At 35.8% G+C, this 141,187-nt stretch overlaps 16 protein-coding genes, 1 long non-coding RNA gene and 1 other non-coding gene across 19 annotated transcripts in view; 13 read left to right on the plus strand and 5 right to left on the minus strand.

The window, feature by feature from the left end:
* Nucleotides 1–13,336: 13,336 nt before the first annotated feature.
* On the plus strand, nt 13,337–13,418 carry TRNAS-CGA. Its single transcript has one exon. It is a non-coding gene; the product is annotated as a tRNA-Ser (tRNA).
* Nucleotides 13,419–14,389: 971 nt separating this feature from the next.
* On the plus strand, nt 14,390–18,123 carry LOC110624117 (probable methyltransferase PMT23). The gene is made up of 8 exons (XM_021769220.2): nt 14,390–15,084; nt 15,511–15,660; nt 15,875–16,145; nt 16,288–16,398; nt 16,550–16,721; nt 16,911–17,165; nt 17,409–17,603; nt 17,680–18,123. The coding sequence occupies exons 1-8, from the start codon at nt 14,545–14,547 to the stop codon at nt 17,864–17,866; spliced, it is 1,881 nt and encodes a 626-aa protein (XP_021624912.1). The 5' UTR covers nt 14,390–14,544; the 3' UTR covers nt 17,867–18,123.
* Nucleotides 18,124–30,183: 12,060 nt separating this feature from the next.
* On the minus strand, nt 30,184–32,179 carry LOC110623915 (peptide-N4-(N-acetyl-beta-glucosaminyl)asparagine amidase A). Its single transcript, XM_021768939.2, has one exon. It carries the CDS (start codon nt 32,137–32,139, stop codon nt 30,367–30,369), a length of 1,773 nt encoding a protein of 590 aa, XP_021624631.1. The 5' UTR covers nt 32,140–32,179; the 3' UTR covers nt 30,184–30,366.
* Nucleotides 32,180–32,296: 117 nt separating this feature from the next.
* LOC110624708 (peptide-N4-(N-acetyl-beta-glucosaminyl)asparagine amidase A) lies at nt 32,297–35,371 on the minus strand. The gene has a single exon (XM_021769972.2). The coding sequence runs from the start codon at nt 34,233–34,235 to the stop codon at nt 32,565–32,567; it is 1,671 nt and encodes a 556-aa protein (XP_021625664.1). The 5' UTR covers nt 34,236–35,371; the 3' UTR covers nt 32,297–32,564.
* An 833-nt stretch (nt 35,372–36,204) lies between these two features.
* On the plus strand, nt 36,205–42,733 carry LOC110625280 (sister chromatid cohesion 1 protein 1). The gene is made up of 21 exons (XM_021770889.2): nt 36,205–36,432; nt 36,657–36,725; nt 36,838–36,896; nt 36,987–37,031; nt 37,125–37,144; nt 37,255–37,331; nt 37,595–37,715; nt 38,831–38,906; nt 39,007–39,085; nt 39,282–39,394; nt 39,901–39,971; nt 40,073–40,225; nt 40,444–40,612; nt 40,697–40,779; nt 40,860–41,043; nt 41,159–41,237; nt 41,427–41,569; nt 41,670–41,751; nt 41,847–41,959; nt 42,066–42,157; nt 42,274–42,733. The coding sequence occupies exons 1-20, from the start codon at nt 36,380–36,382 to the stop codon at nt 42,146–42,148; spliced, it is 1,872 nt and encodes a 623-aa protein (XP_021626581.1). The 5' UTR covers nt 36,205–36,379; the 3' UTR covers nt 42,149–42,157; nt 42,274–42,733.
* A 3,540-nt stretch (nt 42,734–46,273) lies between these two features.
* LOC122724911 lies at nt 46,274–50,308 on the plus strand. The gene has a single exon (XM_043961122.1). The coding sequence runs from the start codon at nt 46,274–46,276 to the stop codon at nt 50,306–50,308; it is 4,035 nt and encodes a 1,344-aa protein (XP_043817057.1).
* Nucleotides 50,309–51,491: 1,183 nt separating this feature from the next.
* LOC122724906 (uncharacterized protein At5g39865-like) lies at nt 51,492–52,539 on the plus strand. The gene has a single exon (XM_043961086.1). It carries the CDS (start codon nt 51,691–51,693, stop codon nt 52,426–52,428), a length of 738 nt encoding a protein of 245 aa, XP_043817021.1. The 5' UTR covers nt 51,492–51,690; the 3' UTR covers nt 52,429–52,539.
* Nucleotides 52,540–58,843: 6,304 nt separating this feature from the next.
* Nucleotides 58,844–64,009, plus strand: LOC110624837 (probable inactive receptor-like protein kinase At3g56050). Its single transcript, XM_021770223.2, has 9 exons — nt 58,844–59,248; nt 59,348–59,486; nt 60,313–60,384; nt 60,477–60,620; nt 60,713–60,853; nt 61,128–61,600; nt 62,479–62,669; nt 62,751–62,883; nt 63,148–64,009. The coding sequence occupies exons 1-9, from the start codon at nt 59,152–59,154 to the stop codon at nt 63,744–63,746; spliced, it is 1,989 nt and encodes a 662-aa protein (XP_021625915.1). The 5' UTR covers nt 58,844–59,151; the 3' UTR covers nt 63,747–64,009.
* A 687-nt stretch (nt 64,010–64,696) lies between these two features.
* LOC110624605 (non-classical arabinogalactan protein 30) lies at nt 64,697–65,796 on the plus strand. The gene has a single exon (XM_021769812.2). It carries the CDS (start codon nt 65,050–65,052, stop codon nt 65,584–65,586), a length of 537 nt encoding a protein of 178 aa, XP_021625504.1. The 5' UTR covers nt 64,697–65,049; the 3' UTR covers nt 65,587–65,796.
* An 87-nt stretch (nt 65,797–65,883) lies between these two features.
* Nucleotides 65,884–68,997, minus strand: LOC110624603 (probable inactive serine/threonine-protein kinase bub1). Its single transcript, XM_021769811.2, has 5 exons — nt 68,750–68,997; nt 68,516–68,660; nt 67,922–68,079; nt 67,321–67,405; nt 65,884–67,230 (listed from the first exon to the last, which is right to left on the minus strand). Exons 1-5 carry the CDS (start codon nt 68,842–68,844, stop codon nt 66,013–66,015), a joined length of 1,701 nt encoding a protein of 566 aa, XP_021625503.1. The 5' UTR covers nt 68,845–68,997; the 3' UTR covers nt 65,884–66,012.
* Nucleotides 68,998–69,689: 692 nt separating this feature from the next.
* LOC110624910 (sorting and assembly machinery component 50 homolog) lies at nt 69,690–74,232 on the plus strand. Its single transcript, XM_021770344.2, has 4 exons — nt 69,690–70,310; nt 71,493–71,975; nt 72,911–73,420; nt 73,762–74,232. Exons 1-4 carry the CDS (start codon nt 69,705–69,707, stop codon nt 73,843–73,845), a joined length of 1,683 nt encoding a protein of 560 aa, XP_021626036.1. The 5' UTR covers nt 69,690–69,704; the 3' UTR covers nt 73,846–74,232.
* A 9,494-nt stretch (nt 74,233–83,726) lies between these two features.
* Nucleotides 83,727–84,743, minus strand: LOC110624952 (GDSL esterase/lipase At2g31550). The gene is made up of 2 exons (XM_021770429.2): nt 84,111–84,743; nt 83,727–83,996 (listed from the first exon to the last, which is right to left on the minus strand). Exons 1-2 carry the CDS (start codon nt 84,741–84,743, stop codon nt 83,727–83,729), a joined length of 903 nt encoding a protein of 300 aa, XP_021626121.2.
* Nucleotides 84,744–86,789: 2,046 nt separating this feature from the next.
* Nucleotides 86,790–95,152, plus strand: LOC110624904 (UTP--glucose-1-phosphate uridylyltransferase 3, chloroplastic). Of its 2 annotated transcripts, XM_021770339.2 has the most exons (17): nt 86,792–87,749; nt 88,640–88,820; nt 88,899–89,048; nt 89,203–89,364; nt 89,455–89,627; nt 89,719–89,785; nt 90,107–90,273; nt 90,889–91,047; nt 91,751–91,842; nt 91,944–92,038; nt 92,534–92,611; nt 92,792–92,887; nt 93,230–93,304; nt 93,385–93,476; nt 93,549–93,711; nt 94,153–94,213; nt 94,772–95,152. In XM_021770339.2, exons 1-17 carry the CDS (start codon nt 87,055–87,057, stop codon nt 94,882–94,884), a joined length of 2,619 nt encoding a protein of 872 aa, XP_021626031.1. In that variant the 5' UTR covers nt 86,792–87,054; the 3' UTR covers nt 94,885–95,152. The 2 variants fall into 2 exon arrangements, with proteins under 2 accessions (XP_043817039.1, XP_021626031.1); XM_043961104.1 differs by lacking the exons at nt 92,534–92,611; nt 92,792–92,887 and having other exon boundaries at nt 86,790–87,749.
* A 3,201-nt stretch (nt 95,153–98,353) lies between these two features.
* On the plus strand, nt 98,354–99,131 carry LOC110625144 (LOB domain-containing protein 21). The gene has a single exon (XM_021770691.2). It carries the CDS (start codon nt 98,426–98,428, stop codon nt 98,939–98,941), a length of 516 nt encoding a protein of 171 aa, XP_021626383.1. The 5' UTR covers nt 98,354–98,425; the 3' UTR covers nt 98,942–99,131.
* A 2,139-nt stretch (nt 99,132–101,270) lies between these two features.
* LOC110623923 lies at nt 101,271–102,128 on the plus strand. The gene is made up of 2 exons (XR_002489347.2): nt 101,271–101,397; nt 101,600–102,128. It is a non-coding gene; the product is annotated as an uncharacterized LOC110623923 (long non-coding RNA).
* Nucleotides 102,129–102,915: 787 nt separating this feature from the next.
* Nucleotides 102,916–104,636, plus strand: LOC110625305 (ethylene-responsive transcription factor ABI4). Its single transcript, XM_021770918.1, has one exon. The coding sequence runs from the start codon at nt 103,103–103,105 to the stop codon at nt 104,099–104,101; it is 999 nt and encodes a 332-aa protein (XP_021626610.1). The 5' UTR covers nt 102,916–103,102; the 3' UTR covers nt 104,102–104,636.
* Nucleotides 104,637–123,737: 19,101 nt separating this feature from the next.
* Nucleotides 123,738–124,402, plus strand: LOC110625104 (RING-H2 finger protein ATL66). Its single transcript, XM_021770640.2, has one exon. The coding sequence runs from the start codon at nt 123,840–123,842 to the stop codon at nt 124,359–124,361; it is 522 nt and encodes a 173-aa protein (XP_021626332.1). The 5' UTR covers nt 123,738–123,839; the 3' UTR covers nt 124,362–124,402.
* A 7,911-nt stretch (nt 124,403–132,313) lies between these two features.
* The window catches only part of LOC110624905 (clathrin heavy chain 1), an 11,950-nt gene continuing 3,076 nt past the window's right edge, over nt 132,314–141,187 (minus strand). The window contains exons 6-30 of the mRNA XM_021770340.2: nt 140,205–140,303; nt 140,001–140,109; nt 139,792–139,871; nt 139,481–139,708; nt 139,318–139,383; nt 139,104–139,220; nt 138,808–139,005; nt 138,545–138,661; nt 138,346–138,405; nt 138,092–138,178; nt 137,791–137,874; nt 137,572–137,706; nt 137,423–137,485; nt 137,240–137,344; nt 137,050–137,162; nt 136,673–136,925; nt 136,437–136,573; nt 136,079–136,357; nt 134,985–135,987; nt 134,287–134,772; nt 134,015–134,185; nt 133,752–133,937; nt 133,231–133,353; nt 132,979–133,089; nt 132,314–132,773 (exon numbers count right to left, since the gene is read on the minus strand). Coding sequence (XP_021626032.1) covers nt 132,612–132,773; nt 132,979–133,089; nt 133,231–133,353; nt 133,752–133,937; nt 134,015–134,185; nt 134,287–134,772; nt 134,985–135,987; nt 136,079–136,357; nt 136,437–136,573; nt 136,673–136,925; nt 137,050–137,162; nt 137,240–137,344; nt 137,423–137,485; nt 137,572–137,706; nt 137,791–137,874; nt 138,092–138,178; nt 138,346–138,405; nt 138,545–138,661; nt 138,808–139,005; nt 139,104–139,220; nt 139,318–139,383; nt 139,481–139,708; nt 139,792–139,871; nt 140,001–140,109; nt 140,205–140,303 — 4,572 coding nt within the window. The 3' untranslated portion in view covers nt 132,314–132,611. The remainder of the gene's footprint in view (nt 132,774–132,978; nt 133,090–133,230; nt 133,354–133,751; nt 133,938–134,014; nt 134,186–134,286; nt 134,773–134,984; nt 135,988–136,078; nt 136,358–136,436; nt 136,574–136,672; nt 136,926–137,049; nt 137,163–137,239; nt 137,345–137,422; nt 137,486–137,571; nt 137,707–137,790; nt 137,875–138,091; nt 138,179–138,345; nt 138,406–138,544; nt 138,662–138,807; nt 139,006–139,103; nt 139,221–139,317; nt 139,384–139,480; nt 139,709–139,791; nt 139,872–140,000; nt 140,110–140,204; nt 140,304–141,187) is intronic.

A 141,187-nucleotide genomic window follows, 5' to 3' on the forward strand; every position in this document is an offset into this window, starting at 1 on the left:
TATAATTGTTCATATTTAATTTTCAATACAAATACAAAAGAATAATCTAAATACTGATTCCATTTAGAATCTCACACATCACTGATTGCTATTCATTGTTATATAATAGTGTTGCTGTAATACCCGGCTAGACTCCGGTATCGGAATTCCTACCGTCCGGTGGAATCTCGGATGTCGGAGACCTTTAGAAGGGTAGAATCATGTTTTATAAAATGTTTTCATGTATTTTAATGTTTTAAAGTATGAAACTAAATGAGTTTTGCATGAAAAGTCTTTGGAGGAAAACCCAGGTTCGGCCGCCGAAAGTCAAGTTCGGCCGCCGAACGTGCATGCGTTTTGGAGGCACGTTAGGCCCCCGAAAGCCTGAGTGAGGAAAGTGCAGGTTCGGCCGCCGAACCTCATGTTCGGCCGCCGAACATTGCATGGATGCGGAGGCACATTCGGCCCCCGAACGTGGCCTGGCCAGCCACTATAAAAGGGTCCCTTAGCCGAAAATGGGCGAGCTTTTTCTCCCCATTTCGGCCAAGGTGAGCTCTCCGCCATCTTTGCTCAATCTTGAGTTTTTCCTTCCTTTTTCCATGATTTTTACAAGTTTATAACTTTGGTTTCGAAGATCTTTGAGCTTAGAACGAGTTTTGAAGCTTGGAGACCAAAAGTTTGAAACTTCTCCCATCTCCGAGTTTAGATCTCCTCAACCCTCGATCTTCAAGAGGTAAGAGCCGATCTTAAGCTCAATGTATGATCTAAACAAGTTTTATGAAGTTTTAAGGGGTAGAATGCATGTTAGGGTATATGTTGAACCTATGGGTTTTTGATGACTTTTTGAACAATGTAGCTTGATTGTGTATGATTGAAGTGTTGTAGAGGGGGTATATGCATGTTTGAGGCCCCTAGGAACTTGTATGCATGATTTGGTTGGAGTATATGCTTGATTTGTGGATTTGGGAGGCAGGAGGTTCATGTGAACCAAGTTTCTGCCCGTTTGGCAGAAACCAGGTTCGGCAGCCGAAGGAAGTTTCGGCCGCCGAACCCCTCTTGTGGAGGCAGCATTCGGCTGCCGAAGGTGCCCCCGAAAAGAGACTTTCGTCTCTGTCTGGGACTTTCGGCCGCCGAAGGTGCCGCCGAACCTGCCTGAGTTTCGTCTCTGTCCAGGACTTTCGGCCGCCGAAAGTGCCCTGTTCAGCCACTTCATGCATATCTCTATGTGATATTTTCAGGATGTTTAGGGGGTTTTTGAGGAATATATTAGAGTTATGTTTAAGTATGTTTGGTCCCTCATTGGAGTCCACCTGTGTAGGTTCGGATCCGAGGAACCAAGGACCCCAGCAGTGAGCCAGCTGCTACAGAGTTTGTCAGAGTCTGCCAGAGGTGAGTGGAACTAAACTTAACCTTTTGAATTTAGAAATGAAATGCTTTTATCATGCTTCATGCATCATGATCATATTATAGGTTGTTGCATTAGAACTCACGACTATGCCGCATTGTATTGTTGTGATAGATGATAGTGGATGGACACTAGGATGATTCATTAGCCTTCTATATACGAAGTCCTGTGGTGCCCATAATAGGGCCGGGCAATACGAAGTCCTGTGGTGCCCATAATAGGGCCGGGCAATAACTCCGAGTACGAAGTCCTGTGGTGCCCATAATAGGGCCGGGCATGGAGTTGAGGGATTTTTGAATCAGTCCATCCGTGGTGTGATTTGTTTGTGCAGTGGCGCATTTCATGATAGCATATTTTAAATATTCTTTTTATAGTTCTACTCACTGGGCATCTAGCTCACCCCTCTCCCCTAACCCCCAGGTTTGCAGGTACGGGATAGATAGAGAAGGCAAGAAGAGGAAAAGTCATATGTATGTAATAGTTAGTTTGTGGACATGACAATTGTATTATGATGATATGTAAAAGATTACAGTATGTATGTAATGAGGTTATTGAGGATAGAGTTGTGCTTGACCATAGTATATTGTTAATCCCTTTTGTATATACATGATCTTATGTTATGATGTTTATGTAAACTAACTCAACACAGGTTGTATTGCCTTTAAGGCTTGATGAGATCCCACAGAGGGACTATGTTATGTATTTGTTCAGAGTGTGCACAGGTTGAGTTAGTTGATGACAGTATGAATGAAGGAAAGTTTTAATTTTTATGTATGTTGATGATCATGTATGGGATTATACAGGTGTACAGGTTATATGTCAGGCTTGCTACGGGTCCCGGCGGCCTTAAGTCGACCCGGATCCTAGCGCCGGTAGCGGTCCGGATTTCCGGGGCGTTACAGAATGGTATCAGAGCCCTAAGTTCATAGGATCGGACCTAGAGTGTCGGGCTCATAGATGTGATAGAAGGTCAAGCACAATAGGAAAGGTCATGTCCACTAGGATAGGATGTTGAGTCCTGTCTTGCATGATGATGTGAAATGCCATGATTTTGTACATGTGCATTAATGATATGCTATGCTATATGATGTATGTGATGAGGGTTCATGTGTGCCCACATGAACCATATGATGCTAATGTTTGCTTGTTATGAACTGTTTTTCGGAGAATAGGATGAGAGGAACTCGTCGATCTGCGCGATTGACTGGAGTGCCACCTGAGGATGAGGGCACGAGCGCCCGTCCTCCTACATTGCCGAGGGCAATGTCTTGTAGAGCCAACAGAGAAAGGGTGTCAAGGGACCCTAGAAGGTCTTTTGATGCTAGCAGAAGGGGGACAGATAGAGGTGGAAGTTCTTCAGATGTGAGGGAGGTTATGGAAGAGGATCAGAGGAGGGATGGGAACCTGGATGTGAGCATGCAGGAAGAAGGGACAGGGGAGTCACAGGGAGGCGTTCAGGCCTCGGGGTATGGTTTTCCACCCCATTATCCACCCTTCCCCCAGGGTTCAGGGTATCCGATGGGAGGTACATCGGATTACTCCAGCTTTAACCCCTACCCTACCTACATGCCTTATCCACCTTTCTATCCACCTTACCCACAGTACCCAGCTTATCCACCCTCACCCTTCTATCCAAACCCGGCAAACCCCGCCTCGGGGAATGCTGCACCTCCACCTCCACCACCTACAGAACCAGCAGCCCCAGTTACTCAACCTCCTAGACCTAGCTCAGTCGATGGGAGCAAGGTAAAGATGACAGATTACCTCAAGCTAGATGCTCCCAAATACAAGTCAGGGGATGACCCCTTTGAGTATCTGAGAGTAGTGAAGACAATAACAGATGAGCTAGGGGCAAGTGACAGCAGGGCCATTCAGATGGCAGGGTTCACTTTAAAGTGCAAGAAGGCACGGGAATGGTTCAAGTGTTATGTGGACCCGAGACTAGACGGTATGACATGGGAAGAATTTGCGAATGAGTTCGCTGGATGGGCTTTTCCAGACAGTTCTAGAGAACTGAAAATGATTGAGTTTGAGCAACTGAGGCAGTCAGAGCACATGAGTGTAGAGGAGTTCACGGATAAATTCTTGGAGCTATTGCCTTTTTCAGGGCAAGCTCTAGATTCAGATACGAAGAAAGCCAAGAAATATGTTATGAAGCTGCATTCCAGGTACTCCTCGTTGGTTCAGTCAGCTGAGAGAGAAAGTTTCCACACTGTGGTGGATATGGCTCGAAGAATGGAGGCAAGTGCTATAGTTGAGGGGTCAGTGAAGCAGTCAGTGACCCAGTCTTCAGGGGTTAAGACCCCAAACAGAGGAGGACCAGGTTTCTCTTCTCAGAGCTCAAGTAAGAAGAGGTGGGATAACACCACCAAGAAGCCGAAGAAGAATAAGTTTTGGAACAAGTTGAAATCCGGTCTGGGATTTGGCGGTGGCTCGAGCTCAGGCTCAGATGGTACAGAATGCCAGAGATGTGGAAGACCGCACAGGGGAGTGTGTCGAGTTGGGACTAATGCATGTTTCAGATGTGGACAAGAGGGACACATAGCTCGGGATTGTCCTAGAGCGCCTTTTATGGGCCAGCCCCAGCAGACAGCTTCTGGTAGTGTGGCACAGCCAGCAGTTCCAGCCACAACTCAGGGCAGTGGCAGAGGTAGAGGGAGAGGGGCAGCCTCTTCTTCTGGTTCCCGAGGTGAAGGTCCATCAGCTCCAGCCAGGATCTTCACCATGACACAGCAGGAGGCTAACACATCCAACACCGTGGTGTCAGGTAATCTCGTCATTGGGTGTTCTGATGTGTATGCATTAATGGACCCGGGTGCATCTCATTCATTTATTGCTCCGAGAGCCGTTGAGAGGTTGGGTCTGATAGTCTCTGGGTTAGAGTGTCCCCTATGGGTCAGTGGACCCAAGTGTGACCCGTCAGTGGCAGTGTCAGTCTGCCAGTACAGTCCAGTTTTTATTGAGGGAAGATGCCTCTCCGCCGACCTTGTGGTTCTAGATTTGACAGACTTTGACGTCATTCTAGGGATGGATTGGCTATCTACCCATGGTGCTACCTTGGACTGCAGGGACAAGGTAGTCAGGTTCAGAGATCAGAACGGGTCAGAGGTTGTAACAGCCCGGAAACCGATACCCCTCTGTAACGGCCCGAACCGCCACCGGCGCTAGGATCCAGATCGGCTTAAGGCCGCCGGGACCCGTAGCAAGCCAAACATACATACTATTACCTGGTCAAATCCCATACATGATTAAAACTTAACCATAAAAACATGAAAACTGAACATCTGCTGAACCCAAACCTGACCTGTGCATGTATCCTGACATGAAACATACATCATAAAATCATAAAACCTCCACTGGAGTCCTCATCATATACTCCAATGGGGTAACATTACATGCCTCAAGTTTGGTTCACAACTCAACATATAACATAAACATGACCATGCATTAACAGGGACTAACCAGTCTATAGGGCCAAGCACACTCTAATCCATAAACATAAACTCTACTATCAGTTACACACATTATCTCAAATTACATTACATCAACTTATATTACATGTCCACTTCTAAAACTACTAAACTGATACATAAACATACACTATTACATAAAACACACGTCTCTTAATCTTTACCCTGCTGACTTCTGAGCTCTGACTTAAACCTGCAACACTGGGGTTAGGGGAAAGGGGTGAGCTAAAAGGCCCAGTGAGTAGAAACATAGAAAACAGTTCATTAATTATAATTTCATTTTAAACTAAAAACATTTGCTTTAATTCCTCCATTTTTAGGTATTTTATTATTCATTTAACTTCTTCTTTCTTTTTCTTATTCATGCTTTCATGAAATGCGTCATAACACAGAGAAATCACATAATCTTGTCCGTCTCGGGGCTTATGCAAGATTTATTCCCCACGGACCCTGGTTTCTGAGAGTCTGTCTTTTTGCATGCATCTTTCCTCTCAGAGGATGGATATGACATCAAAAATCCCTCTGTCGGTGCCCGACTCCCCCATAGGAGCTCACAAAGGCCTGTAACATACATGACATGGTGTCTGGTCCACAGAGAGCTCACATGGACTTTCCTACATGTACTTGTCCGGCTCTCAAGGGACTAAGACAAGACTCGTGACAGATATGGGCTATTGAAGTCGCCTCGATCCACCCTTCCTCCATCAACATCAAATAATGCAATGCGTCATATTCGTGAAACTAGTGCAATCAACCTACTACATATAATCATGATGCATGAACATGCTTTAGGCATTAGATTTTGTGCATAAAAGATTAAGTTTAGTTCTACTCACCTCCTGGCAGACGCTGACTGACTCTGCAACTGCTAACACTGATGGCCTCCTCGGTCTCTCGGGTCCGATCCTACACAGGTGGACTCGAATGAGGTGCCAAACACATTCTAACAACTCATAAACAACTCCCCAAAAACCCCTCTAAACATCACTTAAACATGCATGGAAAACACCCAAGAAACGGCTGGACAGGGCACTTTCGGCGGCACCTTCGGCGGCCGAAAGTCCCTTCCAGAGACGAAACTCGGGTAGGTTCGGCGGCAGGTTCGGCGGCCGAAACCCTAGGACAGAAACGAAAGTCCCTCCTTCGGGGGCACGTTCGGCAGCCTAAAGACTGCCTCCCATGCAGGTTCGGCGGCCGAAACTCCTTTCGGCGGCCGAACCTGGTCCCCTTCTGGACGACAGGTCCGATTCTGCCAAGCCAAAAACCAAACTCAAAACACCCCAAATCCTTACATACCCTCTCCCAAACATGCATACTCACTCCCACAAGCATAAAGGAGCATAAACTAACATAAACTCCTCTTCACAAACATCACATAACATACATTGGGTGTAAAACCCACATAAACCTTAAACATGCATTTCTACCCGAACTCAACCATCAAACTCTATAAACTTACTTAAAACTTCATGAAAACACTAGGGAAACAAGGATCTACACTTACCTCTGGAAGATCGAGGGTGGTGTGACCCCTAACTCGGAGGTGTGGAGAATCCATGCTCCAAAAGCTCCAAGCTCCCAAAACTCCTTTTAAGCTTTAAATCTTCAAACACAAGGGTAGAAATCATGAAAAACTTGAGAGATGGGTAGAGAAAACACGAAAACGACCAAAGGAAGGCATAAACTCACCTGAGCTCGAGAATGGGGAGAAAACTCACCCATTTCCGATCTGAGGGCCCTTTATAGGTGGCCTGGTCAAAGACCTTCGGCAGCCTAACGTGCCCCCTAAACTCATGCATGTTCGGCGGCCGAACCTTGGCTCGTTTAAACAAGACTTTCGGAGGCCAAAGGCGCTCCCGAAGCCTTTCCATGTTCGGCGGCCGAACTTCACTTTCGGCGGCCGAACCTGGCAAACGCTTCCTTGGTCTTTTCTTTTCAAAACTCCATTTAAAACCATGAAATCATGTGAAAAACATTTGAGAAAACACGTTTTACCCCTTCTAGAGAGATCCAACACCCTAGATTCCGCCGGAAGGCAAGAATCCCGATGCCGGATTCTAGCCGGGTATTACAGAGGTCGTCTTCAGAGGAGACAAAAGGGGTACACCTAGAGGTCTGATATCAGCTCTTCAGGCTCATAGGTTGCTTAGGAAGGGATGTCAGGGGTACTTAGCTCATGTGAGAGAGCTAGACAGTCAGGTCAGGGAGCCGGCCTCGGTGCCAGTTGTCAGAGAGTTTCAGGATGTCTTTCCTGATGAGCTTCCAGGTTTACCACCTGCTAGGGAGATAGAGTCCGAGATAGAGTTGGTGCCTGGAACTAGACCGATCTCTATCCCTCCCTACAGGATGGCTCCAGCCGAGTTAAAGGAGTTGAAAGAGCAATTGCAAGAGCTGGTAGAAAAGGGTTTCATCCGACAGAGTACCTCGCCTTGGGGTGCTCCAGTCTTGTTCGTGAGAAAGAAGGATGGATCCCTTAGACTTTGTATCGACTACAGGCAGTTGAACAAAGTCACTACCAAGAATAGGTACCCATTGCCTAGGATCGATGATCTATTCGACCAGCTGGCCGGAGCGGGTTGTTTCTCCAAAATAGATCTAAGATCGGGGTACCATCAGCTAAGGATAAGGGATGAGGATGTGCCGAAGACAGCCTTCAGGACCAGATATGGGCATTTTGAGTTCCTTGTGATGCCGTTCGGGTTAACTAACGCCCCTGCAGCATTCATGGATCTCATGAACAGAGTGTTTAGCCAGTACCTGGATCACTTCGTTATTGTCTTCATAGATGATATCTTGGTGTATTCCAGGAATGTAGAGGAGCATGCCCATCATCTGCGGTTGGTCTTGCAGACTTTGAGAGAGCATGGCTTGTATGCCAAGTTCTCTAAATGTGAGTTCTGGCTGAGGAGCATTTCGTTCTTGGGGCATGTAGTGTCAGAGAATGGTATTGAGGTAGATCCCAAGAAGACATAAACTGTGGCTAACTGGCCTAGACCCACTTCAGTGACAGAGATTAGAAGTTTCTTGGGTTTGGCAGGTTACTACAGGAGGTTCGTTCAGGACTTCTCAAAGATAGCAGCTCCTCTGACCAGACTAACCAGGAAGAATCAGAAGTTTCTGTGGACCGACCAGTGCGAGGAGAGTTTCGAAGAGCTTAAGAAGAGGTTGACTTCAGCACCAGTGTTAGCTCTGCCTTCTAGTGATGAGGACTTTACAGTCTTTTGTGATGCGTCCCGTGTGGGACTGGGTTGTGTACTGATGCAGAATGAGAGGGTGATCGCTTATGCTTCTAGGCAGCTGAAGAAGCATGAGTTGAATTACCCCACACATGACCTTGAGATGGCAGCAGTAATCTTTGCACTCAAGATGTGGAGGCACTACCTCTATGGGGTAAAATGTGAGATCTTTACAGATCATAAGAGCCTGCAGTACATCTTGAGTCAGAGGGATCTGAATCTGAGGCAAAGGAGGTGGGTAGAACTGCTGAGTGACTATGATTGCAAGATTCAGTACCATCCGGGTAAGGCGAATGTTGTGGCAGACGCCTTAAGCCGGAAATCACTCGGTAGTCTATCCCACATCGCGGCAGAGAGAAGACCCGTGGTGAAGGAGTTCTACAAGCTTATTGAGGAAGGTTTACAGATGGAGTTGTCTGGTACAGGTGCCTTGGTGGCCCAGATGAGAGTGGCACCCGTGTTTCTGGAGCAGGTGGCTCAGAAACAGCATGAGGACCCGGAGTTAGTGAAAATTGCCAGGACTGTTCAGTCAGGCAATAATAGTGAGTTCAGATTCGACAGTAAGGGGATCCTCCGCTATGGGAGCAGACTATGTGTACCAGATGACATTGGGCTAAAAGGAAACATTATGAGAGAGGCTCATAATGCAAGATACAGCGTTCACCCCGGAGCCACCAAGATGTATCAAGATCTAAAGAAGGTTTATTGGTGGCCAGCTATGAAGAAAGAAGTGGCACAGTTTGTGTCCGCCTGCGAAGTATGTCAGAGGGTGAAGCTGGAACATCAGAAGCCGGCTGGAATGCTTAACCCGCTACCTATTCCAGAGTGGAAATGGGAAAATATAGCTATGGACTTCGTAGTGGGGTTACCGGCGGCGTCCAACAGAGTGGACTCCATATGGGTGATTGTGGACAGACTCACCAAATCTGCTCACTTCATTCCTGTCAGGAGTGGCTACTCTGTGGACAAGTTGGCGCAGGTATATGTGGATGAGATCGTCAGGCTGCATGGGGTTCCTGTTTCGATAGTATCAGATAGAGGGCCCCAGTTCACCTCCAGATTTTGGCGGAGTCTGCAGAATGCCATGGGTACTAGGTTGGATTTCAGTACTGCCTTCCACCCCCAGACTGATGGACAGTCAGAAAGGACCATCCAGACCATCGAAGATATGCTCAGAATGTGTGTGCTGGACTTTGGCGGTTCTTGGAGGCAGCATCTACCTTTGGTGGAGTTTGCCTACAACAACAGCCATCATGCTAGCATCGGGATGGCTCCATATGAAGCTTTATATGGGAGGAAGTGCAGGTCACCTGTTTGCTGGGAGGAAGTTGGAGAAAAGGCCTTGGCAGGGCCTGAGCTAGTAGAGATAACCAGCAGGGTGGTACCCATAATCAGAGAGAGAATCAAGACTGCTACCAGCAGACAGAAGAGCTATGCAGACGTCCGCAGAAGACAGTTAGAGTTTCAGGAGGGGGATCTGGTATTGCTCAAGGTGTCTCCAATGAAGGGAGTGGTTCGCTTTGGGAAGAAAGGTAAACTAGCCCCACGATACATCGGACCCTTTGGAATCTTGCAAAAGATGGGGAATGTGTCGTACAAGCTGGATTTACCTACTTCAATGGAAAGAATCCATCCGGTTTTCCATGTTTCAATGTTGAGGAAGTTTGTGTCAGATCCGAGCAAGGTTCTTAGTGAGTCTGATGTGGAGGTCCAAGAGGATCTCACCTATGTTGAACAGCCAGTGCGGATCATAGACACCCAGATCAGAAAGTTAAGAAACAAGGAAATCCCGATGGTGAAAGTCCTGTGGAACCACCACAATCTAGAGGAATGCACTTGGGAGACACGGGAGTCTATGCTCCAGCAGTACCCTCATCTCTTTTAAGGTTAGATCCCTATGTGTTTATGTGCCTAGTATGTGTGTTATGTTCTTTGCCATGCTATGTGTGCTAGTGAGGAACATTCGGGGACGAATGTTCTTAAGGGGGGGAGAATGTAATACCCGGCTAGACTCCGGTATCGGAATTCCTACCGTCCGGTGGAATCTCGGATGTCGGAGACCTCTAGAAGGGTAGAATCATGTTTTATAAAATGTTTTCATGTATTTTAATGTTTTAAAGTATGAAACTAAATGAGTTTTGCATGAAAAGTCTTTGGAGGAAAACCCAGGTTCGGCCGCCGAAAGTCAAGTTCGGCCGCCGAACGTGCATGCGTTTTGGAGGCACGTTAGGCCCCCGAAAGCCTGAGTGAGGAAAGTGCAAGTTCGGCCGCCGAACCTCATGTTCGGCCGCCGAACATTGCATGGATGCGGAGGCACATTCGGCCCCCGAACGTGGCCTGGCCAGCCACTATAAAAGGGTCCCTTAGCCGAAAATGGGCGAGCTTTTTCTCCCCATTTCGGCCAAGGTGAGCTCTCCACCATCTTTGCTCAATCTTGAGTTTTTCCTTCCTTTTTCCATGATTTTTACAAGTTTATAACTTTGGTTTCGAAGATCTTTGAGCTTAGAACGAGTTTTGAAGCTTGGAGACCAAAAGTTTGAAACTTCTCCCATCTCCGAGTTTAGATCTCCTCAACCCTCGATCTTCAAGAGGTAAGAGCCGATCTTAAGCTCAATGTATGATCTAAACAAGTTTTATGAAGTTTTAAGGGGTAGAATGCATGTTAGGGTATATGTTGAACCTATGGGTTTTTGATGACTTTTTGAACAATGTAGCTTGATTGTGTATGATTGAAGTGTTGTAGAGGGGGTATATGCATGTTTGAGGCCCCTAGGAACTTGTATGCATGATTTGGTTGGAGTATATGCTTGATTTGTGGATTTGGGAGGCAGGAGGTTCATGTGAACCAAGTTTCTGCCCGTTTGGCAGAAACCAGGTTCGGCAGCCGAAGGAAGTTTCGGCCGCCGAACCCCTCTTGTGGAGGCAGCATTCGGCTGCCGAAGGTGCCCCCGAAAAGAGACTTTCGTCTCTGTCTGGGACTTTCGGCCGCCGAAGGTGCCGCCGAACCTGCCTGAGTTTCGTCTCTGTCCAGGACTTTCGGCCGCCGAAGGTGCCGCCGAAAGTGCCCTGTTCAGCCACTTCATGCATATCTCTATGTGATATTTTCAGGATGTTTAGGGGGTTTTTGAGGAATATATTAGAGTTATGTTTAAGTATGTTTGGTCCCTCATTGGAGTCCACCTGTGTAGGTTCGGACCCGAGGAACCAAGGACCCCAGCAGTGAGCCAGCTGCTACAGAGTTTGTCAGAGTCTGCCAGAGGTGAGTGGAACTAAACTTAACCTTTTGAATTTAGAAATGAAATGCTTTTATCATGCTTCATGCATCATGATCATATTATAGGTTGTTGCATTAGAACTCACGACTATGCCGCATTGTATTGTTGTGATAGATGATAGTGGATGGACACTAGGATGATTCATTAGCCTTCTATATACGAAGTCCTGTGGTGCCCATAATAGGGCCGGGCAATACGAAGTCCTGTGGTGCCCATAATAGGGCCGGGCAATAACTCCGAGTACGAAGTCCTGTGGTGCCCATAATAGGGCCGGGCAATACGAAGTCCTGTGGTGCCCATAATAGGGCCGGGCATGGAGTTGAGGGATTTTTGAATCAGTCCATCCGTGGTGTGATTTGTTTGTGCAGTGGCGCATTTCATGATAGCATATTTTAAATATTCTTTTTATAGTTCTACTCACTGGGCATCTAGCTCACCCCTCTCCCCTAACCCCCAGGTTTGCAGGTACGGGATAGATAGAGAAGGCAAGAAGAGGAAAAGTCATATGTATGTAATAGTTAGTTTGTGGACATGACAATTGTATTATGATGACATGTAAAAGATTACAGTATGTATGTAATGAGGTTATTGAGGATAGAGTTGTGCTTGACCATAGTATATTGTTAATCCCTTTTGTATATACATGATCTTATGTTATGATGTTTATGTAAACTAACTCAACACAGGTTGTATTGCCTTTAAGGCTTGATGAGATCCCACAGAGGGACTATGTTATGTATTTGTTCAGAGTGTGCACAAGTTGAGTTAGTTGATGACAGTATGAATGAAGGAAAGTTTTAATTTTTATGTATGTTGATGATCATGTATGGAATTATACAGGTGTACAAGTTATATGTCAGGCTTGCTACGGGTCCCGGCGGCCTTAAGTCGACCCGGATCCTAGCGCCGGTAGCGGTCCGGATTTCCGGGGCGTTACAGTTGCGGTATTAACTAGTTGATTCTATGTAACCAAGAGTTATAATGCATACGAAGATACTGTCTAATTAGTGAGAACTTGTAGCGAGTAATTGAATTGATAATTGACGAAAGTAATATCGCGATGATATGTAAAGACCAGCATCGATGGATGAAGGCTAGCGAATACTGACTAAGAGTGAGGAGGGAGAGAGATGATTGTATTAATTAAGAGAGAAGAATCCTAGGATAATAAGTTAAAGATGAGGATAGAAGACAAAAGAGAGGAGATGACACATCAATGGAGGAGATGGTAATTGATTGAGGAATTTGATGGCAAGATAAAACTTGAGTAGTTTATTAAAATTCAAGGAGATGAATAGCATAGTGGGTAGAGCTCTTTAGCAAAAGAGATGGGTGAGGTTGAAGAAAGGGCCATAAGGAGAATGAAAGGGAGGAAAAAGATGGGAAAGAAAGGGGAGAGGTTAGGGTTTTAGATAAATGAATCCGATTGAGAATAATATTGTAATTTCTTAATACTCTATTTCTTTTGACTCATAATTCTATCAATAGACTAATAAAATATTTAATAAAATGACCTAATTATTGTATTTTTTTTTTGAATAGTACCTAATTATTGTATCTTAAAAATATCAGAATATTTTAATTAAAGTTTAAAATTATAAGAATAAAGTGATTAATTTTATTAAAATTCAAAAACCCATATAATTCTTCCTTTTATGATTTGGTCTTTGGAACTCTTTAAATGCCTGAAGCTTTATTTTTTCAATAAATTTCCGCCTTTGACAAAAAAAAAAAATAATAATAAAAGACTTCCCTTCCTAGTTCTTAGAAGATTGATCATGCCATTTTTATTCCTGCGTGTGTTTATATTGAAAATATCATTAAAATATTCACAAAAAATACTAATTAGAACAAAATTAATTCAATAATTAAATTTTAAATTTTAAATTTTTTTAATCTCTCGTTGGTAGTCTGGCTTCCCAAAAATTCCTTCTGTTACAAGAAAATATTCTAATATGCAGTATGTCAAGAGTCGATATGTCCGAGTGGTTAAGGAGACAGACTCGAAATCTGTTGGGCTTTGCCTGCGCAGGTTCGAATCCTGCTGTCGACGTAAATTTCTTTTGTTTTTATTTTAATTTTTACGGAAATGAGAGTCTGCAGCTGTTTTCTGAAACGGAGAGATCGGGAATCGCCACCAGTTCCAATGTGACATGCTTTAATTATGTGGACCTTATGCCGGTGGATAATGTTTTTTTTTTTTATTACCGGCAAATGATAATACTGTGACTCTGTAATAAATTTCATTATAACAGAGTGAATAAATCCATCATTTGATATTGCTGTCAGATAATAACAAGTGTTAATAATAGTATTTATTCAATAAAAAATTATTAAAATTAAATATATAAAATATAAAAATAAATATTTAAAATAATTATAATTTTAATTTTAATTTTTTATAATATTAAAGATGATAAACTATAAAAAGCAGTATATAAAATAGTAAAATCCATTTATAAAGTCGACATTATAAGTTACATGAATTGCTATCAGCGCATTTCATGCTCTAAAAATATATTATTCATATAATATAAAATTTATATTTTTAAATTTAAATATTAAATAAGAAGTTTTTAATGACTATTTATTATAAAAAGGTATTAAATATTTTTACTATCAGTATATTGTGAATTTAGATTAAATTATTATGATTAAATTAAAATAAAAATATATCTAAATTTTTATTTAAACGTGTAGTTCTCTCTTTTAAATTATTTTCTCAATTTCATTATTAATATCTTATTTATAATTTTTACCATTACAAATAATTCTGCTTTTTAATAATAATAATAATAAATATTATCATTAACACTTCATTAGCATCATTTTTTTAAATCTTGACTAATAACTAAATTAATAAAATAAATAAAAAAAATAGAAATAGATAATACATTATTTTATGTTTATTTTTAAAAATCATAAAATTGAAATAATAAATATATCACAATTTTTTTTTATAAAAAAAATTAACTAAAAATATTTGGCAGGAAGCTACACGCCCAGAAATTGCGCCAAAATAGTTGCACAGTGGAGACTCGCAAAAAAGGCCCCGCCTTTTACCATTTCAGCTTTTCTTTATTTTCATCTTCTCTCTCACTTTCAAGATCTCACTCAGAATCTTTCAATCATCGTTACGAAAATCTTTCTTCCAAGATTTCATTCTCAGAAACGAAAAAATGGCCATATCTGTTCAGAATCTGATCAAAGAAAAGAAGTTTCCTTTCATTTTCGCCTTCTTTGTTTTGCTCCTTTGCGCTACTTCTTTTTTATACACAACTGACTCTCGTTTCCCTTCCTTCTCCTTATATGATATCCAAAAACAAACCAATCCATCTTCTTTCCAGCTTTTCTCTCCACCCCAGATCGTCACTCCACCGCCAGTTGCCGCCGTTTCATCACCCACCACTGCCACTACTACCGCCGACAGAAATGATGTTGCTAATGGGAATGAAAATAAGAGCAATGAGGGCAACTCGGTTGTTGTTGGCGGCGGTGGTATGGAGGGGATTGAGAAAATACAATGGGCGCTGTGTAAGGGGACCGTGGCGGTGGATTATATACCGTGTTTGGATAATTTTAAGGCCATAAAAGCACTGCACTCTAGGAGGCATATGGAGCATAGAGAGAGACATTGCCCCAAGCCAAATCCAAGGTGTTTGCCTCCACTTCCTAAAGGATACAAGGTGCCCCTTCTGTGGCCTAAGAGCAGGGACATGGTGAGATTATAGACCCGTTGGTAAGATTTTGGTTTTTGTTTGGTGATTCTTTATTGGGTTGGATCGCTGATTTGAATTTGGTTAGAGATCGTTAAGATTGTAGACAACTGGAGGCTTCAAATAAAGTAACGTTTTGGATTTTTTTTTTTCCCCTTATGATGGGAATTCCTTCCTATATACTTCTGTTCAGGGCTTTAAATTTCATTTTCTGGATCATATTGCATAGCCATATTTGGGTTTAAATGTGTTGATTTGCTTTCGTTTTGCCCTTCCTTTGTAAGGTAATTAGATCTTCCAAAATTAGATGTAAACTCCTTTTGATTGATATTGGGTCTGAACTAATTGAGGTGTAGAATTAGTTGATATTGTCTAGTATGATATATAGCTATGCTGGTTATTTATGTGGTTTTTATCTATGTTTTCCAGATTTGGTTTGATAATGTCCCTCACCCTAAGCTTGTGGAATACAAGAAAGATCAAAACTGGGTGCGCAGGGATGGTGATTTTCTTGTTTTCCCTGGAGGTGGCACTCAATTCAAGGATGGAGTTACTGACTACTTCAATTTCATTGAGAAGGTATAGTAAATTTGTTCGTCTTTCCTGATCTCAAAGTATTGCACATCAAAATTTCTAATATTTATTTTTAATGTTCATCAGATGTAATTTATATGTTGCTGCTGTTTCTGCTTTTGGAATGGTTTTGTTAATTTATAATTCAAATAGGTCTGGTTTCAATCTGTGTTTTTGAGTGAGTTATTCTTGGTTGATGTTTCTCTTTGTAATGCTGCAGACTTTGCCAATTATCCAGTGGGGAAGGCGAACAAGGGTAGTTTTAGATGTCGGTTGTGGAGTTGCTAGCTTTGGTGGCTATTTGCTGGACAAAAATGTTATCACCATGTCATTTGCTCCGAAGGATGAACATGAAGCTCAGATTCAGTTTGCTTTAGAGCGAGGAATCCCGGCTACATTATCTGTCATTGGGACTAAAAAGCTGCCATATCCTAATAATGCATTCGATCTGATTCATTGTGCACGATGCAGGGTTCATTGGGATGCCGATGGTATTTCTTTTTTCTGTTTTATTGCTTTACTCTTTAAGTCTGAAGAACTTGTGCTATATGAATTATCAAATTGTTTTTCTCTCACTTGATTATGGAAGCTTTGCAATTCTCTTAAAACTTTTTTTTTTTTTGATAATCTCAGGTGGAAAACCACTGATGGAGCTCAACAGGATACTTCGGCCTGGAGGTTTCTTTATATGGTCTGCTACACCAGCCTACCGTGAAGATGTAAGAGATCGCAATTATTGGAAATGTGAGCTGATAATTTCTCTTTATCTTTATAGTTTTCTTTTTCGTTTTCATTGTGCATATATCATCAGCTTCAACAGGAGAGTTGAAGTGGAGGGATGATTGTGTTAAAATACGTTAAAAATTGGATGTTGATCTTCTATTGTTTTATGCAGCTATGGTGGCTTTGACAAAAATTATGTGCTGGAAGGATGTTGCTAAGACTATGGTTTCACCAGGAGTTGGGCTTGTAATATATCGGAAACCTGACACATTTTCATGCTATGACGATCAGAAAGAAAGAGATCCTCCTTTCTGTTATCATAGAGGACCACAAGATATTCCATGGTATTATTTGCAAAAATGTCACCACTTGGAGCAATTTATGTTTTTCTTGTCCCATTTTCTTATTGTTCCCCTGCATGTTTGTTTTGGGGCACGCTTATTGTGTAACTATGGTTGATTCTCAGAGAAAGATAATGGCCTGATCAAAAAGTACGTGGTAGCTATTTTATAATTATACTTTTCCTTTCCTAGGTATGAGCCTCTCACTAGATGTCTTTCAAAACTCCCTGTGGATATCGGAGGGAATGTGCTCAGCTGGCCTTCACTGTGGCCTTATAGGCTTAACGATTTACCTCCAGTTCTGTCATTTGATCCAGATTTGAGGGATATGTTTTATGAGGACACCAAACATTGGTCAGTGCTTGTATCTGATGTTTATCTGAATGCAGCTGCTGTAAACTGGTCAAGTGTGCGGAACATAATGGATATGAATGCTGGCTATGGAGGGTAAGCATCATGTAGTTGCTAGTTGTCATGCTTTCTAGGAAGCAAATGATATATTATTAAGCTTTCTTTATGCGCATCAACGCATTAAAAACTACAAAATAAAGTTCCTCTATTTCTGCATCTTTTTCAGGGATTCTTTAAGTTTCTTCTATCATTTCATTGATTACCAGACCCAGTAGCTTTAAGTGTTCAATTTCTCTGCAAATATTTCTTTGACTGAATTAATATTTTTTCTTTCTACAGATTTGCAGCAGCACTAGTTGATCTTCCTTTTTGGGTGATGAATGTTGTCCCCTTTGATGCACAAAATACTCTGTCAGTTATTTTCGACAGAGGGCTAATCGGAGTTTATCACGACTGGTGTGAATCGTTTAGTACTTATCCTCGAACATATGATCTATTACATTCAAGCTTCCTCTTCAAAAATCTAACACAAAGGTAATTACACTAGTTTAAAAGCTTTGATCATTATGCATTTAGCATTTGCAGTGACCTGAGATTTTGCCATTTTTAGGTGTGATCTCATAGATGTAGCTGTGGAGATGGATCGGATGGTGAGACCTGGTGGGTATGTTTTGGTTCAAGATACAATGGAAATGATTCACAAGCTTGGTTCCATATTGGGTTCTCTTCATTGGTCCACCAGTCTCTATGAGAAACAGTTCCTCATTGCTAAGAAAAGTTTCTGGCGCCCCAGCTGAAGGCAAAGCCAAAGCAAAGAAGAATAGCTATTTCCACTTGCGATTTCCAAATTGAAGTTCAGTAAGGGGAGATAAAAGATCAAATAAGAAAAAAGAAGAGGCAGAAAATGATTCTGTTTTCATAATTTTGGCTGAGAATTATAAATCCTAGATATTGTTTTTTCTTCACTGGTATTATTAATTGGTAAAAGTGTAAATCTTACAAACATATGAATGAGGCATTTATACATGGCTTGACTAGATTTTTATATGATAAATGATTCAAGTAAAAAAATAATTGTCATATTATTAAAGCAGTTAATAATCTTGTAAAACTTTGATTTAGTGAAAGTTCAGCAGGTAAAATGCAAAACGTTACTGCCAACGAATTTTATCTTGGTGGTGCAGAACATTTTTAAGAGCTGTGAAGTCTTAAACTTGACTATGAGTCTGAGCAAAACGAAGTCTTAAACTTGACTATGAGTCTGAGCAAAACGAAGAAGCAAAGGACCAAGCTAAGCATCACGAAGGGTAAGCAACCAAAACTGGATGATCAAATTAAACAAGAAAATAAGCTGGTTTCACCCAGGATTCTCATCTGATAATACATAACTACTCAAATTTAGAACATTTTTGTGAAGTTTTTCAGAGAGTTCAATCAAGTTCCAAAAAAAAAAAAAAACAAAACAACCTCATGTACAATCAGCACTGAGTTGAACCATAGTGGAAAGATATACGGTATGGACAAGCTAAAAGCACCCTGTGAGGTGGCACTTGTCTGATTCTTACAATCACTAATGAGGCTGTGCTCCATCTACAATTTTCATCCTTTGAGTTAAAAACCTTGTAACCTGAAGACTCCAGAAAATAAGCAATTTCAGTGTATCTGGGGTCTCTTGCCTCTTGGCATTATTAAGTGCAGGTTATAACTTATGATTTTGACTCCCCCACCTTCCTGAGATACAATTCTTTCTTATGGTGGTGTAGGGACGCAGTCATTGAGTGTAGCCGTAACAAGACAAGGAATAATTGATCAATTTTCGTGTGTTTTTCTATTGAAGTAAGAATATATATATATAAATTACAAAGTCTTGTTAAGATAATTCCTAAGAATTCTTTGTCAATCAATTAGTTTATGATTATGTAATCTTCTTTAATTATGTATAGATTATATTTACACTCTAACATTCCCCTGAAATTGAAGCATAAATGTTTATCATGTCCATCTTGTTAGAAAGACATTCTATTTGAGACTTATTTAAAACTTTAGTGAGTAAATCACCCAGTTGCTCTCCTGTCTTCACATAACTGATGGAGATTAAATTTTCTTAAATTTTCTCACGGATGAAATGACAATCAATTTCAATATGCTTAGTCCGTTCGTGGTATACTGGATTGGAAGCAATGTGAATAGCAGTCTGATTATCACACCAAACTTCCACAGTGACGCAACATCCATACCAATTTCTTTCAGCAGATGATTTATCCACAGAATTTAATAAGTGGATTGAGTCATGGCTCTGTATTCTGACTCGGTATTGGATCTGAATACCACTGATCAAGCATAATTTAGCCACATTTTTATCATAATTATTGTTGCTTATTTACACATTTTTTAGTTTAATTTATGATTTTTATCTTGTTTTTACAGAAAAGGAAGAAATTAGAAAATGGGAGAAAAAGTGCAGAAAAAGTACAGAAGGATGATTTGCCCAGTGATTTGCCCAAGATCACCAGCTAAACTGCTCCAATCACTGCCCAGATCAAGCTAAAGCAGAAACCTGGAGGCAACAGACAGCAGTGATATGGGCAGTGATTTGCCCAAGAAACTCGAAGATCACTGGCCAAATCACTCGCAGAGACATAGAGGACTGACTCACAGAGAAGCGATCTGGTCAGTGATTTGCCCAATCACTTGAAGAAACTGGTCAAATCACCGGGCAAATCACTTCGACAGCAGAAAATACAGCAGAGCGGGAAATTGTTCAGGAAACCGAATTTCAAGTTTTCAGAAGTCCAAATCCAACTCAATCACTACCAAAACAATTCCAAGAGCCACGAAAGAGTTTCTCACCTAAGGAATTCCAGTTGCAATTAAATTCAACATCAAAAGAGGAATCACAAGCCAAATTAAAGAGGGATTTCAAAACCCTAGAAGGATGGAACTCTTCAACTATAAAAGGGCAGCCTCCAAACCAGCAAAGGCATCTTCGGCTGAGGAATTGAACTCGCCAGAAACTCTCCAACATCTTCCTTTTTCTTTTCTTTTCATCTTTTTGTGTATTTAGTCCACCATGAGTGGCTAAACTCCTTCTTTTCTAGTTGAAGTTGGTGAATTTCAGATTTTGTGATGAATTGGGAGATTTAAATCTCCATTGTTAAACTTTTATTTATTTTCAATATTTATGCAATTTGAGCTTTCCATAAATATTACTTTGCTTTTAGAATCAATAAGGGCCCATTGCTTTTAAATTGCTTAAGTAATATTGTTTGAATGATTTAGGTCCGTAATTGCTTAGGTTGTTCAAATACACATTTAATCAAATTGCATAATCTAAACTTGACCACGCGGTTGGCAAGGATAGAATTGGGTTTCTCTAAGTCTTAATGCAGTCAACAGTTGTTCGATGCTACAATGCCCCAAGGACGTTCCTTGGCAACTTGTTGATTAGTGTTTGATTAGCGAATGTTTCCTAATCAAACTAGAACTAAGGAGGAATTTGGATTATGAGAAGCGTCTTCCACATCCAAAACTAATTTATTGGAATAAATAGGAGAGTTAAAGAATCAATGATCAATTCTAAACAATCTGAAATAAGATCCATACTCCAACTAGAAGCTTTTCTCTTATTGATTTACTCATCTTTAAATTATTGCTTTCTTTTGTTATTTAGTGTTAATCCATCAACTCAAAACCCCCCTCTTTTAATTATTTGTTATTTACTTATCTTGGTTATTATTAGGAAGATCTTTAGTGTCAATTCCCTGTGGTTCGACCCTATTGCCACTATCTACAAGTTTATTGTTGATTGTTTAATAGGTTTATTTTTGACGGCTTCGACAACCGCCTATCAAAAATTGGCGCCGTTGCCGGGGAATTGATTTAAACTAACGTATTTTCCTTTTATGATCAGGGCTGATCGTAAAGAAGCTCTTTTTTACGATCCTGAAATTGAACGCACTGCCAAGACCTTACAAGCATGGCTACGGTAAGTATGTCTTTTCTCTCTTCTCAAATTTCTGAACTAACCTCTATTGTGAGAAATTATAGTCAAGCTCGACAAGTTCAACAACTTCAACAAGCACATGCATTTGAAGGATTCTATGGACAGCCAAGACATAATCCCTACCTTGACACATATAATTCAGGTTGGGGAGACAATATGAGCTATGGCTATACAAGGACAGACCATGACTACCAAAGAGATCTGCAATACAATCCATGTTGGGGGGACAACCCGAATTATGGCTATGCAAGGGCTGACTACTACCAAAACTATCAAGCCCAAGCAACACCTCAAAACTCCCATATGGAACTTGAAGAGATGGTGAGAAAATTGGAAATTTCTGGAAAAATTCTCCAACAGCAAGTGGATCAAGCGGTTAACTCAATGAACGCGCACATATTAAGAAGGGAGGAAGAGCTTCAAGATCTATGGGACGATGACGAAGAAACAGACCAAGCTGCTGAATCTGCGGCACAAATCACCACTGTAGAACCTGCTGCTGTCCAAAAATCAGCACCAACAGAAGCTCTTGCTGCAAAAACAGCACCTGCTGTCCAAAAATCAGCAACCTCAGAAATTGCCCCAACTGAACTAGAAGTTGCTGCACTTGCTGAAACTGCCAAAATTACACCAGAAATTACAGAATTTGCTGCTGTCCAAGTTGCTGAAAATAGAGACAGCAACTGCTGTCAAACTGCCACAACCACTGCTGCCCACAAATCAGCACCAGCCGAAGTACCTGTTACATCCCCTGCTGCTGTCCATAAACCAGCAACTGCTGGAAGTGCCCCAACTGAACCAAAATCTGCTGAAATTTCTGAAACAAACCAGCCCCCTGGAGAATCCAGCACAACCAGATTGCTAGCACAGGTAAGTTGTTGTTTGCCCTCCCAAACTGAGATAAATCCAAGGCAAAATGCTAGTGCCATCACATTGAGGAGGGGAAAGGAGTTACAAGACAATAGGGATGAAAAATTGCAAAAACAGGGCATGGAAGAAATTCTGCTAGAAAGTGATCAGGGCAGTGATTTGCCCAGTTTACTCGTAGGAACTGACCCGATCGCTGGGCAAACTAAGCTGTCCAGCAGTGGTTTGCCCAATTCTCCAAAGAAGGCAGAAAGTGATTTGCCCAAATCAACAGACCAGGCAGAATCAAGTCAAAGGCAGAAACAGCAACCTATGGAGAAATTCAAGGTACCTCCTCCCTTCCCAAAGAGATTTGCAAGGTCCCAAAAGGAGAAAGAGGAAAAAGAGATATTGGAGACACTTCGCAAAGTGGAAATTAACATTCCCCTACTTGATGCTATCAAACAAATACCAAGGTATGCTAAATTTCTCAAAGAGCTATGCACCAATAGGAGGAAACTTGCTGAACATAAAAAGGTAAGTGTGGGGGAGTGTGTTTCAGCTGTAATCCAAAGGAAACTTCCAACCAAATGCAAGGATAGAGGAATGTTCGCGGTTTCATGCAAAATAGGCAATGTGGGGATAAAGAAAGCCATGTGTGACCTTGGAGCTTCAATAAATGTCATGCCTCTGTCTATTTTTAACTTGTTGAATGCAGGTACACTCAAGGGCACCAGCATTGTGATCCAATTAGCTGACCGATCCATTGTCTACCCCAAGGGAGTGCTTGAAGATGTGTTGGTGCAAGTGGACCAACTAGTCTTCCCAGCTGATTTTTATGTGATTGACATGGAGGAGGATAAGGGCAACATCACCTCTGATATCTTACTTAGGAGACCATTCTTGAGCACAGCAAGAACAAAAATTGATGTGCATGATGGCACATTGACCATGGAGTTTGAAGGGGAAATTATAAAATTTAATGTTTATGATGCCATGAAATTCCCCAATGATGTTTCTCTTGTTTATGGCCTTGATGTTATTGATGATTTAAGTCAAGAAATTTTTGATTTTGATCAAGAAAATTTACTTTATGATGGTCTTTGCAGGAGAGGAGAAGTGGACAGCAACATCATTGAAACAGAAAAAACAGCAGACTGCTGTAACTTGCTGGATGTGGGCGATTTGCCCAGTGATTTGCCCAGAACACCAGAAAATCTGCTCAAATCACAGCCCAAATCAGACAGCAAACAGCAGAAATCAGCACAGACATCAACTGCACCAGAACTGAAACCATTGCCTAGCCACCTCAAATATGACTACTTGGGAGCTGGAAATACACTTCCAGTCATTATTTCCAACCAGCTCAACCAAGAAGAAGAAGAAAAGCTCCTTGATGTGTTAAGGAAGCACAAAAAAGCAATTGGGTGGACCTTGGAGGACATAAAAGGCACTTCAAGACCATTCGGTGGAGGCTCATCTCACCAGAATCAGAGACAGGATGCAGCACATGGAGCACCTGTTGGACCTGCTAGTGGACCATTTTCTGCCCCAGCACCGTGACAGATAGCGATTTGCCCAGTGATTTGCCCGGTGCTTGCCCAAGTCACTGGTCAAATCACCCCCAGGCCAGGAAGTCCCTTTCCCTTTCCTTCTTAAATTTTTCCTTTATATATTTTACATTGGGGACAATGTTGGGACTAGGTGTGGGGGTACTGTTAGGTTCTTTTTGCATTGATTATATTATCTTTTGCTTTCTTTTTGTTTCTTTTTGCATCTTTTTACCCTATAAACACACACCAAAAATTTTTTCTTTTGCACACATTTTTTTCACTTCTCTTTTGCACACATTTTTTTCACTTCTTGCACACACACACAGAATTTTGTAGCTAATTGCTCTACTCAACATAGATAACAAGGTTGAAAGAGTGCCCTTATCTCATGACCCCATTGATTTGCCACCCCTTTAAGCCTAAATTGAATCATTCACAGTATGTTACCTTCACTTAGGGAGTTTTTCTCTTGAATTGAATCCTTAAATGTGCTAAGGTCAAGGGAAATAAAAATACAAATACATGCAAACACAAAGCTAGTGTAACTCCCTATGAGCTGATTTGCCCAAATTATCATGAAAAACCAGCACAAAGCACAAATCTCAAACTTGTTCCAATGGTCTAAAACTATGAACTGAGCCTAATAGCCACTTGGAGAAGTAACTGACTGAGTAACCGGGGGTGTATCACCCATGTACACAATCGCGTAAAAAGGTCAGTAACTTTTTCAAGCGAATAAGTTTCGATGGTCTAGACTATGAACAGAGCTAGTAGCCACTTGAACAATTGACTAACTGAGTAACCGGGGGTGTATCACCCATGTACACAATCGCGTAAAAAGGTTAGTGACTTTTTCAGGCAAGGATAAGAATAAGTGCTGCTGAAAATAAAAATATAAATTAAATAAAAAGGAGAAAGAGAGAAGGTGGCAGGTCACTCCTAGGGGTTACATTAAACCTAACATAAAAGAATAAGCATGATTGAATCAAAAACCTTTCTCTTGACCATGGTAGGTGAAAGGAAACAAGGAAAGGAGAGGATGACCTTAGTGCATATACTCTATACTGTGATACTTCAGTTTAGGAGTCTAGGGGGAGCTGATTAAGTGGAACTTAGGCTCTAAAGAAAAAGGGGGCTTGATTGGCTAAGTTATTTATTGCTTGAGGACAAGCAAAAAGCTAGGTGTGGGGGTATTTGATCAAGCATAATTTAGCCACATTTTTATCATAATTATTGTTGCTTATTTACACATTTTTTAGTTTAATTTATGATTTTTATCTTGTTTTTACAGAAAAGGAAGAAATTAGAAAATGGGAGAAAAAGTGCAGAAAAAGTACAGAAGGATGATTTGCCCAGTGATTTGCCCAAGATCACCAGCTAAACTGCTCCAATCACTGCCCAGATCAAGCTAAAGCAGAAACCCGGAGGCAACAGACAGCAGTGATATGGGCAGTGATTTGCCCAAGAAACTCGAAGATCACTGGCCAAATCACTCGTAGAGACATAGAGGACTGACTCACAGAGAAGCGATCTGGTCAGTGATTTGCCCAATCACTTGAAGAAACTGGTCAAATCACCGGGCAAATCACTTCGACAGCAGAAAATACAGCAGAGCGGGAAATTGTTCAGGAAACCGAATTTCAAGTTTTCAGAAGTCCAAATCCAACTCAATCACTACCAAAACAATTCCAAGAGCCACGAAAGAGTTTCTCACCTAAGGAATTCCAGTTGCAATTAAATTCAACATCAAAAGAGGAATCACAAGCCAAATTAAAGAGGGATTTCAAAACCCTAGAAGGATGGAACTCTTCAACTATAAAAGGGCAGCCTCCAAACCAGCAAAGGCATCTTCGGCTGAGGAATTGAACTCGCCAGAAACTCTCCAGCATCTTCCTTTTTCTTTTCTTTTCATCTTTTTGTGTATTTAGTCCACCATGAGTGGCTAAACTCCTTCTTTTCTAGTTGAAGTTGGTGAATTTCAGATTTTGTGATGAATTGGGAGATTTAAATCTCCATTGTTAAACTTCTATTTATTTTCAATATTTATGCAATTTGAGCTTTCCATAAATATTACTTTGCTTTTAGAATCAATAAGGGCCCATTGCTTTTAAATTGCTTAAGTAATATTGTTTGAATGATTTAGGTCCGTAATTGCTTAGGTTGTTCAAATACACATTTAATCAAATTGCATAATCTAAACTTGACCACGCGGTTGGCAAGGATAGAATTGGGTTTCTCTAAGTCTTAATGCAGTCAACAGTTGTTCGATGCTACAATGCCCCAAGGACGTTCCTTGGCAACTTGTTGATTAGTGTTTGATTAGCGAATGTTTCCTAATCAAACTAGAACTAAGGAGGAATTTGGATTATGAGAAGCGTCTTCCACATCCAAAACTAATTTATTGGAATAAATAGGAGAGTTAAAGAATCAATGATCAATTCTAAACAATCTGAAATAAGATCCATACTCCAACTAGAAGCTTTTCTCTTATTGATTTACTCATCTTTAAATTATTGCTTTCTTTTGTTATTTAGTGTTAATCCATCAACTCAAAACCCCCCTCTTTTAATTATTTGTTATTTACTTATCTTGGTTATTATTAGGAAGATCTTTAGTGTCAATTCCCTGTGGTTCGACCCTATTGCCACTATCTACAAGTTTATTGTTGATTGTTTAATAGGATTATTTTTTACGGCTTCGACAACCGCCTATCAACCACATTTTGCTTCTTATTTTTCCAAGACACTAGATTTCCTCCAACAAATACACAGTAGGTTGTAGTCGACCTTCTATCACTTTTGAATCTCGCCCAGTCAGTATTACAAAAACATTCAAGTGCAGTATGCCCATGATCACTGTAAAGTATACCGAGTCCAGTGATCCCTTTTAGATAATATAGAATTTATTCTAAAGTGATCCAATGTTTCACCATAGGTGCAAACATAAATTGGCTTACAACACTTATATCAAAAACAATATCTAGCCGAATCATCACCATAAGGTAGTTCAACTTTCCAATCAACCTCCTGTACCTCTCTGAATCATCATAAAGATCTTCGTCACCCTTTGTAAGACATATATTAGGAATCATTGGTGTGCTATAGGGTTTAGCTCCCATCTTCCCAGTTTCTGCAAGTAAGTCAATGATATACTTCCTTTGAGATATAAATTACTTCTCAAAGCTTTCGAATCCTAAGAAATATTTAAGCTGACTCAAATCTTTGGTATGAAAACTCGCATGCAAGTAGTTTTTGAGAAGAGATCCATGTACTATCAATCCCTATACTAACAATATCATCAACATACACAATAAGCTAGTATCTGAATTTCTATAGAAGACTGAGTGGTCACACTTACTTTTTTTTTCAACTTAAATTTTTAAACTTCACTGAACTTGCCAAACCATGCACGGGGACTCTACTTCAAACCATACAAAAATTTTTTCAAACGGTAGACTTTTTTATACTCCCCCTGAGTAACAAGTCCTGATGGTTGCTCCATATTCAGGAGATTACCATGTAAAAATGCATTCTTAATATCTAACTGGTGTAAAGGTCAATGCTGAGAAGCAGCTAGGGAGATGAACAAACGAACCAATGTCATTTTTGCCACGGGAGTAAAAGTATCAGAATAGTCAACATCATAGGTTTGTGCATAACCTTTGGTGACAAGACGAGTCTTAAGCCTCGCTACGGACCAATCTGGATTGACTTTGATGACAAAAACTCATTTACAGCCCACAGCCTTCTTGTCAGAGGATAAATCAACTAGTTCTCAAGTATGATTTTCATCTAGAGCCTTGATCTTCTCAAACATTGCATCACGCCATCCAAAGTAGGTCAGGGACTCTTTAATTGTCTTAAGCAAAGAAATGGAATCTAGAGAGACAATTAAGGAGGTAGAAGAATGAGATAGGTGATCATAAAACAGAAAGTTAACAACATAATAATTACCATAAAATTGTACAGCAAAAGACATACTCGAAGAGTTCCCACCATTAAATATGGTTCTATAAATGAACCACTCATTGTTCGCCTCTTGACCAATAGAGGTTTGTGCAACAGGATAAAAAGGAATTTGCTTGAAAAAGGCTATATCTATTGAGACCAGATATTTGTTGAGATTTGGAGTTCTTTCTGAAGGCGAGAATATCCCAAAAAAACACACTTTAAAATTTTAGGATCAAGTTTAGTCACATAAGGTTTGACATCCCGAACATAACAAGTGCTGCCAAAACGTTGTGGTTCTAGAAGAAACAATATCTTCTTAGGAAAGAAGATATTATAAGAAGTATTATCGTTTAGTACTGTAGAGGACATGTGATTAATGAGAAAACATGCAGTAAAGACAACATCAGCTTAAAATTGCTTAAGAACTTACATTTGAAATAATAGAGCTCGAGCAGTCTCAAGAAGATGTTAATTCTTCCTTTCAGCTACCCCATTGTGAGCGGGGTGTATCAACACATAATGATTGGTGAAAAATACAATGTTGAGTCATATAAGCCTGTAATGATTCTGACATATATTTTTTAGCATTGTCGCTTCGTAAAATTTGCACATAAACATTAAATTGAGTCTTGATTTCAGCACAAAAGGCAGAACAATGAGAAAATATTTCCGAACAATACTTCATAAAATAAATCCAAGTCATTCTAGAGTAATCATCTATAAAAGTGATAAAATATATGAATCCAGTCTTAGATCCAACCGGAGATGGCCCCAAACATCTGAATAAACAAATTTAAAAGTAGACTCAGCTCGTTTATTGACTCTAGGACTTAAAGAGCTTCGATTTGCAGAATGACATTACTCACATTCCAGTGAAGATACCTTATGAAATTGAGGGCATAACTTCTTCGAAACTGGTAAAGAAAGATGTCCCAACTAACAATATGCTTCAAACGAAGACACGACACTGGAGCAGGTAACAGACTGAGGCACTTATGCATCCAAAATATAGAGACCGCCAGATATAGTCATTTACCAATAATCTGTTTCGTCACAAGATTCTGAATGAGACAATGATAAAAAAAAAAAAAAAAAAAAAAAAAAAAAAAAAAAAACCAATTTAGGTCTTTAGTAAGTTTACTCACAAATATTAAATTAAAGGCAAGATGGATTATGTAAACCTAGCACAGATGATAAGATAATAGAAGGAGTATATTTAATAGTTCTAGAACCCATAACATTATAGGTTAACCCATCAGCTATAGTAATAGGAAAAAGTGCTTTATGAGATCGAAAGCTGATAAAAATATGAGGATTACCTGTCATGTGATTCGTGGCACCAGAATCAATAATCCATTTATGTGAAGAGCAAATAAGATAAGTTTTATCTATCTCGGCCGCTACTAGAGACGTTGGGATAATTTTAATAATATGGGTTTTACTGTTAGAAACCATCTTAACCAAAACCTTATACTCCTACACCTTCGAACGAATTAAAGAAATACAATAGAACCTAACCCAATGAACAATAGGCTATCACTGAAGAACACTTCCCAATCAACATCAGATGACTGGAGTTCCACCGGAGACGTGCCGAAAATGACCGGGCAACTGTCGGGGAAGAAACCGGAAGTCAAATGGATGCTACATGTGCTCCCACACGCCGTCGCATGACACTGGGGCCGAAACTTGGATCGGCGCATGAGTACTACTCGTGAAAGCTTCGGTCACCATTTTCTGATAAATGGTCGAAAATGATGCTACGCCTCTCCTTGCACCGGCGGTGAGACCAAACGGACACTCAAACGTGGTGACCTAACAACCAATTTCTCAACTCAAGAAACCCAAAGAAAATAGATACCCAAAAATTAGCTCAAAGGCTCTGATACCATGTACAAGATAAAGAATAATTGGACAATTTCAGTGTGTCTTCTCTATTGAAGTAAGTGTGTATATATAGAGATTACAAGACCTTATTAGGACAGTTCCTAAAAATTCTCTATCAATCAATTAGCCTATGATTATGTTCACCCTCTAACAGTAGCAAACAAATCCTTGTTCTTAGTTTCTAAACTCTACATTAATTGAAAAAAGAAAAAAAAATGAAAATAAACTCTACACTAATTGAAAAAAGGAAAAAAAGAGTCTCGTCCTAAAGGAGAAAATTTACTTCTCCATCTAGGCAGTTAGTAATAATTTTCTGAGTAATCATCTCAGCTTCTATCTATCAAGTTATGCACAGTCATATACAAAGATGAACATGATCCATGGTTACTGCATGAAGAATCTATTTAATCCCCAAAGGCCCTCTTTAGCTGTTCTTTTATCAAGTCTTCTGCAGATTACGGATTTTGATTGGGAGACAATGCAAGCAAAGCATCCCTTCTATTATCAAAGCACAGGAGCAGAAAAAGTAATATAAAAGAAAAGGAAAAAGGTTGCACGCTGTTGGGGTTAAGTGGTTTGAGGGCAAATTTTCAGACTGAATTGACATGGTATGTTCATGTTAAAGAGTCAATCCCGCAGCCAAACATGCATCTTCAGTGTCCAAGCCCAACCAAATCAAACCATAAAAATCTGGTTGAGAATGAACAGGTTTCATGAACCAAAGTTGAACAAGAGATTTCAGTGGTTAATAAACTCCATATCCTGCAAAATATTGCAATTGCCAAGTATAACTATTGACCACATGTAAGCAATAGAGTTCTTTTTTTTTTTTTTTTAAAAAAAAAAAAAAAGCCCAGTGTTAGATATGTAACAGATTCAGAAACACACAAGAGGAACACCAAAATTTCAAAGAAGAAATCTTGCAGTGGTTTAAACATTGGGAATTAACACTACAACAAAGATTGATTAAACAAAAAGAAACAAATACAAAAGACACATTTTATTTGGAGATGTAAGAACAAGAGTAATCTAAACGAAATTAGCATAACCAAAGAATATCAGAAAAAGGATGGACATGCATAGGTTGAATAGTCTACTACAAGGCTGCCACCAATTACTGCAACAGTACGAACATAGCAACCAGTCTCACCCACGCAAGTTAAGGTTTGGTTGGTGACAGCTTCGCCTGCAATTACATCATGATCCTTTACCTCCATCCAACCATTAGCAACCTGTTTGTTGTGAACAAAGCTAGAAAACTTTCCATTGGAATACTTATCAGTCAAAGCATGAGAAACATTCGTAATAAGCATATAGGTATCCTTCTTAGTTCCAGGAAGGTTCATAGTGAGTACTTGGAGAGGATAACTTCTTTTAATAGTTTCACGACTAAGCAATATACCCATTTCATTCATCACTTTAACTTCTCTACTGGACTTCATATTCTGTTTAACCTGCTTATAATTCCCATTCTTTGCATACCTTATTGTGCTCCTGAACTTATACCCATGCGTTACAGTAGTAGTAAAGTTACCTGCACTTGATTTAATCCACCCCGTCAGATGTGTTTTCCTCTTCCCCTTGATTGCAAACGACCCATCAAGATTTCTGAACTCTTCTCGTCGTTTTATGGAGGAACCAGGATTCTGATAATGCACAGATTTAGCTTCTACACTAGCTGCTCCAGTATCCAACCAAAGGTGCAAATTAGCATCAACAAGCCAATAAGAAATGCCATCATTAACACCAATTCCAAACACATGATCCTTTCCATCCAAAAGAACCCCTAAAGTTGGGGTCAAATCGAAGTCATAAGTGGGAAGATCAAATGCACCAATGGCCACCGCAGGTTCCCAGAACAAAGGATTAATCCCACCGGTGAAAATAACCGGAAATGGTACTTCTGAGGCCACAAACATCCCATCAATTGTCACGAAAACCTCCCTAAACGCTCCATTACCACGCAAAGTCGTCAAATTGTTCATTCTAATGTAAGTATTCGATGGATTCGAGTACCAAAACTCATCGTTTCCATGAAACGACACGTACAATTCCAAAACGGCTCTGCGTGTGTTGGCTGGGAATCTCAATTTCCTGAAATGAACATCCGAATCCCCGTCGATTATAAACCAGTACCCCTTATCATTACGAAATGAAGATATCGGAATTATCAAATCGGCCGGCGATTCATACACACCCTTAGCTCCAAATCCTCCGCGGTTTGGGGAAATGCTTATGTGATCACCCCGGGTTACCGAAGCCCTAACGGCAGCATCCTTGTAGAAGAAGATAACGACGTCGACATGGTAAACGCCAGTGTAGATACTATTAACGACGTTTTCGAGCATGATAGTGAAGTTAACGTTTCTCTTCGAGAGAAGATATGAGTAACGAGTAATATCCTTCCGAACAATCCAGAAGATACCGGACTCAGTCGGCTCGGCAGTGCTGGTACGGAGTAGCTCAGCTCCGTCGAGCCACAACCCGGAGATACGATCGTACTGGTCGCCACGTGAATTGGCGCGAAACTCGAGAGCGACATGGAGCCAAGGAGGTGGGCAATCGGAGGGCGGAGAGTAAGGGGTCGAGAAGGGAGGACGATTGATGGTGTTGCCGAATGTGTGGTGGATGATGTGGAGAGAGCATGATGGTTTCAAATGATCGGACGGTTGAGGATGGTTTAGTTCGAAGAATTGTTTGTACTCCGATCCAGATAGAGTGGGTTTGGGTTTAGCTGATGATGGCCTGAAGAAGTGATCTGGAGCTGATGACTGTGTGAGTGGAAAAGAAATAACTGTAAGGAGAAGGAGAAGAAGAGAAGCTCTTTCCATTATTGGAAACTGGAGGAAAGGCAGGAAAGGCTGTTAGTTGTTTGTTAATTATATAGTTTTAAGAAAAATAGATGGGTCTAAAAATCATAAAAAAATAAAATAATTTTCTAAAATTAATAAACTTGACCCTAATATTAAAAATAAAAAAATTCACTTTTAAAAAAATTCTTTATATATTTGGTCAATAAAAAGCCACTAATGTATTTTTATAGATAGTATCTTTTACTTATATTTAGATCTTACTGTAATTATCATCATTGATCAAATTTCTCAACTTGGTCATGATCATAAGTTCTAAGTCTCTCCTCCAACTTTATTAACCAAGCAAGAAATTAAGAGATCAAATTCAAGTGATGTACACAAGAAGCAAATCCTCATGTGAATGCACACTAATTATAGCTAAAATGATAAAGGTAATTAAAGGTTTAAGAACTGGAGATGCAGCCATATCTTAAATCATCTGCAAAGAGTCTGCCATTGGCAACTGCAACAATCCTGGAGTAGCAGATGGACTCATCCTTGTAAACCAACCTCTGATCAGCGTTTGAATCACCAGAAAGACTAGGCTGCTGCTGCTCTGAAATCGGAATCCATCCATTCCAATTCTGGAGATTATCAGTAGTCCTTGACAAGTTATTTCCATTAGACCATGTCTCCTCAAAAGCATGAGAGATATTTGACACAAATTTCCCTGATAAAACTGAAGTGATAATTCTTAAAGGGTATTTCCTTGTAACAATAACACGTTTAAGCAACTCTCTCCTCTCATTGAAAACCTGAACTTCCTTGTGTACCTTGATTTTCATTTTAACAAATCTGTAAGTTGCATTGTTTTCAAATTGTATAAAGCTCCGGAACCTGAACTCCTGCATTGTAAGAGTTGTCAGGTTCCCTGAACTTGAGATGACCCATCCCTTGGATTCACTCCTTCCCTTTCCTTTAGTCTCAAATGACCCATCAAGCCGCTTAAATTGTTCCTGGCCTTGTAATGCAAGAGAAGGATTATGAGCAATCACAGTTCCTGCTGTGACAGAAGATGAGCCTTTGTCTAGCCAGATATGCAAATTTGCATCAACAAACCAATATGGAATCGCGTCGCCTATTCCAACTCCAAATTCATGAACCTCACCATCCAAAATCTTCTCTAAGAAAGGTGTCACCTCAAAATCATAAGAAGGGAGATTGAAAGCCCCAATGGCAACAACTGGTTTCCAAAACAAAGAGTTGATCCTAGCAGTCAAGAAGATAACTGGAAATGGCAACTCTGAGCCCACAGTAGCTCCATCTATTGTCACAAGTACCTCTCTACAAGCACCATTGCCTAGTAAAGAGATATTATTCATTCTCATGTATGAACTTGATGGATTTGAGTACCAAGACTCATCATTTCCATGAAATGAAACATAAACTTCAAGAACAGCCCGGCGAGTGTTTTGTGGGACTACGATCTGCTTCGAAGGCAGATCTAACTCATTTTTTATTTCGAACCAAAACCCAGTTTCCCCATCATCAGATATTGGAACAATTAAATCAGCAGGTGTATCATAGAAACTCAACTGATCTTCTACCACATTAGCCCCACCATAGAAGAAGAGAGTGACACTAACATTGTAAACCCCAGCAGAGACATCATTACCAACACTTTGAAGCATCATTGTGAGGTTAAGATTTGTTTTTGCAAGAAGAGAGGAGTACCTAGAGATGTCCTTTTTGAATCTCCACAAGTTGCTTGATCTGTTGGTGCTCAGTTTGGGCGTGCTAGTGCGAAGCAGCTCTACGCCACCAAGCCATAAACCAGATATGCTGTAGGAAGTTTCATTGCTGCATTCAGCTTGGAAATTGAGCACAACATGGCTCCATGGAGATGAGCAATCAGAAGGGGGAGAATAAGGGGTGGAAAAGAGAAAGTTAGCGGTGTTTGTGAAGGTGTGGTTGATGATTGAGTTGATGCATGATGGAGCCAAATGATCTGATGGTAGAGGAGGAGTGATTTCAAAGTATTCTTGGGATTCTTGCAACCCAAAAGTGGTAGAAGGGAAGATTAAGGATAGTGGGATGAAAAAGAGAAAGCAGAGAAGACTGAGAAATGTCTTCATTTTTTGGAGCAAGAGGAGAGTGCTTTCTTTGGTGTTTGATTTCTGCTACTCAATATAAATAAAAATCATGCACATAGTTATGAAATATGTGAGGGTCATGAATTATGTATGCCTTGCCAGTCACAATAGTGCGAAGAAGAAACAGTTGGGATCTTCTTGATCATAGCAGAAACTCATTCTGCATGTCTAGTTGTGTAACTGGTTGACCATTGAGATTCAGAACAATCCATATACAAACACTGTTAAAAGTTCTCTTTTAAAGCTAGGCCGGTTAATGAATCAAGTTGCTTCTGAGTTATTAGATATTCCACTTGAAAAAATTTCAGCTTTTGCATAATATATTGCATTTCATCAGGTTTATAGGACTACATCTAAGGAGGGTAGACAAATACACTAATTGCCCAATTCAAAATAAACACTAATAGCCCAATTCAAAATGAACCAAAACTAAACCTAACAACTCAAAGAAAAATAAAAGTGAAAATCTATTAAAAAAAATCAAACCAACAAACAAATTGAATCACCCCAACTCAACACATGTAAACACGGAAAACAACTAAAACACAAAAAACGAAATGTCAAACAATCAACTGCGCTTCGCCAACGACCGACGTCAAACCGAGCAGCACCGATTTAAAAATAAGCGGCACAAAAGAACATTAGAACAGCAAATAAAAAAAAAAAAAACGCCACAAAGTGGACATGCAAGAGGACAAGGGCCACTAGCATGAACAGAAGAACCGTTGACAATAGCAACTCAGAGAGCATTCGAAAAAGACTGAAAGAAGCGTGAACTATCAGATGCATCGATGCAGTCTCGAGATGTCGAGGTTCCTCCTCCAGCAACCATAGTTGAACCCTCCAGAAACAAGTCTATCAAGGCATAACTTCCTCCTCAATCAGCAATGGAACCTAAAAAATCAAAACAAAACACACCAACCAATAAAAACAAAAAAAGCAAACAGCACATCTTAACACTCTCATGGAGAAAACACAGAAAAACTGTAGTATCAAAACAAATTATCTTTCTTTCCTCTCCATAGACAAGGAAAAATAAAGCAAAACAATAAATAATTAAACTAAAAGGCAAACGAAAATTAAAAAAAAAAAGACTTTGACTTTGCTCTAGGAGTCCGACACTTGCGATGGCCCTTCTATATAATTTCCTTTCTTTCTCTCTTTCCCTCTTACTTGGAAAGGTAAATTTATTATTTAAGGGGAAAACATTTAATTTTTGTGTTTGCATGTGTTGGATTGAATTGTGTTTTAATTATTTTTTGTGTTTCCATATATTATTTTGGAGTGATTTAATTTGTTTATTAGTTGGCTTGAACACGTGTTGGATTGAGGTGTTTGATTGGGGTGGTTCGATCTGTTTATTAGTTGGATTGATTTTTTTAGTAGATTTTCAATTTTATTTTTTGAATTGCCGAGTTTGATTTTAATTTTTGTTGGATTGAGCCATTACTATATCTGCCTATCCTCTTTATATCAATGAAAACTATCCGACAAGTATAATTAGAATAAAAAAAAATAGTAATAGCAGTAGTAATAATGATAATAATATATGACCTTTGTCTAATATATATAACATAGTTTATTCAAAAATCAACCAACCTGTTCGTGATTGGTGAAATAATTTTATTTTTGCACTGAAGCTACCTGTAAAATTAAATATTTTATTAATTTGGAAAAATTTTTTAAAAAAATCAAAAACAAAGATTGCAAAGCAAGCAGCTCAGCTGATCCTGTAGGACCCAAAAGCTGGATAACGAACTTCAGGTCGTCACAATGAGTTTTTACTAAAGTCACAAAGAAGGTGAAAAAAAAGGACTCTCGTGGCGCTATTGTAATTTCCCACGTACAAGGTTTCACCAAAATTTTCTTTCAACTGAGGTGTCTTTATCACCTAGAGAATTCTTCTGCACACTCGCTACACTCTTTGCTATGGCGGGTGATAGTTCGTCTTTAAACAGAATCAAAATTCCCTCACTCGTTTCTCGTGTGATCTCTTCCTCTTCAAAAGCGATTTTTCTTCTTCTTTTTCTTCTTTCGAAGAAGCCATTATTCGATTTCTTTTTCTCCTGTGATCTCTGTTTCTGTCTGGCTTTTTTTACTGTGAAAACAAACTTGAGCTATCGAACATGTTCTACTCTCACCAGCTTCTAGCTCGCAAAGCACCTCTAGGACAGATTTGGTGACCTTCTAGTTTCTCTTATCTTCAATTTCTTACTTGTAAAATAGTTGTTTTACTTCATTTTCTATCTCCGATCTTGAAGACTATGACTCTGTTTCTTAAAATGATGAATATCGATTTCTGATGATGTTGATTATGTTTTGAGTGTTTTTGGAGTTGTTTCCTCTGTGTTTCTACGTGGGTGTTAACATGAATCACTGTTTTCTCTCTCTTTGTGTGTAAAGGATGGCTGCAACAATGCATGCGAAAATTAATCGGAAGAAACTTAACAAGCTCAACATAATTCAAATCTGGTTATTCCTTTTTCTGAGTTGTTTATTACTTTTTCTTTTGAAATTATTTATAAATTCTATTATCTACCTCTGTGAAGTTAATGGGAACTTTCTCTGTTCCGTTTGTTTACAGTGAACAGATTTTGAATCCCTCTGTTCCAATGGCACTCAGGCTCTCTGGAATTCTAATGGGTACTTTCTCCTTTTCAGTCTCTCTTTTGAATTTGATTTCTGCTTGATAGTCACTGTAATAGAATATGTTCTTCTCTTGTATCTTCTCAGGTGGAGTTGTGATTGTTTACGAGCGAAAAGTGAAACTCCTCTATGGTGACCTCCAATCCCTTGCTTAACTCATATCTGAAGTTCAATTTCAAGTTTCAACATCTGGGTTAACAATGTTAACTGTGTGTTTCTTTGCAGATGATGTAACCCGTTTGCTGGTACTTGCACTAATTTTTATATCGAGAACGGAATCTATTCTCTCTTTTTTCTCTTTCCGTTTCCAGTTTCTGCGCTAAATATGTTCACTGACAATTTTTTCGTTTCAAAGGTCGAAATAAACGAAGCGTGGAAAGTAAAATCAGCGCCAGACCCTACTGTCCTTCCTAAAGGGAAATCTCAGGCTAAGTTCGTCATTGTTTCTCTTCTCCTTTCTTTAAATCATCGTATCTTAGCATAGTTATATTCACTAAACCAGCCCACTGCCCACCATAGGCCATAGCGCGCACATTTAAGAGGGAATGACATGGGTATTTTAACAAAGTTAAAGACCTGTGCATGTTAGAGTTCAGTCTCTTGACAGCGAGAGCGTTATGGACCAACGCGCAAAGCTAGCAGGGTAAAATGGCATTGTTCATTTCTTGTTGATTGGTGTTTGTTCATGTTTGCAGAAAGGAGGCTGTGACTTTGCCAGAAAACCAAGATACAGATGTGGGAGACATTGAGCGATCCGTTAATTTCTCCAATACAAACGCCAGAATGGGTTTCCAGCAAACAGCCTATTTTGCGATGGTAAATTAATATAATCAATCATAAATTTCGCCTTCTTCTTTTAGCTTTAAATGATACATATACTCTGCATAACGTGTAATCGATCCATTAAATGTTGTAATGACATCTTTGTAAGGCTCGAATTTGAACTGCTGTTCGATACAAATCAGTGTTTAAAAAAAAAAAAGAAAAGAGTGATGTGTTTCTTTATTTCGCTAGAAGAATAATGAAAATGGCGTAAAATGAACATCTGTTAGATTTTTATCCACTCCTGATCGAAACGTGAATCCATTTTGCTTGATGGGAGGTGTTTGATAAATTTACTCAGTTAACTGACGAAGCTATACAGGGCCTTCAGTCCTGGCATATTCAAATAAATTGGATTAGCTTTTAAGAAAGTGAAAACTTAACTCTATGGATCAGTCCGTTATCCAAAGCTATTAGCTAGGGTTACGGATTGAAGTATGTCATGTATAATAGTGAAAATATGTGGATGTATAGGATTTTACTGTATCTTTCTTATATTGTCGAGTCACTTGACCATGAGACGTAAGGTCTGGTTGAGGTAGAAAATAAAATAGCCTTCTGCTTGACCGCACGAGCAGTAACTGCATGCCAAATGTGGACTTTTCCAATCAAAATTCACCGGAAAAGGCTGTCAAACTGACAAGATGCATTTGTCCATCACATACAACTTCTCCTATTTTTATAGGCTTTGAGTCTGGACTCTGGAGATCACTTCTCCCTTGTTCATTTGAGTGATCTTTCTAATCTTTTCATGAATCACAAAATTGAATTTTCATCGTTCCTTTGGAACAAGCTTTAATTTGATTCCTTACGAGTTTTGTTAATTGTTGATGTATCTTGATGTATTGTCATGTCAACCCTTACCTGTTTGCTCTTCAAAAACATGTAACTAGTATCCTACTCGTTTCTCTGTCTTCTATGTCTTAAATTGCTCAGTACGAAAGTTTTATCTCAGTTCAATGCATGTGAATTAACGAGGGACTGAATCACATTAGTAGATGGTAATTTCTTTTAAGCTTTCTTTTTATAAACTGCCTGAAAATACTCTTCTAAAATACTCTGCATTGCCCCATAGAGTTCTCTGTGTAGATAATGTTCTCCATGTGCAGAGACTTGATGATATCGATGAGCCCTTTATTAATAACGATCCCAGGGAGGAAGATGCATTTCAGCAACTACATCAAGGTTTTCCCTTCTCAAATTCCTTAGTTGTCCTCCTACCCAGCAATCGATAAATATATCCAAATATGATGATATTGTAAGCTAAAAAGTCTTGTTATCTCAGCTGATGCAGACAACATCAAATTGTTTGAACGTTTTGATTTATATCAGTCGCACACAGAAACGTACAACCGCTTTGAAAGGTGATTCCATGTCCTGGTGCAATATTAGTTTCTGCATTTGCATGACCTGTTTTGTGTAATGTGGCTTCAAAAGATTAAAATCATACATTTAGGAATTATATAAGTTTTCAGCCTAGAATTCACGTAGGATTTACTCTTCTATATCCGCTGATCTACTTTTGTTCTCTTATAGATCTCTCTCTTTCTGATTTGGCAGGTTCGACATCGAAGAAGATGAGGAGACACAACTCAACTTCACTTCAGGGGGGAATATGGAGATCCCAACTACTCTCATACCCTCCCCACCCCCACAGGATGAAGCTCTAAGAGGTCAATACATGATTTGTGCCCATCAGAAATTATGCATGTCTTTTTTTTTCTTTTTTCTTTCATTTTGACATAGGAAGCATTTCTTTGTTGAAGTTTTTCAGACTTTTGCGTTGGTTGCTTGTTATTTAAAACGATCTTTGTTATCTCCATGCTTCAGCAGGGTTATGCAATTAGTGTGGGACTTTTCTATTTTCCCAATTGTCTTCCCTGGACTGTTGCGTGCAAACTTTGATAATATATATTTTTTTCCTTTAAAAAGGTAGTCTTAAACCTTTCCGGTAAAGAATTAGTGAAATTTTTTAATAGTGAATGATATACCATTTTTCTTTTCTATTAGTAACTATAAAACACTCTGATTTATTCCTCTTCCAGTTTAAAAAACTGAAACATTGTAGATGTGTTCAGAGTAGCATTAGGCTTAACTGATAGAATGAACACACATAAACATTCTCCTAAGAAACCGTCCAGCTGAGTACGTTTATTAGAATTAACATGACCCTCTGCAGCTGATGGATTTGAAGACCACCTTGAAAAACAAATCAGCCAACCATCTGATGAATGCAGGGCAGCCAGACAGGTAGAGTTTTTTTAATTATAGAAACTGCATGGCTCCTCATGTAATATTAGATAAATAAAATAAATAGAAATTTAACTGATCTAGAAAGGGGGATGAAACAGGATCAACATGCGCAAGTAATCATTAAAAAGAAAACAAGAAGACATGCAACTCCTGCAATGGATTATGAGCAAACCATCATTCCTGGTCAAATATACCAGGCATGGCTTCAAAATGCTTCTAATATTGCCTCAAGAAGAGGAAGAAAAAGAAAGGTTTGTGCTTGATCTCCAGCATGATTCACATTTCAAATTTGTGCAGAGAAACTTTTTGTTATCATGTATGTTAGAAAGAATTGGATAGATGAAGAATGTGCCGACTTGCCTATATGTGTTCGGAATTTCAATGTCTTTTTGTAAGTGTCCACCCCTGCAAGACAGGCATTTAACTGAAAAAACAAGGCAGCTTCAACAATAAAATGCATATTTGGCAGGCACGCAGGGATATCATGTCTACAATGAAGGTAGCTAATCTCATGGATCTGCCACCTACGGTACTTATGGACGATTTATATACACCTGAAAATAGACAAATCTATTATCCAGCACCTCTACTGGAGCTTTGGATGAAAAGTACCCAACCTCCCCATGACTCACCTTCTGGTAAGAGTTCAAGTCTAGTTGCTTCTGGGGTATCATCCTAAGAAAGACAATGAATGAGTAGATTCATATTTTACTTCTGTGCAGCAAGGATTTCCGAACCTCTGCCTCCAGAACCATCTTTATCATCACCGCCAGAGAGAGGACATTATCAGGAATCAACAGGATATGTAAGTCTTCAATCATATATTAATTTGTTTATTCCAAGGAGAATACTGCAGCATATCTGATAGGGTTTTTGGACATGAAGCCTTTTGAAGATTTTCACAGTGGGATTGGGTCTCAGTCAATGGGTGTTTCCATAGAGAAACAGCGGAAAGCTGTTGTTGATGATGAGATACCAATGGAAAATCTTATGGGAGAACTAAGAACCAACATTATGGACAATAGTAGGAAGATAACTGAGGCCAATTTAGTGACACCTGGAAATTCTGGTAAGTTGCCTCTCTTTCCTAATTATATGATACACTTGTATACTGCATAGTAAGGATTCCTGAGGTAATGACGACTACTTCTATATTTATTGTTTTTGCTTGTGTAAATTTACAGGAGATGAAATTAGATCCATTCCAAGCTCGGGATCAGGACATGGTATGCCATCACATCATTCAGAAGTCCATTCAGGAAGGTTAGGAGAACATCTGTTCATGTAAAATCAACTAGAATGACAAATGTTGTATGTGAAATGTCATCTGAATGTTTTAGGATTAGCCACTGAATTTGGCTTTGGTCCTAATTAGCTGCTTCAATTGAATGTATCTATATATATACACACACCAAACCATGTATTGAGGATTTACGCACAGTTAATTGCTAGATCGAACAAGAAAAGGCCTTACTCCTCATCTAGAAACAGTGGCAATGGCCTTGAACCAGTAGAAGAAGAGAATTCGTGGAAGTTTCCTGATCCAAATTTCAAGTTATCAAGGTTGTCTGAGAATGGCCACACACCTGATCCAGGTAACAGACAGCTCTTAGGTTGTAGCAGCCTTGGCTATTGAAATTTTAACCATTTTCCTGTTAGAGAGCCTAAATGTGCTTTTCTTTTTTCCCGACACAGAATTATTGGAGACTGGACCTACACAAACCCAACATCCAATAATCAGTCAGCCAATGGACAAGATAACTGACACCATCCGGATGTATAGCTCCTTTAGTATTTATATATAATGTTCCTAGTTCTAATGTCCGTTGTTTGAACAGTTGACTCCTATTACTTGGACTGGCATTTCCACAGGCAGATGAAAGCACATTTTGAGACACCAGGAAACCCTCTAGTTGAATCCTTGAACAAACTAGCAGTTGGAATGAACCGAAAAGGAGCAGCCATGCTCTTTTATCAAACTTGTGGTATTAACGCATAGTCCTTTCTCTCGCAAATAAATTAGTAAAGTTGCCATTAATTTTGTATTAACTTCCAAAAAAGTTAAAATGGACGTGGCTAATGTGTATGCAGTTCTTGCTTCTCGTGATTTTCTAAGAGTTGAGCAGAAAGTTCCTTACGGGGAGATTCTCATTTCTAAAGGAGGAAAGTTGTGATGGTATAAGGTCAGTAAGGTCGTATAGCATATACTTTTAGCATTTCCTTGTTTGTTGCCTCTGTACTATAACATGGTTAAGGCTTAGAATTTACTAGTAATACAATTATTTCTTCCATGATACAGCTTATTATTTTAGACAAAACCCAGAATTTACACAACGGTCCAGTCCTCAATTATCAAAGTACAAAAATATATATTTTGTGAAGAAAAAAAAAAAGCTTCTCTGCAGTTGTTTGGAGATATCCTGCAATATCTTATTCTCATGCTGATGTACTACTCCTTTGCCTGGTATTATCAGAATTTTGCCTATCTTACTATTGCATTACAAAGCTGTTTGCTGTAATTCCTGTTTTTGCCAGTAGTATATATTCTGATTGTTCATGGAATATATACGTATTTCTGTTCTCTATTCACTATTCAGTACTACTTACTGTTCTCTTTCTGCTTACAACATAGACACTTCTATTTCTAGAAAGGTACAGGTTCCAAAATTACTTGTAGAATAGCAATTATGCGAGCAACTGGCTGGTTGAGGTTGCTCTTAAATGAATAGTGCAAGAAAGTTCAATATTTGCTGAAGGCTCCATCTGTCGGTTTGTTATCCTCTTCCTGTCTTCCATCCGTCTTAAATTTTAGGTAATTTTCTTTTTAGAATGAAATTTTACTTATTTGATTCCTAATATATACCCTATTTCACATGCATTAAAAAATAAAATTTATTAGTTATAAAAATAATTCAGTAAGAAAAAGGTAATATTAAAAAAATCAACACAAAATTTATTACTTTAATATATGCAAAAATAACTTTGACCTATTTTTATAGGATGAAATGATTGATATTTATATCTTTTTCTATATAAATACAATTAAAGTAGTCTCAAAATTAGCTTTACCTAAATGTAACAAAGTGGCAATTTTTTCATTTGCTACATGGTTATTTATTAGTCTATTATAAACTGAAAGTAAATAACATATTATATAAAACTAATTATTTTCAAAAACACACAAAATTATCTACTTAGCTTCTTATAATAAAAATACTATGATAATTTAGAATTTAATTAAATTGGGAAAACTTAAAATCATAACTATCAAGTCCCATCCCTATATTCCCAGTAAAATAAAATAAAAACTCTAAACAATACAAGGCAAAATCATAGTTTTTACAAATGTATGCCAATTCCCATACTGTGTAAGAAATTTAGGATTCACTCTGTTTTGAGTATAGTTTCAGTTATGATCCGGAGGATTACTGATTCTATTTGATTTGAGGATAAATTTAGGTATAAACCATTAGAGGAAAGACCTTGTAAAGTTAATAGATAAGGATAAAAAAGCAAATATGGAAACCATTGTGAGCTTATGATATCTGGTGGTGGAGAAATTGTTTAGTGTAGCCAAAATCTATGTACGCAATCCTAGATGAATAACAAACTAATAAAATTTATAAAAATATATACTCTAGATAAATAAGTAAATCCTGAAAAGGAAATTATTTAGCAGTTTTTAAAAAAATTATTGTATGTTAATTTTTTAGTAATTTATCATTCCATGTAACCCCATTACATTGAATGAAATCCAATGTAACGATTTTAAAATTATTTACCCAGTCAAACTGAAATGAATAGAAAAGGGATCAAAATATTGAATCAGTTATAACTAAATAATTTGACTAAAAAAATATATTTTATATATTTATAATATTTAATTTATAAAACAGTAAATATGATTTATAGTTACAATATCATCACTAAACTATAAGGATAATAACTCTAAACAATAGATTATTAATAAAATCATAATTAAGTATTAATTAATAAAAAGCTAATTACTAAATTTTAGAAATATCATATTCTACTCTCCCAATTCTCAATTTCTATTTCAAAAAAAAATTTAATTTATTATTAAATTAAAAATCATTGAATTGATAATTAAAAATTAAAAATTTTTAAACTTGTTAATAAATGCAAATTAAGTACGTTCTTATTAAAATAATTATATTGCATATATTTTTTTTAATAACACCACATTTTCATATATATATTATGGTTTCGTGATACGTATGGTACAAATAATTAAAACATTATACGGTAATACTATTTGCTATGGTAATCGTTATATATTTTAACAATGCGTTTTAGTAATAGTAATTAATCAACTTTACAATGAATTTCATAATATAATCTCTTAGTCTCTGAATATTACTTCTTTATTTCATAATTTTTATTTATTTTTTATTTTTAAATATCTACAAGTAATGTCTAATTTACTCTTTTTTACATTATGGTTAAATTGGTTATTATAATCTTATATAATTTTATATTATTTTTAATATAATTTCACATTGATTCTTATTTTTTTTCAAATGAGAATTTAAACAATCCCTTATTATTGACTTCAAAAAAAATAATCCCTTATTATTTAATTTAAACTATAAATTATTAATGATGATTTTATTGTTTTAATAAAATTTAATACTCTCATTTATATTAAAAATGGAGATAATTGAAAAGTTAATAAAATAAATTAACTATTAACTGTAATAACTAATATTTTTAATGTATATAAAAATGTAAAATGAAAAAAAAATTATAAGAATGAAAATACTACTAATCGCTATATTTAAAATTATTATTATTATTATTCCACAATAAGGATTATTTTAGAGAATAATTTGTTTGAACAATTCAAAATTGCATTGCTTGCTATTTTTTCTATATGCTCTTATTAATTTTTAAATAATTTAATATTAATATGTAAAGAATATATAATCATTTATAGAATATTTTAAATAAATTATTATAATTTTTTTTTTTCTTCTCTCAATATGTCGAGAGCTTTTTCTCTTGCTCTACGTTAGCAAGTTTTTCCAATCTTATCATCTTCTGATCTATGATTTCCCTTTTTTTCTTCTATTTTTTTCTTTCTAATCTTTGCAATTTGTTCCTATGGGTAGTGCGGAGGATCGGTTGGTTCAGGAGGTTTATAGGAGATTAAATATAGGAACCAATGATGGGGTGTTTACTTATAATGACCCTATTCAAGCTCAACAACAGGAGGATTCGGAGGCTGGGTGGCAGAATTGTATAGTGGGACGACTATTAACGGAGAAAGTTATAAACTTTCAGATTTTTCAGAATATGCTGGCATGTATTTGGAAACCGGGGAAGGGTATGATGGTTAAGGAGTTGGGAAATAATTGCTATCTTTTTCAGTTCTTTCACGAGTTGGATGTTGAAAAAGTGATCGACGGAGGCCCCTGGAGCTACCAGCAAATCCCAATCATTTTGCATGAACTACAACCCAATGAAAACCCTAGGCGAGTGGAACTGACAAAATTGTTAGTTTGGGTGCAGATTCATAATGTCCCGAGTGGATATCAATCTGAACAGGTGGTCAAGGATGTTGGAAATTTTCTAGGAGAATATGTTGCATCTGATCCTAGGAATTACATGCGCATATGGCGAGATTTTATGCGCGTTCGAGTTTTCTTGGATGTACGTGTTCCTATCAAAAGGGATATCATTATACAGAGACCAAACTGTCCTGATGTTTGTTTCAATTTCGAATACGAAAGGTTAAACACTTTTTGCTATTTTTGTGGTATAATCGGACATGGCGATAGAAACTGTAAGTTATTGTATGATATGCCGAAGATACCAAAGGAACGCTATCCTTATGGGCCATGGTTGAAAGCAGATTCGAAGAAAGTGAAACACTCTGGTGCTAAATGGTTGCGTTCTGAGAGAGATATATTACAGAGTAGCCGATCCCAAGCTACACCGGTGGATACCGCCGGATATTTTTTTCAACCAGGTCAAACGTCTGCCGGGCAGGGCAATTCAGATAAGGATAACCATATCCCTATCCCAAGTAATCAGGGAATCTTTTCCACAAATAATGCTAATCAAATGGGTAAGGAGGGCGATAATGGCGGGATTGCTGCTCATTTGAATATACAAACGGGTTCGATTTTACTTACGGATCCAAAACGGCGTAGGACTGATGACGTGGAGGATTTGGATACACAGTCTATGGAGGATGACGTCATACCCGAAACAAATGATTTGGGCTCAAAAAACTCTCAACAGGTGGGTTCCGAGTTTGGAATCCACCCAGCAATATGACGACTTTGAGTTGGAATTGTCGAGGGCTTGGGAACCAAGAGACAATTAGGGAGCTTCATGAGTTAGTTACATCTAAGAGACCCAATTTTATCTTTTTAATTGAAACAAAAATTAAAAAAGAACGTGTGTTTAAAATAAGGAAGGAGTTGGGGTTTGCTGGGGGTTTTGCAGTTGACCCGATTGGTATTGGAGGAGGTATTGCTCTTTTTTGGAAGATAGAAAATAGTGCACAGTTGCTGAGCTTTTCCAATCATCACATTGATGTTGAGGTTAAGCTAGATGGTTGTACGGGTTGGCGCTTGACAGGTTTTTATGGGTATTCAAAAACTTATCAACGAAGGCTAGGATGGAATTTACTTCGAACTCTGGAAAACAAGTCAACACTACCATGGTGTGTAATTGGCGATTTCAACGACATTTGTTTTCAATCTGAGAAGCAAAGTTCTACAGCTCATCCAACGTGGTTATTAACTGGTTTTCGACAAACTTTAACAGATTGTCAGCTGTATGACTTGGGTTTTGAAGGGGTAAAATTTACCTGGAATAATGGTCGGACAGATCTGACGAGGGAAAGACTTGATAGAGCTGTGGCTAGTAATTCATGGAAAAGCAAATTTCCTATGGCGAAACTGCATGTTTTACAGACAAGTGAGTCGGATCATTTGCCTTTATTTCTTTTTTTGGGCATTACAATTCAGAAATATGTAGCAAGGAGGTTTCGGTATGAAAATGCCTGGTCGTTGGAGATGGATTGTAAGAAGGTTGTTGAAGACGGATGGAGAGTAGAGCAGCATGCAGATATCGAGCATCGCATTTTTAACTGTACACAAACCATTCAACAGTGGGCGAAACATCACCAACAGGAATTTCGAACTCAGTTGAATGATGCAAAACGTCGGATGGACTGGCTTCAACGTCAATCAGCTCTAAATTCTTCAGAATTAAAAAAAGCACAGGAACGGTATAGTAATCTATTGTTACAGAAGGAAATGTACTGGAAACAGAGATCTAAACAGTATTGGCTTGCTCACGGGGATGCTAATACGAAATATTTTCATGCTACCGCTTCCAATCGAAGACGAAAGAATATGTTCCAGAAGCTGAAAAATGACGATGGTAATTGGGTAGAATGGGAGTCGGGTCTGCCTAATCTGATTCTTGATTTTTACACGAAGCTGTTCACTTCTGAGGGTGGTGACACAGAACCAGTATTAAGATATGTACAGAAGCGGGTTACGGTGAGGCAGAATGAGAAACTGATGACTGATTTTTCTGCAGAGGAGGTCAGAGAAGCAATTTTTTCTATGCATCCGGATAAGGCACCAGGGCCTGATGGTTTAAATCCTGGTTTTTTCCAAGCCTATTGGGAGATTGTAGGTGAAGATGTTACAAAGGCTTGCCTAAAATGTCTTAATGAAGGGAATTCTTTGCCTGGAAAAAACGTGACGAACGTGGTGCTTATTCCCAAAAAGAAAACTCCAGAAGTGGTGGCTGATTTGCGCCCAATCTCGTTAAGTAATGTGGTGGATCGAATAGTATGTAAAGCCTTGGCAAATAGACTTAAATCTATATTAGCTGATGTGGTTTCTGATTCACAAAGTGCTTTCATACCAAATCGGTTAATCACGGACAGCATTATAGTGGCTTATGAATTGTTTCACACTATGAAGCGGAAGACCCAAGGGCTTACGGGTTTTTTATCTCTCAAAACAGACATGTCCAAAGCTTACGATAGAATTGAATGGGGTTACTTGAAGCAAATAATGTTGGGGCTTGGTTTTTGCGAATTGTGGGTGGAAAAAATTATGAGAATTGTAACTTCAGTTTCATATATATTTGTTCGAGGGGCAGAGGAGTATGGTCCGTTATTTCCACATAGAGGGTTGCGACAAGGGGATCCTCTGTCACCCTACTTATTCATTCTATGTGCTGATGGTTTATCTCAAATGCTGTCTAAAATGCAGGCTCAAGGGAAGATTCATGGGGCTCAAGTTTGTCGAAATGCTCCACCAATTTCTCATATTTTTTTCGCTGATGATGCCCTTTTTTTCACTAAAGCTACTGAAGGAGAGGCGGTACATTTAAAGGAAAGCTTGTTGGCATATGAAATTGCATCTGGTCAGAAGATAAATCTGTCCAAGTCATCAATAATGTTCACTCCTTGTACACCACAACCGAAACGAGACGTTTGTTGTCATATTTTTGGAGTGCAGGCTGTAGATAATCACGGCAGCTATTTGGGGATGCCCTCAATTATTGGTAAGGATAAAAAACAAATTTTTCAGTTTGTGGTGGAAAAATTGACGAAGAGGATTCAGGGCTGGAAAGCAAAAATTTTGTCCAAAGCGGGGAAAGACGTTCTTTTGAGAACAGTAGCACAAGCAATGCCGAATTACATCATGTCATTATTTCTACTTCCTATTGATGTTTGTAAGGAGTTAGAGATGGTGATGAATTCCTTTTTTTGGAACAATGGCAAGTCAAGCTCCATTCACTGGCTACGATGGAAAAGAATGGTGGTGCCCCAAGCCAATGGAGGTCTCGGATACAGGGACCTACGGCTGTTTAACTTGGCCCTTCTCGCCAAACAAGGGTGGCGGATTTTACGTCATCCAGATTCTTTGATGGCTAAGATTTTGAAACAACGGTATTTCCCTGATACTGATTTTTTCTCAGCTGAAGTAGGTGGAAATCCAAGCCAGATTTGGAGAAGTATATGTGCAAGTCGTTCAATTTTAATGGCAGGTTGTAGAAGAAGAATCGGTGATGGTCTCTCTACAAGGGTTCGAGAGGATCCATGGCTTTTAGATGACAACCCTTATATTCAGTCTGTTTTTTTGGATGATGAGATTCAGTTGGTTGCAGATTTAATTCAGGGTGGAAGATGGAATTCTCAATTCATTTTGAGTAATTTTCAAGCTAGAGATGTGGAGCTCATACAACAAATTCCTTTATCCATGCGCCAACAATCAGACATGTGGTATTGGAATCAGAACAGGCTTGGGGTTTACAAGGTGAAAGAAGGATATAGACTTGCTATAGATGAAGCGGACCATCAGTTTTATTTGAATGATGATATGTGGGAACGAATTTGGAAGGTGAAGGTACCAGCAAAAGTCAATTTTTTTATATGGAGAGTACTTCGTGGGTGCTTACCTTGTAATTTTAATTTGAGGAAGCGTAAGGTTGAAGTACAGGATGCTTGCATTGTTTGTGGCTTATTCCAGGAAACCGAGTTACACCTGCTTCATGATTGTACTCACGCCCAAGCTGTGTGGGTGTCTTCCATAATAGGATGGGAACCCATACATGATCTTAAAATATGGTTTTCTAATCTTATTATGACAGGTACACATACCCAGAAAGAAGAATTATTTATGTTGTCTTGGAGTCTATGGCACAGCAGGAATCAATTATTATGGCAGCAGAAGCATGAAGATTCTTTGGTGGTTCTTCATAGAGCCCGGTCAACTTTACAACAATGGCAGAATGCTCAACTAAAGCCGAAGGAGAATGTAGTGGCATTGGCGCGTAATAGACAATGGATAGCACCAGAAATTGGAAAGTTCAAATGCAATATTGACATAGCTATTTTGACAAACAGCAGGTTCGGGTTGGGTTTTATTCTGCGTAATCATCAGGGGTTATGTGAGGCTGGAAAGATTGAAGCTATTTATGGGAATGCTGACCCAACGATAGGAGAGGCGTTATGTTTCAGAGAAGCACTAAGTTGGTTGAAAACATTGCCATATCATCATGTTACTGTGGAGACGGATTGCCAGGTAGTAACGAAAGCCTTGATATCTCAAGATAATGAGGTTTTATCTTATTTTCAGAGTATTATCGTTGATTGTAAAGCTCTATTAAATGAGCTACCGAATGTGAGTTTTCGTTTTGTGTATAGATCAGCGAATCATGTTGCCCATTGTTGTGCAAGAGCGGCTGGTTCCATGTCTGGTCTTTCTTGGGGGGTATGCCCTCCTAATTTTCTGTATGAGGCTTTGATGATGGATTTTTATAATATGCGCTAATAGCGCGAAGCCAAAAATTTTCAAAAAAAAAAAAAAAAAAAAAATTAAGACTACTGGTTAATTTTATTAATTTAGATGTATAAACTACTTATTACTTAACGAGTAAGTTTCACAGCGGCAAGCAGAATTTATTAGAATTCCCCATGTTATCATTAGCAGCTGTTTACGGTATTAGAGAAATTTTTCTAGGGGCTGGCCTTTCTCGGGATTAGATAATCCAACTTGGCCTACCATTATTAGCTAAATTGTCTTAACATTTTTGCAAAATTATATATGGAAAATTCATCAATTACTTGCCATAACTTCAAATATATAATTTTCCTTCTTATATAGAGTGATGCTACCTTACATATTTGAATCATTCTTTCATGTAACCCTTATCCTCGCACACAATATTCATACAAATCATCTATCCAAACATGTTAATTACCAATTTTAACTTTTTATCTTGAGTAAACTGCATCGGGACTCCATATTTATTATATTAATAAATTCTTATAAAATTACATATAATTTTATTTTTTAAAAAGTAAAAATTTTATAATTTAAAAACTAAATAAATTCATCAATTTTAAATAAAATTTTAATAAAAAAATAAATTAAACTAAATTGAATTTTTTAAAAATCTTTAATTTCAAACATGTGGCAAATATTTGTATTTAGATATAGATAATTTAATTAATTTTGTATAAATGTTGATAAAAATATTTAATTTAATTGTTTTTAAATTCATTCTCTTATGATATCAAGTTTATACTCACATCTTGCCTTATTAAACTTTATTTAAATATTTTAAATTTTCTTCTTTTTTTTTTGAACTGGTTAAATATTTTAAATTTTCATCTATTAAATTTTATTTTATCTTGTTTGTCTTATAATTTTTGTTATTTTATTTTTTTATATTAAAATAGATTTTAAATATTTATTTAAAAAATTAAAGATTAATGAGAGGTTTTATTAAAAATAAAATAAAATAAAATATAATTATAATTGTTAATTATAATATATAAAAAATAGATAATAATTTTAAAATAATAAAAAAAATATTGATAAAAATTATGGATCAAAAGCAAGTATATGATTAAAATTGTCTAAAATTACGTTTATATGTATATTAAAAATTTTAAAATTCTCTTTATAAGGAAACAACTTAAAGTTCATAAATTTTATAATGTCATTCTTATCATGTTAGAGGACCCCATATTAGATTTATATCGAACCAATTTTGGTCTGAACTGGACCGTTGGCCAGTTCTTCAGTCAGTGCTATATAACCCTAGCCAACCTCGTTAGTCGTTTCCTCACCCCCGACCGGATTCTGTCTCTCTCCTTCTCTCTGTTTGTCCCTCACTTTCTCTCTTTGTCTCTCACTTTCTCTCCCTGATGTTGACGAAGTGGCTGAGATCACCAGGTGGAGCTCACTTCTCCTCAACACAGCCACCATCACCAAGGTACTTCTCTTGCTCATCCTTCAAAGACATTAATAATATTCTCTTAGAAGAACTCCAAAATGGATCCAAATCCGAACCCGAATCCCCCAGAAGACCGTCCATTTTCCACCGGGTCCGGCTCGCCACTTCACGCCTCCTTCATTGCCGCCACTACCGCTCTAAAATATCCATCCTATCTCCACCTCCCAACCATAGCGACCACCACATCGTTGTCTACTTCACAAGCCTGCGCATTGTCCGTAGGACATTTGAGGATTGCAGGACCGTCAGATCAATTCTTCTTGGATATCGCGTCCCAATCGACGAACGAGATTTGTCCATGGATGGTAGGTATTTAGACGAGTTACAGGAGATCACAGGGTCCAAAAAGGTAAGCTTACCTGTAGTTTTCATTGGAGGGAAACATGTTGGTGGGGCCGAGAATATCAAGGAGATGAATGAAAGTGGAGAATTAAAGATGTTGATTGGTCGGTTATCGTTTGTAGAAAACAGTAATGGTTGTGATCTTTGCGGAGGGCTGAGATTTGTTATTTGTGAACAGTGCAATGGAAGCCATAAGATCTACTCAAATAAGCTTGGGTTTAGAATTTGCACCTTCTGTAATGTGAACGGTTTGATAAGGTGCGGTCTATGCTCTCCGGTGGAATCGCGACGCTTATCAACCTCCTGAATCCCTATTTTTCGAAAATTTAACTTAGGCTCGGTTTATAATAGATTTACAATATAACAGTTTACTGTAATTATTGTGTCTTGGTCGCATTTTCTTTTTTTTTTTTTTTTTAGTAAAAAAAAAAAAGGAAAATAAGATAATATAATGCTACTAGCATTTAGTGGAAAAAAGTTATGGGAATTGCAATATTTGATGGGATTTAATTATTTGATAGATGTTGCTTTGGTGTAAAGATTATGGGACGTTAATTTAGTTAGTGTCCTATAATTAAGTGTACTTGTGAAATCTTGTAAATTTAAAGGAAAGAATATGCAATACATCATTTCTTTGATTATGTGCATCTCTCTATGCATAATAAAATAAATATTTGTGCGAAATTACCATCAAATCTTGAAGACTTCAAATGAGCAACTCATCGAATATATATATATATATATATATATATATATATATATATATATATATAAATTGCAAAAATTACCTTATTTTCTTTGTATTATTAGATTTTTTTTTCAAAAGTAAATTATTTTACTTTCCATATATACATGAAATACTTTTTTGAACGTTATACATGAAATACTTATTTAGAAAAGATTCAATATGTTGTATTTTCTATATTAAGTGTAATATAATTTATTAACTTATCATTTAATTTTTTATGTTTTAAATTATAATATAAGTATATTATTTTCAAAATTTTAGAAGTAAATATAATTTTAGTAAGTTATTTTATATACTATAAAAACATAGGTATATCATATATTTATTAAAAAGAAATATTTAAAACTATATTCTTAAAAAAATATATTTATGAAAGATATAATATTTTAAAATAAATTACATTTATCACGAGTTAGTCTACAATAAGGAATTAAATTAAATTAAATTAAAAATATCAAACAGTTATTTATAAAATATCATTGATTTAATATGATTAATTTATTAATAAGAATGAAAATTTCCTTTCTTTTTAATTGGGTTACTTATCTTGTTTTCATAAATTAATATAAATATTAGTGACTGTATGCATAAAAGAAAATTTTAAATATACATTGTTAAATATATTATATGCTAAGGGCCGGATTTAGAATAGGGACGATGGGCACTTGCCCTTCTGCCTCGTAATTTGACTTTTAGTATATTTATAATAATTTTGCAATAAATTACATTTATCCCACTTTTAAAGCATATTTACCTTTAAATTTGAAATGTATTTTAATATTTATTTTCATTTTTAATGTTTTCCATTATTCCTATAAAATTAAATTGTTGATATATTAAATTTATATTAGTAAAGAGTGAAATTAGATTATATATATATTCTATTTATGAAATTAGATTAAAAATAAAAAAAGTGTAGGAAAATTTGAATGAGTGTAGATATGAAATAATTTATAAAAAGTCATTTTAAATCTATTTTAAATTAGATATCAAATATATTAGTGATTTGTTTGTTTTTAAAATAATTTGGTCAATTAAAATTTTATAATTCTCAGTAATGGATTATTAATTATTAATTTAAAATTAAACTGAAAATTTTAAAATTTTAGCTATTTAATCTAAAACCACCTTAAAATAAAAACATATAGTATCTACTTTTATTTTCTTTATTTTTTTCTTAAATCTATTTCTTTAATTTTATAATGCTATTTTCTAATATTTGAGCGCATGTTTCATAATGTAAAAAGAAAAAAAAAGTTTAGAATTTTACAATTTAACAACCTAATTTATTTAATTTTTCAGAAAAATTAAATAAAAGAAAATTTATCATATAGTTGATGAGTCATAATCATTCATGATTACAAATACTAATTTTCACATTTTTCTTCCCCTAATGGCATTTGCACTAGGTTTCATGGTTAAGAATAAAAAAAGCATAAGAAAGCCCAAAGGCCAAAACACACCCTTGGCCCTTACCCAACAACTTGACCCATGGTTGGCTGAATAACTAACCCATAATACTTGAGGTGTTTGGTCAATGAAACGAAGCCTATGACTTAAAAATTATACTTTTTTTAATGTATAATTTAAAAGTATTTTTGGGTCGTCTATTAAGTTTTCAAGAAGTAGAAACATATTAATGAAAATAATTATAAAAATAACATAAATATCCCTATTTTTAAATATAAATATAATATTTAAAAAATATTTAAAATATTCAATTTTATAAAGCATATTTTATACTGTTGAAATTATTTACTCTCCGCAAAAAAAGAAAAGTAAAATCTATCTATTTAAAATTATTTAGTATAATCGCATTCTAATTGATAAATAAAAAATTTATATTTTTATACATGAAATTAATGTTTATAAGTGAATAATATTTGTATTTACATATTAGTAAATTCGATAGGAATTTAAATTAAAAAAAAATAATATTTATCAAAATTATTATTGTTATTATTTTATAAAAGTGAGTAAGAAATTTAAATACCTCACCTGACATATTCATGAAAATTAGGTGGATTCGGATCCCACAATTTCGCTTGGGGTCCGACCACCATTCCCTTCACACTCACGAGGAAGCTACCAAAAATTTATTGAGAGAGATGGTACTATGGATTGTGCTTTTTAAAAATATTTTATATTTAATAATATTAAAAAAAAATCTTATACAACCATACAATAAATAATTCACGATATTATATTTATTCGCTTTATTTTGAGCAATTTATTTCGTAAAAATATATAAATAAAATTTTTATAAAATTATGAATAATTTTTTAATAAAAATAATTAAATTTTTTTATTATAAATAAATTTTTTGATAAAAAATAAATCAATTTGATCGAATACTTGTGAAATTTTCAATAACAAATGGTATTAAGAGTTTATTTAATTTAGCAGTTGGTGTTAGAAAATAAATATTAAATTTTTATTATTTCTTTGAATAAATTAATTTTGAAAATAAAAATAAACAATCAACCATATACAAGTCCAAATATTTTATATGGTTGTAAGAAGTGTAATGTCGTAATGCAAGACTTGCTCTAAATGATAGGTAAATGAAAATGACAATCTTGTCATGGCTCAAGACTTGTTAGAAGAAAACGAGAATGATGATGAGGATGAAGATAAGGATGAAAATGAGAATTCCTAAATTGGATGATCCATAAAAGAGGGCGATCATTCTTTATCCAACCCATTTGTGTGTAATATGAGTTGTGCGGCACAATCATTCAGTTTTGATTTTGACTTCTTAACAAAGTCTATTGCCCATTCTCCACTTATCAATTTCTTGAGGGAGAATTATTATCAAACCCCTAAACTTATAAAAATTTATTAATTTATTCAGGTTTCAAAATTACTCAATTAAAACCTTTTTTATACGTTACAAAATCTAACTCCTTGATTATTATATAAAAAAATATTATAATTTTAATTAAATGAACTAAATAGTATTAATATTTAAAATTATATTAACTAAATAATTAAAATTATAGAAATAATCATTTTTTTAACAAAATGACTAAAAAATTAAATTTTATAAATTATAATAATATTTTAATTTAATAATTTTAAAATAGAGATAAATTAATTAATTTCATAAAAAATTAAAAATTTAATAATAAATTAACTTTTTAAAATTTAAATTAAGATTTTCTCGTTTTAGTTTTTTCCAACTTAAACACGAGTTTTCTAGTTTTAAAAGTCAAATATTTAGTTTTTTTGTAATTTCAAAAACCAGTCTGTATGGTGAAAATACAATTCACCTACATTTGTTATATTATTTATTTTAATAGCTAATTAAATTTATATATTTAAATTATAGAACTAAATTAGGATAAGTGGTATTCGATTCAAATTGAAAAAATTAATTGAATTGAATTATTTTAAAATTTTTATTTAATTTATTATTATTTTTTATTTAATTCAATTTTATCAGAAAAATCGATAAAACTAAATCGAATCGATTAATACGTAAATAAATAAAAAAATTTATTAAAAAGTCTAACTAATTAAATTAAATTGAATAAATTCAATTTCAATTTAAATTGATTTATATTTGAAATCAATTCGATTTAATTTTTTGAGTATTAAAATTTTAATTTTTAATTTATTTAATTTAATTTTAAATTGAAATGGAAAAATATTAACTGTTATACTAAATCCTTAAAATACATGAAGTTACATGTGTTAGTTATGAATTAAATAATAAAATTCTACTTGTATTTGTTATGGTAGGAAATTATAATTAATTCACTAGTTTTTGAATTTACAAGAATCAAAATATATTTCACTAAATTATATGATTAAATAAAATTATTTTATATTTTCTTGCTATTTATTCAACTTTTTTGAAAGGTAAAAAGGAAAGTTACTTTTATATATAAAAATAAGAGATAATAATATTTATTTATTTTATTATAATAAAAATTTAAATATAATTTGAATACCATTGAATTAATTCACCTTTCAAAAGTATGAAAAATATTAAATTCAAAATTGACTTATATTGTCATCTTTTCCTTTTTCCACTGTAAAAAAAAAAAAAAAAAAATCTAGAATAGAAGCAATTTTCTACAAGTGTGGGTTTGAAAACAAAGAGAATAAAATTAGAAAAATCATATGAGTTGTTAATAACTTACTTCATTGTTTCAACTTTGCTAACATAACCAACATATTTTTCAAACTAATATATACATAATTAGCTCATCTAATTTTAAGAAATTTATTTATTCCCATTAAAATAAGTTAATGCCACATGTCCAACAATCAGATCCTCACAAGACGGCAAATCGATAATGCCCACGTCAGAACCACGTGGATATATTCTGGAAAAACTGGGTCGACTCATTTTCATGACGTATTGGAAATTCTACATGTAAAACATTATGCTAAATCATTATTATAAATTATTAGATTTAAAAAAAAAAAATTAGTATAAATATAAAGGTCATGAAATAGAACAATTAGCCGTTTGTGCCTAGAGATGATCCCACCGAATTTGAAAGACAACATCAAAGAAGCAATCAAATTAATTTAATAATATTTAATCTCAATTAATAAATATAATTAAGATTTTAATTAAAGAATAAACCGTCACTAATAAATAATCCAATTAACTAGAGACCAAAGTGGGACCCTCTGCCTCACACCAAGACAGATGAAAATGACCAAGTCTCTTTCTCTCAGTATTGTTTTGTCGCACAACTTTATTATTTTAGATTTTTATTTTTTTAATTGAAAAATATTTATTTATTTATTTTTATATTTACAATAATATTCCAAAATGTCGTGCCGGCGATTGAATGAAATGCCAAATTTTATTATAGAATAAAATCCCTAAGTTTAATATAGTTCTTATATCATAATTTTTTAATTTCAATTATATTATAATAAATTATAAAATTTTATTTCTTAAATTAACTCAATTAATTTTAACTTAATTAAATAAATTAACTTATTTAACAATTTCAACTTTTAATGTAAAAACAGAAAATTCATAAAACAATCTAAAATTATTTTTATATATATTTACTTTAACAAAAAATTTAAATTTGTTGCAATTCAAGCCAACTAATTTGCTACTTCAATTCACTAATTTCAAATTAAATTAAATGCATTAAAATACTAATTTAATTAAATAAATTATTAAAACATGAATCCGTAATTTTCCCAACAGAATTTTCTTTATTTTCTTGAAAAGTAAAAAAAAATGATTTCTTTTATTTTTCCTTTAAATTTTATAATTTAATTTATATTAAAATAATATTTCATAATATCACACTCTTAATAAACAACTTAATTTTAAAATATAAAAATATATCTATTAAATTTAATATAATTATTAATTAAAAAATATTTTATAATTTCATTTATTTTTATTTTTAAATATATAATTTAATTTACATTAAAATATTTTTTTATATTAATTTTTTAAACACATAAAAATTATCACTATTTATTTACAATACAATACCATAATATATTATTTTAAAAAATTATTAATTAATCCTTATAATATAAAAAAATTCATTAATTAATTTTATAATTTTTAAAATATATTAAAATATTTTTAATATTTTAAAAAATTTATTAATTAATTTTGATTATTAAATATTATAAAAAATTTAAAATATATTAAAAGAAACTAATTAATAAATTTTTATAAAATTAAAATATCAACTAATAAATTTTTTTAAAATATTAAAATATTTAATAATAAAAATTAATAAAATAATTAAATAGTAATTTTTTAATATATTTTTAAAATTAAAAAATATTATAATAAATTTTTTAATATTATAAAAATTAAATAATAAATTTCTCAAATAAAAAACAAAAAAATCACGTCAATATATTTTTTTTAATTTTTGTTTACAATGCATATGTTATAAATTGAATTTTACAGGGAAAAAAAAAATGTAAATCATTATTTTAATATAAATATTTAACAAGTGGAGAGAGAGAGAGAGAGAGAGAGAGAACGCGCTTTCTCTGTTCTTTGGGTCCAACATAACAGCTCGGTAGCGAGCGAACACAGTTTCTGAAAATTTCTCTTTCTTTCTTCTTCGTCTTCTTCCTCTTAATTATTAGTATTTTTTTTCTTTTTTTTTTTCTGATTTTTTTAGTCTCAAATATTTTCATTTTCGTTTTCATTAGTTCAAACAAATCTGAAGCCTTAGATTTCTTTCTGCATTAATTTGGAGCTCGACTTATAGCAATCCTCTTATCGGTTTAAGTGTTCTTTAACTTCAAGTTCAACCGAAGCAAACTTTCATGGACAAGAGAAACTGGAAATTCAGCAGATTTGGTGGCCTTCTGCTCTTTTTGCTCCACCGCAGCTTGATTTTGTGTTGGTCGCTCAACGACGAAGGTATGTGTGTATCTATGTACAAATGGGTTTCTGTTTGTTCCTTTGGAAAGTGGAGAAAATTAAAGTTGGTGAAATTTGGTGGTGGTGGTGTTTTCTTAGGATTGGCGTTGTTGAAGTTTAAAGAGAGAATAGGGAGCGATCCGTACGGCGCGTTGAAGAACTGGAAGGATGAAGATGGAGTTGTTGATCCGTGTACTTGGTTTGGAGTTGGGTGCTCTGATGGCAAAGTTGTAATTTTGTATGTATTTCTATATCTCTGCACAATAATTTTCACTTTGAATTGCATTTTTCTCTTCTGTTGCTGCAAAAATTTAAGGAGATAGAAGCAAAATTTGAAGTTTTTGAGACTTGGGATGATTCATTATTTTTATGGACAAATTAGCATAATTTTTTTTGGTTGTAATTAGTGAAGCTCATTTGGGAAGTCAACGATGTAACCATATGCATTTTTGGGTTTTCAGAAGGAAACTTTAAGTCTGTTTTGATTATTGGTTTGCAGTTTTGGAGAAATCATTCATTGGAAATATCACGCTAGAATGAAGGAATTTTCAATGACTTTATTAGATCCAAGTTTTTTATATTTTAATCTTCTATAGAAATGTTTAAATTGTTTGATATAAGATTTTACATTTGCTAACCGCCACGAAATGTACTTTGGCTTAATGGTACTAAAGTAGTCGTGAGGTTGAACCCCAACGGAGCCTAATGACCAAAAAGAAATGTTATGTGAATCGCCCTTTTGGCTGCAGCATTGTTAGTACATCTTGCAAATTGTATCATACCAGGGTCTTTTATTGTGCTAGGCAACCGATTAAGCTTTACGATCTAGTTACCTTGAATCCTCAAGTTTTACTATTGGTTCAAAGGTTGTGTATTTTGTTTTGAATTTTGAACTTCATGGATATCAGCTCACATTTGATAACATTTGAAATTGAGTCACTAGTGGCCCTCTTTGTTTTACTTATTGGTGCTGTCCATTTTCTAGTTAACGGTTACTTGTAAACATAATATTACCTACTGATATGCCCTATATTTGATTCTAAAGAAGGATCTATAATATGCAGGAACTTGAAAGATCTTTGTCTTGGAGGAACACTAGCACCTGAACTCAGAAACCTTGTTCACATAAAGTCTATGTAAGTGTCAACTAGGTGACCACAATTTGCAGAGATTTTGTTTTGATTTCAAAAATTTTACCTTATTCCTATGGCTTAATGTCTTACTGCAGTATTTTGCGCAACAATTCTTTAACTGGCAAAATTCCCAATGGAATTGGGGAGTTGAAGGAATTGGAGGTGTTAGATTTTGGATACAATAACGTCTCTGGACCACTTCCACCAGATCTTGGCAGTAATCTCTCTCTGACAATCCTGTAAGTTGATAATGTCAAACAATTTTATTTTCATTGAGGTTATCTTCTGCTTCCATCAATATATTAACCCAATTTTTCTGCGTATGTTTTAGCCTCCTGGACAACAACAGGCTTCTTGGCAACTTATCGCCTGAAGTTGAACAACTGAAAACACTTTCTGAATTTCAAGTGGATGAAAACCAACTAGCTACTGCAGCTCAAGGATCATCTTGCAATAAAAGATCCACTATATGGTATTTCAATTGAATATTTCTTATTACTCAACATAAAACATATCTCTGGTTGTCTAAGGGGGAAACCTGAGATAAGTTTAGTGGCAATAATAATTTTCTTTTGGTTCTCTTGCACTGGTGATTAATGTTAAAGGGATTGGTTCCCTGCTGTGTTACATTGTTCAATGTTTTATGAGTGTTGTCTCATATTTCCTGTTTTTTGTCTCTTTGTTTGCATGATTTCCTTGTTCTTCTATGCTGTTATTACCTTCTGATTTCCCCCAACCTTTTGTAGGAACTCTATGCAAACTGAAAATGCAATCAATAGGCGGCAGCTGCAAGTGACCGGTGCCTCCCGGGAAAATGAACCACCATATTTACGAGGCCGTTTCATTTTTCCACCACCACCTCCTGATTCTGGAAATGGGAGATTTGTGCCACCACCATTTTTGCCTTCTCCCCCGGTGAATGTTCCTTTCCCATCTCCTCCACCAAAATCAAATCCGCCTTCCCCTTCTTTTCCATCTCCTCCGCAGGAGCCACATCTGCCTTCCCCTTCGCCAAGTGGTTCTGCTTTAAATCCTCCTTCCATTCCAACTCCATCCTCTAATAGTCCTAGTAAAGATGTTGCAATAATTGCCGGAACCATCGGGGGCTCTCTATTTGTTGTTTCCATTATCATCATATATGTCTGTAAAATTAAGAAGGCTACTGTCAAACCTTGGGTCACAGGATTGAGTGGGCAACTTCAGAAAGCATTTATAACTGGTAATCTTCTTTCTAGGTGGAAAAGTCAACTTATAATTTATATTATAGGATTTATAATGCCAATTAAAGAAACAAAAATGCATTGTTATCAGATGAAAAATGTTTGCAAATGTTTGCAAATGTTAGCAGCTAATATTACTCTTGGATACAAAAGCTGGTTGTGCCTACCTTATTGTTCCTAGCACATACTGAAAGTCATCTATTGAGACAATGAGTTGGTCAGGCTTCTTGATTTCGATTTCTAAACTTAAAGGCACTATTTTCATATCAGGAAGAAGTATTCCTATACGTTTGGCATGCAGTTAAAAAATAAGGTTGCATTCTTTTATGCAGTAGTCACCCCTTAAAAAAATTTCTTTCATTATGTTTAGTTCAGTAGTGAAAAGGAAGTTAACTATTAACCCATTAACCTTTCTCACGTTTGGTATAACAAAATGAGAAATAAAAAAAGTTAAAAGGTTAAAATTTAACTCATTTAACTTGATATAATGTCATTCCAGATGTTGCATTAAGGGGAGGTAATGCAATGAATATGATGATATATTAGCTTAGTGTAAATTTTAATCCAAAATCAATCTTAACTTACACTTAAAACCAATCACAACTAAGTGAGGTTAACTATTACCCCTGTAATAGTTAACCCCCTTTAACCTCATATCAAATGTACTATATAGTATTTCATTAAGAAATGCCATCAGGTTAGTAGTTTGATGGTCAAGTGCCTGCCTCATGGTGCAGGATGTTAGGGTTTCAAACCTTGAACTACATGTGCATCTAGCATTTAGAGAGCAGGCCGCTCCACATCTTTCTATTACATCTTTACATGTTCATGTTCTACCCTTCTATCCATCCACTTATGTGATTCAGATTCATTTCAGGTGTACCAAAGCTTAAGAGATCTGAACTTGAAGCAGGCTGTGAAGATTTCAGTAATGTAATTGGTTCTTCACCAATTGGCACACTGTACAAGGGAACACTCTCCAGTGGTGTTGAAATAGCTGTGGCCTCAGTTGCAGTAACATCTTCCAAGGATTGGCCTAGGCATTTAGAAGTTCAGTTTAGGAAGAAGGTTCGTTATGAGTCAATCACATTGAACTATGTGTTTGTGATGCAGTCTGACATTCTAATTCCTTTTCAATTTATGTTTCAGATTGAGACATTATCAAAAGTGAATCACAAGAATTTCGTCAACCTTATCGGATACTGCGAGGAGGAGGAGCCCTTCACGAGAATGCTGGTTTTTGAATATGCTCCAAATGGGACACTCTTTGAACATTTACACAGTAAGTTCTTAAAATTTGTTATTTTTATTGGCTTTTCATAGATGAATTATCACAAGTTTTAGTTACTACTTGATCAGTTGAAGAAATTCTAATTCAGAGTCCAATTATTCATTCTAAATTAATTTATAAACTTACATGATACAACGAATAACCGACACACTTATAAAGTTTGAAACATTTTATACTGTCTCCTCCCCTTCGTTGCTCATTTCCTTTGTGCTCAATTTGGTAGTAGCAAATCTTTAATAACAGTTGGTCCTGCAGTTAAAGAATCTGAACACCTGGACTGGGGAATGCGGTTGAGAATTGCAATGGGCATGGCTTACTGCCTCGAGCATATGCACCAGCTAAACCCACCGATAACTCACAACAATCTCAACTCTTCAGCCATTTCTCTCGCTGAAGATTATGCAGCCAAAATTTCAGATTTCAGTTTTTCAAATGTGATAACTACAACTGAGATGGAATCATCCGGCGAAAAGTTCTTGGATACCCCAATGGCACATCCAGACAGTAATGTTTACAGTTTCGGAGTGGTATTATTTGAAATGATAACGGGTAGGATACCTTACTCGGTGGACAATGGTTCACTTGAAGATTGGGCGTCAGACTATTTGAGAGGTGATCAACCCCTTAAAGACATGGTTGATCCGACTCTAGACTCGGTCGAAGAGGAGAAGGTGGAAAGAATAGGTGAAGTGATAAAATCTTGTGTCGACCCAGATCCAGAGAGAAGACCGGCAATGAGAGAAGTCACTGCAAGACTAAGAGAGATAACAGGAATAACACCAGATGCAGCAACTCCAAAACTCTCTCCTCTTTGGTGGGCAGAGCTTGAAATTTTGTCACCAGATGCTAGCTAAAGTAGAAACACCAGAATGCAAGCAAGAGATCAAGTTCTCTGGCCATTGCTTAAAGTTTACAAGGCACAGAAAAGCAGTTGCCTGTAAGTTTATACTTGTGTATCAGAGAGTTGCTTGTATATAACTTAGGAAGAGTGGAAATATGATAAATCCTTGGCATTCTTTTTTCTTAATACTTTATTTCTTTTGAATTTCCTGTTTGGAATTTGGGTGTGAATGCAACACAAGCACATCTATATACAAACTTCTTGGTGTTCTCTCTCTCTCTCTCTCTCCTGTTTGACTCCATGGAATGTGAATGGTTTTTAATAAAAGATCAGCATATGCTACTAATTCAAGCTTTAGCCGTAAGCTAGTTATATTGTATAGACTTTCAACTATTGAGCCCCTTCATGATGTTAATTTCAAGGGTGACCTGCAGCCAGCCTGTGGAATAAAAATTGCAAAGGTCAACCAATGCATTAGCATATGCTGGAAACTGTTGTGTAATTTCCTATGGCCAATTCTTCCTGCTCAACATTAAACATGGTGGCTAAATTATCTAATGTATGTCCCTATCATGCCAGTTCATAGAAGGAAAACAAAAAGGGAAATACAATTAAAAGTATTCCTTCCAGATCTAATAAAAACAACAACTATAATAATAATAAGAGGAAGAAAAAGGAAAAAAAATGGGAATAAATTAAACCTAGAGCTTGTTTGTTAAAATCATTGTCTACAAGACAACTTTAATTTAGGAAATTTGATATAATATCTCTATATCTATATATAAAAATAAGTATCAAATGAAATATTTATATTGATTAAAAATAAGTATTCAGATTAAAGATATTTTATATTTTTCTACATTTTATATTTTTCTACAATATTTAATAGCTAAAATTAATGTGATAACTAATTAATAAATTTTTTTAAAATTTTTAAAAATATTTTAATATATTTTTTAAAATTTAGAGATTTACTAATGAATTATTAAATAGTAATTTCCATTTATTTATTTTTTCACATCTCTTCTTCCAGGGGGCTTATTTCTTATTTCCCATTCTGTTGTCTGAATAATAGGAGGAAGGTGGCCTTCACGTACACTACCAGCTAATATAATGAAGCATGATGAATTTCTTTTTCTTTTATTTATAATTTTTTTTGCCAAAGCATGATAGTAGTTGACATGCAACTTAGTAGTCCCCACGTCAAATCTATAGTTCAAAAACCTCTATAAATAGCAACCTTTCCAAATAGTTCAACTCATCCTGTGATTTTTGCTCTTTAGTCTCCAATAATCTCCAAACTCCTCCCCAAGACTATGGCAATCAATCAGCTCACAGTAGCCATCTGCTCTCTCCTGCTGCTCCCATTTGCCTTCCCTTCAATATCTGCATATGAAAGTACTCCAGCCAAACCGGCAGAGAAGAAAGTTGATGTGGTTGTTGAAGGTATGGTATACTGCCAGAGCTGTGACCACTATGGCTCATGGTCTTTCAAGGGGGCTGAGCCAATCCCTTCTGCTAAAGTTAGTGTCATTTGCAAAAACCACATGAAACAAGTGAGCTATTACAAGGCTTATGAAACTAATGAATATGGCTACTTCTATGCACAACTTGATGACTTCAAGATGGATAATAACATTTTGGATCATCCCCTCCAATCTTGCTATGTGAAGCTTGTTTCATCTCCTCTTGCAAATTGCAGTCTCCTCTCCAATGTTAACTATGGAATCTATGGTGCATCTCTTCGCTACAAAAACAAAATACTGCGAGGGAGTCATTATGAGGCTGTGATCTATTCTGCAGGTCCCTTGGCTTTTCGTTCTGCTCATTGCTCTCCTGAAACTCATGTCTAATATGATCGTAATTTCTTGTGTTTGTCCCTTCTTTTATCTTCATTTGATTTATTTTGTTTTCTTTTTGTTGGTCTTTGGCTTTGTTTTGTTTCTCGAAAGAGTTGAATTTTGTTGCAATGGAATGTCATATACCGTTAATTTTCCCTCTCTTTCTTGTGTTTTCTTACTTTCTTTGGTAATATGAGAAGCATAAGGCCCAATTTTAACTAAGCTAGACTAGTAAATCTTCCCAATTTCTAACATAACAGTGTCCAAGATCCATTTAGATTAGAGGATTATAGCACAAGCACGCACCAATTTAGCATAAAGAAGGAACAAAGAGATTCCATCTACTTCAAAATTTTCATAATTCAAGTACTTGAGCATGATTTGGGTCACAACGTGTCCATGAACTGAAAATTTCTACAACACAAGCAACGCTTGCTCCTAGAAGTCCAGAGGCATTCCAAACAGCTTATTTATCTCATCCTTTGCTTCTTTGGTAAACATAGTAGGCTCAAACAAATCAGTATCGCTTCTGCTAGATGATCTTGGCAGTGGCTGACCTTTTTGATGTTCCAAATCATCATCAGGAAGTATTGAAAATCCACCAAGATCTTGTTTTGTAACTGGTGGTTTTTCCTGCTTCTTTGGTCTCTTGGTCCTCACAAAATCTATTGGCTTCCCAAACATGTTATTTATATCATCCATAGCCTCCTTCAAGTTAATTGTAGGATCTACTAACCCATGGTGCCAAACATTTTCTACTGCTGGCTCATCCAAGATGGTAGACCCAACAAATCTATGAACAACTGTGTCTTCTCTCAGCTTCATTTGGGGCGAATTCTCTGAATCCAGATCATCTGAGCTTTCAGATGTTAGATCCTTTGGGCATGGGAATACAAAAGCATTCAAGCGTGCAGCAGATGAACAAGAGCCTTCACCCTGATTTTGAGCCTCACTCTGTTCTGAGTTGTCATTCCCATCAGGTCTATCTCCATTCTCATCAATTTCTTCATCATCAATGAATATTTTAAGTGGTTCTTGTTGAAGCTGGAAAGTTTGAGCTCTACCATGCTTAATCAGTGAAATATCTTCTTCTTCTCTTTGATCTGATGATTCAGTTCCATTATCCAAGTTTTCATCAACAAAGACACTGAATCCACTGTTCAAGTTATGTTCTTTTGTTCGACTTCTCTGTGACCTCCTACTAATTGGAGCAGTCTTTAGAGGCTCTTTAAACATGCTATTGATGGCATTCATGGCTTCCTTCATATTTATGGTTGGATCCACCAGTCCATGATGACATGCATCTTCAGCTTCAGACTTCCCAACTATAGCAGTGTCTACAAATTTAACCACAACTGTGTCATCACCATGAAACATCATGGATTCACGTGACTCTCTTCCAGTAGTTGCCTGCTGCTCACATATATCTATAGGTCTAATATTTTGCACATGGTCTTTCTTGACAGATGAATCGCCATCAATTCCAACGTTACATGAATTTCCCAAAATCAAGGCATTGTTAGATTCATTCTGCAGCTTCATATTCTGAGAACTTGTATCCAGTAACTTTTTATGCTTCTCCTCAATGTTGCACGCATTTTCTTTGTTCTCTTCAGTCTTCCTGGATGACAGAGGTTTTCTGCCAGGCCTACCTCCCTGGCAACGCAGAAAATCTTTTAAATGTTATATAACAGACTTACTGACAACGACAAAAAGTAGAACATGCAAAGTCCACAACAGCAGTACCTGGATTTTCTTGTTCCTGTGTCTCTGCATGCGTTGAAGGAACTGCTCATATGATTTTTGTAGTTCATCAACAGGCTCTGCAAGGCTGTTAAGCAGTAGTTCAATGATCTAGCTTTGGTTCAGTTTTCAACAAAAAAGGACACCATAAAACAGATATATGAAATTAAGTAGCTAGTTAACAGCTAAAACCAAAGGATGTACTACAACAGTAAATATTTTTCCACAGCAATAGAATTCTCTGCAGGATACATGGCATCATAAAGGGGTGAGTTTTATGTAAATATGTCATTATTATCTCAACTTGACGAATTCTTAGTTTAACTTATATGACCACAAAAATATAATATATCAACTGCTATCCATCGAGTTAGAGTTAGGGGATGTCAAAAGGTCACACAGGATGAAATGTAAGTGTAGCAGAAAACCAACTAAATTTCACTAGGTATTTGGTTAATCAACTTTCTTCCCAAAATTAACGAGATACAAGTGCTCACTTATATCAAACAACATCCAATGGAAGGACAATCTCTATTTAGTGTCTGGATAAGCGAGCCAATCAAGGGACATTGGTTTCTTCTATTTAGAAAACATAGAAACTTACTTCTGCACTCCCAAGTGATACATCTGCTCAGCCTCCTCAAATTTCTTCATCTTCTCATAATAAAGAGCATACGCTTGATAGAACAATGATCGCTTTGACCCTATGGAATTCATTTCCATGGTTCTCAGTAATGCTCTTGGTTCATCCACATAATCCATCTACCAATTCCAATTGAAAATTAAACAAATTAATAAAATAACAACACATAATTGCCTAGTTTATTTGTTGAAGAAATTTTCACCATAGTAAAGAATTACCAACGAGTTATATCAAAACCATTCAAGTTTGCACATGTTTGTAATGAGTGGCAACATTAAAAAAACTTCCATCCTGTTTTCTACTATTCAGTTGCTTGCCAAGAAAATTTAGTGTACATGAACCAATTACTACTCGGATATATAAATTACTTTCTTTTCAATTAGAAATCAAACAATCAATCAGAAATTAAGCAAAAAACTAAAGAACCCCAGTTCAAAATCATCGAGCACAAAACCAGAGTTGCCGTAAAACCGATTCAATAAACTAAACAAAAGCCCAACTGAAGAAAATCTCAAAATCCCAAAAAGAAAACATGAAGTGGGTAAAGCCATTTACCAGCTCTAACCAAACACGAAGATAGCGTAAGTCATTTCTATAACGACGATCAGACTCAAATGTCTGCGTGCATTTCTGCAAAAACCGAGGTAACTTTTCCTTTAATAGATTTTGAGGCAGAGTTGCCTTCATTTTCTTAATACCCCTGAAAGCAAATTTGATTCAAATCTCAGAAAGACGGAGAAAGAATACCCATGAACTTGCATACAGAGAAAGAGAGAGAAAGAGTAGTACCGGAGCCATGGATGAAGAGGGTCTTTGCCAGAATAGGATTTGATGTCTGAAATTAAAGCGGAAAAGAGATCATTGTGAGGAGAGTTTGAGGCCATTAAAGCTTGTTTAGGAGAGAGAAGAGACTAAAATGGTGGTGATTTTTGTGTTGAATGTGAAGCATAAGCAGGGAGATGCAGAAGGAGGGAGGCTCTGCGTTTTGAATTTGGAATGCTCTGCGCTTCAGGAATCTTGGGCTCACTTGTGTGTGATGCTCGGATCAAAGTAATTGGTCTCTTTGAGTTCTTTGTTATTACACGTGTTAGTTGATCTTTGGCTCTTTCCTTTATCTTTAAAAAAGATATCAATTTTTTTTAGTCATAGTAATTATTTTATTTTGTTGAAAAATAATTCATCACCATAAAATTTTTTTATTAGTTATCATTTTTAGTTCTATTTTCTAAAAAATAGAAATAAAAAATAGAAATTTATAATTTTACAAAAATAATTTAACTATTAGAATAATTTTTATTGCAATAAAATATTTTATATAGGTCAAAATTTTATTATTTTATGTTTTATATAATTTCATTGTATCAATTTAAAATAAATATATTCATATCAAGATTAAGCAATTTATGAAAGAAAAAACATTTAATTTATAATATGATTTTTAGTATTTAGATTATAATTTAGCATAATTTTTAAACAAATATTAAATAATCACGTGACTTTATATTAAATCTCCAATACCATATTGATTTTCTTTTCTTTTATTGGTGAGAGGCTTTTATTTTCCTAGTTTTAAAAATAAAATAGTAAAAACAATCCTAAACAAAATCTCAACCCGGTTTAAAGCCCAATTAGCATTCAGAAAGAGCCCAGTTCATGGCCCATACGCACGCGAGTAAATTGAAAGAAAACACTAATAATGGCCCACGAAAAGTAAATAAACTAAAGTTCAAGGACTCCCGTGCAAATGTTAAGAAACCTCCATAGAGAAATAGAACAAGCAGCAACCAGAAGTGAAGCAGTTTCTATACAGTGCTTATCGTCCAAGTCGCCGTCTCTCGCTTCTTCCATTTCAATGGCAGTAGAACCCGAATCCATCTCAGAAAACCCTAGCAATGGCGACGAAGACCTTGAAGAAGAAGACGAGGAAGGAGAAGAAGAAGAAGAAGACGACCTCGAAGATGACATCCAACCAGAACTGCCAAATCCTCGAAACCAAGAGTCTCGAGCACGAATAGAGCGGGCGAAGCTAGAGAACCTCTTCCGTCGGATACAGACTGAAACGGTGCCACTTCGTGTTCACGATGTGATCATCAAGGGCAACTCCAAGACCAAGGACTCCTTAATCGAAGCCCAAACGGCTTTGCTTAGAGACGTTTCGTCGATGCAGGATTTGCTGGAGGCTTCAAAAGTAGTGAATTTCAGGTTGCAGGCTCTTGAGGTCTTTGATTCGGTTAAGATCACGCTCGATTCAGGCCCGCCGGAGCTGCCTGGGACGGCTAATGTCATCGTTGAGGTTGTGGAGACTAAGAGCCCACTGTCTGGAGAAGTCGGCGCGTACACGAAAGGAGAGGTATGCTGTGTTCTATATTTTGCTTTGCGTTTGTGGTTTGCAGTGACTTGTACCCACATTGTGTTCTATACGGGTTTTGTAGTTGAAAATGATGACCCTTAAGTGATTGAATGATGAATATGGGGTTTGGTTTGTGAGAAACTGGAGGAAAATAGAATGAAATGTAAAATTTTATGTTTCTGGTGTTTGTTAAAGGAAAGTTAGGGTTTTAACTTACAATTCTTCTGTTCATTTCAGTTATTGAATGATGAATAAGTTATTTGGTTAGTGAGAAACTGAAGGAATACAGAAACAAAGTGAAAAGGTCTATTGTGTTTGAAGCTATGTTTCTTGCATTTCTTTTGGTTAAGTTATTTGTTCAGTTTGGTTCTAATGAATCTCGGTGCAATTCAGATAGATGCAGGAAAGTTGGTCATCCTTAGGTTGAGTTGGATTTGGTGGTCATCTGATGGTTGAAAAAAGGTGACAGATAAAATTGCGCTTGGCTCAATGGGGTTTATGAACATTGGAATCCTCAACATAAGGTGCTTTGCCTAGTGTCTAGGAATGCTACATAAGACGGCACAGGAATACTTTTGTGCTTTATTGTGTAGTGGTGTTGGTTATGATGTGGCTTTTTGGTTCAAATTGTTTAGGACAGGGACTTATCTTTCTAATTGCTGATTCAACAATTGTTTGGTTGGTTCTATGTTTGATTGCTAAGAAATTTGGGAAAACCAGAGGAAAGGTTGCAGTTGTGCAACAACCGAATCAGTTTATAACTTAATATCTAATTCAATACCTGGTGGGAGTGACAAATTTGCATTGAAAGAGATTCAAGTGTGAATATAATTATGGGCATATGTTACTTCTGTGTGGCTGATTTGGCTTTGTAATGGCAAATTTGCTAAGTTATAATCCTGTTGCTAACTTCTAATATCTGAAATATTTTGCATTCAACTATGTGTTTTGAATCTATTTCACTACAGACATGCTAACGTTGTGCTTGGGTTATCACTTATGAGCCATTGATCATAATTTTCCATTTAATCCTAGGTTGATTTTTTCTTGTGCATCCTGGATAATTTTCTGTACATGGAAACTTGCATTGCAATTCAAAATTTGGTTCACCTGTATGAAGTATAAAATTCTCTACAAAAATATTAATTGTAATATTGTCTGACGTGTAAAATAATCTTGTAGGCTAGATCATCAACAGTTGAAGGAACAATCAAGTACAAAAACATATTTGGTTATGGTGATCTTTGGGATGCCTCTTTGGCATATGGGGGTGACCACATGGCTGAGGTAAGTTCTGGTGTGTATTTGCCAAGATTCAGAGGACTTGCTCCCTTGACAGCAAGAGTATTCCTGCTATCCCAAGATTGGCTGAAGTTTTCTTCTTTCAAAGAACGAGCATTGGGCCTCTCTCTTGGCCTAGTTTCAAGTAGGAACCATGATTTGGTGTACACTCTTGCATGGCGCACTTTGACAGATCCATCACAAATGGCATCCAGGTCGATAAGGAGGCAGCTTGGTCATGGTCTGCTTTCATCCTTGAAATACACATTTAAGATTGACCAGAGAAATTCTCCTTTGAGGCCAACACGTGGATATGCTTTTGTTTCTACCAGTCAAATTGGTGGTCTAGCACCCGATAGTCGGAGCTTACGTTTTCTACGCCAGGTCTAATGCTCTTTTCATGCTTGGTATTGTATTTTTCCATGTAATTACCATATCAATTTTGTGTGTGTTTTTTTATTTTTTTATTTTATGGCTGGCTACAGGAAATATTGTCTCCATATACATGTGTGACAATTTCTTTGTAACTTCTAGAATTTAAATTGTAGCATCTTAAATTCGAAATTTCAAATCCTTTTGCAGTAGTTTCACTCCTGTCTCCTAGGCTCTTAGCTTTTCAGGATTAAAGTATTATACTGTGGCTCATATGCTTTGTTATCTACCGACCTTTTTGGTTTCTGGAATAGCTCTACTTATTATGTTACTTTGTTTGTGCACATCTAATAGCTAGCTATCTTTTGTGTTGTTAAATATGTCACATTTTATGGTAAAGATGAGAACATGGGGGTTGGGGGTGAGGGAGGGGGATAAGGATAAATAGTTGTTAAATATGTCACATTTTATGGTAAAGATGAGAACATGGGGGTTGGGGGTGAGGGAGGGGGATAAGGATAAATAACAAGTATTTTCTCATTGTATAAACTTCATTTATCACTGAAGCAATTAGTATGCTAGATATCTATGGGAAGTTATGCATACTCTTTACAAACTAAGACATGCTCTGCTTGACTAATAGTTGACAAAGAAGAGTTTAGTTATTATTTTTATTAATTTTCATTCCCACAACTATTTTACTTGAGCTCTTTATTGGGTGGTGGAAAATTGTTTTTCACCCAATATCCTGAGAGCTGTCTACTGGTCTATTTTGTCCATTATATGTTTTTGATTTTGCCAGGTCTTTTTTGAAATTCTTTTATAACACCTTTCGTCTGTATAGTAAATGAGTATACTTTATTGATTTTGTTAAGGTTTTTGTTATATTTTTCATTCTTTATGCATTCGCATCTCTCATGAACTGTTCTTTTCAATATTTTAAATAGGAGCTTGATATTCGTTATGCAATCCCTCTTGGCTTTTTGCGCTCTGCACTAAACCTTGGCATATCTGGTGGTCTTATTTTTCCATGGGGAACTGGATTCTTAAACATGCCTTCTCCCCTACCAGAGAGATTCTTCTTGGGTGGTAATTTATCTCCAATTTGCACTTTGGGAGGTCCAATAGCATTATATGGGTTTAGGACAAGGGGACTGGGCCCCACTGAGCCTCGAAGGCAGTTGCAAATTAATCCAACTGATGATAGTTCTGACCCTGGGAGAGATTATCTTGGAGGAGATCTTGCTGTTACCGCTTTTGCAGATGTTTCTTTTGATTTTCCGTCCAAGTGGTGTCAATCAAAAGGAATTCATGGACACATGTTTGCATCTGCTGGGAATATTGACAAATTAACGGAAAATGCATACCAAAATTTCTCCTTGCGAAAGTTTGTGGAATCATTTCGAACCTCTGTGGGAGTTGGGATTGTTGTCCCTACAAATCTGTTCCGTCTGGAGGTGAGGAATCCATTTTCACTGTCTTTATCTTCAACCTAAGCAATAAAGAAGTAATTCACTTTGGCTGTTGGATTATAGGAGGAAATACAGAATTTTTTTTTCTTGCCCGCTTGGAGTTGTGCCTGGGCACATAATGAAAGGATAAACTGGGACCCCCATACCACACAAAATCATGGAATAATTCCAGCAATTTATTCCTCTATCAATCTTGTGCAAATTCCATATTAGGGTGTTTGTCTTGAAAAAATACCCCCACCTTTTTTTTTTTTTGTGGTTTCCATTTCTTTCAAAAAGATCTGAGCCTGGTATTTCTTTTCTGATTTTGTGAATTTTGGTTCCAGTTAAACTACTGCTACATGTTGAAGAAATTTGATTATGACCATGCAAAGTCAGGGTTTCGGGTCAGCTTCTCTACACCAACATAGAATCCAGAATCTATTCAATATGCAATGATGTCTGGCAGACTTCAGTTGTTTCAGGAAGGCTTTTACCTCAGGTAGCTGAGCTCTTTCGAAGTTTTCTGCAACGAGGGGATCCCATGTTGGACCACTTTCATTTTTTTCCTAATGTAATTTTGAACTGAGAGTCAAAGTTCAGTGAACTGGATTTGGCGAGGTAAAAACGGAGAGAAATAATTTGATAGATCAAGAATTAACTTGGGCTTTATATATCAGGGGGTTTGATGTAACAGTCAACGTTCCAATTTCAATCCTGACGTTGCAGAAGATCTGATTAGATCCTGCATTGCTTGTCAGTTTCGTGGCAAAGTAATATGTTCTTAATAAGGGGCTTTAATTGGTTACTTGTGATTATTCTTCTTGTTTGAACTGCAAGACTATTAATTTTAAGACTGTCCTGTGATGAAAATTTGCTTATGCACAAATCCAATCATCTTGAATGTATATCGTAGTTATGTGACGATTAATTCTTTGACTGCTAGGCCCAGGCAGAGGGCTTGTTCTCAATTGCTAGAAGCTTAAACGCTTCTCTCTGTGGCAATACCTAATTTCTTCTTGTTTTAGAAGCTTTTCTTGGAATGCTTAGGGGATTATCTGGATTTTTTCTTTGAAGAAAAAAAAATTAATCGCAAGTTTATTGCCATTGTGATCCTTTTTTACTTTTTCTAAAACATGTCATATTCAATTAATTTTTTAAACGATATTTTATCAAATTTTGTGATTCCATTTGATTCTCAATTTCTGATTCACAAATGAAAATTTAATATCAATGTTCTAAATATGGTTTCTTTCGAAATTCACACACAACAAAAAAAGTATTTGATTGTTAATAAATCACAAAAAGGAGAAGGCCATTTTATTATTATTATTTGGTAACAAGGCTATGTATATATATCTGCAGCTTCCCAAACTGAAGAAGGCATGTCCATGTGGCATTCTCCCATGAGTTCTTCTAGTAAATTATAATAGTATGAAAATTATTACAAACACAAATTATTACAAACACCAAGTATACTCACCAAAGTATACTCAATTAATTGGAAGACACCAATATATTATTGTAAGTTATGATTTTAGTATATATGTAATGATTGATGGGTGCGGAAATAAGCATAATTCTAATTGGCAAAAACATGTGAAATCACAGTCCGAAGAACATGTTGGGCAAGATATGTATGAGTTGTAAGCGATGGATGTAAAGCATCCCAGAATATGATATTCAGATCGATCTTGGCATATTGGGGTCGCCACATTGCATGTTCTTCCATATTCTACAAGCCCCGTCCCACAGCAACCTTTATGTGTTTGTTTAAATCCTGAAAATTAAAAAATATATATATATATTACCGGAAGCCGAATTTAAAAAAAAAAAAATTCAATAGTAAAGGTTCATTTAATGAGATTAGTTGAATTAGTACAAATTGAAGCTTACTTGCTTATAGGGTTACGTATTTATTAGTTCAGTTTGATTTTATAAAAAAAAAAAAATTATTATTTAATTTTTATAATATAGAAAAATTAATAAATTAATTTTTTAATATTGAAAAATATATTAAAATATTATATAAATTTAAAAAGTCTCTATTGTTAGATTGAAATACTGTTTCCGTTACTTTTTAATGTTAAAAGGAAAGATGGAGTTTTTCTCTTCTTGAAAATGTATAAAATATCTTAAATAATAATGTAAGGGTATTTTAGACTTTTTAATAACTATAATTAAAAGGCTTTTTAATATATTTTTTAAAATTTTTAAAATGTTTCAATTTATATTTTAAAATTAAAAAAATTAACTAATTAATTTATCATCCATATTACATATAATAAATAGTGATATTTCTCTTTTGAAAATTAAAATATCAAATAAATAACAAAGCAACAAACTAATAGATTTAAGGAGAAATTAAAAAACAAAATCTTCTGTGGACCAAACCAAGTTGAACCGTTTTGGTTTGATTTAAACTTCATTTTAAAGCTTTTTGGATTTCTTTTGCACACATTTCAGGCTCAATTTTAGTTCCATTTCCTATTTTTAATGCCAAAAAAAAACTTTTCGATTCAACCAATAATTTTTAATAAATAAATTAAATCATTCTAAATAATCTAATTTTTTAAATCACAAACTGAACTAAATTACTGAAAAAATAATAAAAATAAATTTAATTAATTTTTTAGTTTAAATTTTGATAACCTCCAGATCTTTCCTAGCCCAGGAATAAGGTTGGGTCCAAAAGAAGACCACAGGTCCAAAGCCCATCAGATCATACGCTCGAGAGGCGGCTCGACTTCACGAGTCTGGGCCGGCAACCCAGGGTGATCCGGATCAGATATGAGTACAAGCCCCATAAGGGAGTAGGCCCAATCACTCACCAGCCCTACCCGCATGCGCTCTGGAGAGTATTAAATGGCCGTTACGCATGGAGCAGGTGCCTGACACAACCGTACGTACGGGCCTGAGTGAAAAGGACAGGAAGCACTATATACTGGAGGGTCTTCTCCTTCAAGGGGGATTCTCTCTCTCCTGCTCCTTCTTCCTTAACTCCATTTTTCTTATTCTCTCTCTGCAACTCTTGCTTATCCACACTACTCTAGCTCGTAAATCTGACTTGAGCGTCGGAGGGTCTCCGCCGAGGCATCCCCGGTGGACCCCTGACCCCTTTTTCCCTTATTTTGCAGGTCCTTTCCTCAAAGAGAACATGGTGAGACCCATTTGATAGACCCATCAGAGAGCCCAAAAAGGAATCAGATCCATATAATAGGGGACGAGGAAGAACCAGATCTATCGGATATGGAGCCTAGGGAGATTGAGAGTTATCAAATGGCGCCGTCTGTGGGAACGAAGGAGATCTTTTCGTCACCGGAGTTCCTAAATCCACCCATTGAGATCCACATGGAGGTATGAAAGCTTATGCGAAAAGAAAGCTGGAGATTTATAATAACCCAGTTGAATAGCCTAGCTGAAAAGAAAGACCCAGCTGGTTCAAGAATATCTTGACAGTCTTTTAATCTTCATTTTCCTGCCCTCGTTGTTTATTTTAACATTTATTAAATTTTATTACTACTAACTTTTTCTTTGAGATCTGATGAGGTGAAACTTCAGATCGAAATGCTTGTCTATGAGTATAGATTTTAATCTTTTCTGTAAAAGGAAAAAATAATGAGAAATATATATATATTTGTTGAAATTGTAAGGTCGGCTGTAAAATCTCAGGTTAGCAAGTTAGAGAGAAAATTAATAAATGAAAAATAGGCGAGGTCGGATTGACATTTCAGGTCGGATAGGGCGTAAGGTCGGAGGAGACACGATTCATAGCCATCCAACTCGGTTGCAGAGCAACGCCCCTCAAGTATCAGAGCAATCTGGAGACAATAGAAAATAATCAAATATCCAGGCAGGTCGAGGTGGATAAGTTCGGACGCATCCAGCTCGAAGACAAGGTGAACTGAGATACCCAGGTCGGCATGGTCGGCCTTAGTCCGTCTGACTGTCGAAAGAACGACTGATCAAACACCGCTAGTAAGACCGTCAATGGTTTCGCTGGTCGGAGTAGCAGAGCTAAAAGGAGCTCGACATATCCAACGACCACGACGTCAGATTACTCGTCGAGGTCGGATCCGTGCTCGAGTTTAGATTTGTGTTCGAGGTCGGAGCCAGGCTTCGGACCCGTGCTCGAAATTAGATTTGTGTTCGAGGTTGGAGCTAGGCTTGAGGTCGGACTCGCGTTTCAGGTCGGGGGAATGATGTTGTAGATGTTGGCCAGCTTGAAGGAGAGCGCAATTTTCGAACTTGAATTTAGCGGAGCGCGACGGCCTGATTGAGGAGGTCGGCCAAGTCGACAACGCGGAATTCATCAAATCCAAGATCAATTTGTTCATGGGTTGGAGTCCGTTGCTCTCGTGGGCGTGTTGTTTCATTGGAGTTGACAGATTCGAATCTGTGTGGCTCTGTTTCACCTCTGATTTCCAGGCTTGACGAGCTCACCAAATTGTCTCTTGCAGGAAACAACTTCGCTGGTCGGAGCATCGAAGGGACGCTTGATAGGAGCACCGAGGGATTTGCATGGTCAAACCCGTAGGTCGGACAATCGAGAGCCCAATAAGGCATAGGAACAGGTCGACCTATTAAAGCTGTGTATTGGTCGACGACAGCTAATGGAGAGGGGTCCAGCGAAAAAGTACAAGTTGAGAACACTCCCGATAATCTTGTACGTGAGCAAAGTTCCTCTGTAGAACACATCCATGCCATTACTGTTCAGAAGAAGAACCGAGTGAGCAGAGGGTTACCCATTCACATTTCTTAGATCCATGTACACCGGATGAGACCCATGCAGATCAGCATTAAGATTAATGGCTGAGATATCAGTAGTATACAGAGTATATGGATCTCCAGAGTATAATTTGATTCCATGAGGCTGCATGTTCTCTCCGAGACCGTAGAGTGAAGCATCTTTAGGCGATTTTGTGGATACTTCCAAATATTGGTCTTTGAAGACCATTTCTCCAAAGGGGACCGATTCATCGGAGCTCGTATTGAAAAGGGTCTGCCCATTTGATTTTCTCTTCACTGCAAAACCAAATGGGTCCGCTTTGTAGCAAAAGGCTCAGCTCTTTCTTCGCCCAACAGGCGTAGACTCCTGATTTGCTATGATACGCGAGGAGGTTATGGGGATGACAAGTGGGTTCAGGGTGGGTCCAATCCTGAAGCTTACGACATTTGGCATTGGCATGGTGTTAAGAGTGGGATGAAGGGAGGCGTATTTGCAATAAATTGCTTGAAACAGAAGAGTCTGCTTTGAAGTATGCTGAGCGTTTGGCTGAGCTTGCTGTCGCTTTGGGCTTTGATGGCTGGCTGGTATGTAGTTTTGCTAATCTTACGTCCTAATACTTCCGGTCTGAGTTTACATTTGAGAAGTGCTTCAATAAGTTTTATGGGAATGTCATTTTGAATGACTTATCTTGACTAGTGAGAGTGTCATTTTTTGGACACTGATAATTCATTTCACAATGCAATTTTTAGATAATTTTCACAATCATGCATAATAATGTTTAGTTAAAAATAAAATAAGATAAATGAAAAATAATTAGTACATTACTGGGTAAATAAACAAATAAAATTAACTAGCCCATATTTTGAGTAGCAGTTATACACTCAATTAAATTATATATTTTTAGCAAGCGTCAGATGTTATCAATAACATTAGGCTTCCAATTATTATTATTTTAAATACAAACACCTTAGAATATCAGGTCTAATTATAAAGTTTAAATCTTAGAATAATTTTCATGAGTACACGAGTATATGCCCCATAGCATACTAGCTCAGAGGGAAAGTTTTCGCTGCTAGTTAAGAGAAGCATGAATATTCTAATGAAAGGGATTATGTATTTAAACATATTACTTTTACAAAGTCAAATTTTGAGAAATTTACACATGCAAAATATTGTTTATTGCATCTCTAAAACTGCATGGGTTAACGTTGTAAGAGTTAATACTTGTATTTGTTCATCTGAAGTATGAAACTAAGTGACATGTGTGACATATTATTTATTGATGAATATTATTAGCAACGAGCATTCTCGTTATATACGCTTTGTGCAAGCTCTTATTTTGCAGAAAAATGAACAAGACCTCAGTTAGGCACAAAACCAGCTGAGATGACGAAGCGACAGTAAGGCCAATGAGCCTGAATCTTACCCAAGACCTCAGTTAGGCACAAAACCAGCTGAGATGATGAAGCGACAGTAAGGCCAATGAGCCTGAATCTTACCCAAGACCTCAGTTAGGCACAAAACCAGCTGAGATGACGAAGCGACAGTAAGGCCAATGAGCCTGAACCTTGCGCAGGACCTCTTAAGGGAGTAAAGAAGGCCGGCAGGATCACAAAGATCTCTCCGGAACAAAAACGGCCGGTGAGGATCTTAAAAGACCTCCCGGAGCATGAAGACCGGGATCTCCTAGAACTCCCGGGAAAACAAAGAAGACCGGGATCCCCTAGAACTCCCCGGAAAACAAAACAAAAACGGCCGGTGAGGATCTTAAAAGACCTCCCGGAGCATGAAGACTGGGATCCCCTAGAACTCCCGAGAAAACAAAGAAGACTGGGATCCCCTAGAACTCCCGGGAAAACAAAATAAAAACGGCCGGTGAGGATCTTAAAAGACCTCCCGGAGCATGAAGACCGAGATCCCCTAGAACTCCCGGGAAAACAAAGAAGACCAGGATCCCCTAGAACTCCCGGGAAAACAAAATAAAAACGGCCGGTGAGGATCTTAAAAGACCTCCCGGAGCATGAAGACCGGGATCCCCTAGAACTCCCGGGAAAACAAAGAAGATCGGGATCCCCTAGAACTCCCGGGAAAACAAAATAAAAACGGCCGGTGAAGATCTCCAAGATCTCCCGGAGCAACAAAGACCAGGATCCCCAAGATCTCCTAGCAAAAGAAGACCTCAGTGAGGTCCTGGCAAAAGAAGACCTCACTGAGACATAGAAGACCTCACTTGACAAAAGAAGACCTCACTGAGACATAGAAGACCTCAGTGAGGTCCTGGCAAAAGAAGACCTCAATGAGGTCCTGGCAAAAGAAGACCTCACTGAGACATAGAAAACCTCAATGAGGTCCTGGCAAAAGAAGACCTCACTGAGACATAGAAGACCTCAGTGAGGTCCTGATAAAAGAAGACCTCACTGAGACATAGAAGACATCTGTGAGGTCCTGGCAAAAGAAGACCTCAGTGAGGTCCTGGCAAAATAAGACCTCACTGAGACATAGAAGACCTCAGTGAGGTCCTGACAAAAGAAGACCTCATTGAGACATAGAAGACCTCAGTGAGTTTCTGGCAAAAGAAGACCTCACTGAGACATAGAAGACCTTAATGAGGTCCTGGCAAAAGACGACCTCACTGAGACATAGAAGACCTCAGTGAGGTCCTGGCAAAAGAAGACCTCACTGAGACATAGAAGACCTCAGTGAGGTCCTGACAAAAGAAGACCTCACTGAGACATAGAAGACCTCAGTGAGGTCCTGGCAAAAGAAGACCTCAATGAGGTCCTGGCAAAAGAAGACCTCACTGAGACATAGAAGACCTCAATGAGGTCCTGGCAAAAGACGACCTCACTGAGACATAGAAGACCTCAGTGAGGTCCTGGCAAAAGAAGACCTCAGTGAGGTCCTGGCAAAAGAAGACCTCACTGAGACATAGAAGACCTCAGTGAGGTCCTGACAAAAGAAGACGTCACTGAGACATAGAAGACCTCAGTGAGTTCCTGGCAAAAGAAGACCTCACTGAGACATAGAAGACCTCAATGAGGTCCTGGCAAAAGACGACCTCACTGAGACATAGAAGACCTCAGTGAGGTCCTGGCAAAAGAAGACCTCAGTGAGGTCCTGGCAAAAGAAGACCTCACTGAGACATAGAAGACCTCAATGAGGTCCTGGCAAAAGAAGACCTCACTGAGACATAGAAGACCTCAGTGAGGTCCTGACAAAAGAAGACCTCACTGAGACATAGAAGACCTCAGTGAGGTCCTGGCAAAAGAAGACCTCACTGAGCCATAGAAGACCTTAACTGCATACCAAAATACAAAGCCAAACAGAGAATCAGGGGCAATCATAAGAGGCACCGACCTCGATAATTGACTGCTAGCACTAAACCAACTCAGATGGCCTAGAGAGAGGTCTAGGCAACAAAGAGCCCACAAAACGCTCGAGAGCAGACAGCCCATAAATACTCGGGGGCAAAAAACATACACGAGAGTCCAACGCTCAGATAAAAAAATCAAGAAGGCAAGACGGTCAAATCCAAAACAGATAGTCCGACCTCTGCAATCCAGGGTCGACCTCCCCGGAAGCCTGGAGGGGCCTCACATCTGGACCGGCAAGGCTATAAGCCTATAAAAGAAAAGTTAAAACCGAACAAATGAACAGTCAGACTGAAACACAGCCCGAATAAGGCTCGACAAGAAAGCAAGAAATTAAGTCTGACTTTACAAAAGAGCTCGGGGCATCAAATGTGTGGAAGGCGAAATTTCGAAACTCCTGAGCCCGTAGCACAGGCAGCGTCACAAGTTATAGGCGTAAATGCCTAAGCAAAGAACAAAAATCCGAGCTCCTTAATCCGCAGTATGAACAGACTCACAATAAGTTAACAGCCAAGCTGAATAAAGCTGAATATAGAAGACATACCAGAGAGCCGAGCACCCTACATGAAAAGGCTTGCAAATACAGAAAAACACAAAAGGATAAACGAAAGCAAGAGACCCTGCTCACAGCTCGGATTAGCTCAGAGTAAACAAATACTTGGCAAAGATGCCCCTGGGAGAGGAAGACGACAAAAGGCCGAGCTCCATATCCTAGTGGAGCACACAGCTTAGACCGCACTAATCACCAAAAGTTTACATCCAGAGGGATAAGACGTCCGAGCTCATATAAGTAAAGTTGACAAAACCAGAAGACAGTGTGAGTAGAAAATAATGATGAGACATAGGCCGAGGTGAAATATCATTCATCATCAAATACACATCTCCAGATCGCCATACATTTAAACACCAAGGTAAAGGGATAAAGAAATAAGGCAAGTAAAGGACGTTTTGACAAGAGCCGTTCTCGAGCTGCACGGTCATTAGTGGAGCCTAAGTATTTACCCCCTCATCAGTCATGGAATAACTGCTGAGGAGGTAAAGGGGCAATTGATAACCTCTAGATCTTTCCGAGCCCAGGAATAAGGTTGGGTCCAAAAGAAGGCCACAGGTCCAAAACCCATCAGATCATACGCTCGAGAGGCGGCTCGACTTCACGAGCCTGGGCCGGCAACCCAGGGTGATCCGGATCAGATATGAGCACAAGCCCCATAAGGGAGTAGGCCCAATCACTCACCAGCCCTACCCGCATGCGCTCTAGAGAGCATTAAATGGTCGTTATGCATGGAGCAGGTGCCTGACACAACCGTACGTACGGGCTTGAGTGAAAAGGACAGGAAGCACTATATACTGGAGGGTCTTCTCCTTCAAGGGGGATTCTCTCTCTCCTGCTCCTTCTTCCTTAACTCCATTTTTCTTATTCTCTCTCTGCAACTCTTGCTTATCCACACTACTCTAGCTTGTAAATCTGACTTGAGCGTCGGAGGGTCTCCGCCGGGGCATCCCCGGTGGACCCCTGACCCCTTTTTCCCTTATTTTGCAGGTCCTTTCCTCAAAGAGAACATGGAGAGACCCATTTGACAGACCCATCAGAGAGTCCAAAAAGGAATCAGATCCATATAATAGGGGACGAGGAAGAACCAGATCTATCAGATATGGAGCGCAGGGAGATTGAGAGTTATCAAATTTAATTTTGCTTCAAAACTGTGTTTTTAAAATCTCTCAAATAATTTCTAAAAAAAATTCTCTCAAATAATGTATTTAACCTTGGCAGTTGCAAAAATTAATTTTTAAATATCGTTAATTGTAAAAAAAAAAAAATCACTATGTAATGTAGAAATTTATTAATTAGTGCATTAGCTTTTAAAAATATATTAAAATATTTTTAAATTTTTAAAAAATTTATTATTAATTTTAATAATTAAGTATTAGAAGAAAGTCTAAATATCTTAATATGGGGTATGTTAATTAGTAAATTTTTAAAAATTTTTAAAAATATTTTAATATAATTTTTAAAATTAATTTAATTATTAATAATTTTTTATATCATAAAAATTAAATAATAAATATTTAATCGCTAAAATTAATAGAAAAATTATAAATAAATTTAATTAATAAGTAGATTTTTTATAATTTAAACAATAAATAATGAGTTTTTTTAAATATTATAAAATTAAATAATAATTTTTTTTAAAAAAAAAAATCCAAATTTCAACTAATCAAATTTCTCACCGTACTTAGCCGGATTATTAATGAAGTCGAGGGTAAGATTATATGCGTCACAATAGACAACTCTGGCACCTTGAGTCTCCAATCTTGAGGCCAAGAGTCGAAGCTTTCTGTTATAAGCAATACTATCATTGTTCTGCTGCTCCACACACCTACGTTCCAGTTTCTTGCTAAATAGACTCACTTGTAATGGCAAGCACCCGATCGGTCCCAGACTAGACAACGCAAACCTTCTTGCTCCTTTGCTGTAAAGCCTCTGTAATCATTCAAATGAAAAATTATTCAACACAACTGTTTACCTTAATGGGATATTGTTATATAAACTCTAAAATATAGCAGTAAGGTGGGATAAACAAGAAAGGATGAATACCTTAATGGCATATTCAAGTTTGTGAAGCAGAAAATCTTGGTAACCTGAAATTGTAAACTCAGATGTCCTTATAGGCACATTATAGAAATTATTGAGCAAGTCATTGGTTCCAACACTAAAGAAAAATAAAGCATTTTCCACTATAAATCTAGCCTTCCCATCACCAACTAATCTCTCTATCCTTCTCAAAGCTTCATCAAACAAATCTAACTGAGTTGATACATTAAGCACATTATCAAACATTCCTGTTAAAGGATCTAAACCAGAACCAGCTGATGCAAAGCAGGCTCCAGTTAACAGATCATGGTCGGTGAGTTTAGGGTCAAGATAAGGTAGCATGTAGATTTTGTGGGCTAATGAAGAGGCTATGAAATCTATAGCTAGCTTGCCATTAGAGACCCTCCCATTTGGGATATGGGTAGGAAAATCTATGCCATATGGAGGATGAACTGCTCGATTATTTGTGGGAAGATAGTTGTTGTTTCCTGTATCGATTGTGGAGTCGCCAAATCCGAAAACAGCAGTTATATAAGTTGTTTTGTTTGAAGATGAAGCTGCCGCCATTAAAGATGGCAGTGAAGAGAGGGAGGTGACAATGGAGAAGATGATGATGGTGGTGGCTTTAGGTTCCATTTCTTGATTGTGAGTGTGTTTTTTCTTTACATACACGCAACCATGTATATAGTTGTTGTATTTTAGGTTGTGACCACTGAAATTTATTGGGCCGCCTTTGAGTTTAATTAGTTTTTTTAAAAAATAAATTAATTATATATATATATATATATTTTTTTTGAAATAGGGGTTGGTGGAGTCCAACCTCAGACCTTTCAAGTTTATCAAGATACACTTTTCACTAGACTAAATTTTGGAGTATAAATTAATTATATTAAATAATAATAATTTTTTTATAATAAAAGTAGGATGTAAAATTTATCAAATAAATTTTCAATCATAAAAATTTATTTTTACGATTAATAATGCAACTTTAATATATATTATTAATTTTTTTTACTTGAATTCAAATGAATAATAATTTTATTTCATTTAAAGTTTTTAAGTATAAATAAATTTATATATTTTAATATTTTCTTAAATAAGTCCTAAAATTAATTTAACAAATAAAAAATTCATCCTTCCTATATAGATAAATTATAAAAATTAAAAGAATCAGAGATATTTAAATTATTAATTCACTAAAAATTGATGATTTTATGTACTTCTTATTTTAAAATTTTTTATTTCATTAATATTTTTAATATTCACAAATTAAATTTAACTTTTTATTTTAATTTTTACTTTAAAAATATGAATTTATTATTTTAATAATCTTATTAATATTTATCTAATATTTAAATATGTTATTTTAATAATTATTATTTTGAAATTAATTTAGTGGTATTTAAATTAATTTAGATCTTTATTTTATATTTTTTAATAAATCCAAAAGTAATGTAAAATAATAAATTATAATCTAATATATATCTTTATTTAAAAAAAGTTAATTTTATTATATTTTTTAAGATTTTCTTAACTAATAAAAATTAATTTAAAAATTAAATTATTGTTTATTTTAAAAATTAAATTTTAAATAATATTATAAATAATCTAAAGGTTTAAGGGCATAATGAAAAATTCTATTGTTTTTATTTTTATTTTTATATATAATATAGAATAATTATATTGAAATTTTATATAATTAATTAAAGTTATATAAAAAAATGTGATAATCAGTATGTAAATGTTTAATGCTTATACTGTGGATAACGTTAAATTAATTATAAGTATTAAAAAAATTAAAATACTGATTAAATAGTAAAAATTCATTTAAGTCCTTAAATATTTTTTTAATCAAAATAGACTCTTAAATTTTTTAAATGATATATTTAAACACAAAATTAATGGTAATGGTACCGCGTCAAAATCAAATCTTAAAGAATGACTCACCTACAATAAATTCAAATATTTTTTTTTACTATTTTTCTTAGCAAAACAATTGATAATAGCCTTTAAATTAGAAGAGAAATCCCAATTCATTCAACAGATTTCTGGTAGATGTACTGATGTGTTGTATTTTAGGTTGAGACCACTGAAATTTATTGGGCCGCCTTCGAATTTAATTAGTTTTTAATTTTATGGAGTAAATTTTAAATTTTTTGATATAATTTAAATTAAAAAATTTAGTAACCATTAAACTAAATAATTATATTAAAATTTTTATATAATTAATTAAAGCATATATAAAAAATGTGATAATATACTCAAACAAATTTAATATAATAATAAATACATCTAAATAAATTTAATAGATTTTAAATTTTATTCTTTCAATTTTAAATTTTCATTTAAAAAAATATAATAATACTTTTTATAGCATTAATTTCCTTATAAATATTTAAAAAATAATATATATATTGGTAAAAGTTATTGGGAGTCCACTTAAATTCTTAAATTAAAAATATATTTATAAGCTTAAATAGACTTTCAATATTTATTTTGGCGTTTAAGTGAGACTTTTATTTATAAATTTCAATGGATATGAATTTAGTATTTTTGTAATTCAACTATTAGCGAAGAATTAAATTAAATAAAAAGAAATTAAGTCGGATGTAATATGGTTGTAATAGACGAGACAAGTGACAACTATGCAGACCCAATACTGAACCATCTGTTCGATGAAATGCCAACACCATCCTCCATGAACGGTAATCAATCCACAACAACACAGCCAACCAATCCAAACTCCCGCCTTGATGCCCACAGAACAGAAGATAAGGACAAATGATAGAAATCGTATAAGAACCTCTCGGTATATGCTCCAGCATCTCGTCTTATCCGCCCTCCACCTTCTTCAAAGCTCGGAACAGGACAGAACCCATATCACACTCTCTCTCAAAAAAAAGGCAACTGCGCTTCCCTCTTTTTCTCTGAGTGTTAGCTTGTAGTCATGGCTAACACAACTGCAAAACCCATCTCCTATAACAATACTCTTTTTTCCTCTTTCGGCTCCAAAACTCTTCGTTTTTCTTTTGTTAACTCTACCCACTTCAGCAAATCTCTTCCTCCTCCTCTACTCTCCTTCTCTTGCTCTTCATCGCAACCGTCGTGGTCTTGTTTCTCAATAACGCGTGTTTCTACCGCTCCTGTAGAGTATGCTCCGCCAGCTCCTGATGATAATTTCCAACAAGAAATTTCCAGGCTTAAATCTCTGCGTTTGAAGCTTGCCTGCGCGAATTCTCTGCACCAGAAGCTGTTAGTACTTGATTCTGATTATCGGGTGATGATGTTCTTCAATGCGCATGGAAACGGGGTCTCTAAGGCTTTGAGTTTGCTTAATTTGAGTTCGAGAGAGTGGTTTTTGGTTAAGTGTTTGGTGGCGGCTGGGCAAGAGCATGTGCTTAGTTTGGGGTTTGAATTGGTAGGGAGTGAGGTGGAATCTGCGAAGGGTGCACTGAAGAGTGCGCTTTATGCGTTGGTGGAGATGATTGAGAGGTTTGATTTGAAGGATAATGGGGAGTATGGTTTAGAGAAGAGTGATAATGGGGTGTATTTGAACGATGAGGATATAGGAGACTTGAAAAAGCTGCTGAAGACTTTAGCGGAGATTGAACAGTTCTATGATTGCATTGGAGGTATCATTGGGTGAGTGAGTCTTTTACACTTTCTGATTGGTAAATTAGCTAGTTGTTTTTTTTTTTTTTTTTAAAAAAAAAAAAAAAAAAAACCCTGGTAGGACTTACGATTTACTTATCAAGCTTGTATTCTGAACATGTAACTCATTCTTTCTTCTTGCTATGCATGATTATTGATTATTTTTTCCCTGGTGATTCATTGTTATCTATGGTTTAGTGCTTGAAATGTTGGGGTTGAGATGTTAAATTCATGCTTTTTGTTTTGAATATGGTAATAAAATTGAATAGTAATAATTGAGTATATGTAATGAACTTGTAGGGAAATTTGCTTATTATGGGATGTTATTACCAATGTGCCAAATGTGAATCATTACCTGACTTGGTACGTTACCTATGCACAACAGTAAGATGATCGTCTGTAAATAGGAGTTCTCTACTTGCGTGGATAAGTTGCAAATGAAAGTTCTACTTGTTATACTTGACTGCAATATTTCAAATGTTAGTTCCCTGCTGGGAAAGTCATGTGCAACTTGGATGTCGATTTATCAGCTTTAAATAGAAGGATTTCCATTGTTCGTGGTATTAATTATTTCATTGTCTTTCCTTCCAATGACATGGTAATGCCCCTTTTTTCTGAAGTTAGGTTGGGCTTGTGATAGTTTAATATTTGAGCTGTTGGTTTGGGTGGAGAACAAGGAGGAAGGATTTCTGTAAGACACTTTTCAAGTTTCAAGTATAGGGATGACTTGAGCTATTATTTAAGTGTGGCGGTTTCTATTTCATCTACTCAAATGATCTGTAATTGTTCATTCATTTGAACTGTAGCTAATCAAAAAATCATATTGTAGATGTTTAAAGATTTTAATATATTGAACAATTGAAATGACATACTTGCTGCAGATATCAGATAATGGTATTGGAGCTTCTTGCCCAGTCATCTTCTGAAAAGCAAACCACAAATTGGTCACACCACATTCAAGAATCAATGGAATGCGAGTTTTTGGGAATTCATGCTCCTAATGTAGTGGACCTTTCCAAAAATACAGAGTATGCATCTCAAGCTGCTCTATGGGGAATTGAGGTTAGCACCTAAAGTTTATTTTCTATTAGTACAAATTTGCTCATGGTTTCTAGAGATAATAAGATCTTGTCCTTTTAGGGTTTGCCAGACCTTGGAGAAATTTATCCTCTAGGTGGTTCTGCGGACCGGCTTGGTTTGGTTGATCCAGACACAGGTGAATGTCTTCCTGCTGCAATGCTTCCATTTTGTGGAAGGACTTTATTGGAAGGCCTTATAAGAGATCTTCAGGTATAAGATATTTGTTTTTTCAATTGTGGGAATATCTGTTCTCTAACTTTATTATTTCGTGAAGGGGGAGCCATAATTTGTAGTTTAATCATGGAAGCTGATATTAGTGGCCTGTTATTATAATGCTATTTATGTTCAATTTTTTGATTGCTAGGCTAGGGAGTTCTTGCACTACAAGTTGTATGGAAAACAATGCATCATCCCTGTTGCGATCATGACAAGTTCAGCTAAGAATAACCATGAGCGTATCACTTCTCTTTGTGAAAAACTCAGCTGGTTTGGAAGAGGTCGATCCAGTTTCCAACTTTTTCAGCAGGTTTATGCAAGGATGTTTTCTCTTCTTGTACTTGACTGTTAGTTAATTAATATTATTTTTCATTTACAAACTAACTCCTTCAATGTGCAGCCTCTTGTTCCTGCTGTTAGTGCAGAAGATGGGCAATGGTTGATAACCAAACCATTCTCACCTGTTTCCAAGCCTGGTGGACATGGTGTTATTTGGAAACTTGCTTATGATAAGGGAATCTTTGAGTGGTTTTATGATCATGGAAGAAAAGGTGCAACTGTACGACAAGTCAGGTTAGCTATATCCTAGCATATTGAAGTTCACCTCTTCTTTTTGGATTGTGAGCATCAAATTATCTTCTGTGTTGAACTGTTGACTCTGCAGTAATGTTGTGGCTGCAACAGACTTGACCCTTTTGGCATTGGCAGGGATTGGTTTACGCCATGGGAAGGTAAGGTCAGATATATAGGTCGAAATTGACAATTTTATTTTGTCCCTCTCCCCCTTCTCTCCCTTCTTTCCACATGCTGGGGGTCAGATATATGCAGATACTGACATAGGCAATGTTAGACTAAGGGTTATTACTGGTTAATTCCTCCACTATCAGAAGGATTCAGCATATTCCATATAATTTGTAGTCTTGTCTCCTGTTGAAATTTATCAAGGATTTGTTGACCATGTGGGAAAAATCACCTCTAGTACTATCAAGATTCCTTGAAGATCTAATTCTTCTTCACCCTTTCTTAGTCATTACAAATTGTGCATGTAACAGAAATTAGGCTTTGCGTCTTGCAAGCGTAACTCGGGGGCTACTGAAGGAATCAATGTTCTTATTGAGAAGAAGACTCTAGATGGAAAGTGGGCTTATGGTTTATCATGCATTGAGTACACAGAGTTCGATAAGTTTGGAATCACAAGTGGAGCATGTTATTCTAACAGGTAAGCATCCATGTGCCTATGTAATGTTTTATTTTGACATTGTTCACTTTTAAACCATATGACATATGGCTTTATGCGTGCTCAAAATTTCAATGACTTGAATTTTTTGGAATTCATGTTAAGAAGTGGGAGACCACACAAATTAGATATCTATAACATGGTAAATTTAATTGCTATTACATATCATAGCCTTCAATTCAGGCTCTTCATTGCTATTTTACCATGAGTTAATGCCGGGAGGAAAGGAATTCTCATCTGGTGCTTCAGGAAGTTGATAGTTTCTCTCCTGAAATTATGCATAAGTTTTGCACATGCTTATTCAGTATAACATAGACAACATTAGGCCATTCTTTTATCGGCATGTCCCTCATTGAGTTTTGTATATTGAGGTTGTATTACCAATGAAATTATGACTCATGTCTGTCATTTGCATTTGTTGGATAGTCCACTTTTTTCATTTCTTCTCCCTAATATGCCTAGCTAACCTGGATCTTGCTGTCCGCTTTTGATTATTGTGTTTTAAGCTTAAGATTTTCAGAAATATGTCATATCAACTTCAAATTAAGTTTAAGGTTTTGGAAATGTGCAACATGAATCTTGTTTTTTCTTGTTAAGTTTGCAGGCAGAGTTCCCTGCCAATACAAATATTCTATATGTGGATTTATCTTCAGTGGAGTCAGTTGCGTCAAGTAACAGTGAAAAAAGTTTACCAGGCATGGTATTGAATACAAAGAAGCAGATTGCATATGAGGACAGTTTTGGGAACTGTCATAGGTATTTTATCTGCCTAATGGTTGAAATTTTATTATTTCTATTTTTTATGCACCCAAGTTTGGGTAATATTCTTCGTTATCAAGACTTAATTGCATGTCCTGCTTGGTATATCCATTATTTTAACCATGATAGACTGAATCAAATGTTACAAAAATGTAACACTGCTTGTAAGCTTATTTTCGGTTTCTGTCTGTGCGGTGTGAGAAGAAGTAATACTGATGTATGAACTAAATCATCTTGCTTTGCTTTCAGCTTCAAGTAATTGTTTGACTTTAGACTATGGGAGTATACATTCTGGATGGGGAGAAAACTTCTTATTTTTTCTTTAGGGGGGGTGGGGGGCGGGGGAGGGGAAGATTTCTTTGTAGCCATTATTTAAGGTATTTGGTTTGAATGCATATATAGTGGTAGGATTTGGTAATTTGGATCAATACTAATCTTTATGTATTAAACATATTCTTTTTCTCTTCAACATAAATGACTTTTAATACATAGTAATTTTTTATTTGTTGCTGACATAGGAATAAGTTACTTCTCCACTTAATTTTTATTTTTATTTTGCTATTTCAGCCAAGTGTTTCTAGAGACAGAATTTATTGATAGCTGAGGAATTACTGCTGTATTTCATCTTTTTTCAGTGTTATGTTACTCAGCAGTGGTTCGCCATAGATTCAATTACACTAAGCATATTTCTCACTTGCAGTGTCTCTGGTAGCCGGCTGGAATGCACAATGCAAAATATTGCAGACAATTTTTTAAATACTTATTTATCCAGATTTTACCAGGGTGTTGAAGGTAATATTATTATCTACTTTCCACCTAAAGTTTGCAGCAAAACATTTTCATTGCACATTACACATGTTGTTTCTGATGAAATCTTGGCAATATGTCTACAGATAAGCTGGATACCTTTATTGTGTATAACGAACGAAGAAAGGTTACATCATCTGCTAAGAGGAAGAGAAAACATGTGGACCAATCTTTGCACCAGGTTATAATTTTCTGATTGTAGTATTCATTTTTAAGTGGACAAACTAAATTCTCTCCCTGTTTACCAAAAATTCTCTGTGCTTTTATTTTCCCCTTAGTTCCTTTAATTCCATTTATCTCTCTGATTCATTGCAGTCATTTCTTTCAAAGTAGTCATTCCAAAAAATATCTGCACTACTTGCATGTTCTGGTTAAGTTCAAGAAGACCAAGAATTAGGGGATGGATATTGAGTGATTAAATTGCATTGGTTTTCACAAGGGGATGACTAGTGATTGTTCATTAATTATGTTTGTGCTTATGTATTTAAATGAGAATTAGGATTCTGACAATTGAGGCAGCAAATTTCTGGGAGTCTTTAAACTTGCTAGAGTGTCCTTGATTGAAATTGGCACTGAAACTATATTATCAAGTTGTAAATTTGTGATATAATAATAACTTGATGCCATTATTGTTCCTATTGTCTTAATTTTTTCAAGAATTTGGATCCATGTTCAGACTCCTGATGGTGCACTGTTGGATATCTTACGGAATGCCTACGATCTTCTTTCCTGTTGTGACATTGAACTTCCTAAGGTATTTTATCTATTCTCGTTATTATAACCCACTCTTGTCTGTTGAATTGAGGTCCATGTTTCTTCATATTTTACATCATTATTTCTAATGTTATTCATTATATAATAATTTGTAGACCTTGTGATAGCTCTTCATATCCTCTTGAAGAATGTTCATTTATGGTTCTCTTTATTTTTGCAGGTTGAAGGTAATGACAGATATGTTAATTCTGGACCACCATTTCTAATCTTTCTGCATCCTTCTCTTGGCCCACTTTGGGAGGTCACAAGACAAAAGGTAAGTTTAATGCAGCTGGTGCTACATTCCATAGTTGGCTGTAAATTGGTCTTTCCTTACTTCCATGGTGAAATTCATGTGATATTTATTCAGTACATGGTCCATCCTTGACACTTAGTAGGGTTACTTATTATATGCATGTTTGAAAGGCTTTTTGCCTGTAGTCTTTCACTGTACAAAATCTTTGTTATTATTGATTTCTTGTAGCTGTTCCAACTTCTTACTTCGGTTTCAAGATATATCCCTCTCCACATGGCCATAGTGATTTTGTGGCTTTTTAAACTGGTATTATCAATCATAAATTGCTTAATAAATTTTGATTATGCTTTTTCTATTTTCCAGTTTTATGGAGGATCCATTTCCGAGGGCTCTGAGCTACAAATTGAGGTTGCAGAGTTCATGTGGAGGAATGTCGAGGTTGTAATATTCTGATTGATGGTCAAGCCGTTCAAGTTGTCACTTCTAATTTCTATGCTTATTTGGTTTCCAATTTGCAGCTTGATGGGAGCTTAATTGTTATTGCTGGAAATGTCATGGGCTCAACAAGGATTGATGCAAATGGGGAGCCAATGTTGCAGTATGGTCGCAGGTATGAAATGACTGAATTTCAAATGTGGTGGTGATCAAATCCATAAGTGCTAACATCAGTTTGTCTGTGTAGGTGTGGAAGATGTAGACTGCAAAATGTCAAAGTTCTCAATAAGGGGATAGACTGGAGTTGTGGAGAAAATGCATACTGGAAACATAGCGTACAACGATTTGAGGCATTGAAAGTTATTCTGCATGGAAATGCAGAATTTGAGGCCAACAATGTTATCCTAGAGGTTAGAATGGCTAAACAAACATTTACTCTGCAAAGATTAATAATATGGCTTTTACAGATAGTAAAATCACATAGGTTGCCAGAATCATTACATGCTTGGAATTGGGATGTACTGCCAGACCTCCTGCATATAAAATTCATATGATGAACCAATAATCAATTAGTTACATCCTTCGTTTGCAAGTAAAATCCTTTCTCTCTCCAGGGAATATAAAGTAAATCCATCTTCAGTTACACGTTTTTTTCTTTTTTTTTTTCAAAAAAAAAAAACTGATGGCTTCAAATTGTCCATCTTGGCTGAAGGGAATGTGGTCGTTACTATGAACTTCTTCCTGATTCTGAAGTTAATTGCTAACCTTAGCTCTCTTGCTAGCATATCGTATATCAAGCATCTTAAATTGCTTTACCTTATATTGTTTCCCTTTGTGCGTGCGTGTCTCAGGGTAATCATGTATTTGAAGTTCCAGATGGCTACAAAATGAAGATCATATCAGGAAATTCAGGTTTGTGATCCTCGATGTCAGAATATCTGTTATTGCGTAGGGTTCCCAGCAGCAGTACCTTTGAGCTGCTTAATGTACGCGCCCCATCCCCCATACACAGGTTACACATGTATAGCATAAGCATGCACTCAAAAGATAAAATGGGGAATATCATAACGAGGCATGAATATAAAACGTGACGTTCTCCCTCCTCTGGGATTCTTTCTTAATAACCAAATTGAGAAAGCATTTCACTAAGGATCTTAGTTTCAGTGCAAGTTAAATGTGCCAACTTCTGTCCGAGTGCATGTTCTTGGATTATGGAGCAAGGCTTTCTGTTTTCTGTCTAATGTTCTACATTGTTCCAAGGAAACTTGTGTGTGTAATTATGCTCCTACTATTAAAATTTGCTGAATTTTACAATGTAGAACAATCTAGGGGAGAGATTTTAGCCTTTTCTCCCTTATCCTCATAATCTCGAAATGTTTGATATATTTCACATTTTTACTGAATCCACGTACACATCCTCGCTACTTCGAACGTTAAGAATCAACCCATGCTATTTTTTGTTCGATGCAGGCTTGGAAGTCCAGCTCAACCCCATAGAACCAAATATGATGGATACTGGAAGCTGGTTTTGGAACTACAAGATAAATGGCACACACATTCTTTTGGAATTGGTAGAGTTGTAAAGTACTAGATTTGCTGTCATAATTCTCTGTGAATCTTCGTTCACAAATTGAACTAGGAGTGCATCTTCACAGCATGATTGGTTGTAACATAAGTTAAACCATCTAGAATCTTTGTAGTAATATGTGAAGATGGATAGAGGCTTGTAAAACCTGTATGGTTCTGGCTAGTTGTTCTGATGTTTCCTTAGTTGGCTGGAGCTGTGCGTAATTCCAGTGTAGAAGCAGTGTAAAATTCTGAAGCAATGAGAATTTGTATTTTCTCTCTTTAGCCCTCTATGAATATGAATGTTAAGCGAGGAGTGCTATGCTAGCGTCTACTGTCAGTAACAGATTAATGCATCTGGTTAATTTTTAAATAATTTGTAAATAATTCGATTCATTTATTTGTAACAAGTTTTAATTCAAAAATAATAATGTTAAATGAAGTATGGTTAAAAAAAAAAAAAAAGTAAAGATTACCTTTTCTAATGATTAATAAAGGAAAATTATAAGTTGCCACCATACTCCTCTATATAAATTGGCAGGAGTTGATAGCTTTGCCTCAGTACGTGCAGTCACCACATTATTCAAACAAAGAAACCATGATATCTCTTCTGTAAGGCTCTTTTATTGAATGCCTCCCTGAAATTAGGCTAAGAGCTTGGCTCACTTATAAAATGAATTAAGTGAAACTAAACTTTTATTTTAACGAGTATTGACTTGATTCATTTATAGTTCTAATTATAAAAATAAAGTAAGTTTATCTATTACACTCATCCATCTACGTCTATTTTCCTTTTTTAAAAAATTTATTATTTGATCTTTATAATATGAAAAAAATTCACTAATTAGTTCATCAATTTTGAAAAATATATTAAAATGTTTCTGAAATTTTAAAAAATTTACTAATTAATCTCTTCGTATTATGGGTATTTTAGATTTTTTTACAATATTTAATGGCTAAAATTAACGGAGGAACCAATAGAATCTTTAAAATGTAATTAATTTATTTTTCAAAATAAAAAAATCAGCTAGTAAGTTTTTTCATATTATAGGGACTAAATAATAATTTTTTTAATTAATTTTTACGTAGTAGATTATTTTATTTTTAAATTTAATTAATTTAATTAATTTATTAATATAAATTCGTCAATTTTAAAGATAATTTAATAATATGAGTAATATTTTTAAATGCACATTACATTAGAAAAAAAATATTTTTAATAATATTAGTAATATTTTTTAATTTGTGTGAAGTAAAAATAAGTCTTTCTCTTTAACTAATAGAGTTATTGAGTTAGATTTTTCGATTTATTATTGCTCAATAGTAAATATAATATATTAACAATTTATTAAAATAATAAAACGTAAAAATTAAATTGATTCTTATATTAAAATTAAGGGTGATTTACGATTTAGTCCCTGGGTATTACCATTATTAACAAGTCAGTTCCTGTATTTTTAGAAACCTATTAAAACGTCCTTATGTTTTATTTCCGTCAACGAAATAGTCCTTCCGTCCTATTTTCCGTTAAAATTAGATAAAAGAGGAGAGATAAAATTTTTAAAATCCAATTTTACCCTCAAATAAAACCATTTATTTAGTCCTTGTATATTACAATTATTAACAAGTTAGTCCTTACATTTTCAAAAATCTATTAAAATATTTTTATCTTTTTTCATATCTATTAAAACGTCCTTATCATTTTTTTCCGTCAATGAAATAGTCCCTATCTTTTCTCATATCTATTAAAACATTCTTATCATTTTTTTATGTCAACGAAATAGTCCCTCCTCATCGTTTCTTTCTATCAACGAAATCATCCCTCCCTATATTTATAGAAATCTATTAAAACGTTCTTATTGTTTCTTTTTGTCAACCAAATAGTCCCTATCTTTTCTCAGATCTATTAAAACGTCCTTATCGTTTCTTTTTGTCAACGAAATAGTAGAAGAAGAAGAAGAAGAAGAAGAAGAAAAGTCCCTACCTTTTCTCAGATCTATTAAAACGAGAAGAAGAAGAAGAAAAAGAAGAAGAAGAAGAAGAAGAAGAAGAAAGTCCCTATCTTTTCTCAGATCTATTAAAACGTCCTTATCGTTTCTTTTTGTCAACGAAATAGTCGAAGAAGAAGAAGAAGAAGAAGAAGAAAGTCCCTATCTTTTCTCAGATCTATTAAAACGTCCTTATCGTTTCTTTTTGTCAACGAAATAGTCGAAGAAGAAGAAGAAGAAGAAGAAGAAGCAGAAAGGGTAGAAAGAAGAAGAAGAAGAAGAAGAAGAAGCAGAAAGGGTAGAAAGAAGAAGAAGAAAGAAGAAGAAGAAGAAGAAGAAGAAGAAGAAGAAGGAGAAGAAGAAGGAGAAGAAGGAGAAGAAGGAGAAGAAGAAGGAGAAGAAGAAGGAGAAGAAGAAGAAGAAGAAGAAGAAGAAGAAGGAGAAGAAGAAGGAGAAGAAGAAGGAGAAGAAGGAGAAGAAGAAGGAGAAGAAGAAGGAGAAGGAGAAGGAGAAGAAGAAGAAGAAGAAGAAGCAGAAGAAGAAGGAGAAGAAGGAGCAGAAGAAGAAGGAGAAGAAGGAGCAGAAGAAGAAGGAGAAGAAGGAAGAAGAATTGATGAAGAAGAAAAGGAAGGAGGAGGAGGAGGAGGAGAAAAATAATAGGGTAAAGCAGAAGAAGAAGAAGAAGTAGAAGAAGCAGAAGAAGAAGAAGAAGCAGAAGAAGCAGAAGCAGAAGGAAGAAGAATTGATGAAGAAGAAAAGGAAGGAGGAGGAGGAGAAGGAGAAAAATAATGGGGTAATATAGTCTTTTACTATATTTTTAACGGTAAAAATAGACAGAAGGACTATTTCGTTGACGGAGAGAAAACATAAGGACGTTTTAATAAATAATGTTTTATAAATCTGAATTTTATAAATTTATATATTACAATTTATAAAATGTTAATCTTACTGTAATTTCAAAACTTTTGGACCAAAATCGAATAGAAAACAGCTTCGAATCAGAACCATTTTAAACTGAAATCACAAATTTTCAATTCCAAGTTAATTTTTAATATATTTTAATATTTAAAGAATTAAATTTTAAAATGAAAACTTTAAATAATAATAAACATCGAACAGAAACGGTGATATTTTAAAGTAGCTCCACTAACTGATGTCAGAATTCAGATTCTCAAGCAGGTGTTTTCAGGGCTTTACTCCTCCAGGTTTCCCATCTTGTGGATAGGGACAGGCCAGGCCAGGCCACCTTTCTTGGAAGTTTTCTTTTCTTTAATGAATTGCAAAGAAAATATCCCATCCCTTATTCATCATCTATCATTTCTCTTCTGAGAAATTACCAATTCATCCATTCCTGCCCCCCCCGTTTTCAATTATTTGGACCCATCCCCCTATCTATCTACAATATATATATAATGGTAAAAGATTAAATCAAATCACTCGATCAAAGACAAATAAAAAGGTGGAACGAAGATTTTACCACGTGTGGAAGCTTAAGCTTATTTATATATGGTGGATAGATAAGAAGGAAATAACAAGAAAAAAAAAGAAAGTAGATGTGACATAAAGCAAAATGAGGAGTCATGAGCCTCGTTCAAGCTCTTCATGTGCAGCCTGCAAGTTCTTGAAAAGGAGATGCACACCCAATTGCATATTTGCCCCATACTTTCGATCTGATGAGCCTAAAAAGTTTGCCAAAGTGCACAAAGTCTTTGGTGCAAGCAATGTAAGCAAGATCCTCACTGAAGTTCCTGAAGGCCAAAGAGAAGACACAGTCAATTCTCTAGCTTATGAAGCAGAAGCAAGGCTAAGAGACCCTGTCTATGGTTGCATTGGAGCTATAGCTTTGTTGCAAAGAAAAATGGCTCAACTTCAACTTGATCTTTCCATTGCCAGAGCTCGTCTAGCTCGGTATACTGCAAATTCATCATCTTCTACTGTTATCTTGAATGATCGCAGTAGAATGACAACATTCTCCGAGCTTCCTGCTGCCTGTGGTGGATTGAGTGAATGTTTTGGCCAGAATTATTCTGAGTTCAGTCAAGATGGACTCTTTAATGATTTTAGTCAATTTCCACATATATTCTGATATTTTTCTCTCTGTTGTTAGTGTTGATGTCATGAATTTGAGCTTCAGTTTATGTTTGTCTGGAAAAATCTCTGAATTATCAAGAGATTTTGAAGTCCCAGTTCATAATATGGTTGAGTTTTTATCTACTGTTCAGTGCTAGAATTCAATGAAAGCCCTCAAGTATCCTACAATGGGAGCATTTGGGTAATGATGTCTCCAACCCCACAACAAGTCATTCACTGTTTCTTAGTTCAGAGAGAATCCAAAGCTATGTATGATAAAAGTGGTGAACAGCAATCCAATATCCTCTGCAAAAGCATGTAGCAGTCATCTTTAAAGCCATGCATTTTAGATCAACATTGGGCATCCTTCACTCCAATACTCAATATAATAATAAATGATTAATTAAAAAGAGATAAAATAGAATAAATACTTTTGGGTCAATAGAATAGAGAGCGTTTCGACAATTACTTGAAAAAGAAATTGCTCTTACTATTTCTATATGTCATAATGACTTGATTATTACTATATCTAGTGAATAAGATTGGGCCTAGACAGATTTAAGGACGACACAAGTACCCTACTACAACTGCAAGTCCAGCATAGTTTATGCAAGTTCTACCCACACTATCCAGGTTAGGATATCCAAGAATTTTGAGAGTCTGGCTAGCCAAGCCTGTGTAGGCGAAGTTTGAGCCTTTGAGAGAACCATGAGAAAATCTGCTAAAGCAATCTCCATCACAGGTTATAATCAGCTATATCAGCTTTCAAAAACAAGAAACCTGCATGAAAAAAAAATTAAGCATAAAAAAAACTAGTACTCTTCATTTTATTAGTCATAAAATATAATAATTAGTTAAACAGAAATAAAATAATAATTAATATAATAAATATTTTTTTTATCAAATGGGATGACAAATGACGTTGGCAACAGATAAAAGTGTGGAGAGGACCAAGTGGTTCTGGTGCTTGTGACTTACGAGGCAACTGGCTGGCCACCACATGCACCAAGTGTAGTTTTACTACCGAAATACTACTAACAGTTATTTTTTAAATGATTGTTTAATATTTTTTTATAATAATTGAAATATATTTATTATATTAATTATTTTTTAATTATTAAAATAATCACTTGAAAAAATCAGCATTGCTGTTATTCCGATGAATTGTTCCTTTAAGAGACTCAGCTCCTATTGGATATTTCTCGGAAATGTAATTCCAACTTCCTAGTAATAACTAATAAGAGTTTAAACGATGATTTTAATAATTGCATTTTCAGAGGACTGAGTGAAATGCGGTGCCTGCTTAGTTTCCTTTCGGTTTGATTCGGATCGAAAATAAGGGATGATAATTCGATTGGTTTGTTATTCAAATCGAATCAAATAAATTAAAAATTAAAATTTTAATATTTATAAAATTAAATTAAATTAATTTTAATTAAAAATTAAATTGAATTAAATTGATACGATTTAATTCGATTTAATTAATTTAAATTTTTAATAAATTTTATTTTTTATTTTTAATATTTTAAATTTTAATTAAAATATTTTAATTTTAATATGATCTAATCTTTTTATATAATTTTAATCGATCTACTTAGTTTATTTTTAATATAAAAAAATTAGATCATATTAAAAATAATATATTGTTATCACCGATCAATTTAATTTAATTTTTTTAAATTTTTTTATTAAAATCAAATTAAATCAAAATAATTAAAATTCGAATCAAATTAAAATAAATAAAAAATTAAATTAAAATTTTAAATTAATTTAATTCAATTAATTTTTTTAATTTAAATTGAATACTGTTAAAATGGATCGGGCTTTTTGATCACTGATTTATCTTTGAGCCTAAAGACCCTTTTGGTATTTAATATATTAATGTAAGAGTATGACTATATATTTAGCGAAATAATAATTAAAAGTTTTCTTCTCATAAAAATGGATAAAATAATATAAAAATATAGATCACTTTTATTAATTTATTAATAAAATGTTATTTAATACACTTTGAAAAACTAAAGTTAATTAATTTTAATAATTATTTAGTGATATTTCCTCCATCTAAAAATGATAGGCCTATTTATTTTTTCATGTGGATTGAAAAACATAATTAAAAAATTAAAAATATTAAAAATATTAAATATATTTTTTAAAATTAAATAATTAATTAATAAAATTTTCATAACCATAAATAGCATAATAATTTTCCCTTTTTATATATTTAATTGGCAAATTATTACATAGATCTCCTATGCCATCTTAGTGATTTGAATTTCGATAGTTGCACTTTAAATCAAATGATGAGTTATATTAGTATGGGTCAGATGTATTATGACGTCGTAGTAAGATGCAGCCCTTCTCTCTCTTGTTCTTTAAGAGAGAGAATTTTCTTCAGGACACGGTTCCTTTTAATTTCTTGAGTTTTATGCTCCCATTTTGTCATGCACATCGAACTTCCTGTACCGCCAGGTAGGGGAGGGCCTCCTCCTGCATGGCCGTGGGCTTCCTTTCCATCATCGAGCGTGGGGAGGGTTGTAGATATAGGTTTTTGCTTAGTTTTTGTGGCAATCGAGGTTTCAAATGAGGGATAAATTTTATGGCTTGCATTTTTTGCTATTTTTATTCTTTTATTGGTCTTGCGTTGTGTGTTTACCGCTCTATGTTTTTGCAGGTTTCAGGAGTTAGATCTCATTCCATCCTTCGCCGTCAACCAGCAATGATGAAGAAGGGCGTTGAGTTTTGCCAGTGATGACTCGCATAGATTATAGTCCCTAAAGGCATAAAACGGCTGCCAAAAAGTCGATCCATCTCCATCATTGTTGTTGCTGTTATAGAGATCCCGTGGTTGTATCCAAGGTTGCTCTTAATATGTTTGCAGGAAGAACGCTGGAGCTTGTGAGTTTCTGAAAAATTTAGCAACTTTATACTGTTGCGTGTCTTCTACGAGATGATTTTTTGGCATTTTTTTATGATTATATTTGCTTCTGAGGATATACTTACTGGAGATGAAAGTGCAACAACGCTACAACAATATGATTGATGGCCGGGCACTCGTTTTCCTGTCTGGGTTGACTCAGTTAGCCTAGGGACGTTTCTGGGTCTTTTAGGCTTGAAAAGTTTTCTTATAACTGGACAGGACAGGCTTCTGATTGTTATGGTTTTGGACCAGCTTGAGCCCCTGTAATATATTTCTCTTAGAATCCATTGACCTTTCAAAAAAAAAAAAAATCATAAATTTATCGTAATTTTCACTTATTTCCTTTCTTTACTTTCATTTATTTTTTTTTTCAATTTAAATAAATATTACTCTTTTATTTTATTTTCTCCAATAAAAAAAGAATATCCAAACTGGGTGTTAACTTTTTGTTGATGATTCTGGAAAACCTGAACGAGATGAAATGTTTGCTGATGAAATGAGACAGTTATCTATAATTCTTCTTTTTTTATTAAGTCTTGAAATGAGCTATCATGTATCGTCGTTCTCATTGGTTAAAGGTAATAAATTATAAATTAATTTAATTTTGTCCCTACATAATAACAATTTGGATAATTTTTTAAAATAAGTAAAAATATTAGAAGAATAAATATTTAATTTTTTTACATCCCTTTAATTTTTAGTGGACACTAAATCTAATAATTCACAAATATAATCTTGCATCTTCCATCAATTTTGTTTTTCTTTATTTATTTTATTTTATTTTGATTTAAATTCAAATTTCATTTCTTTGTTTTCAAATTTATTTTATTGCCAATAAATTAGAACTTAATAAATTTTTAATTGATATTAAAATTTTTTTTATTAGCTTCATAATATACTATTATTTGACATTCTTTGAAAAAAGTAAAATCAAGTAATTCTAAAAATAATTTAATAAATGAGCAGTATGGTAGAGGGTATATTAGTGAAAACAATATAAAATTTTATATACTTTCTTAATAAAATAATAATATGATTCCAAATTCCCAAAGTAATGTGCACCCGTTTCTGTTTGGTCTGTTTGCTTCACCGCGCAGCAATCGCTTTCTTCCCTTCTCTCTATATATTTACTGTATAAATATGCCCCACCGCCCTATTCCACCAGTTCTAGACGTGACATTCAAAAAACCCACCAGTCTCCTAACATAGATCAACGACAGACCTCGGTTTTAAAGCCTTAAAGGCTCCACCTTTTTCATGGACGACTCCTCTCTCCATCATCCTCCCCAAACCACCACCACCACCGCCCCCGCCGCCCCCTCAATCACAATCGCCACAACTAGTGACACTAACAGTGATACTAGTAATAATAGCAGCAGTGATAATAGTAGGAAGTGCAAGGGAAGAGGAGGGCCAGATAACAGTAAGTTTAGATACAGGGGAGTTCGGCAACGAAGCTGGGGCAAATGGGTAGCTGAGATTCGTGAGCCAAGAAAGCGAACTCGTAAGTGGCTCGGAACTTTTTCTACTGCTGAGGATGCAGCACGAGCTTATGACCGCGCCGCTATTATCCTCTATGGCTCTAGAGCGCAGCTCAATTTGCAACCCTCGAATTTCTCCTCAGCTCAATCCTCTTCTTCATCCTCCCGCGGCTCACACTCTTCCTCTACTCAGACTCTTCGTCCCTTGCTTCCTCGTCCTTCCGGCTTCGGCTTCACTTTCTCTCTTTCTGCTTCAATGCCTTCTCCAGCGTTGACGGTGGCTCCTGCTGCTGCCTCGGCCGCATCTGGGTTGGATCCTTACGGGGTTTTCAATCATCATCATCACCCTAACGTGGTTGGGTCGGGCGTGCTATGTCCTAGCAACATAGTACAGAATCCACAAGAACAACTTATGTTACACCATCAAAACCCACTTCCTGATGTGTGTAATTTTGGCGACTCCTGCAGTACCCTTCCAATAACCTCGTATCAAAATCTTAACTATGACTATGACGATCATAATCGTTATCATCATCAACAACAGCAACAAGAACTAGGTGGTGGTGGTTTGTACGAGGATATCAGTTCGTTGGTGGGCTCGGTGGGTTCTAGTTTATCTCTATCTAGTAATACTCAACCTGTTATTGCACCCGCGGGCCAGGATCCGGTCATGCATGTCGGACCTGGATCTCCATCGGTGTGGCCTTTGGCAATTGATGAATACCCGCCACCTAGCATTTGGGACTATGAGGATCCTTCGTTATTTGATCTATGAGTTCTTGATGGTGATGCGTATAAAAATTTGCACTTGAAAAAATGCTAGAAAACAAGTATAAGGCGTGTTTGGAAGTTTGAAATTGATCTTCTTTACCATTATTAGCTATTCGTTTGGGCATGTACAGTCTGGATTGAGAAAATTTATCTCTCTTCTCGCTTACTTATTGTAGAAAATTTAATTTGTGGGATATGGGTACAGTCTGGATTTGATTGATTCCCATTTGAGATGAAGAATTTCAAAAGAAGAAAGTGATTAAAGATTGTTGATTCAACAAAGATGGTCGCAAAAAGAGAGGTCAGAAATGGCATGTTTCATTTATCCATTGTTGGTTCAGAAGGATCTCTCAAGGTCAGTTATAATTAAATTGCTTCTCTTAAGTTTGCTTCTACATTTATTTAGTAGGTAATTGATTAGTAAGATTTTAGATTTTTGATAATGGAGTTTGGAGAGGAGAAGAATTTATTTTCAAGAGTTAGGGTTTGGCTTAGCCACTGGAATTGTTGGACTGAGAAATTAAGCAAATTGTTAGAAAAGCAGAAGTATAGCTGTTTCCGATATTCATCCACGTTGAATAATTAATGACAAATTTTCAAGAATTTTCTTTTTTATGTTTCTCATTTGTTACGGGTGTTTCCATCAACTTTGTTATTTTCTTTTCACATTAATTGCATCTCCATTTGAACGTTTCTCTACATTAATTAATTTCATTAAGGTCATGGGAGGAGAAGCTTTGTGCATATGCGTGGTGTGGATTTACCATTTCTGTCTGGCAATGCATGCAGAAAATTAGAATTCTAATTTTAGTAACTTTTTGTTTTTAAATTTTTTTGAAATCCAAGAAACTATGTGTACGAACCTAGTTAGTTCACAACTTTTCTTTCTTCATTCCAATTTGTTTTTTTTCTATTTGTTTATTTAAATACTATACCGGATTGGTTATTTCATAATTTATATTTTTACACTTTTAAAATATAATTTTCTTTTTGATTAAAAAAAAAAGAGTTTTGGTTGGTTCAGTCTAAGAAAAAATTCAAATCGAATCTAAAGGTTAGATATCTTTATATTTTAAACTAAATCAAATCAAAATTTTATGAAGTGGTCAAAACGTTTTAATTTTGAGATTTCGATCTAAAGCCCGATAGTGGTCACCCTATACTAAGATTGTGTTGTGTATTTATCAAAAAAAAAAAAAAAAAAAAGATTTTGTTGTGTAGCATCAACCCAACTGGTCGATTGGTGGAATGTCACAATGTTTTGTGCTATTGATTCTGTACGGGGTGATGACGTGTCAATATCAGTGGGCTCAGTTGAAAAAAAAAACTTTCAAAATGAGTGGTTCAGATTTTTTTCTTTTTATTTAATAATTGAAAATGAATTAAAATAGAAAACACTAACAATAATTAAATTAAATTAAATGTTGTAATGGTGAGCGTATCTCTCCAAAGTGAGAGCCTTAATCTCATTATGGATGAGATCTCTTCTCCTATGGAACTGAGAAATTGAGTTGTCTCACATTTAGAAGGAAGTGAATTTGGGTATGAATATTGGTTTGGCAATTGGGGGACAACTCTTCTAGTGGGTGTTCATCAATTGTTCAAACTTCCACACAATCTCTTGGTTATTTTTGCTATTAGAAACATCTTTTTGTCAGAGGTTTATAAAGACATCACAAATTCTGACATTATTTTTTATACTTTCTTTAAATTTTTGTTTTTCTTTTGTTTTTAAAAAAAAAAATTTATTAAAAGTGAAGATTTTTCATTGCTAGCATAAACCGTATAAGGCCTGGTACAAGAAAAACATATAACGGAAACCTATAGAAAAACCCAATAGTCCAATACAAGAAACTCTAAAATCCCACATGCATGCATATCAAAGGCCTTGAAGAGGTAAAAGAGCCAGCAATGAAGAGTGGTGGAGCTTGACTGATTGAGAAAAATAGAGATGTCACGAACAACATTATCATGCTAAAGATGAGGGAACTACCATGGAACCACCTAAGAGAAGAATGATGCTTAGAGCGCTACAGCTTCACAAATCTTTAAGGGTTACTGTTATTGGCTTCTAAGCTTGGTATATGATCTCTAGAGATGGAGCACTAAAAAACACAGCTCTCTATTGAATTTCATATTAATTTAAAATAAACTAATGCGATTTTTATAAAAATTTTAGACATTTTTAATTTTTGAAATGAGATAAATCTTATGCTATGCTTAATATAATTTTAAATTTATTAAAAAAACTATATAGAAGGTGCCTCAAACAGGAAAGCCAATAAAAATCCGATAAAATAAAAAAGCTTAACCTCAGGATAGTGAAACACTTTTTTATTTATAAAAATACATTATAAGGCTACAAAAACTAAACAAGACCGACCAAACATGATCTTAGAAAAGCAGAACACCTGACTACAAAGATACTGCTTTGAGAATACCTTTTGCATTTTGTTAAAAATATGTCAATATTTTCTTGGATTCTACGCCCTTGATTGGATCATGTCAAAATATATTTACACTGCAAAGTTAAAAGATATAATTAAGGTAATATTGAATGTATCATTTTGATTTTATATCTACACAAAAAATCAGTTAGCAATACATGTTAACATTTAATTTTTACACTGCACAAAATTATAATTATTTAATTTTTATTACACTTTTTTATTTTTTGTTACAGTTTTATAAAATTAAAAAATTTAATAGATTTAATTTATAAAATTCACGAATTATTATAAAATTGTGCAGTGCATTTACCATCATATCAAAAGTGTCAAAGAGTTAAATTATTAGCTAAAACACAACTCTTATATATTCTATATAGCGAGCGATCTAAGCCCCATAATTTTAAGCAAACGTGACGACTAGGATGTTGATCTATCTAGTCAATAAATCATTTCCAGTATTTAATAGGATTTGAACTCATAATATTAACTCCGATACTAATTATAGAATCGAGCACTTATAAAAAATTTAAATTAATAAAAATGCGACTCTAATTTTTTATAACATATCAATTTAAATGCATGGTTAGAAAAATATTTGAGTAACATGTTTGATAGTTATAATTTTAATAGGGTTGTGTGTTAAGCCTTAAATTAGAAAGAAATTAGAGGTAAATGATGTATTTGATTTGTAATCAAATTTAGAGTTAATGATAAAAAATAAAAAAAAATTCTATCATTTTTCCACTTTTGCAATTGCACCCTAATTTTTTTATGGTTTGTCAATTAAATTCCACACTTTTATACTTATTTTAATTACACCCTACTGTTAAATTCTCCCTTAGAAATTATTTTTGTAATCAAATTACTATGGCCATGTCGGCCAAGTTTAAAGTGCAATTAGTTAGAAATTAAAAGATGAGGGTTTAATTGGTAAATTTTAAAGTTTATGGTGCAATTGTGAATTTTTTTTTAAAAATTAAGGTTTTTTTTTATTTCTCCTAAAATTAAAATATATAAATATTAAAAAAATAATTTATATATATTATTATTATTATTATTATTATTATTATTATTATTATTAATTTCTTAATTTTATCATATATCGATTTATTTTAATTTAATCTAAATTAATATATATTCTAATTTTCTATCACTGTAGTTTAAAAACAAGTGTATGATCAATAATATATATTAATTATATTTGATAATGTATATGATGTGATCGGAAAATAAAATTGTATTGTTGTACCGACCCGAAAATCGGATCGCTACCGGCGCTAGGATCCAGATCGGCTTAAGGCCGCCAGGACCCGTAGCAAGCCAAACATTCATCCTGTGAACCTATTCAATCCCATACATGATCAATAATAAACATAAAATATTTGAACTTTTCTTTCCAATCAATCACCAAACTCAACCTGTGCATGCACTATTCATAAATATAAACATTAATCCCATCTTGAATGTAATACCCGGCTAGACTCCGGTATCGGAATTCCTACCGTCCGGTGGAATCTCGGATGTCGGAGACCTCTAGAAGGGTAAAATCATGTTTTCACAAATGTTTTCATGTTTTAATGATTTTTAAGTAAGAATGAATTTGAGTTTTCAAATGAAAAAGACCATGGAACTTTTACCAGGTTCGGCCGCCGAACGTGGATAGGTTTTGGGAGCACTTTTGGCCTCCGAAAGTTTGGTTTGAAAGAAACCAGGTTCGGCCGCCGAACATGCATGAGATGTGGGGGCACGTTTGGCCCCCGAACGTGAACTGGCCAGCCCCTATATAAGAGCTCCATGGCCGAAACGGGCGAGTTTTCTCCCCATTTTCGGCCACGGTGAGTTCTTGCTCCTCCATGGTTCGTTTTTGATGATTTTCCTTCAATCCTTCATGTTTTAACAAGGTTTATGTCATTTTGAAGAGATTTGAGCAAGTTTTGGAGCTTTGAGGTTCAAGAACTCAAAATCTTCCACCTCCGAGTTTAGGACGTCTCTCTCTCGATCTTCAAGAGGTAAGAGCCGATCTTAAGCTCATTTCATGTTTAAAGTAAGTTTTATGCAAGATCTATGGGGTAGAATGCATGTTTAGCTCATAGTTAGGTTTTTGAGTTAATGTTATGTTTTGAGCAATGTATGTTGGATTTGTGTTGTTGATGTGTGTTGTAGTTGGGGTTTAAGTTAGTTTGAAGCCCCTAGGAGCCAATGTATGTATATTTGCATGATTTGAATGAGTTATATGCATGATTGAAAGTTGTGGGAGGCAAATGTGCATAAAGGAGCCAAGTTTCTGCCCTTTGGCAGAAACCAGGTTCGGCAGCCGAAGGAACTTTCGGCCGCCGAACATGGCTGGGGAGGCAGGCCTTTCGGCTGCCGAAGTTGCCCCCGAAAAGAGACTTTCGTCTCTGTCTGGGACTTTCGGCCGCCGAAGGTGCCGCCGAACCTGCCTGGGTTTCGGCTCTGGAGGGACTTTCGGCCGCCGAAGGTGCCGCCGAACCTGCCCTGTCCAGCCTTCCTTTGCATGTTTTGTATGATTGTTTTGAGGTGTTTTAGGGGGTCTTTGGGGGATGTTTTTAGAGTTATGTTCTAGTTGTTGGTCCCTCATTTGAGTCCACCTGTGTAGGTTCGGACCCGAGGAACCGAGGACCTCAGCAGTGAGTTAGCTGCTTCAGTCTTTGTCAGAGCTAGCCAAGAGGTGAGTAGAATAAACCTTTACGATTTAAAGCAAATAAAATATAAGGTTTTGAGCATGTTCATGCATCATGAATGCCATGTGATGAATTAGGTTGTTTGCATTAGAAATCACGAATATGTTGCATTGCATTTATGATGTTGATGTGGATTGGTTATTGGATGATCCTTTAGTCCTCATATGGTATGATGATGTTACGGCATGATATGGTATGGAAGTCCAGGTTGTACCCATTCTACGTCCCTGGCACTATGTAAGAGAAAGACCAGGTTGTACCCATTCTACGTCCCTGGCACATTGGAATGTTATGATATGTTATGTTAAGAGAAAGACCGGTTGTACCCATTCTACGTCCCGGCACTTTGGAATGTAGAGGACTATTGGTGACAATACCATCCGAGATGTGATTTGTTGTGATGTGCTGCATTACATGATGGCATGTGTAACAGCCCGCTTACCGGACCATCACCGGCACTAGGATCCAGATCGGCTTAAGGCCGCCGGGACCCGTAGTAAGCCTACTATCAACTGCTGTGTACCTGATAATGATGTACAGTACAGAGTTTATGTAATGTAGAGATAATGATGTAATAGTAAGTTATGTACTGAGTTATAGAATTGTGCTTGGCCCTAGTGCTTGTTATTCCTTTATACATGATCCTTTTATGTTATATATGTTTGAGATAATGTTGTTATGAGAACTAGGCTTGGTGCATGGTAGTACCTCTATCTCTGTAGTTTCTGTATGGTACCATAGCAGGTATCACTCTTCGAGTGCATACAGACAGAGCATGCATAGTCCAGGCTTAGTTGCTGAGAAAAGTTTCAGTGATACAGAAAGTCAAGCAGAAAAAAAAAAAAATAGAAAAGAGTAAGTAACAGTTTTAAGCTTAAGTTTGATCATGTATGGGATTTATCAGGTACACAGCAGTTGATAGTAGGCTTACTACGGGTCCCGGCGGCCTTAAGCCGATCTGGATCCTAGTGCCGGTGATGGTCCGGTAAGCGGGCTGTTACAGATTGGTATCAGAGCATAGGGCCTCTAGAGTACGGTGTGCTGAGCTAAGATGCTCAGGGATTCGAGATATCTCACATCGGAAGGAGGTGGTTTTAGAGGGCAAGCACAATAGGAAGATCATGTCCACTAGGATAGGATGTTGAGTCCTGTCTTGATGTGTTATGCCATGATTTTATGCATGTGCATTTAATGATATGCTATGATATGTTATGTTATGAGTTGCGGGTTCATGTTGTTACATGGATCCTATGATGCTAAAGTGTATGTTATGTTTTCAGAAGCTAAGATGAGAGGAACCCGTCGATCAGCTAGATTGACTGGAGCTCCGCCCGAGAATGAGGGTATGGAAGGGCGTCCCCCTGCTTTGCCAAGAGCTATGTCCCAAAGGGCAGGCAGAGAAAGAGCATCAAGGGACCCTAGAAGGTCTTTTGATGAAAGCAGGAGGGAGACAGAGCAGAGAAGAAGATCTAGTGATACAAGGGAAGAGATGGATGTGGATCCAAGAAGGGATGGAGGGTTAGGTGTTGGCACTATGGAGGAGGATGTGGGATCATCACAGGGAGGCGGTCAGGCCTCGGGGTATGGTTATCCACCCCACTATCAGCCCTACCCACAGGGCCCAGGATATTCGATGGGAGGTACATCGGATTATCCTAGTTTTCACCCATATTCCACATATATGCCTTATCCACCGTATTACCCCCCATATCCACCATATCCCATGTATCCACCCTCGCCTTTTTACCCCAGTCCAGCATACTCTACACCAGAAAGTTCTGCACCTCCCCCACCACCACCAGTGGTACAACCAGAAGCCCCAGTTATCCAAACGCCTCAACCTGGCCCATCTGTGAGGAGCAAGGTAAAGATGACTGATTACCTAAAGTTAGATGCTCCTAAGTATCAATCAGGAGATGATCCGTTTGAGTACATTAAAGCAGTCAAGATGATAGCAGATGAGCTAGGGGCAGATGATACCAGAGCCATTCAGATGGCAGGGTTCACTTTAAAATGTAAGAAGGCGAAGGAGTGGTTTGGCGTCTATGTGGACCCTAGGTTGGATGACATGTCTTGGGAGGAGTTTGCTAATGAGTTTGCCGGATGGGCATTCCCAGATAGTTCGAAAGAGCTAAAGATGATTGAGTTTGAGCAGCTCAAGCAGACAGAGGATATGAGTATTGATGAGTTTACTGACAGGTTTCTGGAATTGCTGCGGTATGCAGGACAGGCCTATGATACGGAACAGAAAAAGGCCAGGAGGTATGCTATGAAATTGCATTCCAGGTATTCCTCTTTGATCCATGCAGCCGAGAGGGAGAGTTTCCACACCGTGGTGGATTTAGCACGGAGAATGGAGGCTAGTGCCATTATACAGGGTACAGTGAAACAGCAGCCGGCACAGTCTTCTGGTTCTAAGACCCCAGGTAGGGGTAAGTCAGATCCCTCTTCACAGGGTGCAGCAACTTCCAGTGGTAAGAAGTGGAGTGGTTCCACGCAGAAGTCGAAGAAGAATAAGTTCTGGAATAAGATTAAAGCAGGTCTGGGCTTAGGCAGTGGCATGAGTTCAGGGTCAGAGGTTCCAGTGTGTAGTAGGTGCGGGAAAGCGCACAGAGGAGTTTGTCGCTTTGGGATTACAGGATGTTACAGGTGTGGCCAGGAGGGACACATGGCTCGTGAGTGCCCTCAGGCATCTTTCACGGCACCATCCCATCAGACAGCTCCAGCTAGCATGCCACAGCCACCAGTTTCAGGTATGACGCAGGGCAGAGGCAGAGGGAGAGGGTCAGCCTCTTCATCTGCGGGTCCCCGAGGTGGAGGTCCGTCAGCTCCGGCGCGGATTTTCACGATGACACAGCAGGAGGCAAACACTTCTAACACCGTGGTGTCAGGTAATCTCCTCATTGGGTGTTCTGAGGTGTATGTTTTGTTAGACCCTGGTGCTTCGCATTCCTTTGTTGCTCCCAGAGCCATAGAGAGAGTGGGTTTGATGACGTCTGGGTTAGCGTGTCCCCTATGGGTTAGTGGCCCTAAATGTGATCCATCGTTGGCAGAGACAGTCTGTCGACATAGTCCAGTATTTATAGATGGTAGATGCCTTCCAGCTGACCTTGTGGTTCTAGAGTTGACAGATTTTGACGTCATTCTAGGGATGGATTGGCTATCTGCATATGGTGCTACCTTGGACTGCAGAGACAAGGTAGTGAAGTTCAGAGATGAGGATGGATCTGAGTTTGTCTTCAGAGGAGACAGGAAGGGCACACCTAGAGGTCTGATATCAGCCCTACAGGCTCGTAGGTTGCTCAGGAGGGGATGTCAGGGGTATCTAGCTCATGTGAGAGAGCTAGACAGTCAGGTTAGGGACCCCAGTTCAGTGCCCGTAGTCAGAGAGTTCCCAGATGTGTTTCCAGATGAGCTTCCAGGACTACCACCTGATAGGGAAATAGAGTTCGAGATCGAGTTAGTGCCTGGTACCAGACCGATCTCTATTCCTCCCTACAGGATGGCACCAGCAGAGCTTAAGGAGTTGAAAGAGCAGCTACAGGAGTTGGTAGATAAGGGTTTCATCCGTCCAAGTACCTCACCCTGGGGTGCTCCAGTGTTGTTTGTCAAGAAAAAGGATGGATCCCTTAGACTTTGTATCGACTACAGGCAGTTGAACAAAGTCACTACCAAGAATAAGTATCCTCTACCCAGGATCGATGATCTATTCGACCAGCTAGCAGGAGCAGGTTGTTTTTCTAAGATAGATCTGAGATCGGGCTATCATCAGCTGAGAATCAGGGAAGAGGATGTACCTAAGACAGCTTTCAGGACCAGATATGGGCATTATGAGTTCTTAGTGATGCCGTTCGGGTTGACTAACGCCCCTGCAGCATTCATGGATCTCATGAACCGAGTTTTCAGAGAGTACCTGGATCACTTTGTTATTGTCTTCATAGATGATATCTTGGTGTATTCCAGGAATGCAGAGGAGCATGCCCATCATCTGAGGATAGTCCTGCAGACCTTGAGAGAGCATGGTTTATATGCCAAGTTCTCCAAGTGTGAGTTCTGGCTAAGGAGCATTTCATTCTTGGGGCATGTAGTGTCAGATCAAGGTATAGCAGTGGACCCCAAGAAGATAGAAGCTGTAGCCAATTGGCCTAGACCCACCACAGTGACAGAGGTCAAGAGTTTCTTGGGTTTGGCAGGCTACTACAGGAGGTTCGTTCAGGACTTCTCTAAGATAGCGGCTCCTATGACCAGATTAACCAGAAAAAACCAGAGAGTCACATGGTCTGACCAATGTGAAGAGAGCTTTGAAGAGTTAAAGAGAAGATTAACTTCAGCACCGGTGTTAGCTCTGCCTACTAGTGATGAAGACTTCACAGTGTTCTGTGATGCGTCCCGAGTGGGATTGGGTTGTGTGTTAATGCAGAATGACAGAGTAATAGCTTATGCTTCTAGACAGCTGAAGAAGCACGAGCTGAACTATCCGACACACGATCTTGAGATGGCAGCTGTTATCTTTGCACTCAAGATGTGGAGGCATTACCTCTATGGGGTGAAATGTGAGATCTTTACCGATCATAAGAGCCTACAGCACATCCTGAGTCAGAGAGAGTTAAACTTGAGGCAGAGACGGTGGGTAGAATTGCTTAGTGATTATGATTGCAGGATCCAGTATCATCCGGGAAAGGCAAATGTTGTAGCCGATGCCTTAAGCCGGAAATCACTAGGCAGTTTATCTCACATTACAGCAGAAAGGAGGCCGGTGGTGAAGGACTTCTACAGGTTAGTTGAGGAAGGGCTACAGTTAGAGTTAACTGGTACAGGTGCTTTGATTGCACAGATGAAAGTTACACCCGTGTTTCTGGAGCAAGTGGCTCAGAAACAACACGAGGATCCAGCATTGATCAAGATTGCCAGGACTGTTCAGTCAGGCAAGAGCGAAGAGTTCAGATTCGACGACCAAGGGATTCTCCGATACGGGCATCGACTATGTGTACCAGATGACATCAGTTTGAAAGGAGACATTATGAGAGAAGCTCATAATGCGAGATATAGCATTCACCCTGGAGCCACCAAGATGTATCAAGATTTGAAGAGAGTGTATTGGTGGCCAGCAATGAAGAGAGAAGTGGCACAGTTTGTGTCAGCCTGCGAGATATGTCAAAGGGTGAAGCTAGAGCACCAGAAGCCGGCTGGAATGCTTAACCCACTGCCGATTCCAGAATGGAAATGGGAGAACATAGCGATGGATTTTGTAGTGGGGTTACCGGCGACGTCCAACAGACTAGACTCCATATGGGTGATTGTGGATAGACTGACTAAATCTGCTCACTTCATTCCTGTCAGGAGTGGCTACTCTGTGGACAAGCTAGCGCAGGTCTATGTTGAGGAAGTTGTGAGGTTACATGGGGCTCCTGTTTCTATAGTGTCTGACAGAGGACCCCAGTTTACCTCCAGGTTTTGGCGAAGTCTGCAAGAGGCTATGGGCACAAGATTAGACTTTAGCACTGCTTTCCATCCACAGACTGACGGACAGTCAGAGAGGACCATCCAGACCATAGAAGATATGCTTCGAATGTGTGTGCTAGATTTTGGCGGATCTTGGAGGCAGCATCTACCCTTAGTGGAGTTTGCCTACAACAATAGTCATCATGCTAGCATAGGGATGGCCCCATATGAAGCTCTGTATGGGAGGAAGTGCAGGTCACCAGTTTGTTGGGAAGAGGTTGGAGAAAGGTCCCTAGCAGGGCCTGAGTTAGTAGAGATCACAAACAGGGTGGTGCCCATCATCAGAGAGAGGCTTAAGACTGCTGTTAGTCGGCAGAAGAGCTATGCAGACGTTCGCAGAAAGCACATAGAGTTTGAGGAGGGGGATCTGGTCTTGTTGAAGGTGTCTCCAATGAAAGGGGTGGTTCGTTTTGGGAGGAAAGGTAAGCTGGCTCCGCGGTACATTGGACCTTTTGAGATTTTGCAGAAGGTCGGAAATGTGTCGTATAAGCTTGATTTGCCTATGTCTATGGAAAGAATCCATCCAGTCTTCCATGTTTCGATGCTAAGGAAGTTTGTGTCAGATCCGAGTAAGGTTCTCAGCGAACCAGATGTGGAGATCCTAGGTGATCTCACGTATGTAGAGCAGCCAGTACGGATCATTGACACCCAGATCAGAAAGCTAAGGAACAAAGAGATCCCGATGGTAAAAGTCCTCTGGAACCACCATAATATCGAAGAGTGCACCTGGGAGACAAGGGAGTCTATGCTCCGACAGTACCCCCATCTCTTTTGAGGTTAGTTCTAGCTTCTTTTGTTCTTTATGTGCCTTATGTTATGTTTGGAGTATGTTTGAGTTAGAGAGGAACATTCGGGGACGAATGTTCTTAAGGGGGAGAGAATGTAATACCCGGCGAGTCCCCGGTATCGGAATTTCCTACGTTCCGACGGATTTTCCGTTGGAAGTCGGGATTCGTGGATGTCGGAGCTTGCCCTAAGGGTATAAGAAAGGTTTTTAAGATGTTTTTAAGTGTTTTCTCATGTTTTGAGTTAAGAAAATTGAGTTTTGAAATGAAAAGGCCAAGGGGACAAAAGCCAGGTTCGGCCGCCGAAGGTGAAGTTCGGCCGCCGAAAGTTGCATGGTTTCGCATGCACGTTAGGCCGCCGAAGGAAGGGTCGGTTGGCCACTACAAAAGCCCCTTTGCCCGAGATTTGAGTGTTAAACACTCTGTTTTTGGGTCAAAGGTAGGTTCAAGCTCTCCTTGGTGTGATTTCTCATGTTTTCCTCAAATCTTGCATGTTTTAACTTGCTTTGAGCTTTGTTTTAGAGATTTGAGCAAAAGGAAGCAAAGTTGAGCACTTGGAGAGTTTGATTGAGTTTTTCCCCATCTCCAAGCTTGGATCATCAATCCTCTAGTTCTTCAAGAGGTAAGCATGGATCCTCACCTCCCCTTATGTTTAAAGCAAGTTGTAGAAGTTTTGGAGAGGTTTATGGCATGTTTTGGGGTATAAGCATGAGTTTGAGCATATGTTGCTCATATGCGTTTTGTTGTTGTTTTTGGGGCTTGAACTAGTTTTTAGGCCTCTATATGCTTGAGTTATGTTATATGTTAGTTGAGAAGTGTTGGTTTGCATGTTATGGGTGTTTGCTAGGAGTTTGGAGGCTGAGAGCATGAGTTGTGCTCGGATTCTGCCTTTCTGGAGAATCCAGGTTCGGCCGCCGAAGCAAGGTTCGGCCGCCGAACCCCTTGTGGAGGCAGTTTCGGCTGCCAAACCTTGCCCCCGAAAGCTAGGCTTTTGGGTGAGAAAGAGACTTTCGGCCGCCGAAAGAGGGAGTTCGGCCGCCGAAAATGCATGAGTTTCGTCTCTGGATGAGACTTTCGGCCGCCGAAGGTGCCGCCGAACATGCATGAGTTTCGTCTCTGGAGGGAGGTTTCGGCCGCCGAACCAGCCGCCGAAAGTGCCCAGTCCAGCCTTCTTTTGCCCATTTTTCCATGCATGCCTATGATGTTTTAGAGGGGTTTTGGGGAGATAGTAAGAGTTATGTTTAAGTAAGTTTGGTCCTCATTTGAGTCCACCTGTGTAGGTACGGACCCGAGAGACCAAGGAGGCCCACAGAGTTAGAGTTACACAGAGGTGAGTGGAACAGAACTTTATTTTAAAAGTTAAGAACTGTTTTAGCATGATTCATGCATCATTAATGCCATGTTTATGTAGGATGTTTTGCATTAGTATACACCAAGTTGATGCATTGCATTATTACTTGTATATGTGGATTGGACCGAGGCGATCTCAATAGCCCATAAGTCTGTCATTATTGTATGTCCTGTGTTAGCTCCTTTGGGGCCGGGCATGTACCTTGGATGAGTCCTGTGAGAGCCCTTATAGGGTCGGGCACCATGAGTAGTTAGTGAAAGACCTGTGTGAGCTCCTTTGGGGGCCGGGCACTGACAGAGGGAGTTTTGGGATCATGTCCAATCCGAGATGTGAAATGTTTGTGCAGTGATCGCATCATATGATAGCATGTTTGAAATGTGATTTTTTATAGATTCCGCTCACTGGGCTTTAGCAGCTCATCCCTCTCCCTAACCCCATTTTACAGGGCCTCAGAGAAGAGAAAGAGAAAGAGATAGCAAGGGTAAAAGGCATATGTAATAGTATAGAGTAGTGGACATGATAATGATGTACAGTACAGAGTTTATGTAATGTAGAGATAATGATGTAATAGTAAGTTATGTACTGAGTTATAGAATTGTGCTTGGCCCTAGTGCTTGTTATTCCTTTATACATGATCCTTTTATGTTATATATGTTTGAGATAATGTTGTTATGAGAACTAGGCTTGGTGCATGGTAGTACCTCTATCTCTGTAGTTTCTGTATGGTACCATAGCAGGTATCACTCTTCGAGTGCATACAGACAGAGCATGCATAGTCCAGGCTTAGTTGCTGAGAAAAGTTTCAGTGATACAGAAAGTCAAGCAGAAAAAAAAAAAAAATAGAAAAGAGTAAGTAACAGTTTTAAGCTTAAGTTTGATCATGTATGGGATTTATCAGGTACACAGCAGTTGATAGTAGGCTTACTACGGGTCCCGGCGGCCTTAAGCCGATCTGGATCCTAGTGCCGGTGATGGTCCGGTAAGCGGGCTGTTACAGCATGAGATTTTTAAATGTTGTTTTCTATTATTCTGCTCACTGGGCTCTAGTAGCTCACCCCTTTTCCCTAATCCCCCAGGATTGCAGGTACGGGCTAGACAGAGAAGTCAAGAAGAGTAAAGTCTTATGTTTGTAATAGATAGATAGTGGACATGATAAATTGTAAGATGATGTATAACTGAATAGTTATGTTATGTGTAATGATATTGAGGTTTAGAATTATGCTTGACCATAGTTCATTGTAATCCCTTGTTGATGCATGATCTTAGATATTTGATGATATAGATGTTAGCCAACTCAACACATGTATATTGCCCATTGGGGCATTGATGAGATCTCACAGAGGGGTCAAGTTTATGATTATGTTTTAGTGCATGCACAGGTTGAGTTTGGTGTATGAGGAATGAATGAAAGAAAAGTTTTAATTTTTATGTATGATTGTTGATCATGTATGGGATTAAACAGGTTTACAGGTTACATGTCAGGCTTGCTACGGGTCCCGGCGGCCTTAAGCCGATCTGGATCCTAGCGCCGGTAGCGGTCCGATTTTCGGATCGTTACATTGAAGTCCTCATCAATGCTCCAATAGGGTGACATAACATAAATTAAGTTTGGTTTACAATAATCATCATTAAACATTAAGATCATGTACTAGAAAGGGATTGACATACTACTATGGTCAAGCACAACTCTAAACTTTCATAAACATCATTACATTACATTCAATACTACACTTTTACATGACTGTACTAAATATAACATATTAACATTTATCATGTCCACACTAGCTATTATATGACCATAAATTCATTACTCTTTCTGACCTCCTGGTCTACCCTGTACCTGCAAACCTGGGGGTTAAGGGAGAGGGGTGAGCTATAAAGCCCAGTGAGCAGAATAATAACATATTTAATTTATATTTCATGCTTTCATGAAATACAACACAGCACAAACAAATCACATCAAGGATGGTATTGTCATCAATAGTCCTCTACATTCCAAGGTGCCGGGACGTAGAATGGGTCAACCGGACTTCCATACCATGTCATACCGTATCATATCACATCGTATCATATTGAGGACTAAGGATCATTCAACATCCATCCACATCATCATCAAATTATGCAATGCAACATATTTGTGGATTCTAATGCAAACAACCTATAATATCACATGGCATTCGTGATGCATGAACATGCTCAAATCAATATTTAATTGCTTTAAAACATAAGTGTTTATTCCACTCACCTCTGGCTGAAACTCTACTAACTCTGAAGCGACTGACTCACTGCTGGGGTCCCCGGTTCCTCGGGTCCGAACCTACACAGGTGGACTCAAATGAGAGACCAAACATTCATGAACATGACTCTAAAATACTCCCCAAAAACTCTCTAAAACACCTTAAAACAATCATAGAAATCATGCAAAGGAGGGCTGCACAGGGCACTTTCGGCGGCAGGTTCGGCGGCCGAAAGTCCCTCTAGAGCCTAAAGTCATGCAGGTTCAGCGGCACCTTCGGTGGCCGAAAGTGTCCTCCAGAGACGAAAGTCCATTTTCGGGGGCAGGCTTCGGCAGCCGAAAGGCTTGCCTCACAGACAGGTTCAGCGGCCGAAAGTCCCTTCGGCTGCCGAACCTGGTTTCTCCCAAAGGGCAGAAACTCGGCTCAACAAGCTCCTAAAGCCTCCCAAACTTCCAATCATGCATCCAACTCAACCAAAACATGCATACACACATACATCAACACCTAGGGGTCTCAAACTATCCTAAACCCCAACTACAACACATCAAACATGCATATCCAACACACATTGCCCATATAATCACATAAAACCTAACAAAGCTCAACTAACCTAAACATGCATTTCTACCCCAAAAATCAACTTAAAACTTACTTAAAACATAAAATGAGTTCAAGATCAGCTCTAACCTCTTGAAGATCGAGAGAGAGACGACCTAAACTTGGAGAACCAAGGAAAAGAGCTCCTGAGTCTTCCAAGCCTCAAAACTTGCTTAAATGCTCAAAATCTTCAAAACAAAGTGAAATCTCATGAAAATCATAAAAGATTTGTAGGAAGAGACTCAAAATCGGCGAGGGACGGCGGAGAACTCACCTTGGCCGAAAATGGGGAGAAAAGCTCGCCCATTCGGACAAGGGGACCCTTTTATAGGTGGCTGGCCAGGCCACTTTCGGGGGCCTAACGTGCCTCCGCATGCATGCCATGTTCGGCGGCCGAACATGAGGTTCGGCGGCCGAACCTGGACTTCCCTCACTTATGCCTTCGGGGGCCTAAAGCACTCCCGAAGTGCATGCATGTTCGGAGGCCGAACCTGAGGTTCGGCGGCCGAACCTGAGTCTTCTTCTCAAGACTATTTTCATTCAAAACTTAATTTCTTTCTTGATTAAACCCATAAAATACATTAAAACATTTTATAAAAACATGATTTTACCCTTCTAGAGGTCTCCGACATCCGAGATTCCACCGGACGGTAGGAATTCCGATACCGGAGTCTAGCCAAGTATTACAATTGTGATTGATTAGATCCAAAAAATAATGTAAGGTGGTGGTAGGTGATCATAATAAGTCGCTCTAAAATTCAAATCAGGAAAGGAGAGTGAATTTAATGAATTGCTGTGAAATATAAAAATGATTTAAAATTATATTTCGTATAATTTATTTTTAGAATATAAAATAATAAAATTTTTGTAACTATTTTTAATATATTTTTAAAATAATATTTTTTTATTTTCAACTATATTATTAGTTATAATTTTTTAAATTATAATAATAATTAGTATTGCTTAATTTAGAATTAAATTAAAATAAAATTAATATTGATAAAATTAAAAAATTTGTAATTATACTAAAAATTATTTTTTAATATTATCAATTTTAATTTTATAAAAAATAATTAAAAAAATTTACGATTGTAATCTAAATTATAAAAATTTATTAATTAAATCTTAGTTTTTTAGATTATAATCAATTTTACAATAGATTTCGTTGACGTAATAATATAGTAATTATGTGAGCTGATAATTATGTTAGTTTCTAACTAAAAATTTAATAACAAATTATAATTAAAATAAATACATAAATATGAGATTTAATTCATAAATTATATAAGAATAAAGTGTAATTATAAAAATAAAAAAAGAATGAATTTTTTTATCATTAACTCTTAAATATAAGATGTAAAAGTAATCAATTGTACAAAGCATCATTCTTAATTCAAAGAAATGGACAAAAATGATTAAACTTACAAGGGGATGCCTATCTCATGTCACTTTCTTCATAACTGCACTATTTTCTTTTTTTTTTTCCTTATAAACTCTAAAGTGAATGTAGCCCAAAAGTATAATTGTCTAGTTTCTTTTGAAAAGAAATTCCCAGATAAGTTTGTGGCCTTTTGTTTACTTCTCTCTTTTTGGTTTTAGATAATATTTCCTCTCAAAATTCTGAATTTATATATAAAGAATTTGTGCTTTTTTGCTTCAATTTTGATGCATTTTAATTAGATATTTGGTGCATATATATTTGTGTAAACTATAAATGTAACAATATTAGCATTTGAGATTAAATAAATATATAATTATTGTATATTCTAATTAGATGTTTAATTAACATATGCATGGCAATATAGAAGTCATTGAGCAACCATGTAAAGATGATCTAACACTCGATTAGCACTCTAAAGTGGCGGAGCCAGTAGCTTCAGTTTGGTAGGGCACCACCGGCACCACCGGTTGCGCCGCTGCGGCACCTTCATCCCCTTCAAAGCATTTTTCGGTCGCCGGTATGGCACGTGCCCCGTGCCGTAACTTCCCTCCGCCCCTGACTCTACTGCTATAATACATCGAAGAGATCAGAGAAAAACCCCCACCAAATTCTAATCAAACTAATAAAAGAAGCCCTTGTTGCTTTCAACCACTAAATCTCCACCTTCCATGATTTTGCAGAAGTGGGCATAGTTGTTAACCTTAAAAAATATTAAATATAAAAGCACGTGTTGATTAGAATGATAATAGTTGGTTAATTCAATATAAAGGATATTTAATTAGCACTAGTTGAAGCTTATGCTGCAAATTTTCCCATGTGTTTTTTCTGTTACGAATTAATATTAATTTAATTGCATATTCATATGCTAACAATTTTTATTAAAAATATTTAATAGTAGTTAATAAAAAATAACTTAGTGTATTTAATATAAATTATTTAAGTGCCGTATCAATAGATATTAATAAAAATAAATTATTAAATATTTCAGATTTACTGTCTCGTACCGTTGAGGCTGTATATTAAGGTTGATAATATTAAAATATCTTAATATTATTGATAATAAGGTGGTACATTTAGAATACTGAATATTTTTTATTAATAAAAATTAATTGAATAATATTTTTTATAATCTACTAAATGATGGATTAATTTAATTTTTTATTAATATTAGAAATCAGAATTAACCTGTAATATCAAATTTTGAGTGTAAGAAAAATGAATAGAAGGAAACCATATAATATTTTGATAAAAAAAAAGGAAAATATTTAATATATAACTTAAATAATTTAATCTCATAGTAAGGATTTATTTAGTAAAATTTGTAAGATTTATACTTTTTTAAATTTAAAATTTTAATTAAATCTTAACAATTATATATTTATTTAACAATTCTCTTTGTTAATTAGCTTTATCTATCACTTTTCTCCAAAATGTTATATTATTTTGAAAATATTAAAAATTATCCATTGACTTTTTTATTTTTACTTTAATTTCTACTAAACCTAATATTTCTTTTTTTTTTTTTGAAAGCATCCTAATATTTCTTTATAATTTCTTAATATATGTATATATATTAATTGAGAATTAAATTTCAATATTTCTATTAAAATATTTAAAAAATTATTTTCGGTTTAATAATTACTATATAAAAAGCTTACCTTATACGTCCAGTTTAGACATCTTTTTGGGGTGAATCCGTAGTGGTATCAGCCGCCCCCAGCATTTTTTTTTGGAAATATTCATTTTCCACTAAAATCTAAAATCCCATAGCTTCCTATGTTCCACTCATTTAAAAATATCAAACAAAATCCTCTCAGATTTTTTAATGTCTTAATTATCATAAATATACTTATTTATGTATAATTATTTTCATCAAATAATACATAAAAGTAATTATCACACTTATTTTTATTAGTTATTATATTAATTAATTTTTTTTCAAAATAAACATTAAATCTAAATATTATAATTCCAAGTAATTACAATGGCCTCAGACAAAGCCTCCTGGATTCTTGATACCCCTCCGAAAAACCTTGGGCGTTGCCGTTACTGGCCTCTTTGAGCTCTGCTCTCTTGTAATAAAAAAAAATGAAAAATGGTAAAACTATTATTTTTAAATTCAATGACATTTAAAAATCATTAAAATATTTTATTTTAATCTTTAACTAAATTGAAATTAAAAAGAGTGGATACCTATAAATAAAATTTAAATATGTGATAGATAATATTGAAATCTTACAACTCTAAAAATATTTAAGTTAAATTTTATTATACTTAAGAGTTATTGCAAAGTTTTATTGGGATTGTTGTGAATTATATTTTCTATGCTTTAACTATAAATAAATAGAATAATTCTTAAATAATATTTTATATTTTTCATGTTGAAATTCAATAGAAAGTGGGGACTTAACTCTATTTCTTAGTATGCAACTTTTGAAATCATTTGGAAACAACAATGATTTGATGAGAGTAATCAGGTTCTCCCAGCAATGGAATATTATATTATATTATATTATATGATAATAATAATAATAAATAAATAAAATCAACCAGGCCATCATAATATATACACTTACAACCTCTCTACACCCCAAACCACTTCATTATTCCCAAACTCCATTAGCCCACCATCTCCTCCTCCTCTTTTTCCATAGCCGCCACCACCACCACCAGTAGAATGTCCTCCCAAGACTCCCAACCTTTCCACTGGCACTTCAGCACAGAGCTAAGCGACAATGATTTCGAAATCCATGGCCGAACTCTCTTCTTCATCATCATCCTTTTCGCAGTAGTAATCGTAATCACAATCCTCTTCCTCTACGCACGCTGGGTTTGTCGATACCAAAACCAACACTTGCCCAACAACCCACCTCCTCACGCGCCACCTCTTGGATCCCAAGGCCTCCACCCCACCATAATTAAGTCCTTACCAATAACTTTGCACCACTCATCATCGTCATCTGTAGGTGTCGGCAACCGTGGGAACAGCCCTGTAGGAGTGGAATCTGAGTGCTGTATATGTCTCGGAGTATTTGAAGATGGGGATAAAGTTAAAGTTTTGCCTGAGTGCCACCATTGTTTCCATAGCGAGTGTGTCGATAAGTGGCTTTTGGCTTGTTCTAGTTGCCCTCTTTGCAGAGCTTCTCTGCTGCAAGCTAATTCTGCTGGCTCCCCTGTTCTCTCCATCTTAACAGAGTAAATTTTGCAGTAATTAAATCTTTTTTTTTTTTTTGAATTTTTGTGGGTTCGTAATCTGAAATGTTTGGATTAATTTTGTAAATTTTTATAATATTAATTTCACATGTATATCAGTCTGATTATTTTTGTAATTAATATTAATCAGATTTGATAATTTGAGGGTGTTGCAGTTCTTCACAACCAAAGAAAGAATTTTTGTTTTTTTTTTTAATAAAATATAAAAACAAACAGGCAAGCTAATAAATCCAGCAATTCTCAGATCTGCATGTGATTTATTTTGTTTGTGGAATCTTTAAAGATGAATTCAATGCTTGTAATGCAGTGGATGCCATGTGTTCGAAGAATTCTCTCAACGAACTTCTGTTTTGAATAGCTTGTTTTCTAGTTGCAGCTTTTAATATGGACAACTGATTTTACATTTAACTCGGAAAATCAAATTTCGCATAATATTTTAATCCTACGAATATATAATTGAAATCTTTTAAGAAATTAATTCAAGTGACAAAAGAACTTTATTTAATTTGGAGATTTTCAATTTGAATTAGTCTTCTTTTTATTTTTATCTAAGTAATGAAAGGCAAACCGAACAAAATAGGCAAATTGAATTTTGTCCTAAACAAGTTTTTTTTTAAAAATATTACTGGTCATAATACAAAATAAAATTTTTTTTATCAAGTTTCACATTTTTTTATTATTTTATTGAGAAATCTTGGAATGATTAGATTGTAATGTAAGATTTTTTTGGGTATTTTTAAAAATTTAAATTTAGAGAAATAATTTTAAAGTACGAGGATAATATATATATATACATAAAGCACATAGAGATGTTTTATGCCACGAGTTATGAATGAGAAATAATTTTGAGAAATGACGACAGAAGCAAGTAAAGGCAATGTCTTCATTATTCTTCCATTGATGATCTAGTGTATTCTAGAATATGATTGAAAGTGGTGGGTCACTCAATTGACCTGTGCTTCTCATGGGTCATGGCTAGTCATCTCAGTGCCATGCCTCCCATTGCTCTCTAGTGATTTTCATTTTCTTTATATATTTTAAAATTTTCATTTTAAATTATATATATAATAAAATTTACATATAAAAATAAGTAAAATATGAGAACCACTACTATTTGATCACATGTAAATGATTAGAACAAATAAATAAATAAAAAAAAGCTAAGTGAAATGTCAACAAGTAATCACTAACTTTATATAAAAAGTAATGACCATGTAATAACATTCCATCTCCATGCAATATATTATTTTTTAAAAAAAGTTTATATATTTAAAATTTAAATATTTAAAAAATAAAATTGTAAGTGTTAATGAGGTGAGCATCAACTAAGTTTAGTTGATTCAGAGCAATAAAAAAACAAAAAATAAATAAATAAAGCTGTTGAAATCAATTAAAGGACAAAGGCAACAATTATTTCCTCTGCTCACTACAATAAATCTTAATCTCAATGTGTTTATATTAAAATTGTCTGTTTATAACTGTGTTGATCTGCTTGATTCCTCTGCTCACTACAATAAACCTTAAACTTTAAAAACATGTCTTCTATATGTTGTTAAAAAGAAAGTCTTATTAAAGCCTAAAGTGGCTATTATTACAGACTGCAGATTTTTTTTAGTTTCCGTCGTAATTCCAGCCCAATATAATTTTTTAGCTAACAAGATTTGCAGAAGAACACTTCATTCAACCCCATCTACAGAAACAACTCTACATTCTTACCTGCCTTCACAATGAAGATAATGTCCACAACATCGTTACCCTACTATCACTACTACATTTTTTTAATTTTTACTTTTAATTTATCATTTCTCTTATATTATTTTAATTAAATAATATTAATTAAAATTTCTGATGAAATTGATTAAATGCATATTGAATTAAAGTAAAAGAATTAATGTGAGGAGTTTGTATTGGTCGTCTTTAAGATTATGATTGGATGAAATGGAAGAACTGAGAAACAAAGATACTTTAGCATATACGATGTGAGATTTGGCAAGAAATAATTTCATTCTCTCCTCAATTTGGCCCACCCATTGACTAAGTTGCCCATATTTCAATCAATATCTTCATAATGTTTTATTAGAATTATTTATTTTTTAACAATTTTTTTTATTTATACGGAAGAAATTTATTTTTTTTTAATTTTAAAAATTTTATTTTGAATGAAATTTAAATTTTATATAATTTTACAAAAATTTATTTAAATTTTTTTCTTATAAAATAATCATATTAAATAAGAATTTTGTGTCTTGTAATCGTTAAAAGTATAATAAAATTTCTAAGGTTTTTAAATTTTTATAAAATTTAATAAATTCATCTTCATTTTAAAATTATTCAATTAAAATATCTGTATATTTTTAAAAATTTAAATTTTTTATTTTTTTATTAAAAAATCTATTAATTGCCTAAAACTATTTATACTATTTAATTCTTATAATTTTAATTATATGTATTATTTAGTTTTTATAATTTTAAATATTTATAATATTTAATTAAGATTAAAATAAATTTATTATTGATTTATTTGATAGAAGAACTAAAAAACTTAATTTTAAATAAGAATAATTTTAAAATAAAAATGAATTAATAAATTTATAAAAAATTTAAAGATCAATAATACTTTTTTTTTTTTTGGGAAGAAGTAGCTTGGTCACATATAGAATATTTTCCTGTGGCACAAAGCTTCCTTTTCACAATATGAGCTTAATACTTTTCTTTATAAAAAATAATAATAAAAAAAAAAGTTGATGGACAATGGATATTGACGAATCTGACAGTCAATGTAGAGTAGGCCATAGGATAGGAGTGTTTTAGATTAGATTCAAATTATTTTATATATTTTTTTTATCTCTTTTATTTTCTTTGACCTAAAATTTCCAATTCTTCAAAGATTAATGAGTAATAATTGAACCCACTAACAGGTGGGTCATTCAACAAAAGATTTTTATTTTCATTTTTTTGTCAGATTGAACAAAGATTTTTTATATATATAAATAAATAAATATTTTATTAATAAAACAAAGATTATCCTTATTCTGCACAAAGGTGATGGAACGGTTTGATTCTTATAACTAGTAATAATTAGTCTTATCACTAATTTTACGATCCCCTCATTCTTCTTGTTTCAAATTAAAAATCTTACAACAAATTAATTTATTTTAGGAAAAATTACTATTTAGTCCCTAAGGTATAGTGTAATTAACTGATTCGTCCCTCTATGTTTAGAACTCAACACTTTTGTCCTGAGGTTTAATTCCGTCAAAATTAGAGTTCCCTCCATCAAAAATACCGTTAGTGACAGAAAAAATGACCGAACTATCCTTTATAGAATCCAATACTTTTAATCCCTGAAATTTAATTTCTACAAATTTATAGGTCCTTCTCTCAAGGAATTGAAGGAAAAAATACGTTTTCGTCCCTAAGTATTATATAATTAATATATTTGTCCCTATATTTTTTGAATTTAACACTTTAGTTTCTGAAATTTAATTTCATCAAATCTTTAGTTTCTGAAATTTAATTTCATCAAAATTCAAGAAAGAAAATCCCAAACTCAATCTCCATAAATAAATAAAAATTTTAATAAATTTAAAATTCAAATTTAGTAAAAATAATAAAATTAAAATATATAAAATTTAAATTATTAAGAATAAAAAGTTAAAACTCAATATAAATTGCTTTTGTGATATGATTCGCTATCGATCACTATTCGCCATTTAAAAATTTCATTAAAATATTTTTAACATTTTAAAACGTCTACTAATTAGTCTTTCTATTAATTTTAGTCGTTAAGTATTGTAAAAAAAAATCTAAAATACCCCTGATATGGAGAGACTAATTAGTAAATTTTTTAATAATTTGAAGAATCAACTAATAATTTTTTCTAAACTATAGGGATTAAATTGTAAAATATTTAGTGATAAATTAATAGAGAAACTAACTAGTAGACTTTTTAAAATATCAGAGACATTTTAATGTTTTTTTCAATATTGAAGGACTAAATAGCGAATTTTTTCATACTATAGGAATTAAATAGTAATTTCTCATTTTATTATTGATAAGGGTATTTTTGAAATTATATTTATTCTCTTTCTTTTAACCAAGTGAAAATCATTGACTTAACAGAATGTTTTTACGGAGAAACCTTTAATTTTGACGGAATTAAATCTTAAGGATAAAAGTGTTGGATTCTCAAAATAGAGGAACAAATTCATTAATTACGCTATACTTTAGGGATTAAAAAATAATTTTCCTTTTATTTTATTTTTATTTAGGATAAAAATTCACTGATTTTATTGGTGCCTCATGTTTCTGAGTGTTCCATCCAATGTCATATCAATCTTGATGTGACATTTCATAGAACACTTAGATATTTATTTGTGTATTTTTTTTCAAAAAAAATATCTAATAAAATTTAGATATTATAGAATTCATTTGAAATAATTAATTTTGTAATGAAAAATAAAATTTCACATACTAGATATTTGTTTCTTTTTAAATAAATTTTTTTAAATTAAAAATAATTAAATTTTTTATTCTAAATAAAATATTAACAAAAAAATCAATTAAATTAACAAAATTCTTTCATTTGATTACTTCAATTGCAATTAAAGTAACTGCCTTTAACTTTCTGCTTGTAGGATTATAGCTATTGAATGAAAAATGAAAAATACTTCCATTCGTTTTTGAAGTTTTTGCATAATTATTAAGAAAATAATTAAATCACTTAAACTGAAAATAAATAACACTTAATTTGATTAAATTACCCTTTATCTCAACTAATTACTTTAATTTTAATAATTTTTTATTAATCTACTAATAGAAAAATAGAATAATTAAGAAAGAGAAAGTAAATAATATTAATGAATTTTAGAAATAAAAAGAAGAGTAAAACTGAAAAAAATAATAAGCAATAACTCCTTGAACGATAATGATTTTAATAAATTAACTTCTCAAAAAATGATAAATAAAAGTATATAAAGAGAATATTCAATCAAAGGGAAAAATATATAGCAAAATATCAACTACTACTTCCGTAGTTAGAGTGAGCATTGGGTGAACGATTTAAATAAATTGAAAAAAGAAATTTCAAATAGTGGGATTTCCTACCTATTCACATCCCTACGTCTGCATTCTCTTGCTCTGAATGCGTTAGAAAACTTCCAGATAGCCTCTGCATACTCTTCCACTAGGACAAGAAATCCAGTTTTTAGACCATCTTCTTCCAAAACAATATCCACGTTTGGGCCAGCAGAATTGTGAGCTTTAATAGAGTATGAGAATTCATTCACACGAGAATTTAATAGCAGAAAAGAAATTGATTAATATAGCAGTGACAATTGGAATAAAGAGAAGGAAAATTCCATTTCCATTGCGGTGAAAGGAGAGACAGAGATCAATTGGATGATGGTACAGAGAATGAAGAACCAGGTGTCAATCCAAGAAATTGATTAATATAGCACCACTGGTCTCGTTTCCTTCCGTTTCTGGTATTTTCTTTTATACCGGAAAATAGTTTTTTATTAGAGGATAGTAAAAAAATTTTTATTTTATCATGAAGACATCTTAATGGGAGGATAAGACACGTATATCGGAATTTTGAGTTCCATTTTGCTTCTGTAATTCATCTTGTATAAGGTTTTAAAATGCAATATGCATGATTTTTATAAAAAAAATCCTAAATAAATATTATTTATTATTCAAAATTATTATTATAATAATAAATTAAGTGAAATCTTTTAAAAATTCAGTTAAATTTGATTGGCTCCAAATGCAAATAAATATAAAAATCATAATAATATTGTAAAATTAATTAAAATTTTCACCGAGTTCTCTACCAATCCCATGGCATCATAAACCTAGATCTACACTTTGACACGCATTATGCAATTAATTATGTCTCAGCATGCATTGTGCATGAGAAGAGCGCTATTGCTAGTAATAAAGTGCATTTAAATCAGTCTCAACACTCGTTGTGCATGAATAGGGTTTTTTTTTTTTTTTTTTTTCAATATATAACATTCGTTGATAATAAGAAAATAGGTCCAAAGCCTAATACAATAAAATTAAGAACAAGGTCTAAATATTTAAAAGATAAGAAAAATATAAAAGGTTAAAGTATTTGGTATCTTAAAAATCCGACTCATGAGGATGATCCGTTGAAGATCTGAAAATTGCTGCTGCTTTTCCACAGACCTCCGGCCACAACACATATTGAAACACCAAAGAGAAGGAAGGACATCAAAGCTCAAGCAACCTCAACTACAGAGGAAGGAGAGGGAAAGACAAAGAGATAAGTACATATAAGCTATTGGGAACCTTCAATCAAACATCTCTATGGTCGAGAAAGTTTTAACCGGCTCAAAAGATAGATGAAGATGGTGAAGAGGTGCTATGAGGCGACCCAATCGCGCCGTTACAGTGAGCCCTTTACGGACCGATCCTCGACAAGCGAGAAATAAGATGTAGAACGAAACTGATTCAGAAGGAGTTGTATACAAAACATCAAAGCACAACCCAACACAAGACAGATACTGAAAGCACCTCCTCAAATAAGCTTAATCTGCCAAAACAAAACAAAAGAAAAAAATTCAAAAACAAAATAAAACTACACAATCTCACTCGGTAGAGGAGGAAGGAAACCCACTACCGGATGAGGTGGAAAAAGATCACTCCTACCCGGAAGGAGCAGAGGCAGCCGCAGACAGGCAGAGATAAGGCCTTAAGTCTCAAAAGAAAGAAAAAATCTAACAGAGAACTTTTCTCTCTAAACAAACTTAGAGAGAGAGGAAGGTTTTTGCATGAGAAAGGTTGTTGGTGTTGGTGCTGGTGATGAGATCATGTGATTCGCTATTATATGTTGTGCAAAATGTGGAGAGAATTAGTTAGCATAAGAGTTGATACTATTTAGAATGAGGGCATAACATATAAAATTTATAAAATTATTTTAATTAAAAATTAGGTTTACTAAAAAAATATATCAAATCATATTTTAACATCTCTCCATGAAGCATATCAGACAAGGTAAAGGGGCTCCATTTTTTGGGTCCGGCAGAAGGAGACTGCTTCTTTCTCTCTTCTTTTTCTATTATTTTATCTCTTCAAAATTTTTAAAGTCGACTTAAGTATTAGAGGACTCCACTGAACATTTTCGATAGATCATAACTTCCTTTTTCTCTATTTTATAAATTTACTTTCAAAATTGTATATTATTGGATCCATATGAGGAATTAAGAGAAAAATATTTATCACAAGGCTGATGTAATGTTTCTGTTGCAAAAGAAATCTCTCTCTTTTTCAAAATTTGTATTCTCCTTCTTCGGTTATTCTTTTTTTCTACAACATATCACGCTTCAATTGAAGTTCTTCGTTAATGGCACACAGCCAAATTACCTTCTACAGGATAAATCTTTATTTAAAATTTTCTACTCGATCTCAACTCTATAAAATCCGATCTCCTATTTTTCCATGAATTGGGATCCTACCTATGGAAATGTAAAACATCACCAAATAAATATTTATATATTTACTTTATTAATGTAATAAATTGATACATACTTTAATTCATTTTACATATTTACAGTAATAACTAAACATAATTTACTAAATCTTTAAGATATATATTAACTAAAATCAATTATCAACATTGCAATTTATCAAATACTGTTATCAGTTATATCCAGCAAATGAGCATAACAAGTGCAAAATAGATAATATTGCAAATAATCTAATAGTCCCCCGTTACACCTCTACATACATGTAATTCCCAAAATATATCTCCCCCAAACACCCCAAATGGATATAAAAAACTTTTTTTTTAAAAAAAAACTTGGAGAAAAGAATAAATGCATAAGGGGAATGGTGCTATTAAACCAGAGACGAAGATAGAATTGGTGCATTATGTTCGCTATGACATTTTGTACTATGCTCGGCCAGTTCGTAGGCTGCAAGGATAAAATTTTTTTTAATAATAATACAAATACAAGAAATCCTCGGCTAGCCCACTGAGAGCAGCCAAAAAATGCCTCCCCTATAAAAAGAATATTACAATACATATCCACACCCCTAAACATTAAAAAAAAATGGCATTATTCCAACTAGACCTTCATCCATCCCACACAAAAAGGAATGAAGGCACCAAACTACCACCAAAGAGTAAGCCCCATTTGCATGTCCTCCATAAGCAACTCAACTTGGATTCACTGCTAAATTCTACCCAACAATAACGTCACCTGCATGTTTAATAGCTACCCATAGGCGGCATGCCAAAAGGTGGCATCGGAGGCATTCCCATTCCAGCCATTGGTGGTGGTGCTGAAAAGCCTCCACCCATAGTTGGTCCACCCATGCCCGGCATTGGAGGAGCAGGCAAAGCAAGAGGAAGCAACTGGGCATACATGTTCTGCAACATGTCACACACACAAATTAACACATTTGCTTAACGATAAAATACTGCAAAGAGCCGAGTAAAATATTTGGACCAGATATTTAAAAGTGGGGACTATAAATTTTCAGCCAGACCCATTTTATATATCACACAAGCACACAGGAACCCCCTCGCATCACATCTGTCCAAAGCAATAAAAGAAATTCTCAATAAAAATCACCTGCTGAGCAATAACGTCCTTTTCTTCTTGCTCTTTAGCCTTGACCTCTTTCTGAGCCTCAAGTTTGTCCTTAACAAGTTCATCAACTTTGCCTACATATTCCCGGATAAACTACAAGGAAACAAAATAACAGTGAGTTGATCATGAAACATGAGATCCAAACATTCTTGATAGTGAGGCCAATCAGCAAAGCAAGTTAGGCTCTCTCACAGTATGTGGATAACAAATACATGGCAGAACTAAGCAAATCACCTGCAGCAGGTATGGGAAAGCAAAGTCAACCATATTATGTATCCAGGCCAGCTCAAGAGCAACATCTGCCCGTATCAAATCATAACAAACGAAAAGGCATGATGCAAAACATTCTTTCTTACCCTGCACAAGAAAAAAAAAAACATTTAATGGACCAGTCAATAACAAAAGATTCAGACATCCCACAAATAACAAAAATGGAAGTATGAGCCCAAATAATCATCAGTGATACAAGCCTCAATGTAAGGATAATCATGCCATGGAGACTATTAAATCTAGCATCACAGTTCAACAAGAAAATAAGTATACTGAGTCCTTGTTTGTTACAACCATGCGCTCCTCCACCAACACAAGTAAGCTTGAGGCCCATCATTCATATCGAGTAACCAACAAATCATGTTATCACAAGTGAGAGGGGCACAACAAACAAAGCAGACCTATATTTTAAGATATAGCTATGGGCCATATCATTTGTCTTGGAGAAAATGTTTTTAGTTTAGGCTGTTATCACTTATCAGTACCTGTTCAATGAAATAAACAAGCAACTCCTCTGCAAGTTCGCGTTCTCCAGATTGTGATGCCGTCTCCATAGCATCTTTGTAGTGGTTGTCTTTCTTTGACAATGCAATGGATTGCTTCCATCTTCCTGCCTTCTTGTAGATGTATGCAGCAACACGTCTCATTTCAAGCAGTTCATGTTTCTCAATCTGCCCAAATTAATACATAGGTTATAATTTCAGACTTTCATCCACTCATTAACAGTAGGGGAAAACAAAAACTTAACCTTCTGTGCAAGGCCAATTTGATCAAAATTGTCATGCATATCAATTGATTCACGCAATCTTTCATAGTCTTCCTCCTCTACATATATTTGATTCAAAGCCTCATTCACCGCAGAAACATTATTGCTCTGAACAGCAATCATATATGGCTTCACTAGAAGAAGGTGACCAGCCTGAAAATACAGAATATCACATAACCTCCAGAGTTAAGAGCCATGAATAAAACATTATTCAATTAATTTTAAAAAAATCATGTGATGGCACTAAGAAAGACCTTCCGCATAATGTCAACAACACGGGTATGATCCACGCGTAGTGCCAGCACATTGAGAAGATCATTGATAAGATCCGGGTGCTCTTGCAAGTAGAAATGGACCGCCTTATAATATAACTCCACATTTGCAACCTTGACAGAAACATCTTTAAATTGCATATGATCCCATGCCTCAGGGGAATGGTTCATTATGGTGGTTGCAGCATTATCAAATTCATCATACTGGATATACAAATAGGTAAGTTCCTTCCAATGCTGTTGTTCATCACAAGCTCGTATGAGCTTGGGAATATTGAGGCGGGTTGAGAACAATTTAATGTGTTCCATAAGCTTCTCAGGACGATATCTTGCATACAATACTCCCAACTCAGTGAAAATGCCCATATGTGCACGTTCTAATCCTAGACCACTCTCCATAAGAGAGATCAATTCATTAAAGTATCCTCTGTTCTGGTAATATTCACTAACTTCTTCCAAATCATCCACCTACATAATTCACAAAAAAAAAAAAAAAAACACAAATAACCAAACTTATACATATTAGAGGACTTCATAATTCATAAGAAAATTTATAATTAAAAAATCACCAACTTTGCGAAGGAAGATTCTCAGACTTCAATATAGCATGTCAAAAGCTTTAACAAAAATGCCATATCTAATATCAAGTTGACCAGCAATAGATGAATGTAAAAGATCACCTGAATGATGATGTTCAGACCACAGATCTGAGCCAAACGGAACTCCTCAGCATCAACACAAGCAAAGCAAACCTCCTTCCATGTCTTTGCACTGTTGGCTTTTCGTGCTGCATCAACAGCACCTTGGAACTGTTTCAGCTTCACAAGTGTGCAAGCCAACTTGGCCCAGTTTGATATAAATGCAAATATAATTTTTGCAGCCTCATATAGTGCTCCATCAAACAAACGATCACCCACATTTTGGAGATTAGCCACATTTGGCATGAGAATAAATTCCTCAATGTCACTTAGCCTATCAATCTTTGCATATGCAAAAATAAGCTCACTGTCCACCTTTGGCTCCTTTGTCTTTTGCCTAACCATCAGGAGGTACCTCACCAAGTCATGATAGACATTTGCGTCCTCAGCAGCATGAATGACATCCAGAAATTGAGTAGCATCATCTGCACGAATAAATGACTCAATTGCATCGCTCACCAGCCCCACTCTGAGTTGAGCTTTTGCCACCTGGCTCCAAACTGCATCTTCTTCAACACGGAATGCAAATTCTACTGCACGATCAATGCTTTGAATATTGTCCAATAAGACATTTACAGCCTGAACATTTAGGTTGAACTTCTTGAAAATTGCAAATGCTTCCTCGTACAGTTGGGCTTCTACAGCCACTTCGCCAACAGCAGGTCCATCAAAATTGTCTAATCTGTTAATGTAATCCATAACTCTAGATGGATCCGCCTTAATGGCAGTTAAGATAAGTAGATTCTGCAGATTGAAATTCCCACTGAAGGCAGAGTTTTGAAGTACAATCTTTTCAAGAAGCTCAATTAGTTCATGGGGTAGATCAGCAGTCATGAAAGCCTTAACTGCAGCAGAAACTTGTTCAGGACTCTTGCTTTCAGGCAAAGCAGTTGATACAACCTGATCAATGAGCTGCCTTCTATATTCATTCTCAGGATTAAGAACCTTCTCCCAGAGATCAGCATCCATCCTTTCAACCACATATCTGCAACAGAAGTAACAAATACATAAACCTTTGCATATTAAATGTTTGCAACCAAAGCAAACAGGATCTAGAACTAAAAAGAATCACAAACCTGGCTTGCAATTTGAACAAAGAGTTCTTATTTGTTACATTTATCAGTTCATCATCACATTGTCCCCTACGGTAAGCCACAACAGCCAGTGTGGGATCACGTTTCTCACAGTACTTGCCAACAACTCGGGAATCATAGTAAGGGTTGGTTGTGAGGAAGTGCTCTGGATTGTTATTGCTATCAATAATGATTTTACCCAGAGCATTGTGGACATGTACATCTTGGCTGCCCTCACTGACAAGATGCTCCAAGAACTGAGTGAGCAACCTAAGTCGGTTTCTGTAAATCACAAGAAAAACATGAGAACAGTGAAGTAAAAAGCAACAAAAACCCGGAAGCATTAGTAGACTAGGATCACCTCTTCTCACATTCCTCCACAAGGGGCTCAACAGGAAGCAAAGAACGCACAGAAAGAATCAGACCCTTAATAAAGTCCTCAGGACACTCATCATCCAGCAACTGTCCCACAACTAAAGGTGCATTACCAGGGTTCACCTACGAAGAGAAATATATTAAGACATAAAAAATTGAGTAGACATAAAAAGATAGTTAAAAGTTATTGTGTGTGTTCAAAGCATTAACTCATAAGCATACCTTCTGAACATAACCTTCAATGTAACGAAGCATATTGTTAGTGTAGAGGTAGTGTGTAAGATCAGCCACAAAACCAAAACGATCACAAACATTAATCAGCGGCCTAGCATCAGGAAGTTTGGCCTCCATCAAAAAGTTCTTTGTCTTTTCAGCATCATAAAAATTTGATTCTCTAGTAACACGCTCAACCTCCTTTATTTGTCCCGTTTTAGCAGCAGCCTCAATGTACTTGAAGTGTATATCAGGATCCTCACTGTCCAATAAATCCCAATGAAAACAACAAAAAATAAATTCAATAAGATTTTAGATGACCAAAATGAGACACAAAACTAAAAAAGATATATGAAAAGATATGTTATTCAAATAAGGAAAGATACCTTGAACTCAAATATGACCCGAGGAAAAAGTAAAGCCCTTCATAGGACTTGAATTGCTCAAAAAGTTTTATGCATGCATCAATACCCAACTGCTCACAATATTCCTTGGCAGTCTGAACAGATGCAGTAGAGTTAGCCTTGCAAAGCTTGCTAAAATCATTAACTTATCAAACAAAAACACATTGCATACCTGCACAATTATCTGAAGGTTGCCTCTTAGATTCACCAGTAACAGATCCTTCATGCACTCCAAAGCCCATTCTCGTGAAAGAGTACCAAAAAACTCTACAAGTGCCTATAATAAACCACATTCCATTAGCAATCTCATATTTTCCATTCCGCAAACAAAAAACAACCATTCAACAAAGTGCACCTGTGGCTCTATTGCATGTGTATTAACAATGACACGTTTAATATCTGGCAACTCCGCATAATGCTGCAAAAATAGGTAAGCATTAACTTGAGGAATAATACCATCCTGTGAAATAGATGGTAATAAAAGAATGCAAGAAGCCATATTACTTGCAGGGCTCTGATGTATAGACCAGCTTTTTCACATAATTGAGCAATTCGAGGGCGATCATAGTGGCTGAACATTCCATTAGCTAGAATAGCATCAGCTACATTGGGAAATGTTACCAAATTGATTTCTAGGACCTATGGCAAAACAAACATCAGGAAGTTGAACATGACAATAGGAAAATATACAAAACCACATCCACAGAATTATTAATAAATAACCTTTGTTTGCAGAAAACCATGTTCTGGTAAATTCGGCTTCAGAACATCCAAAAGAAAAGCAGTTGCCTCACGTATCAAGTTTCTCTGAATTAAGAAAAGGAACACATATTACAATTACAAATAAATCAATACATGATATAATTTCTGGCATTTTATCATTGGTGTTGCAAATAAAATTTATTGCCCTATTAAGCATCATGTGCCAGCAATGCTTAAACTTAAATTATAATTAATGTTCAATGAAAATGCATTGAACTTGTTAATCAATGCGTATTAACAGGAGCATTGACAAAGACTCTACCTGAAGAAACAGATCAGTGATGGTATTGTAATCAACAGGACAACCTCCCTCCATTTGAGACATCATCAAAGCAAAATTTACAGCTCCCTGTTGCACATTCCAATAGAATGTTTATTTTGGACAAATTTAAAAAATAAAAAAAGCAAAAAATATATATCAACATAAAATATTTATAGTCACCATATGTAATTGGCTTTTTCACTTCACCTAGATATGTAATGCAAAATTTTTATTAACTTGCTAACTTATGATACCTGCGGATCTGAACGGAGAATCGTTTGCAGGAGGAACAAATAATCAGGAGTATACCCAACCTAAAGCAACAGGAACCACAGATACAATCACAACACAAAAGTCGTGAACAAAATAAGACAATTAGAACTAGAAAAAAGCTCATAGTCACATGGATAAGCTTTCAACGAAGAGGTCGTGCAACTAAAAAAAATTCATTACCTGCTTTGAGTAAATCAAAATTTTGTCAAACTCCCTCCTTTCAGCAAAAGCCGCAACAACCTTTGGAGTAGCTCTAGCTTTGATATATATTTTTAGTGCGAGGTCATTGTCCACAGTCTACAGTGCCAACAGTATCACCAGTATCACATACAACAATTAATTGAAGAATAACCTTGGCAAAATTTTATTATTAGAATCTTGGGTTTTAATCAAAATTCACCATTAAAGGTCCCAAGTAATTTTCAAAATAGTGCATATCAAACCTTCACAAGGTCTCCAAGTTCCTCACTGCACTCCAGCTTGTCCTCTGCCAACCAATTCTCTAAAAGATTCTTCTTGTTTTGATTGACAACAAGGCGTGATAATTCCAATGATTCAAATGCATTAAGCTTTCCTCTAGTTAGAAGTGTCCCAAAGTACTGCAGTAAAGGAGGTGTTTGCCCAGCTTGCACAGGAACACTCTACAAATTTTGAAACAGATAGAATCAGCTAAGACCTAAAATAAAGAAAATCGGGCAGGAGGCAACAACAATATAAGAATCAAAAACGAAATGAAAACCTGAAACTTGGCAACTGTGTCAGGTGTTCGAAGAAGTCCTTGTGGGGACTCTGCAGCAAGCTCAGCTGCCTCTTTATACTTTGTTTGAGCAAACAGCTCCTGGAAACGCTGGACAACCTGAGATCCAAGATAACAAGTAAATGAGTTCTCACTGGAAAAGAAAAATCACAAAGTAAATAACACTAATAAAATAACTAAGAAAGATTTGTTTTACCAAATTCTCTGCACCAGGGAGGTTTCCTCTTTTGGCAAGATTTACAGCAAGCTCCAAATTATTCAACTGTAACAACAATTTTCAAATTAACATAACGATAACACAACTCATCATTCAGATGCTTCAATGGAAGAGAAAGGAGAAAAAAAACGTAATAACATACTTGGCTGCTAACAAATGGCACAATTGTTGCTTCATTCACAGTAGCTAGCAACACCTGGCCCCGCCTATTAATGGCATAAAAACCTCCAACTGATGAAGCTTCAGCAGTCAAAAATATTGGATCTGGACTGATTCTATTTCTGTATACAGCAGAAGCTGTATCCAAGTCATAAACAAATAACAGTCCAAGCTTGGTGATCACATAAATCAAACTGTATTTGTGGGATATCTGCAATTAAAACATTCAGGATTTTAATACATATATAGCAAATTAACATATACAGGTTGAAGAAAAATTGGCAGCAGGTCCACCTGCATTGCAACAGGAAAGTCATCAGCAAAGTCTGGAGGAAAGAAGAGATCAGCCTGTTTCTTTGTAAATGATGGCTTCCCTGCTAACAAAGTTCCAATATTAGAAACAGGACCAATCCTATTCAGAACTCACAAGTGCAATATAATAGATGCAGGATAACTTCAAGAAGACTAATACACTTTCCAGAGAATGAATTTAAAAGGTTGACCTGGTTGAGCACCAAGCTCAATGACATGCAACTTTGATGTAATCTGCCCAGCATTAAAAGATTTTGTGGCAAAAGAAATGAGAATGGAAGGATTCTCATTTCCAGGAACCTGTTTCAGACAAACAAAGACATGCGATTACCCCCAATATTGCAAGACTTCAAATTCCAAAAACCAAAAGGAGCATTATTGGTTAATCCCTGCACCTTAAATTGGGCAAATGCAGCAGCATGAGCTTCAAGAGCTTGACTACGCTGCTGATCCACAGAGTAAAGTTGCATGTTCCCTTTAACCAGTTGTTGTCTCTGTATACATTATAGACTAGGAAATCAAAACCATAACAACATACAGGGAGCACTACAAATATATATAAGGTAAACTGTAATAAGGCCTCCATCTAACAGACTATGGGAAACAAGAAAATAAATATGAACAGACATGTACAAATGACTTGCCAGTTGCAATAAGTGAAATAGATACTTAAAACAATGAAGTAGAATGACCAAACAATAGTTAACCTTAAAACCCCAAACCTGAACTCCATTACCAATTCACAGTAACTTAGGCCTGGAAGTCCAGACTCCAAAACTGGACATTCATCATCCCTCTAATACTTTTGACTCTTTATTTTGTCATGTTGTACCCATGTCATTACGATACTTCATTGGATACGACATGAAATGTGTGTCCAACACATATTCTTGCACCCAGACACATTAAGAGAGAATTATTTTCTCTCAATATGAAGAGCATGTATTTAGATAAAGATAGTTATTTGGTTGTATTTTGGATGATGCATTCAGTTGTATTTGATCATCTATTTGGACTATACTTACCACTAAATAACTATATTTTTTATTCTAGTTTATTTTATGTAACATAACGTATCCAAGCACCTGTGTCTCAGCTTAGATCCCTATTCCCATATTTTCTATTTAGAAAGACTACTAATCAGACAAAGGGATATGCACCCATTTCTGACCCCCGTATCCAAGTCCAAGTAACATAGACCATCCATATTTCAGACCACTAAATCCGTAACCAAGTTGAGGAAGGTTTAGCACTGCTGCCAACAGTGGCCCACTCAGCCACTACTTCCCCAAGTGTGCAAATACGAAGTACTACTTTCCTAAACACATATTTTGCAGCTACAAGTTTCTTCTTAAAAAATTGAAAACATAAATACAAA

The sequence above is a fragment of the Manihot esculenta genome, chromosome 10, assembly GCF_001659605.2.
Source record: "Manihot esculenta cultivar AM560-2 chromosome 10, M.esculenta_v8, whole genome shotgun sequence".
Taxonomy (NCBI): Eukaryota; Viridiplantae; Streptophyta; class Magnoliopsida; order Malpighiales; family Euphorbiaceae; genus Manihot; species Manihot esculenta.

What these genes read in the sequence shown, in the direction of transcription:
- LOC110624605 (XM_021769812.2), top strand. Translation starts at nt 65,050, where the DNA reads ATGGCAATCAATCAGCTCACAGTAGCCATCTGCTCTCTCCTGCTGCTC.
- LOC122724906 (XM_043961086.1), top strand. Translation starts at nt 51,691, where the DNA reads ATGTTGACGAAGTGGCTGAGATCACCAGGTGGAGCTCACTTCTCCTCA.
- LOC110625305 (XM_021770918.1), top strand. Translation starts at nt 103,103, where the DNA reads ATGGACGACTCCTCTCTCCATCATCCTCCCCAAACCACCACCACCACC.
- LOC110625144 (XM_021770691.2), top strand. Translation starts at nt 98,426, where the DNA reads ATGAGGAGTCATGAGCCTCGTTCAAGCTCTTCATGTGCAGCCTGCAAG.
- LOC110624603 (XM_021769811.2), bottom strand. Translation starts at nt 68,844, where the DNA reads ATGGCCTCAAACTCTCCTCACAATGATCTCTTTTCCGCTTTAATTTCA. An exon ending in TTCGTGTTTGGTTAGAGCTG is followed by an intron (nt 68,080 to 68,515) that starts GTAAATGGCTTT and finishes TGGAATTGGTAG; the next exon opens with ATGGATTATGTGGATGAACC. An exon ending in TATCACTTGGGAGTGCAGAA is followed by an intron (nt 67,406 to 67,921) that starts GTAAGTTTCTAT and finishes ACTGCTTAACAG; the next exon opens with CCTTGCAGAGCCTGTTGATG.
- LOC110624904 (XM_021770339.2), top strand. Translation starts at nt 87,055, where the DNA reads ATGGCTAACACAACTGCAAAACCCATCTCCTATAACAATACTCTTTTT. An exon ending in AGTTTTGGGAACTGTCATAG is followed by an intron (nt 91,048 to 91,750) that starts GTATTTTATCTG and finishes TCTCACTTGCAG; the next exon opens with TGTCTCTGGTAGCCGGCTGG. An exon ending in GTGACATTGAACTTCCTAAG is followed by an intron (nt 92,612 to 92,791) that starts GTATTTTATCTA and finishes TTATTTTTGCAG; the next exon opens with GTTGAAGGTAATGACAGATA.
- LOC110625280 (XM_021770889.2), top strand. Translation starts at nt 36,380, where the DNA reads ATGTTCTACTCTCACCAGCTTCTAGCTCGCAAAGCACCTCTAGGACAG. An exon ending in GCTCTCTGGAATTCTAATGG is followed by an intron (nt 36,897 to 36,986) that starts GTACTTTCTCCT and finishes GTATCTTCTCAG; the next exon opens with GTGGAGTTGTGATTGTTTAC. An exon ending in ATCAGGAATCAACAGGATAT is followed by an intron (nt 40,780 to 40,859) that starts GTAAGTCTTCAA and finishes TTGGACATGAAG; the next exon opens with CCTTTTGAAGATTTTCACAG.
- LOC110624117 (XM_021769220.2), top strand. Translation starts at nt 14,545, where the DNA reads ATGGCCATATCTGTTCAGAATCTGATCAAAGAAAAGAAGTTTCCTTTC. An exon ending in AGATCGCAATTATTGGAAAT is followed by an intron (nt 16,399 to 16,549) that starts GTGAGCTGATAA and finishes TGTTTTATGCAG; the next exon opens with CTATGGTGGCTTTGACAAAA. An exon ending in TTCAAAAATCTAACACAAAG is followed by an intron (nt 17,604 to 17,679) that starts GTAATTACACTA and finishes TGCCATTTTTAG; the next exon opens with GTGTGATCTCATAGATGTAG.
- LOC110624910 (XM_021770344.2), top strand. Translation starts at nt 69,705, where the DNA reads ATGTTAAGAAACCTCCATAGAGAAATAGAACAAGCAGCAACCAGAAGT. An exon ending in GCGCGTACACGAAAGGAGAG is followed by an intron (nt 70,311 to 71,492) that starts GTATGCTGTGTT and finishes ATAATCTTGTAG; the next exon opens with GCTAGATCATCAACAGTTGA. An exon ending in GCTTACGTTTTCTACGCCAG is followed by an intron (nt 71,976 to 72,910) that starts GTCTAATGCTCT and finishes TATTTTAAATAG; the next exon opens with GAGCTTGATATTCGTTATGC.
- LOC110624708 (XM_021769972.2), bottom strand. Translation starts at nt 34,235, where the DNA reads ATGAAGACATTTCTCAGTCTTCTCTGCTTTCTCTTTTTCATCCCACTA.
- LOC110625104 (XM_021770640.2), top strand. Translation starts at nt 123,840, where the DNA reads ATGTCCTCCCAAGACTCCCAACCTTTCCACTGGCACTTCAGCACAGAG.
- LOC122724911 (XM_043961122.1), top strand. Translation starts at nt 46,274, where the DNA reads ATGACGACTTTGAGTTGGAATTGTCGAGGGCTTGGGAACCAAGAGACA.
- LOC110623915 (XM_021768939.2), bottom strand. Translation starts at nt 32,139, where the DNA reads ATGGAAAGAGCTTCTCTTCTTCTCCTTCTCCTTACAGTTATTTCTTTT.
- LOC110624837 (XM_021770223.2), top strand. Translation starts at nt 59,152, where the DNA reads ATGGACAAGAGAAACTGGAAATTCAGCAGATTTGGTGGCCTTCTGCTC. An exon ending in GATGGCAAAGTTGTAATTTT is followed by an intron (nt 59,487 to 60,312) that starts GTATGTATTTCT and finishes TATAATATGCAG; the next exon opens with GAACTTGAAAGATCTTTGTC. An exon ending in CTTGTTCACATAAAGTCTAT is followed by an intron (nt 60,385 to 60,476) that starts GTAAGTGTCAAC and finishes GTCTTACTGCAG; the next exon opens with TATTTTGCGCAACAATTCTT.
- LOC110624952 (XM_021770429.2), bottom strand. Translation starts at nt 84,743, where the DNA reads ATGGAACCTAAAGCCACCACCATCATCATCTTCTCCATTGTCACCTCC. An exon ending in AACTTGAATATGCCATTAAG is followed by an intron (nt 83,997 to 84,110) that starts GTATTCATCCTT and finishes GAATGATTACAG; the next exon opens with AGGCTTTACAGCAAAGGAGC.